The 144,179-nt window shown below is 29.1% G+C and overlaps 2 protein-coding genes across 4 annotated transcripts; one reads left to right on the top strand and one right to left on the bottom strand.

Moving 5' to 3' along the window:
- Positions 1–44,410: 44,410 nt before the first annotated feature.
- On the top strand, positions 44,411–71,205 carry LOC129965615 (dual serine/threonine and tyrosine protein kinase-like). 3 transcript variants are annotated; one of them, XM_056079662.1, is made up of 18 exons: positions 44,411–44,716; positions 46,445–46,644; positions 47,548–47,676; positions 48,437–48,637; positions 49,317–49,690; positions 51,350–51,648; positions 52,702–52,851; positions 54,220–54,323; positions 55,569–55,631; positions 59,334–59,465; positions 61,229–61,459; positions 63,876–63,951; positions 64,216–64,372; positions 65,651–65,813; positions 65,974–66,057; positions 67,267–67,516; positions 68,851–69,006; positions 70,579–71,195. In XM_056079662.1, the coding sequence occupies exons 1-18, from the start codon at positions 44,593–44,595 to the stop codon at positions 70,653–70,655; spliced, it is 2,970 nt and encodes a 989-aa protein (XP_055935637.1). In that variant the 5' UTR covers positions 44,411–44,592; the 3' UTR covers positions 70,656–71,195. The 3 variants fall into 3 exon arrangements, with proteins under 3 accessions (XP_055935637.1, XP_055935635.1, XP_055935638.1); XM_056079660.1 differs by having other exon boundaries at positions 68,851–71,205; XM_056079663.1 differs by lacking the exon at positions 59,334–59,465 and having other exon boundaries at positions 68,851–71,203.
- Positions 71,206–73,813: 2,608 nt separating this feature from the next.
- Positions 73,814–79,656, bottom strand: LOC129967101 (probable NADH dehydrogenase [ubiquinone] 1 alpha subcomplex subunit 12). The gene is made up of 4 exons (XM_056081772.1): positions 79,474–79,656; positions 77,797–77,879; positions 76,361–76,433; positions 73,814–74,091 (listed from the first exon to the last, which is right to left on the bottom strand). Exons 1-4 carry the CDS (start codon positions 79,563–79,565, stop codon positions 73,926–73,928), a joined length of 414 nt encoding a protein of 137 aa, XP_055937747.1. The 5' UTR covers positions 79,566–79,656; the 3' UTR covers positions 73,814–73,925.
- Positions 79,657–144,179: the final 64,523 nt, after the last annotated feature.

Below are 144,179 nucleotides of genomic sequence, written 5' to 3'. Positions count from 1 at the left end.
TTCCAAGATATTATCTTAATTTAGCCCATAGTAACTTCATTCTAAAGATATTCTCTTATTCCGTGATCAAATTCCACTTTCGGTTTAATTAATTCCTCTGTAAAACTAATGCGCCATCAGTACTACATATCAAATGAAAGTGATACTTCCGTTACCCTTGTTAAAGATCAACATATGTATTCCATCTGCACGTGGCCGGAAATCCTATGTGTATATAAGACTAGTGATCATTTGTTTCGCGCTCTTCTTTACTTCTGCTTTTGTGGCACCCTGTGGCGGACGTGCCTTGTCCGCGTCTCTGCTTGTAAATAATTATGCTTTCACGAAATGGATATTAAAATTAAATTAAAAATACACCGTCTCCTCAATGCTTCAAACCTGCATTCTACTTTAACAAAAATAATGTTACATATATATATAGATAGATTATAAAAGTCCTTTTCTACTTTTAAACGTGTTATAAAAATATGCTTTATTTTTTAAATTTTTATTATCTTTAATATTTTAATGGTTAATATTGTTCATAATCAGTGTTATAAATATTTCGGACTTCCACAATTAATTTTTTAATCTCAAATTCAGTATCTGATGATATATACTGTATCAAAATTAATTACAATGCTTACGGCCGCTTAATGTGATGAAATTTGAATATACATAGTTTTGAAGAATGGAAATGGGCGTATTGAAATGAAATTTTTACAATTTTAATTAATTAAAAATTATACTAGGTTTCTGCATTCTTTCACGATAACTATTAAAAATATTATTGCACAAAAATAAATTTTACATCATTTTAAAATTTAAAAAAAATTGTCTTTTCAATGATACTAAGTTAATAGTCTTGCTATTGTTTCTGAATTTTGGCAATTTTAAAAAAAATACCCTTTCTTTAATGTTTAGTAATATAGTGCATTGTCACCCTTAAATTTCATTCTTTCAAATATCAAATCGCTTAATTTTCTATTATTGTTGAAAGCTTAAGAGGTAGGATTCCGTTTAATATGTATGTAAATTGCGAAAAAAAAAAGGAATTTTAATACTATAAAATTTAGAAGATAGTGAACTGCACATTTACATTTTTAATACCAAAAAGAGATCACGGGAATGGTTTCCGTCAGAAACTTCATACGCACAATGGACAGAACATATGTAAAACAATTCAAATAACACGGTTTTAATGTCTGCCAATTTGACGGAATCATGGGCATGAAGTTATGTTGTTATGGCACTTTCCAAGCCCACTGACAGTTATCTATCAACGTTAAGCCGAGCGAGCATCTCTTATTTCTTCAATAGCGCCAACTAGGGCCAAGAGTATGACTAGACTACTTGATGTTTCACATTCGCTTGCACAACACCTTTTTACCAGGGAAGGGGCATATTCACACACCTTACAGACAGAACACAAAGAAGAACAACCCTTCCCGAACCGGGACCCTATGCCAGGACGCCGGCGGCATAAAGTTATACCCACAATTACCAACTTTAAATGAAATATAAACACTATCTCAGTCGAACAAGCTGGTCTCCGAATGCGATTAGTATAAAGAAACTCGACAGAAAGATATTCCCCTCGGTTTCTTTATGGATGAGAATAGGCTTTCCTATGTTTATACAGAATACTAAATGATGAGAATGTAAAATAAAGTGTTTGATATCTATAGACTTTCTAGAACGAAAGTTTATAGATATCAAACTAGGGATGAAAGGCAAGCACTCGAATCTGCAATTTTCTTATCTGGAAGTGGTTTCGGAACAAATTTCCTGCCACAATCAGTACGCACCTTTGTACTTCCTTTTTACTACAAAACTTATATTCAAGCAAGCGAGTAAATAAACTTTACAAAATCCAAATATTTATTCGTTTGTATCTTATATGAAACTTATCGCTTATAAGGAAGAAAGATTGTTCTATAAGATTTTCAAATGTTTTATGAGGTTGGCGGATTTAGACATTTTGCGATTCCAGGCTGCGGAAATTAAGTAGCTCCTCTTCAATATATTTATTAAATTATTTCATATTTCAACTCACTTAAACTACAAGTTAACGCTTTATTTTAGGTTAATTTTGAATTTTAGAATCTTTGTGAAATTAAATGAGATTTTATTACTTTGTCGATACCTAATAGACAGAAAATATAATGGTAAAAAAATTCGCAATCGAAATTTTAACGAATCTCCACGTTTTAAACCATCAGAGACACACATTGTTGAAAACTATTCGTCTATCTGTCTGACTGTGACAAAGTTAGCTCGAAAACGCTCTTAATATATACGGACGAAATGTGGCATACGATCTTTATAATAAACTTGCAGATTTCTATCAAATTTTGATTAAAATCTCTTCAGATGAAATTCGTCTGTTCGAATATAATTTAACACTATAACTACAAAATGAAAAGAGCTATTAGATAAAATTCGGTCCACAAATTTAACATCTGTAGTGTAGAAACCTGTAAAAGTTTGAGAGAAAACGAACCACGGATTGACTGTCTGTCGGTCTGACCTTTCAGAAATATGTTAACACGATAATTCAAAAACGCAAGGACATAAATATATAAAATTAGATATGGAATTTTTAACTACAAAGACAGATTTGTATCAAATCTTTGTTTCGGTTGATTGAGAAAAACATGTCTAAAGCATAAATTCGAATTTCGGATACTATGAAATGATAGGATACTTTCGGATGCTACATCCAGGGATTAATCGCCAAAAAACTCGCCATGGATGGCACGATAGATTTAGTAGAAGTGCTAAATTCACGGCAAAAAATATTATTTCTTAACTATTGTCTTAACTATTCTCGTCAGTGTTGTGCAAAGCGTTCTCTAACATGAAAAGTTTATTAAAGTATAAGCGAAAAAGTTTGGGAAGACCACTTCTGCTATTTTAATTATCATGAGTCTTGATCCATGCATGTGCACAATGTTATTTTAAAAAAGCTCTCTGTATATACAAATATGTTTAAACGAATTAGACATATTAGAATTTGACAAACTGTACTGGATAACATATTAAGATTATTTTGATTTCTCATAATTCATAGAATTAGTGTTTAGAATTCATAGAATTGATTCATTCATAGATTTATTTAATAATATGAGTTGATATTTGATTTATGACTAATAATATTATTTTAATCGACGTGACTGCGGTTTCTCTCAGCCTACTGACTATAGGTAACTGTCTAGTCTGCCAAGTGAAAATTCACCCTTGGTTTTATGCCATTGGAAAGTGTTTCTTGTCTGACCGATTATTTCATTACTGCAAGATAAAGGTTCGTACTTATTCAAAACAATACCAGTTTGCGATATACAGGGTGTTCATTAATTATTGTCGGGGTTTCCGTACCTCATAACTTTCGAATAAATAATATTACGTAAAAACCGATTATGTATTCGTAAATTACAACTCAAAGAATTTTATTAATGATATTAAAGTGTAAAGCTTGCACAATTTGCACTTTGTAGGCTTTCAGCTGAAGGCGATTATGTATTCGTAAATTACAACTCAAAGAATTTTATTAATGATATTAAAGTGTAAAGCTTGCACAATTTGCACTTTGTAGGCTTTCAGCTGAAGGCGATTATGTATTCGTAAATTACAACTCAAAGAATTTTATTAATGATATTAAAAAGATTAATGAATTTGCACATGGCTGCCCTTCGTGGCTCGTAACACATCGAGACGAAATTCGATTTCCCTCCAAGTGTTCTCCAGCATTTGTGGGGTAACATTTTGGATCGCAGTAACAATTCTGCGCTTCAATTCATCAAGGGAGGGCACAGAGGTTTATCGTCGGTTCCATATCGTCGTATGCAGCATATGTAACTGCACAGCTGCTTGTCTCGTTGATTTTCGTGGACTGCGAGTAAACGGTTCTTGGATGAGATCAACATTTTCCTGCACGGTCGCCATTTTTATTTATGACGTCATAATTACCCAGACTACAAATGTGCTAAGATCGCATTGTTGCCACGTAAAATTCTTTGAGTTGTAATTTACGAATACGTAATTGGTTTTTGCGTAATATTTTTTATTGGAAAGTTATGAGGTACGGAAACCCCGACAATAATTAATAAACACCCTGTATTTATTCACTTGTTTTTTTTATTTTTTTAAATTCGACCACATCGCTATTCACTTCAGTTCAGTTGTATTAACGCCTCGTTTTAAAGCGAAACTAGGGCTATTTGGGAACGGAGTTTGTAATTTTGAACCGTGGTTAGATGAAGAGACTGACACCTGAGCTGGCATCGCTTTAGCTTCCGCATCGCACCAGCGGAAGGACGTTTGGGACCGACGAATTTAACGTGCACCAGAGTAGCTTAGAAACGGTTCTTCGGTAGAATCGGTTCTGAAGCCTGAAACCCTCCGTTTCCGAAGCCGACATCTTACTACCATGCCACCGCGACTCCTCACTCTTATCTTATAAATGCATTCTAAGCTTACTCATTCCTAAACATGCTAACGTGAGACGCATTTTCAACGAATCTTTGTATTCAAAATGTTAAAATCGATGTCGCTGTGTAAATATTGCCAGTAATTGTTGTGAAACAGCTAACATCTTATGCTGTTCTTTTGAGTAAAAAAATTTCTAAAAATTGCAATTTCAAAATTTTTTTAATTAAAATTGTCACTTTGATTTAGGCATGTTTCATAAAATATGTCGATCGTTTAATTAATAGCGGAAATTACTACCGTTCCATTAAAAATCAAAACTTCGAAATTCGATATTAAATATTTGAATGCACAATCCAGCCACCACTTTGCAAACATGAAGAAACCGTTTAAATTTCTTGCAGGTTAGCAAACAACACTAGTTCAAGCTGGGTAAGTAAAAATAGTATCTCATTCACTCACCTGGAAAATATACAATCAGGAAAAAAAAAGATTACTCTTTTAAACTATGATTCACTGAACTATTAAATGATGTACTAAACGTTCCAATCCACGCGCATATGTTAATAAAAGACGTCTCTTACTTGGATCGTAAACTTTGGAGACAAAAGGCCTATTAGTAAGCTTATAGATTTATTAAATGAAAGCACTAGCAAAATAAATACATTAAAAATATAAAACGGTAATTTTTCTATTAGTATTATGTATATACAAAGGCGAATGCTTGTTCATATGCTCTTTTATGCAAATCTACAATATTAAATGTGGCACACACTCTTTTTCACAACAGAAAGACCTCTATTAAATTTCCACGACCCAAAAGTGATTGAAAATTTTAATTAGTTAATCAGTGGGAGAAGTCTTCCCAAAATTTTCTCACATACTCTATCTCAGGTGTTATCTCAGAGAAAGCCTTGCGTAGTAGCAATGGCTTTCAATAGCTATGAATTAAATATTAACTTTTGGCGTGAATTTGGCATTTTTGCTAATATATTGTGTGATCTTTGGCGAGATTTCCAACGATTGATCCTTAGTATGTGGTTAATAGTATCCGAAAACTTCTGTTTTGGACGCGTTTTTCTCAACTAATTGTAATAGAAATTCGACGCAAAACTACATTTGTAGTCACGAAACCTTATGCCAAATTTGATATATTTAAGTCACTGTGTTTTTGAATTATCGCGTTTACATATTTCTGAAAATACGGACCGACAGACGATCAACCCGTTGTTGAATTTGGTTCCAAATTTCATAGATGTTTACCATACAGATGTTAAATATGTGTAGTACATATTATCTATCCAACCCTCTTCGTTTTTTAATTATCGCATTAAATGATATTCGAAAACCCGGACAGACAAACTTCCTTTAAACGGAGTTTTCTCAAAATTTATAAGGAATCTACAAATTAGGGATAAAGACCGTATATTAAATTTCATCCGCTTAGCGCAAAGCGTTTTTATCTTTGTCACTGACAGACAAACGGACGGACATTTTTTCAAGAATGTGTTTTTCGATCTCAGGGAAGTCTGAAACGTGGAGATTCATCAAAATCTCGAGTTCGAATTTTTTGACGATTACAATACTTTCTTTATACTAAGTATATGAAAAACCCCGAGGGGGCACCTCGAAAAGAGGATAAGATGCTTTCGGTATGGTGGTTGGATCTCGCCACCCTGGAGGGTACACAAAAAGGTGGGGGATCTGGTTTTTTCCATCGATGACGGGACATACTTCTTTCGGGAAGGGTTGTATCGTGTCCGGTGATGGCCCTTAGGACTCAAACCCAATTTTTGTCCAGTGTTGCTGTTGCGGCGGTCGGGTCATACAATTTTCTTTATCCGTGTGTCTTCGGGCGAGTTGGAGAGTCAGTGATATACTAAGTATACGAGAAAGTAGAAAGAAAGCCAAATTTTTATGTTTCACGACTATGTCTTTCGAAATAGTATTCCTAAAAAAATTTTTTTACACTAAAGTGGATAAAAAAAAAAGTGATCTTTTAAATGATATCTGTTCCATTTTGACGAAATTTTTTTTCTAATTTTAATATTTTTAAAATTATTCCTATACATAATTTATTATAATAGAAATCAAATCGAAAATTATTCATTGTTCCATCTTTTTATTCAATTCAGCGCCTTTGCCAATTATAACCCTACAGTGCATCGTGTAACCATTTGGCTACATTTATCTCCATTTATATGACTATTCCTTCAAATGACTATTTTGAAAAGCAAAAATGAGTGTTTAAAAATCTTTTCTTAAATGCGTTTTGATAAACAGGATACGTTATATAACAATGGTGGTATTAAAATTAGATTTAGGAGACTTGGGATAATACCAAGATGTAGAAATAATTCTACCATTAAAAATACTATCAAAATGTTTTTTTGCACTATTAAAAATATATTGGTTAAAAGAGACTTTTATTTTTATTGCAGAATTGTTTTAATGCAATTTCTCTTCGCTGGGATATTGTTTAATTCACAAAAAGATATATTTTAATTTTTTTAACTTTCACGAACGAAAATAATTATATCTTTTAAAAATAATTTTCCTAAATTATATGCAGCTATCAAGACGCATATAGTTTTTATAAAATAATAAAAAATCATTCATTCTAGGGTTAAAATAAAGACAAGAAGTTACTTTCTTTAGGTATTGATTTCGAATTTGGTTTTTTTCCTTTCTCCCGCTTCATAGTATAATGTTATTGATTTAAAAATGACCCGGAATAGTGACATAAAAAATGTTCACTTTATTGGTCAAAATGTATCGCATCTCTTTGCCATCCTAATCTCTTCTGATTGAAATGATCTTCTGATAACATTTTTTTTTCTTCCAATCATCATAATATGAATTAATATCATTTTAAAAAACCCCTTCTGTTTTTTCTTATGGCACTTGCCACAGACAAGCTGTTCGAAGACAGCCGTTTTAAGCCTGAGGGGGAGCGCCTCTTGTTTTTATCGTAGAGCCAACTAGAGCCAAGACTACCACTTGACTACACACACGTCACAACCCTTTTTACGGGCCGGACTTCATTCACGCATTTCATTCACATATCATAATTTAGACCTGAATCAGAGAACGATCACCCCTGATCCAGTACCCCCAGTGGTAATACTCTCGACATGGAGGACTTTGTGACCACGACAGATATATACGCGCGTCAGCCACCACGCATGCGGGGAATCTTCGGCCGGCGGGGTTCAAACTCGCAACCTAAGGAACGCGAATCCAACACTCTACCAACCAGCTTAGTTTAGTTTAGTTATATTAATGTCCCGTTTTAAAAGCAACACTAGGGCTATTTTGGGACGGACTTCGTAATTTTGAACTACGGTCAGATGACGTGGACGACAGCTAAGCTGGCACCCCCCTCTAAACACCACACCAATGGGAAGAGGTTTGGTCCTGACGGATTTAACGTGCAACAGACCCCCTTAAACGACGGTTCTTCGGTGGAATCGTGTTTCGAACATAAAACCCTACGGCTCATGAGCCGAGACCTTACCATCAGGCCACAAAGGCCCCAAACCCCTTCAGAGTTCAAAGCAAAATTTTTAATTAAATAAATTGACTCAAAAAGTTAACTACAAAGAGATTATTTGAATTGTGGAATTGTGAAGTCGTATTTATTGAATGTTTGGTCAAACACTCATGTATTTTATTTTTAACATTTAGTCTATGAGAAAGCGTATTATCTTGTATCAAAACCATAACTGTATGGGATTTCTAGACGCATTTCATGCCGTTTCCTACGAAATGCTTCTTGCAAACGACACAAAACACTCAAATAATAATCTTTATTGACTCTCTGGTCGTTTCGTAGGAGTCCATAACGCACAACACGACAATGAATCGAAACAGCTAATATTACTTTGATTTTTGAGCCACTATGACGTGATGTTGTCGATTTTGCTTCACATTTCAAACGTCATTCATTTGATTTTTGAATTGTTTTTACATCAAAAGCATAAATCCAAGTTTCATCACTAGTAATAATGGGTTTTAGAAAAGAGTCCGAAAATATCTCTCGAGTTGCTATCGGCTTTGTTATTTTTGACAACAAATTCATTCTTTAAACAAAGAGAAAAGGGGCGATCCCAACTCTGAAATCAAAGTTTCAAATTTTATTTAAAATATTCTACGTTTGTGGGGTGAAAGTTGATCGGAAATAACTTTTATTTTAAACTATTATAAGACTGTTGTTTCTTTCACGAAAAAGGGTAAAAAAAATAATGCATGAAAATTCTTGTAGTCTTTGTTTAATAGATGTGTAAAATAATCAAATTTACTTTGAAGTAAACATATGTGAAATCTTAAAATTCGTATGGGCATAATGATAGGTTGAAATTAAGTACTGATACCTTGATTTTTATTTTCTCGCTAATTAAGTAAACAAAGAGAAAATATTTGTAATCATTAAAAAAAATCGGCCTCGAGATTTCCATGTTTCAGACTTCCTTGATTTCAAAAATCATATTTGGAATAATGTCTGTCTGTCTACGAGCACGATAATTCAAAAACCCATTGAACTGGAGAATATATATTTGGTGTATAGTCCTAACACCAAATTTATAGATATTTTCTTCAAATTTCGGAGGAGAACCGTTGAAGGGAAATCTGTCTGCTCGTGTGCGTGTGAATACGGAAATTCAAAATACAGAATAGCTAAATCAGTGAAATTTGGCATACCATTTTATTCTTAGAAATCTAGACGTGTATTAAATTTTGGTTAATAAAGTGATCATCTGTCACTCCATATATTCGTATCTATGCGCGATAGCTGAAAAATTCAACGAATTAGGTAAATGAAATTTGGTACGTCATTTTGGAATCAAAGCTAGACAACAACTAAATTAGTATCGTTGAATGCTTTTTTTTTTAAATTTTAAGTCATTTTTTAAGTCAATTTTAAGTCATTTTCATAATCATTTTTTGTGTTATAATATTTTTGGTAGTTATGATAGGAAATCGTCAAAACTGCTTATATTTAATTAATCAAAATTCTAACTGCTACCGGGCCGCGGTGGCCTGGTGGCTAAGTTTCGGCTCGTGAGTCGTAGGGTTTCAGGCTCGAGACCCGATTCCACCAAAGAACCGTCGTTTAAGGGGGTCTGTTGCACGTTAAATCCATCAAGGCCAAACGTCCTCCCGCTGGTGTGTCGTGGTGTGGGGAGGGGGATGCCAGCTCAGGTGTCGTCCTCGTCATCTGACCGCTGTTCAAAATTTCGAGGTCTGTCCCAAATTAGCCCTAATGTTGCGTTAAAACGCGGCGTTAATATAACCAAAATCTAATTGTTGTCTCCAAATAATCAACTCCAATTGTACCACTTTCCAAAAAGTTCGGCAAAATTTGTCAACTTCAGGTTTTGTCCTGTAGAGCGCCAGCACTATCCTTTATTGTAGGCACAGATTATATATAAGAAAATAAGAGTGAGACAACATTTAGAATTTTAGGTTCAGCAAAAGTGCCTCTTGGTGTTTGATATCTTTATCAGATTTCAAGCAAATAGTTATAATCTAATCTAATAAAAAATGCAATCCTAAGCAATCTGAAATACAATCTTGAACTAGAAAGAAATGATTAATCTCCAATATCTTATCTCACAGCGTCACGCGAGAAATTGGTTAAACATTGGTGTTATATGCTTGACATAATTATATGATTAAATAAAGAAGTTTTGTATTATTTCTGCCGCCATCTTCGAAATCAGAAAATGAAGTATTATTTAATTTCTGCAAATGATAAAAAAAGAATGCGTGTGCATTTGTGCTTTAGCTCTCTACAGATTAAACCATTTTAACTAGAGCCACCAAACTTGGCATACATATATATGTACTTTGGAAGGAATGGATGCACACCTCGGAGAGATTTTTTTAATGTTATTAATTAAAATTTAATTAATTAAGAAAAGAATGAAGTTTTAGCTTTTTCTCATGATAACATCCAAAAATATAGCATATCCAAAATTAGCATGTTTTACAACAATATATTGAGTGTTGAAATGAAACTCATATCGCTTTTATTGTTACTTCTAATATTGCATCATTGCTTTTTTATTACAATGAAGATATGAAGAATGCCGAGTAAAGTCTCAATATAATGCAAATTTTTAACAAAATTTTTACAAAAATTTTGCTGTACTTACAATTAAGGTTTCGATTCAGGACAAAGCAACAGAGAAAAATTTTAAAGTGCTCCCATTTTTACTCTTTCTTGTGGTATAATTAACCCTTTCTAGGGCCGTGGGAAGTATGCTTCCCACCAAATTTATCAATCTTTGTATGAAATTTTGTAGGTTGGCATCAGTTCTGACAGATTTTTTTAGTAAGTCAGAAACTTAGATGCTTCAGTTCTTTATCTCAGACAAAATGATGTGTCTTGATTTGTTACTTAATTATTAATTAACTAAATTAACGAATCAATCAAATTAAATTTATCTAATAAGCTAAACGAATCCCTTTTCTTCTATTTTCTTATTCTAAGCCTAAAAATAATTTAACATAATATGACTAGAAAAAAATGACCCTTTAAAGGGTTAAATGAACAGAATGAGCAGCACAGTGAACGAACGGCTTTTAAAATAGTATGAGTTATATGTGTATCAAAGTTTGAAGTTTTAGAATATTTATATAATTATATTTTTTTCTATTTTTTTCTGCCTTCTTATAACAATATATGTTTTGTAAATTTTGAAAAGACAATTTTTTTCTCGTTTTCTCATTTTACCTGATATTTCAGAGTGGTTCATTTTGTATCGAATCAAGGTATAGGGATCCTGAAGTAGTAGTATGTATGGGGAACAAGTTGACGTAGTAGTATAATATTTTGCCAAGAGAGCTAAATCCCACGAAATATTTAATTTAATTTTTGTGCGAAACTGATCGGCCACAGATAAAGAAAAGGAAATTTAGATCAATAAGCAAAATTAAATAAATTAGTTAAAAACAAATTAATTATTATTGTTTCCAGAGGTATGAAAATCTGAAAAGCAAGATGATATTTTCAGATCTCAAATAATGATTGCGACTTATAAGCTAGAAATATTATTTAAAAAAATAGAATGAATTAAAAAATCAGAATGAATGCCGACCCACTGGTAAATAAATATCTCTATGTTTGTGCACTATCTTACGATTTATAATGACAAGCATTCTTATTTCTTCCTGGAAGAAGAATAAAGAATTATAAAATCGGCATGTCGCACTTGTATCACGTGACAACATGAGCAGAGCGCCATCTGCATTCAAAATAAAATTGTTTTCAGAGTCTTCGTAATTTTTATGTAGTATTGTTTCAAATTCAAAAGAGCGACAAATTCATTGCCCAAAGCTTTATTTTAACATATATTTATAGGCTTACATACGATGCCAAAATACATCGTGCGATATGTCTTCACATTTCTCTCTTGATCAGATTGTTAGAATTAAAGTTTCCAAATTCGGCATGTAATTGCTTGTTGTTGTTGTTCATCGAGAAGGGACTTTTTCCAAAATTTTAATTAAAAATTAATCGATATAATAAAACATTTTCCTCACTAACCTCAGAGAATAATATTACACAAAACCCCTTCTTATATAACTTTAAATTTTCAAAAAAATAAGCTTTAGATTGATCTGAATTTTCTACTCATGTTTGTACAATATTTTTTTTCGGTGTCAATTGATTTAAATCGCTTCCTACTTATTCAAAGTCAAAACTTTGGTCTCGTCTTTACATTGCAAACTATGGATTCGCCGATTTGAAGGGAGTGTCATGGAGTTCCTGAACTTAAGGTACTCAACCTCCAGATATAACAGATAAATAGAGTAATGATATAGCAATGAAATTACTTAGTAATGGGGTGTGCTTAGATAATTAAAAGTATTACTTAGAAAAGTAACTAATAATTAATATATATCGGAGAAAAAGATAGATTTTACATGAATGTTTTCAGAAAATTTCATCCAGTGTCAAATCGGAAAGGTACACTATGGTGATGACTTAGACATGTAGGAGATGACGAGGTCTCTTGGCGTTTCTTGGTAGTGAACGGTCGTAATTTTCTATTTCTTTTACTGCGATGTTACCGGTTTTGTCAATTCTACTTAACCGTATACGTAATATAGAAAAAATACTTTAATTATCAAAAAAATTCGAACTCGAGATTTTGATTAATCTGCACGTTTTAGACTTCCCTTCGGTCGAATTTTTTTTGAAAATGTCCGTTTGTTTGTCTGTGATTAAGATAACTCATAAACGCTTTGAGCTAGACGGTTGAACAGTTTTTACACCAAATTTGAAGATTGCTGTCGAATCTTGAGTAAAGTCCGCTCAGAGGAAGTCTCTCTATCCAGCTGCTCGAGTATAATTTAACACGATAATTACAAAATAAAAAGAGCAAGATGGATAAAATTCGGTGCCCAGATTTATCATTTATAGCATAGACACCTATCCTATTTGATCTAAATCCAACAATGGGTTTACCATCTGTCGGTCTGTACTTTCAGAAACATGCAAACGCAATAACTCAAAAACTCAATGACTTTACACATTCAGCACTACAGACGAGATATCTCGTCTTTCAGGTTTTCCAGTTATTAGTTTCTGTGTGCTAAAATTCGTCTCTTATGACAGTTTAGATAAGTTAAACATTCTAATACATGTCTGAAGAATACCTTCACTTTTTTCTTTTATTTATTTATTGTGTAAAAAATATCAACAGCGAGAACTGATATTTGTCTTTTCATGGAGTTTGTATCTAATTCGTCCGTAGCGATGAATGTGTTAAACATATTAAATTTTATATGGGATTTTGTGACAATAAGTATAGTTTCGTGTCAAACTTTTGTTTTAGTCGGATGGGAGAAATGTGTCTAAAACAAAAATTTTATTTTCATATACTATTAACCACATATCAGAAATAAATCGCCAAAAAAATTCACCAAGGTTGACACGAAATTCGAGAAAATTTTAAGTATGCGAGAAAATTTTGGGGAGACCATTTTATCTGGTTGCCAAAAATCTTTTTGATAGTTTCTTATGAAATTCCTGTAAGGTTTCAAGACTAAGATCTTTTTTGTTCCTAACAAACCACGACATTTCCACCGAATAAAGACCAATTACACTCTTGGAACAAAACTTTGTCAATGCATTGCTTGATGTAGTGGTAGTAGCGTATTGTAATAACTAAATATGTGAGGTAATCACATTAATGGATATCGTAAATTTTAGATTTAATCCCTTGATTGGTATTAATTATATCATCGAATTACCATACAATAAAATGAGGTCATTCTTACTGCATTATTAGGGATATAGATTTGATTTTTATCGCGATTTGACACAAAAATAAAGTTTCCCGTTATTCTGAAGTTTATAAATATGATTGTTTCCTCAAAATAAATATGCCATAATCTTCTTCGTGAAATGCCCAGAAAAGAATGAAGCCAACGTTAATTTGATCATAAATTATATGTTTTTGTGAAAAATCCTTCTTGTTTTTTCTGTGTTTCCTCATACACAAACTTGGGATAAGAAAGCAATGTTATCTTCAAATAATTCAATCTCTAAACTTTTAAGGTGCTCTGAATTTTAGAATTCAGAAATGGAAAGGGCGAAACAAGTGCGACTTTCTATATCTTCTTTATGTCAAAAATGCACCAAATTCTGTACGAAATTCGTCAAAGGCAGGTATATTAATCGATTTTCTCTAGTTCATATGCATATGGGGTCTCAACAATGCAGTCAGTTAAAACATGGGTATCAAACTCGAGCTCTATCGCCGGCCATCTAAACAAGGTTTAAATTTTTATGAGTCAATAAAAACAACAACAACAACAACATAGAAACATAGTCTTATTTAGAGAAAACCATACAACCAGTCAGAGCGGTCTCCAGGAAATTTTCTCGCATACTTTCCAATAGACGTACTTGTGTATAATTTACCGCCTGTCATTGGCATACAATCTTTGTAAGTTATTTAAGCGATTTATCGTTAAGATGCGATTAGCACAAAATTTATTCATTGAAATATTTATTAGCAAATGATTCATAATTCAACAACAGACGGGGATATTCTGGTTGGTAGGGCGTTGGATTCGTGTCCCTTGGATTGCGAGTTCAAGCCCCGCAGGCCGAAGACTCTCCGTGTGTGTGTGGTGGCTGGCGCGCGAATAAATCTGTCGTGGTCACAAACTCCTCCATGTCGAGAGTAATACCACTGGGGGTACTGGATCAGGGGTGATCGTTCTCTGATTGAAGTCTAAATTGCGATCTGTGGAGGAGTGAATGAAATGCATGAATGAAGTCCGCCTCTAAAAAGGGTTGTGATGTGTGTGCAGCTAAGTCGTACAATTGGCCCTAGATGGCGGTCCTGAAAAGCAAGAGACGCACCCTTGCCTTAAGATCACCGACTTCTAAAGTCAGTGGGCTTGTTTTTGACGTGCCATTAAAATGAACACTATCTATAATTGTATAAAAAATTAAATATGTATGAAAGTTTTTCAATCATATACATTGCATCAATTTTTTTTATTTATAATTAAAACGAATGAATAATACCGTCTGGTCTGCCTTATTGCTGCCTTTATATACTTACAGAATTCCATTATATTTAAAACAGTTTGGATATATTGATTATTCGAATATAATGATAACTTTGGTTTGAGCTCTCAGTGATTTCTAAAAGCGGCATTCACCGCAGTTTGTTCCCTAGATCCAAAAATTTTGTCATGGACCTCGATTTTGATTTTTGAGCGAGATCATTAAAGTCTGACACATGGTTTTATCAATTATAGTTATAGATCTTTATTACTTTTTGGACCACGTCTGCCTACTAATTGACTGTCTCTCAGTTTGTCAATTCCTATATTTGTGAATTTAATAATTAAAAAACCCCAATAGATGAGATAAGAGAAATTTGTAATATGATTTTAATACATAAAATATAGACCTGCATCAAAAGTTTGACTGAATTGCACAAAGAGAAGATGTCCAAAATCCTGTTCAGATCTTTTCACTATAAAGCAGAGCTAAACATGCGCCATTTGAAAAAATTCATGAGAAAGTCGTCCAGATAATTTTACTTCTGATCAATGTTTCGTGGAACAATTATGATTACTTCTATGTTTAGTCAATACTCTTGTCATGCTAGAGAACGTTTTACATGGCATTGTACAATAGTAACGAAATTATTTTTGGCGTAAATGTGATATTTTTACTGAATGTATCGTGTCATTCTTGAAGAGTTATTTGGTGATAAATTCCCTGACCTGAGATGGATAGTATCCGAAAATCGAATTTTTGTATTAGACATTTTTATCTCATCCTACTGAAACAAAAATTTGACACAAAACTGCATAACCATATTTGATAAATTTAAGTCATTGTGTTTTTGAGCTGTCGCGTTTACTTGTTTCTAAAAGTACAAATCGACAGACAGTCAACTCGTAGTTTGGATGTGGCTTAAAATTTGACAAGTGTCTACAGAACAGATGTTAAATCTATGTACCAAATTTATCCATCTAGCTCTCTTCGTTTTCTAGTTATTGCGTTACCTTATATTCGAGCAGCCAGACAGACGGACTTCCTCTGAACAGATTTTACACAAAATTCGATACAAATCTGAAAATGTGGTGTAAAACCAATTTGGTGATAATTTGACTGTGTATCAAATTTCATCTTTCTGGTTCAAAGCATTTTTGAGTTTTCTTTGTCGCAGACAGACAGACGGACAAATTCCAAAAATGTGTTTTTCGAAATCAGGAAGGTCTAAAATGCGGAGAATCGTCAAAATCTCGAGTTGGAAATTTTTGACCATTTCTATCCTTTCTGTATAGTACATATACGAGAAAGTAAAAACTCAAGAGAGAAAAAGAATTTAATAGTATTTGGAAAGCGATTAATTGATCAGAGAGTAATTAAATTTTTCAGCATGATCCATTGATTATTAAATTCGATTTAATTTTGGGTTCAGTACTTCAAAATTAGTTGTATAATATGTATTGATGTCCGTACTATATATTTATATAAAATTCTAATTTATGAAGATAGTCTTTAGTCTTAACGAAAGGTAAATTTTCATGAAATGCGGCGCAATGAAGGTAATTTCTATGAAGTTGAGTTTAAAATTAAAGAAGTAATTAAAACAGAATCAAAACAAAAATTTGTAGATTACATTTTATGCCTCTTAAAAATTTTTTTTTTTTTTTTTTTTGTTCTGTTCAAATGTTCTAGCCGCAAATTTTAAAAATATTTTCACTTTAGTAATGGCGTTTATCACATGTAATCAAAACTGAATGGATTCGTTTATTCGCTTTTTCGGTATTATCTATAGAATTCCTCCAGTGAAATCCCCCCCCAAATATTTTTCTCTAATGGTTTGACCCCCTTTTTTTTAAAGAGTTTTCTGGTAATATCTTTAGAAACAATCATCTGCAGGAAATGATTTTTCCTCGCCGTACGACAATACAAAATAATAATAATAATAATGAAATCGTTTTACGTAACGTCTTTGGTCATTAAAACAAATAAATGCGGCTATTATCTAACAACTTATTATACGTTGTCTTTGGTTGCACAATAGCGTAATATTTCAAACAGATTAAACATACACTTAAGTTTTCAAAATCAAATTAGTCGGTGTATTTGATGTAAGCATGAATTGATTTCACCAATTAAATTGTTAAATATACAATTAATTATTGAATTACTTGGTACAGTACGCATATGGTTATTCTTATTATTATACCATATTTATAATATATAACATAAAAGTGCAACGTTGCTCGACGTTTGTTTGTTGTAATGCCAACCAGCGGGGTGGTCTCCTGATACTTTCTCGCGTACTTTTTAATAAAAGTGTTAATTCTAGAAAATGTCTTGCATGGAACTAACGAACAATAAATAAGAAATATTAACCTTTGACGTTAATTTAATATTTCTATTGAATTTATCGTAACCTTGGCGAGTTATTTGGCGATTAACTCCTGACATGCGGTTAATAGTATTGTAAAATCAAATTTGTGTTTTATATGAGTTTTTTTGTCAATCAACTTAAATAAAAATTTGATACAAAACTTATAATCACATAATTCTATACAAAATTTTATAAATTTAAATTATTGCATTTTTGAGCTATCTCATTTACATGTTTCTGAAACTAAAAACCAACAAGCAGTCAACCTTTGAATTGGATTTAACTCAAAATATGATAGGTGTTTACACAATAGATGTTAAATTGGTGTATCGAATTTTATTTATCTATCTTTCTTCGTTTTGTAGTTTTCGTTTAATTTCTATTCGAACAGCTGGACAGACGGACTTCCTCTGATGAGATTGTACTCAAAATTTGACAGAAATCTACAAATTTGGTTTAAAGACCATGCACCAAATTTCATCCTCTTAGCTCAAAGCGTATTTGAGTTACTTTTGTCACAGACAAGAGATACAGAGACGTATATTTTCCAAAAAATGAGTTTTTCGAACTCAGGAAAACTTAAAACTCGTAAATTCGTCAAACTCTTGAGTTCGAATTTTTTGATGATTAATATTCTTTCTCTATACAACGTATAAGAGAAAGTAAAAAAGAAAACGATAATCATACTAAAATATTTTTAAATTTTCCATTTAACTACTAGCATTCTTAAAAGCAAAGAACTCGGAATAAAAATTTCTTAAGCCTAATTCTCATATTGTCTCGTCTTCTCTTTTAGGCATAAAAGATTTCCCAACAAATTGATTGGTAGTAATTTATTAATAAAATAATTAAAAAAATCTAATATATTCTTAGGTAAAATGAACTAAATATATAAATTTTTAAAAAGTTGATATATTTAAATTGGGTTATTAATAATATTAATGAACATGCGTCAGGCCAATATAAATAGCAAACGATATTGAATAAATTCGACAAAGTTTCTGAACTAATAAAAAATGAATAAAACGAATGAAATTTTTTAAATAAGAATTAGAATCATATTTTTAACGAAGATTTAAAGAGAAAATTGCTCATCCAAACTACAAAAAGATTGTTCCTAAACTTTGCGATTAGCAAGCAATTGCATGATGGGTAATGTATTATTATAAATTTATCTAGTACAAATATTTTTAAATTTTTAGACTACACAAAAATTCTTTAATTTTTTATAGGTTTTTTTTTTTTTTTTTTGTTTCCTAGGTATACATCATATTGAAACATCTGATAGTTTATTTGGAATTTGAATTTATTATATTACATTATGTTATATAAAATTATATTAAAAATTTATTATTATTATCTATGTCAATAACTTAGACAATTAAAATCGGTCGAAAGATTTTTAAAAAGAAATTCTAAATTTTTTTAACACAAACAAATTTAAAAAAATTTATTCGTTCGAATATTGATTTCAATACGAATTGTATTGAATTTGTATTGAAATTAAATACAAATTCAATGCAAATTTGTTGCTTCCAGACTTCTTGTTATCAACTATTTTAGGGTGCTATTTTTTTTTTTTTTTTGCTTCATTTCTATTTATCTTTGCCTACAAAAGTTTTCATAGAACACAGAAATTAAAAAACGTGAGTCAAAACCGTACAATGCACGCATGTTTACGAAAACGTGAGGTCGCTTTTATCTCTTTTAATTTTCGATAAAATTCGTTTTAGAGATGACGGGACGCCTCCATGAAAGATAAATTAACTACTCGAAATGAATTGATGAAAGCCGCATCCGTGATTTTATACCCTTATCGGAGCTGTTTCTTAAGAGATGCGCCATAACCCGAATCAAGTCAAATCAGAGAAGTTTTGAAATATGAATTTCATTATTTTTTAATATGACGAAAATAAGTCTAAAAATATCACTAGCAATTCGATAAAACGTGCGATGAATGATACTTTCAACTAACTCCTCTATCCTTTATATTCAAAATTCCTTTTAAGGCAAAAGGGTTAACAATTTTTCAGAGTTTTATAATTCTTAAACTTGAGTGTAATAAGCATAATATAGTTTCAAAACTCGATATTAGATCGAAGATGACATTTTTTAAATATGACATTTTTTATCATGTGAGAACATGGTGTTTTTTTGGCTTGATGTTTTTGAAGCGATTTGAAGGCAACATATTGTTGAAGCCTCAAATGCGTAGGCAACAAATTATCCCTTTTTTTATTTTGGAGTCAGCTTTCACAGTATAGCTTTAGAAATAACTATCGTCTGCTAAAGTAGTTTTTTTTTATTTCTCCCATACATTTTACTTTCTCGTATATGTAATATAGAGAAAATATAGTAATCGTAAAAAAATTGGACGAATCTCCATATTTTAGACAACACTGGGTTAAAAAAATACATCATTGAGAAATGTCTGTCTGTCTGTGATAAAGATTACTCAAAAGTACCTTGAGTTAGATGAATTAAATTTGGTATGCGATATTTAAATCAAATTTGTACTTTTCTATCATATTTTTAGCAAAATACGCTTAAAGGAAGTCTGTTTGTTCGGTTGTTCAAATACAAGGTAACACTATAAATTCTAAACATAGAGTGCTAAATGGATAAAATTTGGCATACATATTTAACATCTATAGATTGACCTTTTGTTGGTGTGTATTTCCCGAAACATGTAAAAGCGATTACTCAATAACTTAAATATATCAAATCTGATAATGGATTTTGTGACTACAATTGTACTTTTGTGCCGAAATTTTGCTTTTAGTCGTTTGGAAAAAAGCGTCTAAAACACAGATTAGATTTTCGGATGCCAAAACGCTCCCAAGGATAACACGATAAATATTTTCCAGTCATCAAATTTACTGACAGATAGATAAACATAATACCAACACTATAGTTTTCGGACCCTTAGGAAATCTGAAACATTGGTCAAATTCTGGAAAAATCGATTTTTTTTTCACAACTAAATATTTTGCTTTTGTATACTTCATATGCGAAAAAGTAAATATTAAACAATATTAAAATAGGCCGAACCATAAAAGAATAATAATGAGTTAGAACTGATTTTCCTGTCTTTATATTATGTTGTAGTATTTACAGTGATTCTTAACTATAGGAACGAAAATGTGTACACAAACAATGTTTTAAATATTTTTTGAATATAGTCATTAGCATCGTTACCATTTGTGTATAAATCAATGAAATGGGCAATATTAAATCAATGAAAATGGGCTTAAAATTAATTAAAATTAGAGTAAAATATCGTTTTCTATAGTACCAGCAATATCAATGTTTGAATTAAAAAGTGATGGAAAAATCATTTTTGTGCGATACTATTCAATTTTGTACTCAGTCATACAAATTACTAGAGGATAATTATGGATATATTTATATTATTATTGCTCTTAATTGTATTATAGAAAGTGTACACTTTAATCGAAACAAAATGGCTAATTTCTAAGGTATTAGAAACAGGTATATACTTCCAGTAAGAAAAATGCTCTAATTCATTTTTAAAAAAAATACATTTTCGGTTTGAGTCAATAAATAAGCAACTGAAGGAATTAGAAATCTAAATTTTTATACAATCCCCGGGATCTTTAAATCACTTTTAGTAAAATATTTTATAAGTTTAAATGTTATCATGGTATCTCGTTTTCATCAATCATATTTATTAAAATATTCTTGACACTTTAACAAGAAAAAATAATTCTATTCTTCAGCAATCAAGATTCATTGAGTTTTAAAGCTTTGAATTCAATTATTTTCAACCGACCGATGACCGCTTTCAGAAAATAAATCTTTTTCGAGGCTACTACTGAAATTATCAACAAAAAAAATCATCTGAAATAGTGATATTTAAAATTTCATAATTGTGATACATTCTATCATAGAAAAGGGAATTTTCTTTTTGATTAAAATGTCAGTATGTCAAAAATAGGACTAATAAATCCGACAAACTATATAAAAATTCATACTTTAAATTTTTTTCAGCAAATGCATTTATTCATTGAAAAAATATTCAGAGCATTCATTCCAAAAGAATAATACGCCTATCTTTAACGATTTATTTAATTCTAGTTAAATCATCTAGATAAAACTTCGCTTTCATGATTTCGTCAAATTCACTTCACAACATTTTCGGCTTCATTCCTAATAGCTCTGCTAATCACTTTGCCACCATTTTATAGTATATCAAGCAACTGACAACAACTACTAAATCTACAAAATGCGTGAATGCTCGCGTCGGTCATTTTTTGTAATTACTGCATACCGATAATATGCAAAATAATGATCGATGCCTCCCATGTTATATGCTTTTACAATAGCAGATTATTTCATATCAGCTTTTTGTTTCCATTATTTTGACTATCTTCTGCCTATTCCCATTGGCTCATTACCTATTCATGTGGATAATAGAGTCACGGATTTATTATCTTTCTACTTGACAAGGCACATTTGACTATCATCTGTGACCCATTCATCCCATTTGCCAGGTTTCATAATTTCCGATACATAAGAAATTCTATGGCTTCCCCTAAAATCGCCTTTTTCTAAAAGTTCAATAACCTCCTTTTGAGTTAAAGCCACTTGGCGTGAAAAAGAATTATTATTAGCTTATAAAATTCCGTATATTCTATACATAATGTCGGATTGAAATATCAATTACTACTACAAGACAGCTATAAAATTAAATTTCTTACTCAAGTTAAAAAATAAATAATTTTAAATTTATATCTTATTACATTACAATAAGAATTATTTATTATAAAAAAGATATGCAGCATATTCAAGGGCAAGAAATGTCAATTTGAAAACAAGCGCTCAAAAGATAAACAGCGCAATGATTCGCAAACAGTCAGGAAATGGGAGCGAAAACGCCCGAAGTACACATATGTGTGTGTACCTTAGTAAAATTTGTATTTTCACCGATTCTATTATAGATAACAAGATATAATTTGGTACTGACTTTAACCAGACACTTAGTATTTTATAAAAAAAATATACAAGCGTTTATTTTAATAATAAACATTAAAAAATATACTTATATTTGATGTGTGTTCTGTTCAACGCCATTTTCGTTATGTATCTATTTAATAGCGATGGATAGGAAAAAAATATCTAACTATAGTGCTATTTATTGATATAAAATGGAAGCTACATTCATAGATGTTGAAACGCATGCATTATTTCGACAAAATTTACTTCACTGAATAAGAAAAATGAAAAAAAAAAAAAAAAAATGCAGTTACACATATGTGTCCTCCGGACTGAAGAGGATAATGTCATCCTTGGCGAGTTTTTTGGTGATTAATTCCTACATTGTGGCTAATAGTATCCGAAAATCGAATTTGTGCTTAAGATACGTTTTTCCCAATCGAATGAAACAAAGATGCGACACAAAACTGCAATTGTAATCACAAAATCCCGAATTTGATATGTTTTAGTCGTCGCGCTTTTGAATTATCGCGTTTACATGTTTTTGAAAATAAAAACTGATAAAAAGTAAACCCTTTGTTGGTTTTGGCACAAAATTTGAAAGATGTCTATGCTATAGATGTTAAATATGTGCAGCGAATTTGATCCATCTAGCTCTCTTCGTTTTGTAGTTATCCTGTTAATTTATATTCGAACGGGTGCACAGAGAGACTTCCTCTAAAAAGAGTGTCCTCAAAATTTGTATAGAAACTTAGAAGTTTGATGTGAAGACTGTATATCAAATCTCGTCCTTCTAGCTTTAAGTATATTTTTGTTATCTTTGTCACAGGCAGATTGACTGACATTTTCCAAAAATGTGTTTTTCGATCTGTGGGAGGTCTAAAACATGGAGATTTGGCAGAATCTGCAGTTCCAATTTTTTTGACAATTACTAGATTTTCTCTGTATTACATATTTGAAAAAGTAAAAAAAAAATCCTTTTAGAATTAATATAATACGAGAAATCTATTGTTAATTTTGGAAGACTTTTGCTAAAAATTATCAAATATTTGATGTTAAAATTCGTAAAAATTGCTTGAAAACTTGTGGCACGATGTTTACTCGCTCGCTTTCAGGCAACCATCGGATAACTTCAAAGTCAAACGTCAGTGATTAAACGAAATCTAATCATTTTGCCTTGTTTCAATACATTTTATCTCCCCTTACTTTCGTCAGTATAATGATTTTATACGTCAAAGAAGTTTCATTTTGGAAAGTAGATTCGATTTAAAATGTGGTAGAAAAGTGGAACCCTTTCAAAAATATTTTAATAAGAAAATACATCTAGTTAAGATTTTCTTTGAAAAATATTTCCACTAAAAAAAATTATCCAATACTGCATTTTTCAGAAGTTATTTATTGCTTTATAAAAAAGGTTACATATTCTGGTAGAGTATAAGCAATTAATATTTCGACACATCGTTTGGTCACAGTTTATGTTACCGAACCTGAAATCTATAAAGTGATGGCCGGTTTCTAATGACATATCTGCATACAGAGGGTCAATTTCTGATAATGTAATGCTCTTTTAATTCGCTAGGCTTATTCCATTATGGAATTCATTACACATCTTGCATTAGCTATGACTTTACAATGTAATGTTGTATTTGCTTAATTAGATATAAAACGACGAATTCCCAAATATATCTACATTATTGATATTTCCATTGGCAAATACAAACAAAAATTCTTATTCACATATTACTGAATTATTTATTTTCTAAATTATTTTAATTTTTATTATTTTGATTGGGAATTTCGGCCATTTATTTTTTCTCAGTAGAAAAAAGTTAAACAATTATTCGTCCATCTTTATTTTAATTTTAAAATTGGTTTGTGGATACAAATCCAGTAACTGAAATTATGAAGAGTATATTGTTGTAACATAACTTATAAATATCTTTTTTAAAAATTATTAAAATTAAACAATTATGCGGAAGCAGAATTAATATAACTGTAGACTTTATTTATTGAATTCTAAAATGGGGTAAAAAAAATTTTGCGCGCGGTAATACTCTCCAAAATTATTGAAGAGAAACGTTAACATGTGATCAATTTTTGATTTAAAAAATCTATACCAAATTTTTAAAAACTATTTGTTAGTGAGTATTTATTATTCAAAAACGTTTTGGTATCCAAATTTCGTAGCTTTCTCTCCACTATTATATCTTGCAGAACGTTTTGGTCGATTCTTTTCATCAAACATTTTGCCTCGCTCATGATTCAATTTATAGATTTATATAAGCCTATAAACATTATGTTAAAAGATCAAATAGCCGCTTTTACATACCAATGGAAGTGGTCCCCTCCAACATTTTCTCGCATATTTTGTAATAAATATACTTGTTTATTATTAACTGCACAACAATGGAAAACAACAGTAGTTACGAAAGATCACAAATTATCATTATCAAGTCATTATCACGAATTTCTTTATAAAAAGGACCACGGTGGCCTCGTGGTGAGGTCTCGACTTCGAAGCCGGAGGGTTTCAAACTCGAGACTCGATTCCACTAACGATCGTTGCGTATGCTGGCTTGGTGCACATTAAACCAGAAGTAATGGGCCGATTATCATCTCGCTGGAGTGGTGCGGAAGTTTAGGGAGGGGTTGCCAAATCAGATCATATGACCGGGATTTCAAAATATAAAACCCGTTTCAAAATAGTTCTCGAATTGCTTCTAAACAGGACGTTAATATATATAAACTAAACTCTCTATAAATCTGTGGTTTTAATTTTAAATAAACAAAAATGATTAATTTAATAAAATGCTACAATTTTCCCTTGGATTTAGATTTGATGAGGTCTTAAGATATTTGTGATATGGGGTCTTCTATAAACTCATATCTCAAATAGCATAGGTGCTTCTAAACAGATGTTAATATAGCTATACTAAGCTCACCATAAGTCTGTGTTCTTAATTTTAAATAAACAAAAATGATTAATTAATAAATAGCTACAATTTTCGTCTGTGCTAGATTTAGATTTAATGTGGCCCTAAACTATCTGAAATATGGGGCCTTCTATAAAACCATTTAAGTACTGCATTTAGTATATATGACATTTGCTCACTTGGACATTTTTTTGTGGGGGTGGGGGGTTTAAGAAAGTGGGATGTCCCTAATATAATGTAGCATATATATAAGTCTGGTGTTGATTTCTTTGAATAAAACAGAGGCCGTTTCCAAAGATGGTCTAAATTATTGATGAATTCTAAAATCAATGGTTCAGAATTGTTTCGGTTAATACAGAGATGGGGGATGACTCTGGAAAAGAGAAATTCCATATATATTCCATTGCAAAATGAAATTTAAACTAAAAGTAAACAAATACCATTATAAACGGACTTAAGAATTTCTAGATGAAGAAAAAAATGATCGTATTTCCAATCTCAAAAACTATCATTTCGAAGCAAAAATAGCATTTGACTTCGAGTGTTTGGACCTTGATTTTTTTCTTTTTTCAAAATGTCTCTTTATCTGAATCTCAGGAAAAGTTATTTACTTTTTCTGATTTCTTAGATACAATGTTTATTTTCTTATCACAGCGTGGAGAGATTTGCGTGGATGGATCTCATCGTTGCAAAACTATTCTTGCCATTTTTCAAGAAACCAGCGGGAGTGGTTTCCTTCTCTCTTCCTCGCCTTTTCCTTTATAAATGTACCCTTCCCCATCATCTGCATAAAAAATATAGACCTTGAACAAGGTCACGAAAGCCATGAGTGCTCAGATTTTTATTTTCAAAGTTCCGTGCTAGTGAATTTTGTATTCTATCGTATAGTGAAGAAAACTGACAATTAATACAGCATCAATAATAATGTATGTAAATTGTACAGCAGCAATTAAGTTCACTCACACAAAAAAAAAATGAAACTAATGACGTGAAAGCACGCGTAAGTATAAATCCAAGAATTAAAACAATGAAAAATATTATTGTAAAATAAACTTTACAATTTTTTTTTTCTGAATTGTACTAAAATTATTGAATGAACTGTACTCAAGTAAAATTTTTTCCCATGAAAAGTTTATTTCCTTTAAGTGGTGGAATTTTAAAGCGATGCAAAATTATGTTCTGCATAATAATATATTCAGAAGTTACTGAGGAGAAACATAAAAATGTTCCTGATTTTTTTAATTAAAAATCAAATTAAATTTTTTTAAAAATACTTTTTCAAGGCATCCAGTAAATAACTCATGTACCTACTCGCCGTTTATGAAATTTACTAGTTATAGATCTAACGTTCTGCTCTGCAGAGCATTTAAAGAGTATTTTTGCATCGTACAAGTCACATAACGTAGATTGAATGCCAATCTATAAATATTATCATGTTAATACGATCGAGTGTTGTATTTATTCAAGACATGAAGGTTGTCATAAAAAGTGTATCGAGGAACAGCAAGCAAATGCATTTTGCTTTAAAATGTAACAAATTTATAATTTTTGGTGTAAAAACCGAAATAATGATAGATTTCTAATTTGGAAGTTACTCGTAGCCACTGACCGTTTATCAAAAACAAGTTGACCGAAAGTTATTAGTGCAGATTCCAAATTTTAAGAAAAAATACAGAAGTTTGTAAAAAAAATCGAATTTTAAAATAATATAATTATTAAAATAGATATTAAACAAATTAAAATATAATTAGTTATACATGATATATTGAAATATTAGTATTTCGTTTAAATGTTTATATTGTATTACACTTGACTGAATCCGTAAGATAACTAGCAGTGCTACATTTATTTGAAAATATTCAAAAATTCATTATAACCTATCATAATAGTTAACTATTACAAAGTATTAGAAATTACAGAAATCATTTACCAATAATTATGATGGATTTTACAAGAATTTTAACACTTTAGTCATTTTTACTTTTTCGAATATGTAATATAGAGAAAGTATTGTAATCGTAAAAAAAAAAAAAAAAAAAAAAAAAAAAAATCGATTTGGAGATTTTGACGAATTTTCTCGTGTCAGACTTCAATGAGTTCGAAAAACACATGTTTGGAAAATCTAGATCTGTCTGCCTGTGACAAAGATAGCTTAAAAATGCTTGGAGCTAGACTGATGAAATTTGGTATACAGTCTTTGCAATAAATTTACAGATTTTTGTCAGATTTTTGTCGAATAATGATCAAATGAAGTCTGTCTATCCTGCTGTCGGAATATAATAACAAGATAACTACAAAACAAAGGAAGCTAGATAGATAAAATTCTGTACAAAGATTTAACATCTAATGCGTCGATACTTATCAAATTTTTAGCCAAATCCGACAGGAGTTTACCATCTGTCGGTCTGTACTTTCAGAAACATTTAAACTCAATAACTCAAAAGCGGAAGGAGATAAATACGAGGGGTGATCTAAAAAAAAGTTTACAAGCAGCAGTATTTGGGAAGTAGAAATTGTGGATGGGAATATTGTTACTCAGAGTGGAGACAGATGGCGCTAGTTGTCTTAGACCGGTCGTTCGAGCAGATAGTGTAAGTACTGACCTGAAACAGCGACAGTAATGGCAAGACTTCTAGAGAAGTGGTCTCGTATAGAGGTACGAGCCATGATACGATTTCTATGGGATAAGAATCTGTCTCCATCGGACATTCACAGACAAATCGCTGAAGAGTACGGGGGCGAAGCAATGGATAAACAACAGATGGCGAAATGGTGTCATTGTTTGGAAGAGGGCAGAGAGATTGCTGGAAACGTTTAGTTGGGAGGACCGGAGCCACCCCCATACAGCCCGGATTTGGCTCCCAGTGACTATTTTCTTTTCCCTGCATCGAAGAAACACTTATCCGAAACAAGGTTCATATTAGACGGTGATGTTCAAAAAGGTGCCGAGGACTACTCAATAACCAGGGACTTGATTATTACCAACTCGGGTAAAACAAATGGGTCCAGCAGGGTGGTAAATGCCTCAACAGGTTTGGTGATTATGTAGAGAAGGGACTTCCGCATATGTCTCTTAATTTCCATTTGAATTCTGTGTCTATTGTTGATAAAGCATTTTTCCTTTGCCTTGTAAACTTTTTTTTGGATCACCCCTAGTATAACTGAAGTATGATATATTATTTTGTAACTGCAATTGCAGTTCTGTGTAAAATTTTCGTATTAATCTTTTGAGAAAAACGCATCTAAAATAGAAATTCGATATTTGACACTGTTATCTGTATGCCAGAGATTAATTGCCAAAATCCTCGCCAAGGAAAAAGTTCAATAAAAATTCTAAATCCACTCAAAGATTAATATTTCTTGACTATTATATGCTATTGCCGTGCAAGATATTCTATGGTATAGCCCCTTTATTAGATAATATACGCGAAAGTTTCCTTGTAATGACTTCCTCTGCTTGCCCATTTCAAGAAGAATATTAATAATCACTAAATGATTTAAAGTTATCAAAAGAAGGCCTTATAAGGTGAATTGCCAGAGGCCGCCAAATGTCCGAATATCCCTTGGATCGGAAGTTAAATTTACTGAATTATCGTATTCACAGCCATAATTCAAAAATATGTTTATTAGACTCATGAAGATCTAAAGCTTATCAAAATCTTGAAACTGAATTCTTTGACGAACTATAAATCTGGCTTCCTCTACTTTATACACGCATACTCTCTAATAAAGGTATTGTCATAGAGAACTCCTTACATGGCATTAGCAATAATAGTTACGAAATATTAACTTTTGGAGTGACTTTACTATTTTTTATCGAATCTATCATGAATTATTTGGCAATTATTTCCCTGCATGCATTGATAGTATCCGAAAATAGAATTTGTATTTTAAACACGTTTTTCTCAACCGATTAAAACGAAAATTTGGTACCAAATTGCATTTATAGTCATAAAATCCTATACCAAATTTGATACATTTCAGTCATTGCATTTTTGAATTATTGCAATTGGCAATAAACGAGGACCGAACTCGCAACCTCTGGGTTAGTAGCCGAGTAACATGACCACAAGACAAAAAAAATTACTCATGTCTCTTAGCTGTTATCTGGCTTATAAAGCGTCCGGGTCACCAATGTTGTTATTGGCAATAAGCGAGGACCGAACTCTCAACCTCTGGGTTAGTAACCGAGTAACATGACCGCAAGACAAAAGAAATTTCTGATGTCTCGTAGCTGTTATCTGGCTTATAAAGCGTCACCACACAATTATGTTTCTGAAAGTACGGACTGACAGACGGTCAGTCCATTGTTGGATTTAGTTCAAAATTTGACTGGTGTATACACTATAGATGTTAAATCTGTGTACCATATCTTATTTATCTAGCTCTTTTTGTTTTATAGTGTTAACTTTTATTCGAACAGCCGGTCAGACGATTTCCTCTGGAAGATTTTACGCAAAATTTGATACAAATTTGAAATTTAATTTAAATACCAAATACCATCATCTAGCGCAAAGCGTTTTTGAATTATCTTCGTCGCAGACAGACGGACAGACATTTTCTAAAAAAGTGTTTTTGGAACTCAGGGAGGCCTAAAACGCGGATGTTCATCAAAATCTCAAATTCGAATTTTTTTGACGGTTGCTATACTTTCTCTGTATTACGTATACGACTAAGTAAAAAACGGTTTGTTGAATCCCCATATAAAGTAATGAAATTTTAATCACTCAATAAACTAAATCTATATCATTCCATATCATATTATTGAACCAGTGCGACTGTTCGACATATCACGTAGAACTACTTTTTTTTTCCTTGATTAGTCAAAGGATTTATGTGTTTTATCTTTTAACCTTATCAATGTCCTTCGACGACCTTCGCTTTGACGTCTAAGCCTTCACTTTAAAAACGGAGAAGTTTCTTCAATTTACAAGCTTGACGAAAGAGATAACTTTGATTATTCGGTGACGAATCAAAGCGCATTAAAGTTTGACCCGGGTTAACAAACAAATACAGCGTATCAATTAAAATCCTTTTTTTTATATTTCTAGTCGATATGAAAGTTCTTTTTATAAATGAGATACGTAACAACTTGTTTAAAAAAAAATCGAATTTAATTTGGTGTAGAAAACTACAGTAGTAAACCCAGTTCAATGACATTTATAATGTCAAATCTGCCATTCTCCTAATATAGGGTTATGTTTATCTCTAGAGATATAAAAGTGCATAGATTTCTAGTTGGAGATATAGTGGACTTTGGTAAAACCAGAGTTAAAATCTGTTTAAAATAGAAAGAGGTGGATATGTATTGTGAAATTTAGCAAACCCTTACTTTAGAATTTGAAGAGTTTATTTTCCATCCTCAAACATTTATGAAATCCAATTTGTATGTGATTTATTCCTGCCAGTAAACTTTATTTTCAAATTTTTTAATATGATAATGTTTAAAGATATTTTTTCATGTGATTAGCAGTAAATTTTGTAATGGGTTAACCGTATTGTGACTAGAGGAATGAAACAATCATTCAAATCATTCAGATCAACCATAAGATCTAGAGCTACCAGATTTGGCACGTAGTTATTTCTTGAATAGTAGGTGTTCAAAAAAAAAAGAGACCTCTAAAATTTGAATAAAACTTTTAATTAAAAATGAATCAAAATGTTAATGCTTCTTAATTAACTTAGTGTATATTTTTGCAGGAAAATCGTTTTTACACCATTTTAAATTTTTATAAAGAACTTTTAGTCACATCTGGTTTTTTCCCGTATATTTTTTCTGCAGTTGTCATAAATTTTAAAAATAAATTTAAGTGTGTTTTACATTAACACTTTTCATTGTTTTAGTCACTACATCTATTCATACGCGCGTTACGACGATATCTACGACAATTATTTTTGTACCCACAATATAGCAACTATATAAATAAGAGTAAATTTTAAAAATAAAATGAACATCGACAAATAAAATTATTAGTCTAATTCTCAACATTATCAGCCTACGATGTTTCTGACTTGAAGCTCAAATCTCCTTAATATTTTTGAACACATATATCAATGCTTTACAATCATTAAACATTTCCTAAAAATTCTTCAAAATCCACATCAGGCCAATATATTTGTCAATCTATATAAGTTTTCGATGCATTTTTTCAAGCATTAAATTTATTGAAAGAAAAATTTTTTCCATTGAAAGCAATGCGATTATTTGGATTGGCTAAAGCTTACAACTCATGGATCAATAATCGTCAATTGCCAGGATCCATGCTGTTTAAAATCAGTGTAACATTCCCTGTTTTCCAGTGCTGATAAGAAAATGTGTTGTACTGATTTATTGTGTCGTCGCTGTTACTTACTAAACTCCTCGAGATAGTCAGATGGTGGATCTTTTCACCTGGGTGGTCTCACGTCTGTTCATTAGCGACTACAATGAAAGACCACATATGGAATTCCTCGTCCCAGAGGTATTGACAGTACCTTCAAAGAGAAAGGAGTGTCCAAACATCTGGATGCTAGATGTTTCTCTTTGTGAAAGGACCTTCCCACGACCCACTGGCGCCGCTGAGAGGGCATATGGCTGAACCCCGATTGGCCGAAGGAGAGCTCAAATGACCAATGTAAATTAAGAGGCGGAGATTGTCGCCGAAATAAAGCGCGGAGATTTTTTTAGAGAGGAGAGAAGAAACGAATTGCAGGAACTCTTGGACTACGCCCACGAGTTCGGAGTCTGAGAAACTACCCCTGGAATGGTCGTGCAGACAAGATGAAGAGCTGAGTTTCAAGAAAAACCTTCGATTTTGACTGTTGTATCTCCTACTACAGGTGTAAATAACTATTTATTTAACCAAGATTAGAACAAGTTGTTCTTTGTATATATAGGGCAGTAAAATAAAGAATTGTCTGGAAATTCTGCTTCGTTATTTGACCAGTCTAGATCAGGACATTACATCAGCAAGTATTAATAATGCGAAAGAAATCCTATGCACCCATGACGTATGTTTCGGGGCTCTTTAAAGATCATACACATATAAATAGGCATATCTCTTAAAATGTCTTTTTTTTTCGAAGTCAAAGTGATATAAAACATGGGAATTGATCAAATTCTTACAGCTGAATTTATACAAAACTGGAAAATGTAAAAAGAAGGAAAAAAGAAAATGCGGAATGTTTGCTTGTCATCTTTGAGAATGTTGTGAATGTATCCTAAATTACGTTTTCCGAGGATGATACATCCCCTATTTCTTAATGATAGAACCATCACCTATTTCTTAATGATAATGAATTGACAAACAAACATAATTCCTAAAGACAACAGACAGACAAACGTAATTCAAACAGCTTTCTCTGAAGCAAATCGGAAGCGTTCTCCTTTTCTAAGAAATTTCACTTAACATATGAGGACTGATATTTAGAATACATAGGCTCTATGATCGCACCCTCTAAATCTGAATAAAGAATAAAGAACTTAGGCATTGTATGCATTGAAATTAATTAGTCAATACGGAGTACTTTATTTCAATTAAGCAAATATTAGCAGCTCCTCTACAGCGGAAGATTTTGATGTTATTTCTACATTGTTCAATATTTGGAATGCCACTCAATATCATACAGATACAATATAGTTAGGCCTTTTTTTATTCTTTTTGCTGACTGAGGACTTGTTTGTTCACCATATTAATAATATCAATCGAGTCACGTCAACTGACTTTCGAAACTACATCTTATCACTATAAAATAAAATATAGATTTAAATTATATTTACTCAATAAACATACAACATTTCTGATTGTTTGACTAAATTTACAAAATGGCGAAATTCCTTATTGAATAAACTTGGTAAAATCATTATAATTGTTGAAGATGACAGTTCTGCCAAAGTTTTATTTTGCGGTGTTTCTTAAAACTGAAAGATAATGAGTGGCAAGCAACCTATGATGATTTATCAAGATCCTCCCATAGGGAGATGCACCTCAGATATGAGGAACTTCCAGTATGGTGGTTGATTCTCGCCATTCGAATGGGTACAGAAATGATGTGGGGTGGTTATCTCCTTCCGATGACGGAGCGTGATTCCCACGGGAAAGGTTGTACTGTGGCCGGTGATGGCCTTTAGGACACAACCTTAGTTACCGCCAATGCTGTTGAAGAGATCCGATCACTCAAATTTAATCCTAATGCTTTTAATTAGGCTGGGCTGAGTAGCTTTATGTAGTTATTTAGAAGGTCCTCCAACCGGGAGGCACCTCAGATATGAGAATAAGAAATTTCCGGTATGGTGTTTGGTCTCGCCATCTGGGTGGGTGTAGAAAATGTGTGGGATCCGCTACCCTTTATCGATGATGGCAGGGGTCGTACCGTGGCTGGTGATGGTTCTTAGGACTCAATCTCAATTCCCGCCAATGCTGTCGCGGCGATCCGATCATTCAGATTTTTTCCCTGTGCCTCACGGCAAGTCGAAGTTGTCAATTTGCGATTATCTAGACAGTCCTAAATTTTCTTTTTAAAATAAAAATCTGCGAAATCGGACTAATGATTGGAGTTGCGAAACTGTTTGTTTGATTTTATCAATTAATTTTAATTAAACAGATAAGATGGTTATTATTATGTGAAAATTAATGATCATCAAATCTCTAAGTCGTATAGTTTGATAATCACAATACACAATACTTTCTCTACATGTATATACAACAAAAAAAAAGAAGAAGAAAGAAAGAAAAAGAGAATATGCGAGAGCGAAAGATGTGACCCAAATATCAATCATCCTCATATCGTAATCATTTTTTAAATGGTGACAAAGTGTTAGATAAGCAGAATTAAGTACTTCATTGCATGGAAACTTCTCAATGAATCCGAGTGTCAAACTGCTGTTGACAAAATGGGGAAAACAACCAACGAAAACAACATTCGATAGCACTATCAGATCGATAGCCTCTTAAATCAGCAGATGTGCTCTTTAACGAAAAAAAAAAAAAAAGAGTAGGCACATTTCATGCTCAGTTGAAACAATTTTTTTTTTTTAATCTAAAGCATTTATTTTTACTTTCTCGTGTACATTGTACAGAGAAAGTACAGTAAACGTCAAAAAATTCGAACTCGAGATTTTGATGAATCGCCACGTTTTAGACCTCCTTGAGTTCGAAAAACATAGTTGGGGAAAATGTCCGTCTGTCTGTCTGCTTATGACAAAGATAACTCAAACATGCTTTGAGCTAGACGGTTGAAATTTGGTATACCACCTTTACACCACATTTGCAGATTTCTATCAAATTTTGAGTAAAATATGTTCAGAGAAAGCCTCTCTGTCCGACTGTTCGAATATAAGTTAACCCGATAATTACAAAACGAAGAGAGCTAGATAGATGAAATTCGGTACACAGATTTAATATTTATAGTGTAGACACTTGTCAAATTTTCAGTTAAATTTATCTGCTGGTTGATTGTCTGTCGGTCGGTATTTTCAAAAGCATGTAAACGCGATAATTCAAAAAACGCAATGAAAAATTTATCAAATTTGGTATGGTATTTTTTGACTACAAGTGCAGTTTCGTGTCAAATTTTTGTTTCAATAGAGTGAGGAAAACATGCCTAAAACAAAAATTCGATTTTTGGACGCTAATATATACCAGGGATTTATCGCCAAATAACTCGCCAAGGATGACATGATAGATACAGTAAAAATGCAAAATTCAGCTAAAAGTGAATATTTCCTATTCATATTCCTTAATGTTTGTTCACGGATGCCATTTACGGTCTTATAAAATATTCAGAATTTTATGTTGGGTAGGGAGATAAGATCTTCACAAGAGATTGTATCAAGGGCCGCGGTGACCTGGTGGCAAGGTCTGGGCTTCGGAACCGGAGGGTTTCAGGTTCGTGACCCGATTCCACCGAAGAACCGTCGTGTAAGGGGGTCTGTTGCACGTTAAATCCGTCATGACCAAACGTCTTCCCGCTGATGTGGTGTGGTGTAGAGAGGGGGGTGCCAGCTCAGGTGTCGTCCTCGTCATCTGACCGCGGTTCAAAATGACGAGGTCCGTCCCAAAATAGCCCTAGTGTTGCTTCAAACTGGACGTTAATATAACCAAACCAAACCAACCAAATGTATGAGAAATTTTCGGGAAGATCGTTATTGGTGGTTTTAAATTTATAGATTTAAAATAGCAAGATAATGCTTCTTAAGATTACCTTCAGCAATTGAACGATATACCAAGGACTCCAAATCTAAATTAGCGATGGTTATTTAATGTAACATCAATTAAAGAAGAATAATTAAAGAATAGCAAAATGTTTGTTCGAATACTATCAAAACTTCCTTTAAATGTGCTAACTCTGAAAATAAATTTCAATTTTGCCCAAAAATAAAAACGGCAAAGAGTATTAATTTTGATTTCTGTATAATCCCTGATATTCATCCAAAAACCAGAAGTGTCAAAGCAATTTTTTAAAACTGAAGAGTGGAATGAATACAAGACTGTCTTAGAATCTTAAAATGTAACATTACCTGAAACGCAAATCAATGCTTATATGAAATTTAACTCGTTACGAATATCTCGCTGACAACAATCCCAGTCAATGCTCTTTTCTAAACAGGGTTTCAATTATCCTCCCTTTCCTTTATTTTTTTTCTGTCTGTTGTAATTTTGTTTCTTTCTATATTCTGGCTTACTTGATGATGCAATTTTTGGTTCGAGTTCGAAGATCTTATTAACTGCAATATTAAATCAAAATTAATTATAAGATATAAAAGATTTCCCTAATGCAATGTATCAAAAGCTAAATTCCTTGTTGCAACAAGTGGTAATTTTATTCTTAATATAACCTCTCTTTCTACTTGATAGATTTGATCATAACCATGCGTAGCCACTAATAACTATCTTGACACCATCTTCGCACCTTGGAAGATATTACAAGCAAAGCTCATTAAGAATATAATAACGAAAATAAATTTAAATTTACAATAGAGGAGATTCACATGACATAATTGATTTACATGACTTTATCTAGCATCCAACAACACGTTATGTTACATTGTAATGTGGCCACACGAATTTTTCCCCCCGTTAGGTCGGATAGTAGATTCAAAAAAAAAAAAAAATGGCGTGGCTAATTGATTTTTATCACATAAGTATGACTCGGCTCTATTAAAAATATAGTTAATAAACTAGTAATCATTCTGCAAATAGAACTATTTATTACTTTTAAATAGTATAATTAACATTTGAGATTAGTATAGTTTTAAAATTAAATAAAAATAAAAGAAGACATAATTTTTATATCCATTCATTATTTTACTTGTCACATTTGACACATTTTTCCGTATGAAAAGGTTTTAAAAAATTTCAAAAAGTAAAAAAAATTCAACCTCTAACCTTAAACATCATAACCAAATAGTTATGTTAACTTCTTTATCACACTTCTCTCTTTATTTTATTTTTAAAATTTACTCTAAGTTATGTTCGAACGATAACGTGCGCACACTCACACAAAAAAATTATTTAATATCATCACAGCTCGAATGAGAATAAATTCAGTAAATAAAACAGTGAAAAGCAATTATTGTGTCTGAAAAATATGTTAGGAAATTTATTAAAATTATAGAGAAAAAATGGCATCACTATAAAGGCGATTTTATAAATTTTAAAGAGGTGTCGAAATTTTTTACGCAAATTAACAATGGCCTTTGTGCATCAATATATTACTATGTTGTTGGGGAAAATCAAAAAAATTTCAATTTGCGTCTAAGTATTTAAAAATCTAATAATTTTTTTAAAGAAATTCCTTTTTAGCGAATACTTATTATCCAATAAGTAACTATAAGCAAAATTTGGTACTCTAGATTTAATATATCTTCTTCGTTTTCATGTTTTTCTCCAAACATGTCTCATGACGCATTTCCTGACAATAAACTTTATCATGTTGAAAACATGAAATTTAAAATTAAACTGTGAATAACTGCACGTAGCCAAAATACATGAACGAAATTCTGACGTCTTTGAAGAGAAAATAAAAAAATTAAGTTGAAAGAAGAGTCATGAACTCGTATTATTTTGCGAAAGCAATATCGTCAATAAAAAAAGGAAATCGATTCCATCCGAAATATTCTAGATCGTTCTGCAAACACGAATGCCTAAATAAAAATCGTCTTCGTACGAACTCTTACTTTCCAAAACAAAAATAGCGTGACTTTCGAATTTTATTGTTAGCTTTTAAATCGTAGAGGAAAATACCAATACGAGAGTAATTTTATCGCTCTATTAAAGACGATGAATTAAATTAAGAAGAGGAAAAACAAAACATATTACGATCAACATTTTAACTGACAGCGTCCATCTCAACGGCGTCATGTATAAATAAATACAGATGTAAAAAAACGTGCTCAGTGAAGAATGAACAAAGTTTTTGTGTCTGTTTAAACACTGAGCCAAATGAGGAAAATGTGTGTGTTGCCTTTTATTCCGTAACTGAAGTTGAGAGCAAGCAGGTGTGTTTTATTTCAGGTAATTGTATATATCAAAATAGTGTACTCACTCTTGAATTCTTTCAAGTAGTACGTAACTGGGATGTTGTTGCCCTTTTTGTTCGGCTAGTCGGGTCGGCGACTTTTGTAGATATTTTGTCAGCTAATTCTTTCAGAAATCAGTTCTGTTTTGTGATTCATAAAAAAAAGGGTGATATTCATTTATGATGGATAGGAAATAAAAATTGTTTTAATTTGTGACCAACTTTCCACATTTAATAATTTCTAATTTTTTTTTAAATTCATTTATTTACTTTAGCTATTATTATGTGCTTGCATATGTCTTGATCATTTTTTTCACTTGAAAAAGATTTATTTAAAAACTATATTGAGAAAAACTGGTACAATATATATCAATTAAAGTATTTTCCATCATTTTCTAAAAATTTTTTCCCATTTTCATCCAATAAATCTTGCAACTGATTGTCTTCGAATTTTTTTGGTCCTCCAAGTCGTTTTTTGTCATTGACATCGAAATCACCACTCTTAAATCTTTAAAACCAACATCTGACAATTGGGATATGATGGAGTATCATCATCAAAGTTTCTAAAAGTGTCTGATGGGCTTCGGCTGCTGACTTTTCCAAATCAAACCAAAAAAAAGCAATGAATGTTGAAAATGCAATTTTGAACATTTCCTGATTGAGGTCTTTATACACTGAATAACTCAATAATAATAAATGGAAAACTTTCAAAATGAAAACAAAAAATAATGGTAAATTGGTAAAATCCAAACCATTGTCGTTTATGTAGATGCTTCTCATGTTTACCAATAGATGTCGCTGATTAAAATACATGCAGGCACCTAATATTTATTGCGTTTCAATTATTCGTTCTACTTATACTATGTCAACATTTCTGAAAAGATATAAATTAATCACCTTTATCGACTAGCTGGTTCGTCGGAGAAATTGGTTATATTTAATTTCAATTAAATCGTTAACTATGATTCTGTCCAATTGTCAGATATTAAAGCCATTTTATTTTAACTTAGTGGGAAAAGAAGGGTGTTATGTTATGTCTTATTTTTATAGTCTTACATATATTCTGCTCATTTTGTATATGAACTTTGCTAATAGAGATCGGTCCCATGCCATAGCGCTATTAAAAACATAAATGTGCATTTCGTTTATCTTCTAAATTCCGCTGTATTGCAACTTCACTTTTTTGTTCGTCTTGCAACTTATAAATAGATATTAAATAAAATCTTTCTTTTTCAGCTTTCAACAATGGAAAAAAATCACTCTACTAAATATTTGATGAAACAAAGAAAGAGATTTAAATTTCAGAGCAACAATATAACTTGTTGTTAAAAATTAGATGAAAAAATATTCTTTGAAATTTGCCAAAATTCTGAAAAAATTTGAACACCTATTATATTGATATTAAAAAGACTATTTTTCGAATTTTAAAACTGTGAAGAATTTATTTTTGTGCCATATTATTTTTTGAAGTTATCACGATAAAACGCCATAATATCTTTCAATTTCTGATTAATTACAATTCTCACTAAAATTTCAAAAAAGTCACTTCATATAATTGTTTTGAACTATCTAATTTTGAAATTCACTCTCTACGATTCTATGTTCAGGCGCAATTCGTAGATATGCGATGTGGGTCTGAACTACACCAACTTTTTTTCAATGGTTAAACATAATTATTAACAGATATATTTAAAATAATAAAGAAAACCAGTATCTATCGAATAATCCCCTCCATTGAATTGATTCCGTCAACTTTTAATTCATATAAAAACAAAAAACCACTATATATGCCATCAAGAGTTTATTCCCACTGTTGTCAACTCCCTATTCACATAAAATGCTCAACAATATTGTTACGATATTGTACAAGAAGTTGGCCAACAATCAGAATGTCGGATAGTATCGAGGGGATACCACACAATATCTTGTGCCAATATGATTACTCAAATTTTAACGAAATACATCTTATAAAGACAAAAGAAAGTAATATTTTAAATTATGACTGCATAATTACGATAGAAAATTTTGATTTTTTAAAACTATGATTGCAGAGTGTTGAAATCTTTAAAATAAAATCTCTCTGAAATCAAGATGGAGGATACATATGATACTTTAAAACCTATCTATGAGTTATGAGGGCTCATATGAAATAAAAATTGGTAAAATAAGTAAATCATGTATTTTATTTATCGATGTTTTATCAAGAATTTTCTCCACGGAGAATGTATAATAGCAGAGTGCTTTTGAAACATCTCATAGAAATGGACGAGGGTTGCGAGAAGAGTACCAATGATTTGTTGTGAAATTCATATGACTTTTGATGATTTTATTTCATATGAGATAAAAATTGGTATTATAGGGGCAGTATTATTGGCTGGGGGAATGGTTATTTTGTTTTGCTAATTTTTTAAATAGATAGAGGATGAACAAGCAGCTGGTAGCCCAAACCAGTTAGACTGTTTAATTTTTCACTTTTAAATCCAACAATAATCTAAGGCATCACTTCTGTTAGAGCATTCACTATTTAAAGAAAACGCAAGAAAAATCATTACATGAAGTTTTCCGATTAGCACAAAATACCAACAACATTGTTATAATATCACCACGGTTTTGTATGACATTCATATCATCGAAAAACGATGTCTTATGCTACTAAGATTTATACTCTCTCAGTAAAGGCCGAAAACTTTTGAAAGCATTGCCTTATAGCTCAGTACAGGCATCTGCTACTGGATATGTACAGTTTTTGCAACAAATTTTGCTGAAATATAAATTTTTGTCAAGTTTTAAATGTTATTTACGCCACAGAAAATTTTTTGCGAGTCTAAAATTTGAAAATAAATTTTTAAAAATGAAAGAAAATTGATGATTTATAAAAATTAATTAAAAAAGATTATAAATAATAGTTTCCTTAAAAATAATTTAAATAAACAAATATCAGTTTTTAAATAATACATTTTAAAAAAGAGATTATAACATAATATTTTTTTTAAAAAAATACCTGCTTATGCCCTTGAACTTTAAGTTTTAATGACGTGTTATCGTACAATCACAATTACATGCATTTTCATAAATGAATATAAAGTAAGCTTAAAGTAATAAAATTTGACGTTATTCATGGGAAACTGGGAGAAAATTTCACAATTTTAAATTTTAGCTTCCTACTATCGGAGGCTCTTATTTGATACTACATTTTCCAAACTTATATTTCACAATAAGTGGGAAAATATTACACAAAGCACTAGAATTAACAGGCGCAAAATTTACATACACGGTACCGTGTCTCAAACGCACAAGTTTAGTTTAAAAGCAAAGACTGGTCATTATATTTTTCAAATGGTGATGAAAGTTCTGAAATTTATTATTGTAGTATAGTTATAGTAGTATTAATTATAGTAAATGAATTTCTGAAACTTCTAATAAAATAATTCTAGCGTCATCACTTTCGCATTAAAAAAAAAGGGCTTAATTTTTTTCATGAAAGTACTGTTTAACCCTTTCGCTATTAACTCGGCCCAATCGACCATGCAAATTCTACTGGGCAGTTTCTATTTCAGACAAGGGTGCAGGATACAAAACGAAGACATTCTTTGTAATAACTCTTTTTACGTCCTACAACTCTCGTTTGAAACAGAAATCGGCCCACCAATGTAGAATTGGCAGGCTCAATAGAGAAAGAGTATGTGGTGGTAACATTATAAGCCAGTTAACAACTTCCGGGGAAGAGTGTACACTTTTGTCTAGTGGCTATGTTACTCGGCTATGAACCCAAACGTTGCGAGTTCGAACCTCAACCCGCACAAGTAAAACACATTTTTTAACGAATAATGTGTTTAGTTAAAAAAATGACTGTCAAAGAAAAAAGAGGTCTTTTATCAAAGAAAACATTCATTCTAATGTTATATTAGAAGGAGGAGGGGTAAGAGGAAATCTTCGTGTCCAAGGAAGAGCCAGTCGGCTCGAAATAACAATCCACTATTGGGGAAAGTGTTGGATGTGTAGAAGATCCATATGCATTACTTTGGTACGAAGTTATGCTTGATTAATGCCAGCCCTGTTTCCCCCCCTTTTTTGCATTCTTTTATTCGAATTACAATTTTTGGAGGCAGCAAAGTCAAAATTATGGTATACCATTGTTTTTATGAGAATCTTCACCACTATATCCGAATTAAAATAAAATCTTATTTAGAAAAGCGAATAAAAAATTAATTTTTTATTATTAGAAACTGTAACTAGTAAAGAAAAATTCGGTCAAAATGAAAACTTTTTATCATGAATTACAAAATGTAAAAACTTTAAATCAATTTAAAAAAAAGAATATTTGTCTTTGTACCAAAAAAAAAGAGTTATTTAGCTGGGGAAAAGTTGATAAATAATTGACAATAATTGGTAATCAATGTAATTGATTTAACGTTCACCCCACAGTGTATTTGAAGTATATTGGGGATAATTAAGAAAGATTTGCATAGTTGATTCATGTTTCCAAAGCAGTTCAGAAAAGATATGTCTTCTCTTAACTGATGGACAATGATCGAATGAATATTTCCAAAGGGAATGAAGATACTTTGGGACGCTTGAACTAGTAGGATCGAGCAGAGAGATCCTGAAGAAGTATGTCACAAATCTGAAATATTCGGGTGAAATATTTTCGATATAGCTTAAGGTATATATAATTTAATCATTAAACAATACCTTACATTTGGCGCTCCATAGAGTATTCATCATTTGTAATAATCGCCTGTTTTTGCACAGTTGTTTTTCTTTAATTTCGTATTGATTACAAAATTGGAAAATCATAGAATAAAATTAAGCAATTGATAGATTTATTAATCGAGAATGTATTCATTATCACATGAATTAACTTTGAATATTAGTCGCTTCGCTTGGTTTTATTGATGACATTTTAAAAATAGGAATAAAAAGTTAATTTAGAATCTAGTAACACCAACCACAAGTATTTGAATTCATTAAAACTGAGAAAATTATGGCCGATTATTTGATTTTCATCTAATGCTGGCATTTGCCTGCCTTGGGCGAAAATGAGGCACATATATTTATTTGCATTTATCGATGATCCTGTGCTATAACTGTGATATCAGAGCTATAACTGTGATATATTTGAAGCATTGCAATGACTAAACATAATTTAAAAAGTTATCTCTTAAAAGTGGTATCATCAAAAAGGATTGTTTAGTGACAGTGTGAAGTCTTGGTAACATCACTAAAGCATAATTTGATGAGTGAGAGAAAGAATAGTCCCCTGTGAGAAAGAAAATAGTTCCTGAAGGTTTGTGAAAAACTTTCCTCTTATATTCTAAAGTATAAGAATGCTGAAATATGAGTGAATAGGCTTTGTCAGTGTCCAAAAAAGTATGCTCCTTTTTCAGATTCCGGAAGGTCAACACAATTCAACTTAGTAAAAAGTAAGACTTCATAGCCAGATCGAGTCGATGATAAGTAACTGAAATCAAACCTTTAGAAGATATCATTTTCATCATGGTGCCGATTGCTATATTGCAGACGCATAGGTTCATACATCCTGTTTAAACTACTAAATAGTGAGATGGGAAGATAATTTGTTGTTGATATTGTATATTTCGTATACTGTCATTTAAAAAAAAAAAGTTGTTTTTTTTTTTAAATTTTATTATTTTTTTCTTCTTATAATTATTATGCGAAAAATTTTAAATGAAAAAAAAATGATTCACAAGGATAACAATTTGCCAGCTTTTCATTTCCTGTAATTCATTAATGTTTATACTAGATATTTTTGCAATAAAATCAAATACAGAAAAATAAAGAAACTAATTAAATTCTAAAAAGTAAGATAGTAGAAATTAAGTACGATATCTTACGAGAATTATCAATTTTTAATTAAATTTAAATTTCAAAAAAATTACTGCATAAATCACGATTTATTCTTATACATCTACCCTTACATTTAACATCATTTTCATATGTATCATATCAAAATATGCTCAAGTTAAAATCAGAACTTTCACTTACTGAATATATAAGGAATGGAATATTTTTAATCCTAGAAATTTATATTTCAATTAATATATAACTATGGACTAATTAGAGAAATATTTAACTACTATTTTTAAAAAAAATTCCAGCTACATGAAAGTAGTTCAATTTTAAATTAAATGATAGAGATAATTTTGGTGCTAATTCTAAAAAGATTGATGTTGCATCCAATTTTTATTAATTCAAATTGATGACTAACATTTCTAGTTGATCACACCATGGTTGAGTAGAAAGCATAGTCGTGTTCAATATCTTGGCGCATAATGTCTTCGAATCTTCTCTGATGCAATAGTAAGATGCTCATAAATTACACGCTATGAATGAAAGAGTTATATATTTTATTTTATTAGCAATTTCTAATTATACTGAGTAAGAAATCTATTGTAAATAATTTATTATTTATCTTCATTAAATGAGATATATAAATGTTAAAAACACCATTACATGGAAGATGTTCACTTGTGCTGTATCATATTGATAACTAATTGGCAAAAATTATGTATCTCAGATTATTACTTTGATCAGGAAAGTCAGATACTTGCTGGAGACTTCAAAAAATTTAATTATGTTATCATCAAATATGGCGCCTCATCTTTTTTTTACATTCTGAAACTTTGTCCGCCATCAAATCAAATTTAACTGCAACCGATTATGAAATCGGAAAACTCTTCTGCTGATAATTTTTCAGTTTACTTTTCTCGAGCGAGCACGTCTGTGGGCAAGGAAGGATGATTTACATTCAGAAACTAAGATAGGATTTTTCTTGATTTACTGTTACCGGATGATATTTATTTTGAAAATTTTGCCTTCATACTTTCGTTGCATTCGATACTACTTGATTTTGCAACAGTTACAAAAGAATGGCAGCTAGCATACCGTATGAAATTTCTAAATTCCGAAATCATGCCAGACAGCTGAGACGTATTTTGAGAGATACAAAACAATCCCTTGAAGATATAGAAAAAAGTGGATACTTTACCGAAGGTTAGAATATTTTTCTTGTTAAAAAATCAAGTTATTTTTCATTCCTTCTATTCAAAAAGAAATCGCGCAGTTTATTTCCTTGTTGACTCAGTATGTACGTACTTGGTTTTCTTAATCAATCCACTATTGTTTAAAAATAAAAATGCTTAAAAATTTATATATCTATGCTGTCTCTATATTACTTGTCTTATTATAATCGAATCTTTTTACAGTATCATTACGATTACGATTTTAATTCCTTATTATCTGTTCTGTCAAATGATACCCTTTTATTTAAATTAATGCTCACAATTTTTTTAATTGTATTACAGATTGGGTTCATTTCTTACAGAAAAATAAAAATATATATTGTTTTACAAATTTTGACTGCTTGATTATACAGCTGGTAATAAAATTCCGGAAAAGCGAAAAAAATTATCGTTCCTTGTGAGAAAATCGGACGAAAAAATTCATTTGACTATCGTTTTTTTTTTTTTTTTTTTTTTTTTTCAAACACCTATATATATATTTTTCCATCTGCCACTGCTTTTTCATTATTTGTGATAGTGGCCATCATTCAGTTTCAGAAGGAAAAAAGATTAATGTTTATTGTTTTTTGAGGAAGGTATATTGATTTCAATAATTTTCAAAATACATGAACATTTAAATAAGTGTTTTTCCATTTATAAACGTTTGTACTAATATTTAATTTTTTTAATTACATCAATTTTATTTCCATGTTAAATATTTTAATAAAGAAAGAATTTTATTGCTTGTATATTTTTTTTTAAAAATCATTTGTTTTATATGTATTTTATTCCTTATAGAATTTATTGAAATTATTTTATTCAAGGAGATAATGTTTATATTAAAATAAGAAGTTGATAGATATGTCCTTCTAGCACAAGTATTTAAAAAATTCTTCTATAATCTGTAGTAATAGTATCATTTTTGGAGGGATATTAAAAAAATTTTAAAACATGTTTTTGAAATTATTGAATGTCCTCACTGAATAACTTCATTAATATCATTTTAGTAATGATAGTAAAGTATAAAATAACTCCTTAAATTTTAGATTGAAGATAGAATATAAATTTAATTAGTTTCTACATACTTATAAGGGTTGAAACTAATTTGTAAGAATTATTATATGATTTTAATTTCTTTATAATTTGAATGTCATTAATATGAAACTGCAAAATAACTATTTTATATGAATTTTATTGTTTTTGTTTTTTAAATATTTTAAAGAAAATCATCCAAAAATAATGAAGTTATAATTTTTATTTTTATTATATTAAATTTATGTTTAACATTCCAAATATTTCTAGAAGATATTGTGTAATACTATTTAGTTTTGCTGATGAAACATTTATTACTCATTCACAGGTAACAACTTTACCCATAATGGAACATTCATTGCTATTGTCTTTGATTTTATTTGTAATTTTACTATGATACATTTCCATAATTTGTTTAAAAAATATATACTTTAATCTTTATAACTTGTTTTTTTCCTCACTTAAATGTAATTTATATGTTACATACAATTAATTATGTAATTTATATGGTACTTAAAATCTATCAATTACTTTCTTTTTAAAATGTTTTTATCTTAATCATTTTTTAAAAATTCATCTTCTTTTTTTTGTATTTAAGAAACTTTTCTAATAGTAGGATAAGTAAAATTTGAATATTGGTTATTTTTTGTGATTTATTTAATAAATTTGTTCCTTATTAAAATTTCAGAACAAATTGAAAGCATTCAACTGAAACTTGAAAGTGAGCAAACTGTATATGGAGTTATATACAGCTCCATTGGAATTACTATATTAGGTCATGATTGTTGGGCTAAAGCTGCAGTTGCTAATGAGTTATTTGGCCAAAAGATTTTACCTACTGAACCCCAAGATGCCGAAAGTGATAGTTCTAAAATGGCTTGGAGAATGGTAAGATTTTTCTTGATCCTTTTGCTCAATCTTCAGTTTCAAATTCTAAAATAACGTGGCTGCAGTCTGTGGCAGATTTAGGTAAAACTTAGGCCACTCTTTAATAATTGATCAATTTAGTTTCACATCTCAACCCTTTTTTTTTAAATATGGTAATGGTGTATTTAATTTTCATTTTAGTTATTTTGTGAAAATGGTTTTATTTTTTAAGAAATATATATAATTAAAAAAAAAACTAAACTAAAGTAATGAAATTCTTTAACCCTTACTAAGGCCGTGGAAAGTATGTTTCCCACCAAATTTATCAATCTTTGTATGAAATTATGTAGGTTTGCATAAGTTCTGACAAATTTTTTTAGAAAGAAACTTAGATGCTTCAGTTCTTTATCTTGTGCAAAATGATGTGTCTTGGTTTGTCACTTAATTATTAATTAACTAAATTAATTAATTAATCAAATTAAATTTATCTAATAAGCTAAATGAATCCTCTTTCTTATTCTAATTTCAAGCCTAAAAATATTTTAACATAATATGACTAGAAAAAAATGCCCCTTTAAAGGGTTAAAAAAAATATCATAATTATTAGTTAATAATTTCCTTACTTTCTAATACTTAAAAATACTTATTTACTTGCTATGATATTTATAAGGTAATTCAAAGAAATATAAAATTATTTTTTATTATTTATAATATGTAAATATTACAATCAATTAAATAAATAATTATCAATATGTTATAAATATTGAATTATATGTTATTTAATAATTTTAACAGTTCAATGTGAATCCTCATTAAAATCTAATATAATTCATAATATTTATACTTTTTACTAATTTATTTGATGATTAAGTTAATAATATTTTTTTTATCTTGTGACCTGATAGCTTTATTTCTTATACTTAGGTTCGATTTATATATGGGGTTGAAACTCAGGTCAGTTTAGCTTTGCCAAATAGCTATGAATTATTGGATCATTTAGTTTCTCATGAACAACAGTGGCATACTGTGCCTCTGGAAGATCTTGAACTAAAAGTAAGCATTATAACAAGTTTTTATTATTTAAATAATATATTTTTTAAAGATTTATCTTCCCAAACTTTGATTTAACTTTTCTGATATCCATATTTAAGTAGCATAATAAAACATGTTTGCTGTCATAATGTATGCTTTCATTCATAACTGTTATTGAATCAGATAACCTGCTTCGCTATTATCTCTTAATTACAATCAAGAAGAAATTATTTAATTAGATAGTAATTGTGAATTATTAGCCAATATGTTAATCTGATTTAAATTTTAATGTTATTATTTGTTGGAATTAATTTTGTTTGCACTTTTAATTATTTCATAAACTGTTATTGTTGGTAGCTGGTATTTTAATATGCATATATACATTTGAAAGAATTTATTTTTATGCTTTACATTTTCTAATTTCTTTTTTTTTGCATAATTTGAGACTGTTATTTATTAATTGATAATAATACTTAATTATTTATATTAGAATGGTTTTGTTTTAGAAATTAAGACAATATACTTAAAATTAGTTATAACTGAATAATAAGGTAAAAAATGTGAATTAGTGAATTTTTTTATTTGGTCAATTATATAATTAAGTATACTATGAATTGTGGATATATATTAAACCATTAAATACTCTTGAGATAAATTTATATTGAAAATAAAATTTCATTTGAAATGATTTTCATTTTTATTAATTTTTGTTTATAATAAATATTTAAAATTAAAAATTGCTAACATTATATAAGTTAACATTGTTTGTATTATTTTATAGGGTAAACCTGGTGAGGATCCAGCATTTGAAACAGCAGTGCTTGATGTCAAATTACGCCACCAACTTTTAAGAGATGATGTTGTTGTAATGGTTTCTCCAACAAATGTGAACGCTAGTTTTGAGCAGATTCTTTCTGTTTGTATGGATGGATTTACTTCAATTGTGATATATGCCATTTCTAATGGAGTTTTATCTCAAAGTGTGAGTAATAATTAAAAAAGATTGTCATTTTTAACAATTAATAACAATTTTTGTAACATTATTGGTAAACAAAATGATTTATTGTAGTTATGACAAGAGAATACTTTTGAATTTTTTAATATTATTCTTTGACATAATTAAAGATTTCTGTTTTTGTTTTTATGAAGCAAGGCATTTTTCTTGTGTCATTCTAATGCAGAATTTAATTTTTAAATTTTGATTTTAATTTCTTTTTACTAAAACTTGTAAATGTTTTTCTTTTTTCATAATACTATAATGTTTGTTATCTTTATTGCTGATATATTGTCCTGATTTGAATTGATTAATGATAATTTGGAGATTATTAAGCATCAGCAATTTTACCCCTCTTATTGATCTATTGGTTTGGAATAATAATTTTGAGTTGTAGATTTTCTAAAATACTTGAATAAAATTTTTACTGTCATGTTACCAGCAGTTTTTTAAGAAACTTTGCTAAAGAATTTGATTTATATACATTAGAATTGAGCATAAAAAGTGAAAAAAAGTTGGCCTGACTATAATTATTTTCAATTCTTTAAATCAGATTTGTGATTCTTTGCCCAAATATTTAAAAGAATTGTCTGCATAAAAAAATTATTTTGATGAGTTAATTTTTTAGAAAATTTTATTGAGAGTAATAATAAGGTTTCTTTTACAGGAAGTTTCTGAGCTGATGGAAATAAAGAAAAAATTTCCCAAATTACCTATTTTCTTCATTTGTGTATTTCCACCATCATCTGAGCTGACTGAATCTGAACAGCACGTTCGAAATATAGGGCTATATGGACGTAGGAGTGTTTTTAAACCTCATTCTTACCATGAAAGTTCACCCATGTTACAAACTGTTTTGAAAAGAAAAGAATCTTTAGATTCAAAATTAGGTTCAGCTTCATTGACTTTATGCCAACAGTTATGTGGTCTTGGATTTTTGAATGTGTTTTCACCAAATTTGAAAAAGAAATTGTGCCGGCAGCCAAGTGGAGGTATTGAAGTGGAGAGTAAGCTTATTGAGGATTTTGAAAATTTTAGCAGGTATTTTCTTTATTTTTTTTTTGTTATTTCAGAAATATTGCTACTTATTGAATCTTATTTTATTGATGATAATGCAAAAATAGATTTTGTATATTAAAATTGATGAATTTATATATGTGAGAGATGATGCATTATAAAAGAATAAAACTTCTGTTGACAATAATTTAATCAATTATATTTCTTCTATTATTTTGAGAGTAAAGTTGTTTCAAATACTTGTACTGAAACTTTTTATAATGAATTTAAGAAACTTACATTGTATGTAACAATTATATTTAATTTATTAAATTAAAATTTTATGGTTTTAAAAGTTTTTCTTTTTTGAAAGTACTTTTATTACTTTAGAATTACTGTGATTTTTTAAAAACATAATTTAAAAAAACACTTAATGAATATTGATTCTGTATCTGAATAATTACAAGTTTAGTTATAAAATATATTTATCACAAACAGGCAACTTTTTTTATTATTCTAGTACAAATTTCTTTAATCGTCTAAAATCTTTGTAATCAAAGAAGTTCTCATATGAAGTATATATTTTTGACTATTACTTAAGGAATGCAGTTAAAATTAATTTCCCTCAATTATTTATTCTATTTTCTGTTCAGGCTGTGACTACCACTATGCTATAAAATTGATAAAAAAGTTTCACAAGTTATTTTCTCAATCAGATTCTTTCCGAATCAAAATATAATGTCATATATTGAGATATTTCATATTTAGAGTTTATTTTTATTAAGTAGTTATTTTTATTAAATTTATTTTATATGTATGGTATTATCAGTAGTAAAGTTCTTTTAAATATTTTAAATGAATAATTGTAACATATAATATCTTGAATTACTAAAGTTAATTTCAAACATTTTTGTTCTTTTTTTTTTCTAATTTATATAATTGAAAACAGTAGTGTAAAATGGCACAGGCAAATGAAACTTTTAGTAAAAAACATGCTTAATTAGGTACTTTTGATTTTGAATGAAATAATTTTCATGTATTAAAATTTATAAATCTTGTAATGAAAGCAAATAAGGCTGATTTGGGACTTTTCCCTCAATATATCAATTTTCTTTGTAAATATTTTGTTTAAGAATTACATTGATTATTGTTTATTTCAAATGTATTGAGATGAAAATTATTTTGCATACTTGGATGTCTTTTTTAATGAGAGATTTTTTTTTAAATATTAACTCTGTTACAAAGGTTTTTACTTCTTAAATTATATACTAATTTTAAGCTGTGATTGGTAAAAAGAAGTCTCGTATATCTGCCTAAAAGGAGTGTATGTATATATAATATTACTACAATTTCTATTACTCTTTATCTTTGAGAAAATTGTTAATTATAAATATTCTTTATTTGTTGCAATAAATAGATATTTCAGTAGAAGAGATTTTAATTTCTTAAAATTAGAGATTAATGTATTGATTGTTAACATTAAAGCAGTTTTTTTAATTAAAAAATTTTTTGTTTTTTTGTGATTTTAATATTTGCGTGATATTTTTTTTTTTTTGTTTAATTGTATAGATATTAAATATTTCCTTAATCTTATCTTTTTAAGGAAAAAATAAATTTTTTTAAGTTTGATTAAAGTAATTGTAATCATTATTGAGATAACATGTTTCAAGTAATATTATTGATAATTGTTATTTGAATTTTCAGCATTTTACTTCATATTCGCCAGATTCTGCAAGCTGAACTTGTTCAAGTTGCCACTATATTAAACGAAGCTCATAACACTTGTTTACGAATGTTCATCCTTAGTGCTTTTGACATGACTTGGGACATGTTAATAACTCCTAAAAGAATCGCATATGCAAGACAACGAGAAAATGAACTCTACGAGTCACTTATGTCAATTGCAAACTGTAAACAAGAGGAAATACGCCAGCTTATTGTAGAAACAATCAATGGAATGACAGATGAATTACTTGTGAAAGCATCAGATTATGAGTTTCAGGGTATTTATGATTTTGTGTTTATAATATTTTGTGGTTGAATGCATGGTTATGTAAACTAATGAAATAAGAAGAGTTTTTTTTTTTTCAAGCTGCATAAAATATATTTAATATTCTTCTAGTGAACATTGCAGTTGTGTAAGTTCTTTTAGAGGATTGAAAGGACAGCCAAAATTCTATGTTTTATTATTTAATAGATTTGCAAATGATACAAATTTGTAGTTATATGGGAGATGGAGTTCATGGATTCTGAGATTTGCCTCTCAAACTTAATTAATGTTTCAGAAAAGTAATATAATAGTTTATGTGCCTTAAAATATTGTTACAGATGTCAAAATTTGCTCCCAAAGTATTTTGAAAATTAAAGACAGAAGTTACTTCTATTTTGAGTACTATGGAAAAGAGCTATTTTACTCCATATTTGTATATTTAATGAAATTTTGTAATGATAATATTCAAATATATGGAAATGTCAACTAATGTAAAAATGTGCTTCAGTTTTCAAAAATATTTCGTTAAGCAAGAGAATAATGATTGATAAGCAAAGTATAGAAATAGGATATTATCTATATTTTGTTTGTACAAACAAAAAGATAATCTCAAAAATATATTTTAATATAGATATTTAATTAATGGGCAAATATATTTTTGACTTAACTTGGAGTGATATATCATTTTTATCTTTATGTTAATAATTTTTCCATAAATAATGATTCCTAATTAGTTGTATAGACAGAAAAAGGTAATATATTCAGGGAGTTAGCAGTTCTGGTGGTCACAGTATCAGTGTAAATTTTTTTTAACTATCCAATTTTCCTTCGTTGAATACTTCCAATTTAATTGCTTAAAATTTTATGTTTTTCCAAGTTTTTAGTTTATTTTTTTACCATTAATCTATGTGAAATAATTAGTATTATCAGTTGTATATTATGTATTTAGGAAATAAAAGAAATATTTCAATTGAAAATTATATGCTTTTTATTTAATATATGTTTAAATGGTATCAAATTGATAAATTTTGCATTTTGACTTATGTTTAAATCTTATGTTCTTAAGGTGTTGAGTTATCAGAAAATGAACCACCATCAGTTAGAGAACTTCAAATTTGTACTAGTGAAATCCAGTCATTAGTTTTGCATTCACTGAATAGTGCTGTTGCAGGAAAACTAATTGGGTCTGTTGATTATTTACGAGAAAGCTTTGTAGGTATGTTCTAAAAAAATAGTTTTGTTATGATGTAATATTGATTTAAAAAGACATTTTTTAATGGTCTTTTGTCCTTTTTATCTTGAAATTTTATCTTTTAATTTTTTTTATTTTATTGTGGTTACAAAATGTATTGATGTTATTTTTCTTGTACTTAATGTAATAACTTTTATTTTTTAAATTATGGGATTGGAACTTGGGTAAAAATAATGATTTCACATTAAAATAATAATTTTCAATAAAGTAGCATTTATTAAAAATTATTAATGATGGTGTTTGCAAATATACATATGTTAATTAAATTGCATGTTTTGTGAGGATAATCTTTTTATATCCCTTAGTATCTTTAATCTGAAAATGATTCTATAAATTTGTTTAAAGTAAATACATCTGTATTCAGAAGTACTGAATTGATGAAGGAGGAATGCATTCAAATGTTTTTGATAAGACAGATTTTTTTGTTTAGGCCATTCACTTGAATAAATAATTTAAATTTTGGAATTGAAGGTCCATATGTATTATCTGTATGTATTATAAGTGATAAAGATTTTTTTAATTTATCTCATAGTTGGATCTTATATTAATACTTAAATTATTGTTTTTAATTCTATCAAAATCATTTCATGCAATACTATGGATTTAAATTATAAATTGGGGGAAACAGTTTATTTTAGAAAAACTCTTGAATCTACCATCACATTTTTTATTAAATACTGTTTTATTTTTTTCATTTATTTTTCATGGATTACTGCATGAACATTTTCTTATTTGAATGAAACAACAATATTTTCTATATAACTTAAAGTTTATCAAAAATTTTTTTATTTTAAACATTCCTTAAATATCAAAATAGGTGTAGATGGTAGATTTGTAAGCCTTGATTGAAAAAATCTAAAACTTGCTTGACTCTGAAATGTAGAATATTGACAGCTTTGATAATTCTTTATTTTTAGAAGAAAATGTATTTGTGAAGAAAAGGAATTAAAAGTTATCAAATGTTATTTTTTTTTTTCATTTGATATTTGGAAATAATCAAAACAGTAAACAACAAGAATTCTATGATATGAAATGATGTGAACGTAATGTTTCTCAATCATTTATAAGTCTTTATTGCCACTTTTTTGAGGGCATATTTTTTTAGATTAATATTCTGATCAAAACAGGCCTTAATTGATTCATTTTTATCCTTATTAAATCTTTTATGAAATATCCCAAGAAATAAGATAGGAATTTCATTTTTCTTTCATGCTTTTTATTCAATTAAAAGAAAACTATATTTTAAGCTCATTTTTTTACTTTGTTATTTGAGAGCTTACAAGAATATATTATTTAAAATGGATGCATCATAGTTCTTAATTGTTTTGACAGGTACCCTTGAAAGATGTCTTGTTAGTTTAGAAAATGTTAAAGAAGGTGGTGAACCATCTCAGGCTAGCAATGCTCTAAAACAAATATTAAATGCTGCATATCAGGTAATGTATTTCATTATGTGGCTTCCTTTATTTTTATTGTTTTGTAGTTTATTAGATTTTATAATACTAGATACTCATTACATAGCTTATTAAGTAGTATCTATTTCTCCACCTTTTTTTTTTTTTTTTTTAAGTACAATTGGATATAAAGTCAAAATATTGAGAAAGTTTTTATTACTTTTTCAGGAATTAAAATTAAAAAGTTACACACAATTTTGTTTGCATGAGACATTAGTATAAATAAGATAATATTATAAAAGTATATGAAAAAAATGTATACTAATTGAAATTAAACATTTCCAGTAGATTATATTTTCGACTTCATATGAAAAGTTGTTTTTTAATTTATTTGTATGCAATAAAAATTTATTTACTAATGATAATTTGGCATGTTTTTTAAAATATTTATATTGAAAATTGTTATAAAAATGTTTTTGTTTCTTCTCAGGGCTTTAATAAAAAAATATATATTATTTATCCTATACTAGTATTGTTCTAAATTTTCTTAATGCATTTTATTTTTGTAGTCTTCAGTTTTGTGTTTATTTCCATGCTACGTTTCTAATAAATTCTAATACTTTTATCATAAAACAAACTATTATATAACTCTAGAATTGTTTTAAAGATATAATAACAGGATTCACTTAAAGATAATTATAATTAGTATGGATTACAAATTAATAATAGAGATGTGACTTCTGCATTCCCCAATGCCAAGAGGGTTAAAACACAATTCTGCAAGCTATTAAGTTTTAGTTGTTTTCAGTTTGCAGTGTCCCAATGAATGATAAAATGTGATCTCCAAAAAAATGAAATTTTATTCATTTTCCAAAAGTTAACCTAAAGCATTGTTCTATGTGTAAAAGAATATTGAAAAACAAAATATTTTAATTATCTTTCTTCGCTTGCATTTCTTACAATTACTTTAATTGTATGGTAAATATATATTTATTCAGAATAATATACAAGTTTTCAGCAAGAAGGCATATGTTCAATTACTAATTGTAAATTTTAGAAATTAATATAATAATTATATCATTTTTGATAGTACAACATTTTAAAACCTTGCTTGAAAATGGATATAGTATTTATAAACTATATGTAGGGGCTTATCTGCCATATTGTTTTAGTGTTTTCTTTAGAAGTAAGATTAATGCTTCCAAATTTGCTTGAGTCAAAAGAATTCATATTTTCACTACTTTACTATATTTTTATTTAATTTTTTGTTTTAATAATTTCTTACAGGTTGAAGTGACTGTTAGAACTAGTTCATCATTGCTTAGAGTTTTGTTTGAAAAAATGAAACAGGTAATTGTCTTTTTTAATTGCCAAATTATATTTATATTATTTTATATGAAAAGAATTAGTTTAATATAAATTATTGAAGCACTTTTATTTGGTTTAAATATGCATTTATTTTTATTTATACTAAATTTCTGTCTATGTATTTTTCATTTGTATTTTTATTTTTTTTACTGTATTTCATTTTTTTACTGCTTTTTTTTGTATTTAAATTTTAATTATTGAAGCATTTTTATTTTTTTTAAAAATATGCATTTATTTTTATGTATACTAATTTTTTCTAAACAAATTATTATTTTTTTACTTATTAAATTTCTTCAGCAAATCAGTTTTTCACTCATGTTATTTTATTATTTGCTAACTATTCTTTTATATAATTTACCTTTTGTATATTTATTATTTTAATATTTGGTATAATCAACATCATCTATCTGACATTCAAATATATTCTGTTCCAAAAGTTTGTAGAGTCTTGTAATTTGCCTATATTTTTTGTTGTATATGCTATATGTTGATGAAACTTACTGTATAGATATGTGTATTGTATTGCAAAAAAAAAATAAAAAAATAAATAAATAGCAGTTTTATCCTGTATATTTACTGCTAATTTTTGAATCATAGAATACCTAGCCTAACCTATCCTTAAAGTTTATAGCCAAATGTAATTTTATGCAAATATGGTATTGGATTCTTGAAGTAGATTCCAAGCTGAATAAATATGTTGTAAGAAAAAGAAAACGATCATTTGTTTTGAATTTCATGATGTTTAAAACTTCAATGGACTGTTAAGGAAATATCAAAACTTTAAATTATTCTAAAAATATGGTTTATTGTGCATTAAATTGTAAGATGCCATATGAGCTACAATCTTGTTTCGGAAAATCATGTGTGATTTTTCACCTTATATCATAATAATTTGCATGTCCAAGAACACTGTCCATAGATGAATTATGAATCTCGCTATGTGATTCATTCAAAAGTGGCTTGTTGATTACCACTCTTAAAGCTTTTTTTTAGTGATTAAGTACCATTGGTTCGTTATTATATATTATATGTTGATAAATACATGACTATCCTTTTCAAGGATGGAAAGAAATGAAACCATGGTGTACTTTACAGAAATATTAAATATTTGCATGATTTAAGTAAACATCCCAGGAGCTTTTTCAGTAGGCAAAGTGATGTGGATTATTGATAGTCTGTGACTTTCGATTTCAATGGTCAGATGGCCTTGGTCTTTTTAGATAACTAACAGGATTTTCCTAAATACATCAAAATACTAAAAATAAAAAAAAAATCATCTTATGCTATTTGTAGAAAATATATGGAGAGGGGCAAAACTGGAAATATCAGCATGACAATTCTGTCTTCTATACTCCAGTGCTACAAGAAATTATTTAAGTTCAAAAGATGCTACTAATCTAGAGTTGCCACATGAACTCAATTGAAAAAGTGTGGGGAATTGTGTTTCAGAGGGCATATGAGAATGGAGGGCAATTTTATTCGATGAATGCCTTAAAGACAAGAATTAAAAGTTTTGGTACAGCTTAGAACCAGAGATATTACAAACCTTATTTATGTCGGTGGAAAAATATGTATATATTATATTGAAAAATGGAAAGATTTTAAATTATTAAGGACTTTTTATTGTGCATCTTTTGCTAAAAAGTCATACTACAAACTTTTGAAATAATTAATACTGCAGTTTCTTTATGTAATTGAAATACCAATTTTTATTTCTACTAAATATTTTGTTGTTTGTAAGTTGAATTTGGTTTTGCATAACCATATTTGTTTGCCCTTTTTATGCCTTTCCGTTTTTCTAAGACATATATTTTACTAAAGTCTGTAAATTTTTGGGACAGGATATAGCTACTTTTTACTGTGAATTATTACTATTAGAAATATAGAAACTTTTATTGTATTATTCATTGATTCTATGCACAGATGTCGATGTATATTAGAAGCCAGTTTATATGAATAAGTTCCATCTCTGAAATTATTGTTAATATATTGCAACAGAGTGATGTAACCAACAGTTTAGGATAAATATTTTTTGTTCTTTTTGAAATTTGTCTTGAAAAAATAAATTTTTTAAATATTTGTAGCTGTTGTGTCACGACATTTTGTGTTACCATTGCAAATATGCATTTAATTTCAGACTAAATATCTTCATTAACCATTTGACTGTTCAGTATCCCTCTCCTATCTAATTAGATATCATATTAAATAAAAAAATGTTGCTATTTGAAGAATTCATAGAATAATTAAATTACTAATAGATTTGGCCAAATTATGAGGTCTGTGAATGAGTTAATTTTAGTTAATAAGTTTAGAAATATGAGAATTTGATTCTTATATAATACATTAATATGACTATTTGAGTTTTTAAAATTGAAAATTTTTATAGAATTATTATTAATTAAAAATGTCTTTGAATAGAAATACATCTCAGTTTTAGAGGTTTTAATTATCAGGATTTAAGCAAATTTTCAGTATTCTTTATTGAATTTTGTTTTTTGCATCATATAAATTAGATTTATTTTTCAGGCTGTAGTATTTTAGCTTTGATTATAGTTTTATTTATATTATATATTTTTTTTATTAAAACAGTTTTGCATTGCATTTATTTTTGTTTACTGCTTATCTTGCCATATTAAAATGACCTATGAATTTTGTTTAATAAGGATTGATTATAAGTTTTCTTTGTGCTTATTGTTCAGCATCTTTATTTTTCTCTCTCTCTCTTTGATGTAGCATTTTGATTACTGTATTGCTTTATTTTGTAAAATGATAATTCTTCTATATCTTTAGAACTAATTTTGAGCAGTATCTGTTGCATGAATGACTTGAAGCTTTCATTTTAAAATAAACCATCCTTTTTCTATTTTACATGAATGCTTTTTTCTTGCCTTATAGTCATAATTGTTGGACAAATTTAAAATCGTCTTAAAATTTTTTTTTTATATAAAGTATTATATAATGATAACCAAAATAATTTTTAATATTTGTCAGTGATCCATTTTCAAAAGTAATAAAATCTAACTAGTCAAATTGTTTTCCATAAACAGTTAATATTCGTCTATTGTTTAAAATGTTTTGATTTTAAATGCTTTATATATCTAGATTAAATTGAATTATGAAAAATTCTGTAAAAATATTATATTTAAATAAATATTTCTGGATATGAGAGGTTATATAATATTTATGAAGAATTCAATAAACTAATGTGACTATTACACACATTTGAAATTCATACATGAATAATTTTTGAGAAATAAAATAAAATTTGTTATATTTCCAAGTTTTATTAATATCTCTGTATGTGTGTGTGTAAATGCAAGGTAATTTAAATCTAAAAACTAAATTCCAGTAATTTTGTCCCTTTTTGATACACCCACAGCCATGTTTACTTTTAAATTTAAAATTTGACTTAAATATTATTAATTTTTTATCATTTTTGAAAGCTCTACTAACACTTCAGAAATGCAAGCTGTTTCATACTTTTTAGCCATGATTTTTATGCTTAATTTTTTTTTCCTTTTCAAAGATTTTTATCTTTTGGGGATAAATGCATTTGGCACATAAACTAACCAACCTTTGGCACTAATGCTTGAATATGGGAAAAAAAGAAACACTTTTTCTTTGGCTTTGTCTAGCCACTTAAAAAGTGCTGTTAACAATATTAATTGAATTGTTTTTCTTTAGAAAGTTGTATCACTTCATAGTTTAGGAGATTCTTTTCAACAATCAAATATTAGCTGCAACTCTCTATATTACCTACCAATGACAGAATTCCCTTTTTTAAAGAATACAGCATTAGAAAATTTCCTTTCTTTGGTAAGAATTCAAATTTAAGTTAAAAGAAAAACTTGATATGTTGTAAGAAAAATTATTAATATTTAGAATTAAATTATTACTCTTTTGTCCTGTTTTTATTTACTGACTTCTTACTTTCCTTCCCCCTATCCCTTCTTTTGCTTAAAATAGTATTTTTTTTAAAGTGAATTAGCTTCTGTTATGTTTTGATCAATGCTAAAATGGCTTTTTCTTTCACTGTTGCTGTTAATGCTGTCATATCAATTTCATTTTGTTACTGATAAGATATTAATTAAATTCATAAAATATAAATAACTTATTTCTTATTCCAAAGTTTTGATAATATGACATTTTGATTTTTTTTTCTGTAGCTATTTTTTGAAAGATATCAGAAGCAAAATGTATATTTAATTATAATAATTATAAATGTTTTTTTTAAAAGAAAATGTATAGTAGAATAAATTTTTTGTTGTAAATAGAATCTGCTTATATGCATAGTAAATATTTAATATTTCTTCTAAAAAATTACATAATGTGTTTTCTACAGTCATTTTATGGTTAGATATTATGTTACTACAATGTTTTGGATTGTTAGTCTCAATTATACGACTATGGAATTTCACTGCTTTACAAGAATAATTATGTACAGGATGAGGAAATGGAAATAATGGAAAACCACTTCGTAAGAATGCTCAAAAATGTTTTGGAAGAAACTTTTAAGAACATGGAAAATTGTCCCTGCATGCAAAGTGTTAAATATCCAATGTAAATTAATTATTGATTCTAATTTGCTTTTAGGCTTCTGCTTAGTACTGGTTAGGAAGAGAGTAGTCAAATATTTCATAATACATTATTTTGATTTTGGTATTTTTCATAGTATTGGAATTATCTTAACTGCAATAAATATTTTTTTTTCTTTTTTTGCCTGAAACATTTAAATTTTAAGATTATAATGTTTTACTAAAATGCAAAACATTATAATTATTATTGTATATACAGTATTTAATATTTAGTCCAATTACTACATCCTACTGAAATACTTGATTTAAAATGCGTATCTGTTTCCATCTCTTAAAGACCTTTATTTGAAATTTAAGTTCATCAATCAATGTCAATATTATTTTCACCTTTCATAAATGACTATCTTCGAACATTTTTAGTTTATTGCAATGTTTAAAAAAAAATGTGTATTTGATAATTTTAATTGGTGTAAACATAGGAAAATTGAAGGAATCAACAAAAAGTGTTGCAAATGATGGGAAAATGTTAAAGATGGAATATGAAAGTGGAATTTACTATATATTTAAAATATATGAAATTTTAATTTTTTTTCTTTTTTGATTTATTAGCAAGCTTTTCTAGACAAACCAATTTTTTTTTTAAAATTTAATGTTTGATTCTGAAATGACTAATTCATATTTATACATTTTCAAAAACTACTCTCATAAAATATTCTGCTGATTATAAAAATAAAAAAATAATAATAATTATACACTGAACATGAAAATTATCCAATTTAAATTTTTCCTTCTCGGAACTGAAAAATATTTGTTCCAAAAAATTGATTGCTTGGTGATTAATAATTACTGTAAAGTGCATGAAACCAATAGAATAAGCAATTTGGTTTAGCATTTTTGTTTTTGTTGTTTTTTCCCCCTGATATTTACTAGAGTCCTAATATTTTCTCTATTGATTCTACTAACAGTTGATGTTGGTATATATTGTTTATTATTGGTATGCTATAGTCGATATTGGTTAAACTTCTAATCATTTTTTTTAATCAGTTGGTACAAACACTGCCATGGAAAGCCCCACCTGTCATTGATTCTGAATGGAAAAGGAAAGTAGCTTATGATATGCTCATGAGTTTGAGTGAATCTCGTCTTGCTCGTTCTATTTGCTCCCAGTTTCGAGAAAGGCTGAGGGCATCCCATGAACAGTTTGCTGCTTCACTGCGGCACCTGGAAGCAATGCATTCAGGACGTTTAGAGCGTACTGAGGAGCAACGTTTGAAAGTGAGACTGCTTTATTCATCTATTAAAAGTTTCTATTTAAAATGTATTCAATGAAATGCAAATTTGTTTTAAAAATAAAATCCCTAATTTATCTAATTTTTTTAAAAAAAAAGGCTTTTATATTTATGTAGAGGAATCATTGAATATTGTATTAGATTAAGAAAAATTACTTTTTGCCTTCATGGAAATGAGTGTAAAAGAAGCTAAGGCTAAGATGGCGATTTTCTCATTCTAACTTATATTAAGCCTGGCTGTAATGTATAAAATTATATATTTGCTATATTTTTATCTAAGCAATAATTTCTGTTTAGTTTCATATAGTCTGATTTGTTTTGAAGTTTAATGTTACTGAAGTTAAGAATGGGTCTTTGATGCATTTTAAAAATGTAATTAAACTGTTAGATCTAGTTAAAATTCATGATAAAGCTTTTTTTTTTATTTTTTTTTTTTTTATTATTGGATGCAAAAAAAAAAAAAAAAAAAAATTGGAACTGATATATTATATAATGAATATTTTAATTTACATCTTTTTGTTTTGCAACAGCATTTTTTGTTTTAAAAAGATAGAATTTTTTTCTATTACAATTTTTACTTCCCCTCTACTAATAAAATATGTAACAAAAGTAATGCTGTTTATTCTTACATGATTGTTTCTAAAAGATCTCATAATTTTAATGGGAACAAATCATGATTATTGAAAACTTTTTAAAAATTTGAGATTTTCTGAAAAAAAATAATTTATACAGTATTTATTGGTTTTTGTTGTGAAGGATACAATTTATTCATTCATTTTGATCCATATTTTTATTAAATCAAAAAATTTCATTTAAGATAAAACTATGCCTAATTTGTTTACATCATTTAATTTACATTTTTATCCCTGTTCTAGGTTTTAGGAGTTTTTTGGTATGGCTTGATAATATCTCAAAACTGAATTAATTTTCAAGGAGTGACAATTAAGTAAAAATTGAGCACTCTTGGAAAGCAAAAAGACGGAAAAAGTCTTTCAGTTTTGTTTCATTTTTTTTATTCAATTAATTTTTACCATCTGCTATTGATTACATTTATGTTTTGTATAAATATAGTAGAACCCTCATATATCAAACTTTCATACATTGAAAGTTTTTAGAAATATCGAAATTGTAGCGTGAAACCAGTTTTGTATGTAAAATAAAATATCTGTGCAAATAAAAAAAAAATAAGATTGTATATTGTATTCAAAAAGAGAAAAATTATTTTATTCATAGGAAGGAATATAAATTTTAAATTAAAGAAACAATTTCATTTATTCTTAATGTAATAGAAATTCTTAGAAAAGCAAGTCTTTTATAGTTTTACAATTGTGAACATTGTGATTGAACATTTTTAAAATAATTTCTTCGTAGCTCTAGTTTCAAGGTTTCTTTTATCCTAAAAGTTGATTTGTGTAATTGTTTTTAGTTAAAAATAATGATAAAAATATAGCTAAATTTATATATATCAATTTTTTTTCCTGTAATCCTCAAGTTTAATATATAAAATTTGATTATGTTATTAATGCCTTGATGACAATCTGAACTAATTTTTCCTTTTCACTGGAATATGCTTTCTTTAAGCATATTTTTTCTAAGAACTCTGCTCTGTTTCTTGATGCATCTGATGCTGATATTAATGAAAAAAATTGGAAGGGGGAGTATTTTTTTACATTAAAATTAGTACTTATTTACTTCATTTCTATATTCTAGAAATGTATTATAAAATGTCTAAATTTAAAGATTATTTAAAACATTTGCATTAAACATTATAAGTATATTTAACTTCCTCATAAACAATTATTAGTAGAAAAATTTAAATAAATACAGAAAGAGGAATCTTTTTTTTTTCTTTTTCATTTGTATGCATAATAAATGCTGATTAATTATTCTTCATTAAACAGACAACATCCAAGTAGTAGTCCATATCAGTATCATGTGACACATTCCTTTTTCTTTTTCTGCACCTTCAGTTCATTCACAATTTTCTGCAAAGGAAGTATCAAAACTGAGTCTATTACATACTTCAATGAAATGAAAACACAAGAAGCAACATAGGTAGATTTAGGTAATCTTATGTTGAAACATGTTATTGAATATGCACCAAAGTTTTGAACAATGTGCCACAATGATTGGAATAAAATGGACAACTGCAGGATGTTGGCTAGCCATAGACCAAAGAATGACCCAATAAGCAATATTTATATGTATCTAAGCAAAAACTTTAAGGTTATCTCTGTATTGTTTTAAAATTTTTTCTTGTTGCTTGTTTAGAATGAAGTTACGATATTTGTGTATATAACGTATATTTATATGATTTATTTAAATTTTTTGAAAATTACTCATCAAGTTTTGGTCTATATCAAAATCTGTTGAAGTTGCTGATGTCTGTTTGCTTTTTTTAGGTTAGGAAACTTCATGCTCCCAAGCTTGCAAAATTTGCTCTTGAAAGTACATCTCTTCGTGACATAATTTTGTATGGTAAGTTTTTGCATTTTATCTTTCATATTCATGCAGCTTTTTATATATATATATATATTTTTTTTGCAGTTTGTCAGTTTTGCAGTTTTAATAAGGACTTTTTTAATTCTATGAAATGTAAAATATATTAATTCTATGATTTGTAAAAGATATTATGATCATTTTCAGATTCATGTTTATTACATTAAATTATTACATTATGTTTATTACGTTATGCTTATTACATCGCAAATTCATGAATGGGTATTTTGTATTGTTTCTTAGGAATGCCACACATAGGACGTGAAATTGGACGTGGCCAGTATGGTGTAGTTTATGCTTGTGATTCCTGGGCTGGATATTCTCCTTGTGCAATAAAATCAGTTGTCCCACCTGATGATAAACACTGGAATGACTTGGCTATGGAATTTTATTATACAAGGTAACTTTTTTAAAGACAATATTTCTAAATTTCTAGAATTTTGTTTTGTATTGATTTTAATTTTAATCGCATTCTGATAATTCTCATCAAAAACTGGGATTGTCGGCATTCTTAAATTTAAGAAAACTAATTTTGAACATCACTGCTAAAACTATTTTACTTCTTATCTATAATCACCCTATCGATTAATATTACAAGATCTAGTGGGTGAAATACACTATACTAATCTTTAATTTCTTAAAAGATATTCAGTTTCCTCATCTCTTTGTATTTGACGCCCTTATTTAATTCTTTCATTGTGTTCCAGTTTGTTTCCATTTTAAACATTTTCATCAAATTTTCTGTGTTTTTAGATACAGTTTTACTTATCTTAGCATTTGTTGTGAACTTTTAAACAATAATGTCATTGTTTTTATTTTTTAATCATAGCATGGCACAGTTTAGCAAAGGATGATTCTTATAGGAAAGGCTCAAAACTAATCTTAATTTTTAAATCAAATCTGGGAGAAATTATTAATTTCCTTTTAATATTATATTTAGCAGAAATTTTCTCCATTTTCAAGTTTTTGGTCCTTTTAGATAATTTGTGGGTTGCTTATAACTTTCAATAAATTATGGATCATGCATATCATAATGCAAAGATTTAATACATAATAATATTAATAAAAGTACAAATTTATATAAAGATGATTAGAGAAGTAAATGAAATGATGGGAGTAAAATCTTTATGCAGCATATATACCAACCCTTAAATAAAAAAGGTAAAAAATTTGTTAGTATAACTTTTGTGCTACCCAAACAAATGTATCAAATTTATTATTTAACAAAAGAGTAATTTTAGAAGTTATATGCACTATCCATATTTTTGTCATTCTGTCTGGCTAATGTATCAATTCACATTTTTAAGCATATTTGAAATTGTACAAAATACTTTGCAAGTATTGTGAATTATGGGGAAATAAAAGTTTATTTAAAATTATTGATTGCTCTCAGTTTATTCTTAATTACTTTTGATTTGAAAATTGCTTTAATAATTTAATATAAACGATGATTAAATTATTTCAGTAATCTTTTAATTTATCATATCCATTATGAAAAAAAAAAAAAAAAATCATCTTCTGAAATGATAGTTCTCATTCTAATGGAATACTGGTGCTAAAATACAGAATATTAACTTTGAAAATCATATCAATCAAGGAATTCTAAATAGACTAGAAAATATTATGAATCAAATTGCTCTGACTATGTATGTTTCGAAAATCTAATTTTATTTTGCAGGAGTATCCCTGAGCATGATCGTATTGTCCAGATTCGAGGATCTGTGATTGATTTGACATATGCTGGTGGAAGTACACCTGCTGTTTTGCTAGTTATGGATAGATTGCAAAGAGATTTGTATTCTGCATTAAAAATGGGCTTACCTTGGAAAACAAGACTACAAGTAAATTAAAAAAAATTCTTTGAATTTCAATAAGTAAAATGTATCTAAGTTTGGAAAAGGCATGTTATCATAGCTTAAAATATGCATACAATTTTCATTATACTAAAAAATTGAAATTAAACTTTATGCCTGAAATATATTATTATTCTTTATCTATCAGATTGCTTTAGATGTTGTTCAAGGCATACGTTTTCTGCATGGTCAAGGTCTGGTGCATAGAGATATCAAGTTGAAGAATGTCCTGGTAAAGTATAAATTATATTGTTCTAATACCACTCATTAATATTAGTTTCTTATTACTGACAGTTGAAATACTAAACATTGCTATTAAAGATAATATAATCTTATTGTTATTCTTCATGCAACATAATTTCTGAAAATTCTGTATGATTGGACTGAAAAGTAAAGTTTTAAGTGTTTCGAAAACATATTTTTAAGATCATTACATTTCATCAAAGTCATAAATTATTAATTTATTTCTCATTATGAAAGTATAATTATATCAGTAGTTGTCTAGAGAATATCAATTATTTATGGTTATTGCACATTGATGAAATTTTTCTTTCAAAGTTTGATTGGAATTAGGTTGAGATATCAGAAGGAACTTTTAAGATATTTTATAACTCCTTATATTTAAATGGGTTGTTATTTGATGTAAATTTAATGATAAATTAGATATTTCCTATTAAAATTTAATTTCTGAATCAGAAAACATAACTTTTCTATGAATAGACTTACAAACTTACAAATTAATTGGTTTAGAATTCTGATTAATTTAAGCTATAACTTCGATGCATAGTTTTTGACAGCATTTTGTAATGTTCATCATTTTGGGATCTCATTTTAAAATTTTATAAAGATTGAGATTATTTTCTGTACTTTGAGAGAAAAAGGCTCCATCATCCAGAGTTACTGACTTTTAAACTTTTCAGTTGTTATTTCAAAGTCATGAGAGTAATAAAAGAATGAATAACCAGTATCTTCACCTTAAAGATAAATTGAATCATTAAAAGAAGAAAAGGCTCTCTTATTTTTCCTTATAAAATTTAAAATAATTATCTCGGGTTTAACTGAAAAAAAATGTGAAAGTGAAAAATTGTGCCTTTTCTACAAAAATACACATTTAATTATTTCAAAAAACTTTAAATAAATACCTGCCCTACATATATATGTATCTTGACTTAGTATTTATATTACATGCAACATAATTGCATAAGTTTATACTGTATAAATTATATTGTCAAAACCTGTTATTCAATTGCTTATAGTAAACTTTCACTTTATCTTTGAAATAAAACAATAAGACAGCTATTTCTAATACATTAGTATGTTATCAAATGGATCATCAACCAGTTGTTATTAAATGGATGTTCTTTAAAGACAGAAGTACAATACTTTTATTAAAATTTTTTCCCCTTATGCACTGATTTTGATGTTTTTCTTTCTCTTTTAGTTGGATAAACATAATAGAGCAAAAATTACAGATTTGGGTTTCTGTAAACCAGAAGCTATGATGTCTGGTAGCATCGTTGGTACTCCCATTCACATGGCTCCAGAATTATTCAGTGGAAGATATGACAACAGTGTGGATGTGTATGCGTTCGGAATTTTGTTTTGGTACATTTGTGCAGATCATGTTCGTCTTCCATATGTGTATGAGCAGTGCCAAAGTAAAGACCAGCTTTGGACTTCAGTCAAGAAAGGCAAGTGCTCTGAATTTTCTGTTCCTTAAAAATGTTGAATTTTAGTTTTTTAAATGTCTCTTAATTGTTTATGAATACATTATTTGTATGCTAAGCGGCTGACTCTATGTAATCACATGCTATTTCAATAATAGTTTTTTTGAATATTTCTAAAATTATTTTTTACATTTAAAATGAAGTTGATTTAACAAATTATATAATTAAAGCTGTGAAAGAAAGAAGTTGACTTCAAATATTTTATGTCTAAATGGCATAAAAATATTATGAAATTTAAATATTAAGGAATTTCTCTCCATGTAATTCATAAAGTAATAATACAGTCTCATGTAATTTATATTACCTTTTTTAATCATTCGATTGAGTTGCAGTGTATTTAAAACAAGCCAACTATTATAAAATTGAGCATTTTTAGGCAAATTCTTTCAAACATGTTTAAATTCGACTAGTAAAATTTGAAGACTCAGTTGTAACAAAGATTTGGCTTAAATTGCACTATAAGATAAGCTTAAATGAAATTGCAATTTAAATTTAATACAACTTTAAATTGCATGATATGGTGCAGAAATAATATGTGCAGTGTAAGTTTTGTCATCATCATCCCATTGTTACTCAGAATTGCTATTTGTTCTTCTTAAAAAGATATTTGTGTTAGATAAACACTTTGTTTTACTTATTATCCAGCTTTGAATCAATGTCAAATGTTATACATATGGGAGGAGGACAAAAATAATTTTTAACTCCAAGAAAAGAGAGAAGCTGGTGGATAAGGATTTAAGAAACCTTGATATATATATATATATAATATAAAAATATCATCCGATAGATAAAAATAAATTAAAATTTTGTATAATTAACTCGATTAGTTATTCAAATTGGGGGGAAAAATCAAAAGTTATAATTAACAATCATTGGCAGCAAAAATGAAGAACTGATTTCAGTGTCTATCCTGACTTCAATTCTTTCCTTTATATTATTAGAACATATGTGTTAGTCACCCTAAAAAATCGATTCTTAGTGTTGATTTGTAATCTTCGAATTATTGTAATAATTGTTAGATTAATATGTAGGCTTAATGTTCAATTCAAACTCCTTTGTCTTAAAGAGTATTTTTACTTTTTTTTTTTCCTTCACTGGATTATTGTGACAGTCATAGATTAATATGCAGACAATATAAAATTCAAACTCCTCTATTTTAAAGAAAGAAAAATTTTACTTTCATATTTCTTTGCTATTAGTGGATTATTGTGATAATCGCTAGATTAATATACAGATTTAAAATCAAATTCAAACTCCTCTATTTTAAAGAACATTTTTATTTTCTTATTTCTCTGCAGGTGCAAGACCGGAGCGTCTCCCTCAATTCGATGAAAATTGTTGGAGGCTGATGGAAGACTGCTGGAATGGTAACCCTTCTCTTAGGCCATTGTTGGGAGAAGTCGAGCCACGTTTGATGGAAATTATAGAGTACTATGAGCACAATCCCTTACCAAGTGGGTTTTCCTCCATCCTTAAATCTAACACTGTCAATAGACGTAACAAACGCTATGCTAAATCTAATGTTAATACTTCTCGGCGGAGAACTGCTACGCATCCGCAAGCATGACTCTTAAAGTTACCCGACAGAATGGCACTGTCGGACGTGTGTCCTTTCTCCGAGATCTTATCTGAAGTAACTGCTAAACTTGATTTCATTTCTGATAAACTTGTGCCTAACAAGAATACTTCCTGATTAACAAACTTTTTCTTTGGAGAAGGGAATATTTTTCTTTACTTTTCACTTATGGACATTTTCTTTCAGTTTGCTAACATTATGCAGGGCTGGCTATTGGATTTTAGTTATTTTGTTCTAGCAGATTTATTTTACAGTAGGGTTTCTGTTTTGTTGGTAACAATTTTTTCTGGCTGTTTTGCACAACTTTAACTTGTCTGCCTCTTGTTTCTTGCATGCTTTTCCATGTTTAAAATTTTAAGTTTCATCTAATTTTAAATATATTAATATTTTTTTTTTCAAATAACTAGTTGAAATATTTTAGTTTGTAAATTGTTAAAGATTTTGAAATGAACTTCATTTCAAAATAAGAGTTTTAAATTTGAACATATTTATGTCCTTAAGGTTTGTTTAAAAAAGTAATTGTTTTTTTTTAACTATAGATTTAAAAAAAAATTACTATAATATATTGTGATATATATTAAAACCTTAATAGTGTGTGCATTAATTGGTAAAAATAGATACAGGTAAGATGTATTGTTTAATTTTGCTTGCTTGCTGCTTCTGCTTTATTTGTCATGTCATGATGTCTGTATATAAGTAGTGCACAATCCTTGAGATAGTTTTCCAAAAATTTAAAAAAAATATTGAAGAAAATTAGTTTTTTAAAATCTGTCATTGCATTTTGTGTGTAAAGCACAGTTCATATAAAAAATAGCCTTAAAGTAATGCAAGATGCATTTGATCAGTAGTCTTTTCTTTAATTATCTATTCATTAATTTATTTTAAAAATATTTTGACTGTTTTCTTACATAGAATAATTCATTTAGCAGTAATAAAGAGAAGCCTAATCTTGCATGAAATTTCAATAAAAATTCAAACATTGTTATCTTTATCAACAATATAAGAAGAAGAATTATCTTCATCTTCATAAATACAGGTTAATGTAGAATATCAGTTGTATTGTAAAAACAATAGAATTTTACTTCCCTTGCAGAGCAAATCTGTATATATCTCTCATCCTCCTTCAGATTTTTATTCATCCTTTCTACAATATGACCATGTGTGTAATATCTAGTTTTCTTACTTACAAATGCAGAAAAATATAAGATATTTCATCAGCTGTTAAAAGATACAACTAATGTTTCTCTCCCTCACACACATTCACTAGAAGAAAAGTTTACAAAATCCTCACTTTGAGAAGTTAAGGGATTTCATATGACTCTAATTTAGAGGTTAACATCCTTGTGAGTTCTTCGATCTTGTAGCCACTGGAACTGTTTGGATTGTGCACTACTGTTCTGTCTTGTTTGTTTACTGATTTGCTTTGTCTCTCCTATTGTGCGTCCTTTAGGCCGTGGTATGGAGCAAAAAGAAGTGGATATTATGTCCCCCAGTCCATTCATCAACTTGGAATTTGCACCTGCATGAATATTTTGCATTGTTTTCAAATGGAAAATAATTATTGTTCCATAAGGTGCCAAGTACAAATGAGGGTTATTATTTTCAATCTTACCTCCCTTTTATCCAGCTGTACAGTTCATGCCATTCAGTATATCTGATGTAATTGTGATATGTATTTTTTTTTCACTTTCTTTCTCTCTGCTTCATCTTGTTCTCCAGTATTTCATCTGTGTAGTTATAAGCCAGTTTTATGCAAGTACAATATCTATATCGTGTTTAAGATTGTAAATCCTTTTGTAAAAATGTACATATATTGTTGATTAATTTTTAAGAGTATTAAGTGTTTATGGTAACATGTTGAAATGTATATTAAAGTTTAAATGTGTTTTTGTTGTGAATTCCACATTTTGAATGTCTTTTTGATTGAAAATTGTCATATTTTGATAATTGGATTAGTTTTTTATAAAACTGTTAAAAATATGAAAAATAGATTTATTTTAAATTAATTAATGGACTTTGCAACATTTTTACTGACCTGTGTACAGATTGCTGTTGTTTGAAGATTGTATTTTGTATGAAATTTTAAATGAGATTTGTATTTTTTAACACAAGTCTATTTTATTTTTGTATGTGTTAAAACTAATATACTGTTTATAATAAAAATTTATTCAGTCTAAATTCTTTTTTCATTACTAAGCAATGTCAATTACTGTTTGTTGCAAACTTTCTAAAACTTCAGATATTTATTTATGAAATTGCTGTTTTTACAGCTCTATACAGATCAGAAGAGAATTGCATACTTTTATGTAAAATTAATAGCAAACTAAGGAAATCCTGCATGAATTTTAAGGTTTCACCAACAGGAACTGCAATTTTGCTTATTAATATATCTAAAACTAGTTCCTAATGAGATTTTTAACGATAATTCTGCCCAACAATAACTCAATGTTTCCATGCACATCATTATTAAAACAATTTTATAATAGTAATAAAAATGAAATATTTATTTATATATGATTATGAAATAATTTAAATCTCAAGAAATGTCCTACTTTCATACATTTTTTTAATTGCAGTTTTTGAAAATTTAATCAAAAATAATCCAATTTCACTTTAATTCCTTGCTGAAAAATGTCTTCCCCATCTTTGCATATATAATTACAAACATTCAAGGATTTTTTTATAAATAAATCATCATGCATTGATTAAATGGTAAAGTATATGCAAGTTTTGAATATTTAATTAGTAACTAAGCTGAGTTCTTTTAATCATTTCTCCTTAAGGAATCTCTTTTAATATGTTGCCAGTGACAAAATTTTCTACATTTTTCAAAGGACAGAACTTCAATCTGGTTACTGCACACAACTGCAATTGCTGAATGTCTATTATGCAAATAAAAATCAGTTTTTATAAATTGCAATCTTTATTTTTACATTAGCTATTTTAATAGGGAAAATGCAATGATCTAATATAAAAAAAATCTAAAATCATTTTAATATTATCTAACATGATTTGTCTTCACCTCTTTAAATGCCTGCTTAAATTTGTGGTTACTCTTTTCAAACACATAAGAAGAAAATTTGTCTACAAACTTCAACAAAGAATCTTGTTATAAAATTGTATTAAAAAGTCACAATAGACTGAGTTCCTTTGAAATTACTGAAACTGGGTTGATAAAAATGCTCTGATAGATTTAAATGAATAAATTTACATATTTCCTCCATATAAAATGAACAAGACAAAGATGGATTCAAACCACATGATCAATTGATCTGAATTTATAAATAAGATTTCAACATCTTCTCAAATCATGTAATATTCATATTATTGCAAAAATAAATGGTCAAACAATACATATTAAAAACATGTTGATCATTTCAATATGTATTTGCAAAGTGTTTTCGAAATAATATTTAAGGTAGATGCAAAATATCTTTACCTTTTCACTCTCCATGGATTATTTTCATTTCCAGAATCTGTGATATATAAAGAATATATAATAAATTTCCAATTATTCTGATATTATTTTACCAATTGCTACAAAACATGTTTTTTGGGTTTTGTGTTTTTGATGCCAGTTGCAAACTTTCAAAATTGAAACATAATCACTTTTGTTCAAACAGAGTTCATTTCACTCTTGCCATTATTCAGTAATGCATTCAATGATACTGCATTGAAGATCTGAATTCATACAATATTACAATGTACTACTGCTAAGCAGAGGATTCTATAAACTCGTAATCAATGTAATATTCAAATGAGATTGCTGGAGTTCCAGCACTGACAGGAAACAGTTATCCAGATTTCATAAATCAGCAATTATTTTGGTTTCTGAACATATAAATAGTCTTACATTTAATTTATATTAAATTCTTTAGCTCTTTAAGCAGTCAACTTAAACTTCTTCACACTTTCTGCTCATCTCCAAGATGATTCAATCATGTGGATGGATTAGAATAATTAGCAATGTTAACAACTTTGGATCTTCAAATTGTATTTAAAAGTATGCAGTTTACTCTATTAAAACTGAATTAATTCTTGTACAACAGACTACTTATAATGAAATAATTGATTTAAAATAATATAGCATTTGTACTTTTCTATAATATTTTATGAAAACTATCTTAAAAAATGCCAATTAGAGTTGGTTATTGTACAATTATCCATTCATTCATATAATAGTCTCAAAGATTTATTAATCCAATGAAATTTGCTAGATCAAAATAATTGATTATAAAATCTGAATATTAAATTATAGCTGTAAATATTATTGATAGTCTGTACAAATTCCAATTTTCAGTAGAATTATTTATTCATAATTGTATATACTCACACAATTTGTGGAAATAACATGTCAAAATTTAATCACATGATTATTTACAAAGAGAAATCAACATTTTTAGTTGTCTTACTCTATCTGCCACTACTTTTTGTAAAAAGGGCATATATATGTATTTTATATTACAAAAAAATATTGAATTTACTAGTGAATACCCTTTGAACGCATTGGTATAAATTAGCCAAATATAATAATTTTCTGATTTTCATATTGAAATATAAAATTTTATAGAATTAAGTAAATTATCATAATTAATGCTTAAATTTCTATTATCCCTGAAAAAGAAGTCATTTTACAATTCAGAAACTAGCAACATATTCATCTTGGGGGAAAAACATTATGCAGCTAACATTTTCAGCTTTTATTTTCTAACAATTCTAAAATATATTACAGGTATAAATCATTATACATATGGTTCTTATTTCAAACATTTTTCTATTTAAAATTGTATCTCAACATTACTTAGGCGGTACCCATGCTTGAATCTTGGGCTTAGTAGTAGGATAAGGCATATAAGCTTTATTTGTGCCAGACACATTAGGTGTATGATCCATAATCCATTTATGATCAACAGGTTTTTTGACTGTAGGGGGTTCATCAGTCATATAATGTAACCACCGATGCCTAAAATAAAATAAAGATTTATTTCAAACAATAATCAAGCTAGATAGAAATATCTGGGGGAACGGTAGTGCCCCCGCCAAGTTGAGCAAAAACAAGCAGCACGGCCGTACCATCCTTTTCTCGAAGCAGTTCAGGCCATTTTCGACCCCGTATAACTTCCTTGTGGATAAAACTAGAAGCCTGAATTTTCAGTAACCAAGCAGTCATTATATAAACACGGTATATTTCAAATTTCATTAAATTTGAACCATTAGTTTAAGAATTATAACCAGTCAAAGTTTGTGAATTTTGTCACTGACTGACTGACCGATCATCAAAACTCTAAGGCACTTCTAGCAGACATAGAAGCTTCAAATTTAGAATACAATTAGTGTTTAGTGTATAAATCAAGGAAAAACTAAAATATGCGTGTAATAATGGACGGATCGATAAATTTCTCGAAGTTTTGAGCATTATTCATTTTGTTGGCAAATTCATCGCCAAGTTTATCACCAAGCTCTGGGATCACTGGCTCGGCATCCAACAGTATCCAATACAGATTGCTGTAAAGCGGTCTTTTGTATGTTGACACTATTTGCACTGGGAATTTCAAATAATTCGCACTGGGATTCTGAATATCTAATTTGAAATAATTCACTTTGAAGCTGTGGAGCTGCAAACGCAATGGGTGTTTTCCAGAGAATCAATCTGGTAGAAGAAAAGCAAACTGATTTTCAAAGTATGACATGTATAGCCTATGCTATAACTATACACAAAAGTCAGGGCCTAGGTCTAAATAATGCACTGATGGATATCGGTTCTGCAGTATTCACATTCGGTCACGCTTACGTGGCACTTTCGAGAGTTACATGTCTGGAGGGCTTACATCTAATTAATGTCGACTTTGGAAGTATTAAAGTGCAGGAATCCTCAATTTGTGAATACAACAGACTAAGAAGCATTTACCGTCCAGACTTGTCAAAAATTGTAACATCAAAGTTTACGAGAAAAACCCATAGAGGCAGGGAGTGGGCTTTGAGAAAAACTGTAGCTGAAGCTCAAGAAGTAGTACCAGAAAAGAAAAAGAGGAAGACTACATACAAAAATAAGAAAAGGATTATCTACAAAAAGAAAGGAGATGCCATCAAAAACATAACTTGTAAAAAAAAACCAAGTCTCGCAACTCAATTCTTCTATTGTAAAAAGTTGTGAGATCCATGTAATACCAAGTCGGTCAATTTATTGAGTCCCTACTTAAGGGTCCTTCTGTCTTAAGTTATTACATAATTAGCTAACCTAACAGCATCTTATAGTGACCATATCAATATTAAAACTCTTTTATGGTTTAAATAAATAGATTGACTTGGCAATCGCACTAAACAATCTAATTTAATATAATATGTTAATGTAATCTAATTTAATGTAAAGATACATTGTGTTTTCATGCGATGGCCAAGTCAATCTATTTATTTAAACCATAACAGATTTTTAATATTGATATGGTCACTATAAGATGCTGTTAGGTTAGCTAATTATGTAATAACTTAAGACAGAAGGACCCTTAAGTAAGGACTCAATAAATTGACCGACTTGGTATTACATGGATCTCACAACTTTTTACAATAGAAGAATTGAGTTGCGAGACTTGCTTTTTTTTACAAGTTATGTTTTTGATGGCATTTTATTTTCTCACAATACTTAATTCAGCTGTTAAATTATAATTCTCCAATCAAGCTGAGAGCCATGAATGCATTTACTATATTACATGCGATATATAATAAATTTAACGTTAGCAAGTCTTTTATTCCATTCACATTATAATATAATACAACATGTTAATCAGTTTTAATAAATATATGAATTCACTACTTAATATGTTTATAGATATATTCAATGTTTTATAGATAATTATTATAACTAAAATATTATAATACTCTTTTTTTTTTCTTTTATGAAAACACTACATCATTAATAATAATAATAAAAAAACACTTTAAATAAATAAATCAGATTGAAATTTAATAATAGATCAAATTAATAAAAATGAATATTTCTAGACACAATAAAAAATTAAAGCAAATCAGCATTTATTGAAAAAGAATATGTAAGGATGTAGATTAAATGATTTAATTACTAGTCTTTTAATAAAAGTAAATTTTTAGAATCCAATTAAAAATTACTTGCATCTGACCAACAACTAAAAAGTATAAAATGTTTGTTTCATGATAAATTTTGTTTACATAAATCTATAAAATTTTTACATCAATTGATATAAAAATTCAAAACTTACCATTCAGGTGGTACTTGACTTCCATCATAATCTAAATTCACAGCCTCTGTATAATCAACCCAGCGATTTCGAGCTTAAAATTAAAACATGAATTTAATTATTAATACATGTTACATGAAAATGAAATGATATACATTAAGTAAAATAATATTCACATAAAAATATATATTTATTGTTTAGTTTATTCCAGTTTAAGTGTAAAGAAATATGATATCTGCCATGATTTTGCCGATTACAATATCAAAACTAGAATGGTAATCAAAATATTTTCACAATATTGACTAACATAGAATTTTAATACCATTAAATAATATTAAAGAGTTAAAGAAGTTTGGCATAAAAATTGTTTGAATTGATAATAAAAAAATATAACTAGCATCTAACTTAATGTAAAGATCAGACAACAAGTTCAGAATGGAAATAAAAATATTTTATAACTTTCTAAAACCAAACATGACACATTCTTGGAATAAAAGAAAAGTTGAATTACATAAAATGAGCAACAAGCTCAAGAATAAGAAAATAATATTTCTAAAAAGCTAAAATTTGGGTTTCTGTCAAAATTTGTCATATCTATAAAATTTTTATAATTTTTCTTTGTCCTAAATCTATTTTTTTCCTTGTTGCTCTAGAAAAATAACTTCAAATCTTTCACAGATTATGAAGCTTTGTTCTAAAGACCAGTAATTTATTATTATTTTCATATAGAGCATTCGTACATATCGTACTCATTTCATATAAAAAAGAACTGTCTTAATTTACAGTAAATCGAACCATTTATTCCATTTATAAAAAATAAATTATAAAAATATTTTGAGTATTTAAAAAACTTTTCTTTACTTAAAATAAAAATAGTAGAATTCAATAAGTTTGTTTTTATTATTGTTTCACTTTATTTTGCTATACTGAATTTGGAATTATTTTTAAAATTATAAAACATTTTTAATCATTAACTTTTGAAATAGGAAAAAAAAAAAAATTATTAAAAAATTTGCAACTGTAATAGCTAGAAAGTTCTCCAAAATATGGCCTGATAATATAAATTTGATAAGAAACTCATCCAAGAGATATTTATATACAGCTTTACTTTACCTAACTAGATAACCAAGAAATTATTTGCAAGTTAGAAAACTGTACATTTCATTACCTACTGAACTATTACTTTAAAAAACAAATTTGACATTGTGTTCAAATAAAAGCTTTTTAAGGCATAAATTTCAGGATCAGCATTTTGCTTATAATAAATTGCAGTAATCTGTAATACTTAAAGCCCTTCAATGCACAAAATTTATATAAAATAAAGTTAATAAAATAAAAATTACATAGAAATGAATATTATTTTAATAATAAAACTGCCAAACTGAAATTACAAGAGAGTTACAATTAAAAGTTGTAGACTAGGTTAGAAAAACAAATATATTAGAAAGAATACTTACAATAAAAATACATCTTGTTTTCATAATATTTATTTCCAAATTTATCTGTGCCCACAAGAGTTCCCATTTTCAATTCATCAGTTCTGGAAAAGATTTGAGAGAATTAAAATTTAAAAGAAATATTTATTAAATTTAAGATACTGATACTCTTTTAAAAAACAAAAATGAAAAAAGTACTTTTCGATTATAAAGGTGACCAAAAAGTCACAAGAAATAATTTTACCAATTTCAATTTGGATACAATTTGCACGTGATTTGATCTATATTTATGCACTTGAATATATTTTTATAATTTGGTTCAATTTTTTCTTTATGCTTTTAAGTTGCCATTAAAACCAACAAGTATCTTGGAAAATATTTAGTGTTTAGGCATGCTATGTTCTCAAGTCCAAATGGGATGGTATATGTTTGTGGTCAGAAGTGATAACTGTTTTTTCTTATTGAAGAGGAAGATTATTACAGGTTCAGGACAGAGAAATACTTTCTCTTCTTTACAAGTCACTAAAAGATAAGTTTCTGGTTCATTTTGAGCTATTAATGGTATTTACTTATTTGTATTTTCCCTTTTAGAAAAGTGCATATCAATCATATATATATATAATGATGCAATTGGACAAGAGGTAAACAGTAACAATACTGACTGGCATTTTAAAAATTGCAATATATTCAAAATATATGGGATATAAAAGTACAATGGCTCAATGCCTGTGCAAAAATATAAACCAGTGAGCAAAAAAGAAAAGATTTTGAATCACATGTAAGGAAGGGTAAAGTATACATGACTTTGAAGAAATGAACAATTTCTTTTTCAATATATTTTAGTTGATTCAAAAGAAAAGTTTATTTTGCTAGATTAAAATGGAATCACAAAACAATATTATAAAGATTCAAGAAATGTTTAGCCCAACTATTAAAAAAAGACTATTAATATACAAGAAATTTAATATTCTGTAAGTTCCAACCTGATATTTTCATACAGAATTATGACAGATTTTGTAAGAATAAAGTAACCTTGTACAGTATATTACTATGCCCTCTCTCCTCAACAAGCCAATCATTTTAATATAATTTCTTTAAAGATTGAAAAGTAAGCTTTTAAAATGGACATGATATTATTTTGATAAAGTATTAAACCACGGCAATATGACAAATATTTTTGATGGAAACTTTTAAAATAGTATGCCAATATTAATATTAATAATATGCTTTAAAAAATACTTTGCAAAAATGTAAATAAAAATAGAATGAACCCTATGGTGTAGATCCATAATCTATTAAAAATATTAATTTGTATTCATACAGTAAATACTATGAAAATTATACATTCAATAAATTTCATTAAAAAAAATCACGAAAAATCCATTTGCATATTTATATTAAATATTTTTATGAATTTATATATTGAGTAACTGTCTTTATAAAAGTGAACAGAAACAGCTCAAAGTACTGAAAAAATTTTAAATGCAAAATTAAATCTAAAAAGTTACACTGTGGATTATAATGATGCAAAACAATAATTTAAACTTTGGAATACCTTAAGAAATGGTATAATAAAAGATCACTATTTTCGCTTTAATAATAAATAAATATACACATTTAACTATGTGAAAAAATTTACTAATTATTATATAGTAGATTAACGCATCACAAATATTTTCATATTAGTTTCGAAATTACCGATATATAGTTCGAAGTGACTTCAATATTCCTCCATTAAATTTTATAATATCGAACACTCGTTTTATTTTATCCAACCCTAAGGAGGCCATTTTTTGAATAAAAAATATTTTATTCCACTTTCAAATTCCAGTACTCAAGTCCTGTCCTTTGGTTTGTTTACTTCTTAAGGTCTTAAAGATTATATACAATCATATCACGTTGTAAGAATCATTACAAGGCATAGCATTAACAGAAACAGGAGTAAATAGTTGTATTTATCGTCACTAAAGACGCTTTGGACAGAGAGTAGTGACGTATTACACTAGCATTCTCAGGTCTTTCTTTTGTAAGGATATTTACAAGATTTCTGAAAATCAACAAAATAACATTGAAGAACAGAACTAACAATGAAATGGAAATGTTAAAAGTGCAAATGAGTCTTCAAACATAAGAAAAAGGAATTTTAGCGTGGGGTCAATCAAAAGTAATTTGCAATAATTTCATATAATTTCCGAAGTCGAGTAAGCTAGTATGCTCAATCATAATTGGAGCTGGTTTCATAACGCCAGAATATCAGAATATTCGTGTAATTTTTTGCATTCGCTCTGCAACTTAAGGCATCTCTTGATTTTTAATAAATAGACTCTTTGATTTTCAATAAAGGTGCATTGTCTGGAAACATTTTTACCTGTATCATTTCTATGCCAAATCTTCGAAAATCTTAAAACGCAAAAATCTTAAAATTGATTTTTAAAAAAAGGAAAAGAAAAGAAAAAAAAAAAATAACTATCTTCTAGTACAAATTTAGTTTGAGTACAAATTTTCCCCTAATTTTTATGAAACTTTAAAAATGCTTTTTTATCTAATTTATTGTAATATGAAATCAAAACTAACTACAATATCACATCGTACCATAATAATCATGAATAATTCTGATTTATGTTTAATTACATTTGTGGTGGTAACATTATAAGCCAGTTAACAACTTCCGGAGAAGAGAGTACTCTTTTGTCTAGTGGTTATGTTACTCGGCTATGAACCCTAACGTTGCGAGTTAGTTTCCCCAGAAAGCATTTTAAAAAAAACTTTTCGTCATTACAGGTTATTTCTTTTTTTTTCTTCAAAGCTTTATATTATTCTATTAACTAATTATTTTTTGGTTTTTAGATTTGCTCCTGTGTACATTTAACTCATTAAATAAATATTAAAATGCTTTATTACGTAACCACTCTTAAAAATGGATATAAAATTTATTTATTATTTTATATTAAGCATATTTTCTAATAAAATCTTTCCAAAATCATGTTTCATTATAATTCTTTGCAACATTGAATTTTATTTTAACTATGCTTCAAAGCTGATAAGAAGAAAAAGTTGATATTACTTTCTCGAATCGCGGAACTTTATCTTTCGGATAATTTTAATGAGGCATTGAAATATGTGTATAAGGTTAATAATTTTTGTTTATCAATGTGTATAATTTTCTATTATTTTTTTATTTCAAATCATTACTATTTATTTTCTCACTCTATGTATTATATAAATTATGTTTCTTTATATTTGTCAGAGATCATTAAAACGTTTATAAAATAAGTATAAATGATAAGTATTCTTATGTCAGTAAAGGTCATAAAAACATACCGAGGTTTTATTTCAACCGAGAGCACAAGAGCAATTTTTACTTTCTCTTATACAAGTATAGAAAAAAATAGAAAAATTCTAATCATAAAAAAAAAAAAAAAAAAAAAAAACACTAATTTGAAATTTTGAGAACTTTCCATATTTTAGACCGCTTTGTATCTGAAACACACATTTTGGCATTATGGCTACCCATCTGTTTATAAATACAACATAAAAACGCTTTGAGATAGACAGCTGAAACATAGTATATCGAATTATAACCAAATTTTCAGACATTTTTTTTAAAGAAAATTTTGAACGAAATTCATTCACAGGAATTCTGCGTACCTGGTTGTTCGAGTGTAAATGAAATCTTTAACTACAAATTAAAAAACAAACAAACTGGGCAGATAATATAAGGTTCATAGATTTAGAACCTAGAATATTGTTACAAACCTGTAATTTTGCTTCCCAGCATGACTAGTGTCTTCGTAAGAAAGACAGGATGTACGATCTGTCTTGTGCGTGCTAAGCGTCAATGAACTCAGAGCTTGGTGACTAACTTGGCGACCATTTGGCGATAAAGGCGGATACTGAAATTGCAGGCGCTTGGGGATGGAAAAGATGGAGTTTCTTCGGACTGGTCTGTTGGTGGCGACCCGTGCTCGATGCCTATGGATGCAGGAGTTAATGCGACCATGTTTGGATTGGATTCGTCCCAAATATTAAAGGGACTACCTCTCTGCAAGCGTCTTGGTATCTCCTGGCATAGTGACACGGAAGAAGACTACGTGGTTCGAATCGTTGATCCCTGTAGTCACGGTCTCAATTTCCTCCAAGAATTCGGATTTGCTGTGGATTTTTCGAGGAGTGTCATGCAAATAGGAGCCGAGGAATCTCCTGTGCATCCGGACATGTTACGTCGTCGCAGAAGGACCCTTCCAGCAAAAACAGATGTGCTCTTCAGAAGATCCTGTATGGAGGGCGTCGGACAATTCTCGAATGTCGAGAATGAGCCGGGAATAGGCGGAGATATACCCGCGGAAGCTTTGGCGACGAAGGTGAATCCCTGGCTTTCGAGTGGACTTCAGAAGGCACTGTTGGATTATCCTGATATACGATTGGTTCGATGGAAGAAGTTTAAAGTGACCAACCGACCACCCTGGCAAGAATTCATTCCGGAGGCCTCTACTACGATCCAGCGTTTCGCCCCATGGGACACATTGCATTTTAAGAAGAGAAATCAAATCTAGGTGTACAATCCGAAACGACGAAGAGGTCCGAGTCAAAATCATTGAGAAGGTTCGAATGGATCTTTAGTCGCCGCCAAATTAGTAAACGATGTCATCTTCGAAAGACTGGAAGTCGCCCAAAGCATCATCATCATATCATTCGGAAGCCTACGCCAGTTGTTGGATTGAAGTAGGACTGCCGGGACGTCAGTCTTTGAAGAGGGGAGCAATGTTACAAACCTGTAATTTTGCTTCCCAGTACGACTAGTGTCATCGTAAGAAAGACAGGATGTACGATCTGTCCTATGCGTGCTAAGCGTTTATAAACTCAGAGCTTGGCGACTATTTGGCAACTTTGGCGACAAAATGGATCATACTGGAAAGTTCGGGAAGTTTCACGATCCATCCAGTATGAACCGATATACACCCAGAGACGTCCTGATTGGTCTGAAGATTCTAGCCCCGCCGCCCGGAACTATAAAAGACGGGCACTCTGAAGCTGCGAAGAAGAAGGTGGTGTAAGTGAAGTTGTTTGAGAAGTAGCGAGTCGGCAGCTAAAGCGACAATTTCAGCCGTTGGAGAGACAGTAGAGCGAAGCTCTCAGGAACCCCTCTCCTGCTGGATTCTGTCTATCCGCTTCGTGTGCTGCTGTCTACTGAAGTGTGCTACTGTCGTCTACTGTGTTCATCTCTACTGTACATAGTTGTCGCCTGTGTACTCATCGTCTTTGTGCTGTCCTGTCTTCGTGTAAATAAACGTCGTTGTTTTTTTTTCTACCGACGCCTGCTTATTGAGTGTTCTCCACACCATATCACTTCCACTATCCAAACGAACCCGTAAATTTCGTAACAATATAGGTACTTGTAAAATTTTGAATCAAATTCGTTAAATGATTGACCTTCTATTGGTTTGTATTTTTGTATGCATGCAAACGCAATGACTTAAATCACTGAATTTCAGTATATTATATTGTAACTACAACTGTAGTTTGTGTTAAATTTTGGTGTCCATTGATCTGTAAAAAAGTCTTACAAAATATATATTCTCACGAAAGGCTCAGTAAAAATGCTAGATTCCTGCCAAAGGTCTATATTTCGTAACTATCATTCACCAATGCCATGAAAGATATTCACATCTTTATTATACAAGTTTCATAATTTTATGCTGAGGTAGAGAAATAGCACAAAATATCCAATAGCATTTTGTGATATCCACACAAAGTTGGCCGACATTCAGAATGTCGGACAACATTGTAGAAATATCGACCACTATCTCGTACTTATAAGGAAGATTTTTATTGAAGAGTATGCAAGAAAGTTTCGGAGAGAATACTGCCGTTGCTTTTATTGAGGAATTATTTTATCTTCTATGAAATCTATATACGTTTATACATAGCAGCGCATATAGGCCAACATGTGCATTTGTTTCATATCTCCTTCTAAGCAATTGGGCTGAATTAAATGAAATTTTACACACTTAATATTTAAGACAAGAGATAAACTACTAACAGCTTTCATACTGCAAAAGTGAAATAAATATTCATTTAATAATTGTAAATTTTCCAACAATAGAGATACCAAATTTTATTTCCGTGCAAGTTTTACTTCAATTCTTTTATTAATTTTAAAATTTACTGTCTATTTGAATAGATTAATTTAATTAAGTTTCGATTTTGGAATAAGATTATTTATAAATATTCCAGTTCTTGATATGAGAGCTATAACAGCCTTATCTTATTTTTGGATATTTTTGTTTTAATACAAAAATATTTTTGCGTTCTCCCGTGATATTTTTCGAATACATTATCTTAAAAATATTATTTTTATGCCACGTAAGTTAAAATAAAGTTTTATACATATTTTTATTTTCGTATAAATTGCTTCTCTTTTTAATAAATTTTTCATTATTAATTTTATACAAATTTTTTAATAATACTTTTTATTATTAATAATCGAAAATATAAGAATTTCTGCTAGAACACATTAGCAGGATTTTGGAACAGCATTAAAGAAGCTTAACGGCAGACGATAAACAATTCATACCAGGAAAAATCTGTCTGGTTTATTTTCATGTTTTGATTAATGAAGATTAATAAAAAACTTATTTTAATAACTTACAGAGAAAAAACGGTCTTTCTACTAGATAGCTAATCGCCTCCTTCAATTGACATTTCCATTCTTTTAATTTAAAGACGTTTTTAATAACAATTTTAAATTTTTTTTAAAGGCAATAATTTTTTGCGTTTTATAGTATTTTATATAAAAATAATTTTTATTTTAAAAATTATAGACAGGAAAGTATTTTAATCACGAGCAAAGCTGAACAAATTAGCTTAAATTCTGTAATTTAATGAATTTATAAAACTAATTAATTAACTAGTTAATAAAACTAAATTAAAAAATTATTTAAGTAATTAAAATGTTCTGTAAAAGGGCCTTAAGTTAATCTCAACATTTTCGAAATCACGTGGTGAAATCTGGATCATCTTTAACATTTCCGTTAATTTCCTTTAATATGAAGCTACACGTGCATCAAATTTCAAGTTTCTAAATTCAATAATTTTCGAGTCATCGTATTCCACACCTTAAGAGATTTTGATCACCACGAACATTTAAAATGTAATGTAATTACTTCCACTGTTGAAAATATATTCATTAATGCTTATAAAGTATTATAAAAATGTTAATTATCAAAGTAATAATTGTAATACTTTGGCCCACTATCTGTAATTCGCGATATGTATAAGACTAATAAAAAATCGTTCAAAACGCTTCAAAGGGCTATATCATTAGACTTAGAAATATCAAATTGATACCCAATTACCTCTTGGGTAAATTGTACTGTCCCAGAAAGTTACCTCAAAATTTAAATTAGATTTTTAATTAAAAATTTTATCGAATTTTCTAAATAACTAACATTGACTTAACTTTCTGAATTATCGTTTTATATCTTGAAAATTACAAAATGAGGTCATCGGTGACAATTTTAAGAATTTTTTTCCCTTTTAATTATACTAAGCTTTAAAAATATTTTGAGCCTGCTTTATAATACTAGTCAATGTTTTATTGACTGTGTTTTCATACAAGTGCGTTGCAATGATATTTAATCTGTTTTATTTATTGGTTTTCGTTTATCGCTGTTATATCAACAAAAGTAAATATCAAAAATCAAATAAAAATCTAGCCTAAAACATTATAAACTTCGATGTTTTGAAGTTCAAATATTCTTTGAATTTCATTTTTCACTCATGTTAACATCACTCTCACATTTGTGTAAAATAATGGAAAATGATTTTATAGTTAATTAAAATTATTGTTTTAAAACATACATTTGATTTGTTATTCAAATAGATTATTTTTCATAAGGGGAAAATAACTACCGAATTACGAAAATAATTCGGTAAAACTCTGATATACAGTGCAAAGTTATTTCATTAAGGAATATTAGTACAATCGAAAATTTAAACCAGCAAACAGTCCTGTAATTAGCATAATAGAATTTTTTAATTTCTACACATGTAAGACTAATAATTTTTTATTGTATAAATTTTCGTGATAATATTCAATTATGAAATGATTCATAAATGAAATGTTGCTAAAAGATATAATTTTAATTTTTTCATTTTCCATTTGTTGAAAATTTCTACTATAAAATGAAGCGCTTCGAAAATGCTAGAATACAGTAATACATCTTCTCGTATTAAGTAAACGATAAAAAACCGAATTTGCATTTCAGAATGCTTTTTCGAGTATTAACAAATAAACAAACAGAAAAAAAATAGATCGTAAATTCAATGAAAGCAATTTATAAAAGAAACTTTTAGGAAAATAAAACGAAAACGATTGAAACGCTGCATAAAACTTTGGCAATTATTTTTTTTATTCCTGTTCTTCCCCCCCCCCCCCTTTCTGGAAAACAGGAAGCTGTTTTAGAGTCAAAATTTTGCATTTCCATTTTAACAGTAGAACGTTCGTAGCTGGAAATAGCAGACGATTTCATTTTGAAATGAGCAAAAGAAGGATCAATGAGTGAATTGTAAGAAATAAATTGATTGAAGAAATAGGAAGAAGAAAGTTAGCAAGGAAAATCAAACGAAAGAATTGCGAATTTTAAAGAGTAAAAGAAATATTGGTGGGTTAAGTTTTACCTTCGTTGTTTTTAATTATTGATTTACCGACAGAAAGAGAAGGAAATATTATGAATTGTGTGGCAGATGCCGATTTAGAATGACATGTATTCCGATTCAAACCAAGTAAACCCACAATTTTTAATGAAACATCTTTATTCCAAAATTTATATTACTTCTATTATGTAGTAATTTTTTATTATTATTATATTTTATGCATCAACAACAACTTATTATATCTATTTTTTTTTACTCTCTAATGTACAAAACAAATGCATTGGAATCGTAAAAAAATTGGAACTTTAAGACTTTCAGAAATTTTATCGAGTCTCATTTCCAAATAAAAAAACAGATCATTTTTGCTATAATAAAATGTAATTTTATAATTTTGTGCAAGAATAAATCAAATTATAAAATAAAGGAAATGAATGAATTTTTGTTTGCAATTTTAGCATAAAAATTACAGTTTATATCAACAAGAAATGAGTTTGTATACCTATTCGTCTGCTTGTGAAGACGAAATTTAAAAAAAAAAAAAATTGCAATTTGATAGAATACGATAAATGATTTTTATCATCCAATTTTTTTATTCGTATTGATTTTTTTGCTATATCCAAGGTTGAAAGCTCAAAAAGTTGATTGTCTATCTGTTTATAAATATATAAAAGTGATAACATTAAAAAAATAGGTAAATATATGAATTTCTGTAATTATTTTTCTTAGTAAAATTGTAGATATATAGCAAAATTACTAGCTGAATTCTTTCTCGGGTAGATTATTTATCCTTACCGATAATCTACCCGATAAATAATCTACCCGAGAACTTGATGCTAGATGCTAGAAAGTATGAGAATCATGGCGATAGTCCATTAAAACTGGAGTTCCGTCAGTCTTTCGAGAACCTTCCCCCCCCCCCATAACGGGAAATATAAAAAAGATAGGCATAGAAAATCGACAGTTCTAATATTAACATAATCTTCATATAATAATTCAGTTATCGTCATGTAAATTATTATCATCCAGTGATATATGTTAATAATTTTTCAAGTTAAGAGTTACAAGCGCTAATATAGTGCAATATTGTAAGTGAGTAACCAACATATTAACAATTGTTTTACATAATGCAGTATCAATTATTTAAAGTACACAAGAAAAAGAAAGCTAAACATTTTAAGGTCATAAATTTAATTAAAAAGTTCTGAAAATAATTATTTTTACTTGTGTACCAAACGAAATATTTTGAAGATTTTTTAAAGAAATATTTAATTTATTCTCTGTTTTTAAATTTTGAGAATAATTATTTCTCAAGCATACTTTCTACTAAGCGACACCAATAAAAAGGAATAAAAATTTTAATTAATTCTTGATTAATTGATTTTTCTGTAAGTTTTTGAGATTTTTGTAAGTTTGTTGAGAATAAGCAAGCGTATGGAATTTCAAATTGTTCATACATTCTGGGACTGGTGGAAAATCCGATCATGAAATTCTATTTACAAACATGAAACACGCGAAGCTATACAAAAAGATAAAAAAAAAAAACGACTTGTTTTTACCAGTTTTTTTTTAATAATAATTTTCTTCGTCATTTTTCTAGCATATTCTGAAGAATGATCCATCCAGATTTTGCGTTCTTATGAAAGCTGTTTTTTCTCCTCAGTGCTTTGAACAAGGTGGCTTTAAGCTTAGTTATACCACGTGCAGTGCTTTTCAATGCAACTACTTATAAATTAAAAATCTATTTCAAAACGCAGAATCACCGTTCATCAAAAGAGAAAAATCTTTAAGTTAGGCTACAAAGGTTTTCAAACTTCAATGATTTTTCCAGATCAAGAGTTTGAAATTTAAATATTTCGAATATTGGCATTTGCTTCTTCTTATTTTTACTATGTTGTTATTGCTTCTTAACTTTATTAAAAGATTTTGATAACAAAATACAGAACATGATATTTATAGACATTGAGGTATTATTTTTATTGTGCATAGAAGCGCATTGAAGATGTAAGATTAAAGTGTTTCTATTTTAAGCCTTATGAGATGGTTCATATTTTTAGTTTAAAAATTATTTTTAAAGTAATATTTCGCATGAGAAGATTTTGCTAGAAGATGTTAAGTTTATCATGAATACATCACATAAAGTAATGAAATGTTACATTTTATGATATAATATATTGGTACGAATCTGTAATGCTGCTTCCCAGCATAGTTGGTTCCATCATCAGAAAGACCGTTTTACAGTCATCTGTATTGGACGGAGTCCGGGTGTCGCATCGGAGGTCCCAGAGCATGGCGACAAACTTGGCGACCATTTGGTGACTTGGCGACGAATTTGGCGACTTTGGCGCCAAAATAGATTATACCCGAAACATCGAGAATTTTCCCGATCCGTCCATTGGAAACCGAGATACCCCTCGAAAGTTCCTGATTGGTTGAGAGGCTTCTAGCCCCGCCTCCTGAGACCTATAAAAGGAGGCACTCTACTGCTGCCAGAGTAGAGTAGTCGGAACCGACGGTGAAGAACGAATGTTCCAGAGATTAGCAGAGCAGCGACGGAGTCAAGCTAGTGCTGAACTAAGCTGTGCGCTACTGTCTGCAGTAGAGTTTTGTTGTGTGCACGTCTCGGCTGAAGATAATTGTATTCTCTGTGCTGTGTATAGTTGTCGTCTTTGTGCTGTCCTGTGTGTCTTCGTGTAAATAAACGTTGTTTTTTTTTCTACTGCTGCCTGCTGATTGAGCGTTCTCCAGATCATATAACTTCCACTATCCAAACGAACCCGGAAATTTCGTAACAATATGCTACTGATGTAATTATTTGGTGAAAGAACCATTTTGCTGTATTACTATGAATATAGAACAAAAACGATAAAAATATTTAAGTTAAAAAAATATTAGGATCAAATAGTAAAATTCGCCCCCCCCCTAGTAAATAGGAGATAAATACTTAGGTCTCTTTACAGATAGAAATGTCCTGTCAACATATCTTGCACACTAGGAAAAAATCAGGGGTAAAATAAATAAGCTACGTCCTATAAGAGACAGGTTTCTTACCTTTCACTGTATAAGTGCTTATCATAAAAAAAAGTTTCAATTCCAGGCCAAGAAATGCAGTTACAATCTGAGAATCCATAGATTTGAATTATCCAAAACCAAACACTGTTCAGTTCAGAAACCCGAGACTGTCACTCTTGGATGATTTTACTCCGCAGAAGGCTAGATTTGGTGGGATATGGGGATTTAAAGGACGAGAATTGCCCATTCAGATACTGCCTGTTAACCCCTTAATTCTTTCATTTTCTTTTCTATCTAATAAGATGACACCTTCTATTTTGAGAACATTTTCTTATTTTGATTCAAATGGAAATCCATTGACTTATCTATGTATTCGAAGTAATTTTAATATTATAATTGTTATGAATGGTTTATTTTTCCTTTACAACTATCAAAATTCGATAAATAGATGCACGTTTGGCACTCGGGAAATACAGTTAAGCGGTTAATGGGACCATATTCCTAAAATAAAATATCTGTCCTAAAATAACTCTCGTGGGCCTTCAGAATGGAACGCTGATTTAGTTAATTCATTTAAAAAAAAAGAAAAGACATGAAACTCTTATATGTATAAAAATAATTTATTTATATAAATAAACTTAAGATCGAAAGCGGATTTTTTTTTTTTGATGAAATCGCAATACTATAAATATAACTTACGAGTCAACATTTTTCTTTCAAAATCAAATTTACAAGGAAATTTGTACATGTGAAATTTATATTGCTTAATAAATATTCTTTATTCTATCAAGTTTTTTTTATTGGAATGAATATCTATTTTAAATCTATTTGCATTATGTAGATGAAATTTTCAATTTATTAAATGCAAATTTGTAAATCTTCATCATAAATCATTGGTTGAAAAACATTGCATAGACGTGGGTTCAATCAGTTTTATAAAATTTCTGGTTTGATTTCAAAGTGTAAAAATTATTCATTTCTTCTGACAACAACTTAATCCCAAATGTTCTCACAAGATTCTTTGAAGCAATTTAATTTGCTTTGTCAAAGGCGGAAAATTTCCGCCAATTGAAGATTTTGTGCAGCTCCGAGCTAGATATTATTTTAAGAGTAGAATTTTTTTCCAGCCCTCTTATTGCAGTTGTATATGTGGTATGCATTTTTTCCCCATGTTTAAACTCAAGTAAAATCCTCTTTTCAGTGAGCGAAAACATAAAAGAATAAATAATTTAAAAATTTCCTTTTTAAGCATTATTATTATTACTTCCTACAAAAGAACTTTTCTTTTTGAGATTTAATTCTTTTTTTCTTTCTTATTCTATTCATGAAAAGCTTAAAGTACTTTTTCAGAAAAATAAGAATAATTTTTTTTTTTTCATTTTTTTCTTTTTATTCTTATAGAACTGGAAGTTAAAATTTAACGTTATTCAGCTGTGTAAAGCACTGTAAACACATCATACGGTTCTGTGCTCTTTTGAGAATAAAATGACATGCAAAGCTCGACGCAAAGACCCCAGAATAACTTCCGCTTTGCCCAGAGGATAATACCCGAGATTAACCTATCAGGTTCTATAAAGCACTTCTGAAAATATGTGTTATGCAAACGATTTCGTTAGAAAAGCACATTTTTATTTTGTTCTTCAATGTTACTGCTTAAGAAACTCACTCACTGTAGTTCTTTAAGTAAATATTTTCAACAAATTATTGATTTAGTTTTTTTTGTAAATTCTAGATTAAAATAAAAAATTAAGACTTAAAATCGTTTGGTTTAATGTAACGTTGTGTTGCTTACTTTATTGAAAAATGTGAACAGTTTTTGTGAAATTTAAACGTTAGAATGTAATTCCTGTTAATCTATCCTGCATTTAATTCCGAAAAGAAAGGAAATCTGAGGCATAATTTAGAATTTTAATCTTTTTTTCAGAAAAAAATAACACATTTGCTTGATTATTTAATTCAAAAGGGTAAGCTTCACATGTAGACAAAATAAGAAATAATATTTTTAAGTGATTTCGTGCTTATTAAAATGTTCCTTTATCAAGTAGCTCATATTATTTTTGCATTTAAAAAAGTATTTTGCAGCTGTTATTTAGTTTTCGGGCGTTTAAATTCAATTATTAAGAACGTGTTTTTTTTTACTGCTTAAGTTAGTTTAGAGAAGTATTAAAATTTTGGACTTTTATTTTGAATTTCCTCCCAGGAAAATAGTTAAGACAAGTTAAAATATTAAAATGTAAATATTTTAAACATATTTTTTTACATTATTGCTATTTATTTCATAAATTTACAAATTTTGTGCAGCATTTAAACGATTTGCTTTTAAATCTGCACATTTTGAAAATATTTTGTATGTAAAAAGAAATTAGATTTGAAAAAGTATTTTTTCTAAATTCAGTGTTTTTTTATGGTTTGTTTTTAGAATGTTCTGAATTTGAATATCTTGTTTTCATTTCATGCTTGAAAATATTATCATTTGGCATAATAAAATTTAATCATAAGCCATGCAGACGATAAAAAAAAAGAATAAAAGAACTGATTTAATTTTTTTTGCATTCAATTGGTAGGAAAACTGAATTGATTAGAATATTTTAATATGCAAATCTTCCATTTCTAGCATTTGAAGAAGTAATAACAATCTTTTGAGAATTCTAAGAACTTAACATAAAATTATAATTATGTTTTACTGCATGAAAAAATATAAATCAAGAATTAGTTTGATAGTTTTATACATTTAAGCTATTTATGTTTGTACATAGGTATAAATACTATGAAATGAATGAAAAAATTAAAAAGCATTTAATAAATCATGTATCTAAAGAGAATAATTGAATATATAATAATGTAAAGAAGAGGATTTCAGTAAAATCATAATTTTAATTTTAATGATTTAAAGCTACTAATTAAGCCATTTGAGTTTCCATGGGCTAATTTATATTGGCAATATCCAGACATAATAAGAAAATCTATGGCATTTTCTTCACGGGCATATATTTATAGAACTTTTTATTTACTAAAATACATATTTTATAAGTTATAAAATATGTATTATAAACTCGCCTGAAAGAGAAAATTCTTTATCTGTTTCTAGTAATTTTATTACTTTGTAATTATATGTTTAGAGTTTATGTATTTATTTAAAGAATTATAATAAAGCAAATTCATGATCAGATGATACATCAACTGCAATGCGCAAATTTGATTTTTTGAGCTCACTGCGCAACTTCCAGGATAAAAAAGTTCGACTTGTTACGTGACTGTGTCTTCGGATGAAGTGATCCCATTTTACACGGAGCATACTGAGTAAACAACAATAATAACTTCAACTTTAAAAGCCGATCCTAAAGCTCCATAAATAACTAATAAATCTTGGATTCTTTTTTAAGTATTAAAATTCTTTTTTTTTAAACTTTCTCGGACAATATGTATTGTATAACAAACAAAAAGTATAATAACTGTCAAAAAGTTTAATTTGATTTTGATATTTCTTTAAGATTTAGATCTACCTGGGTTCAAAAGATGGATTTTTGAGAATTTGATCTAGAGGGATGGAATTTGGTGTGTAGTTTTTATGTTGGATTTCAGTTTTCTATTGGATTTTCAATAAAATCTGTTCGAAAGGAAGGCTGTTCGTTGTATGCGAATGCGATGACTCTAAAATGGAAAGAACTATATGAATGAAATTTAGTACATAGTTTTATCATAACAAATGCAAATGTGCAATAAATTTTGGACTCAATCTGTCTTAGGGATTAAATTTTCCGCTTGTATATTCATATGTATGTGAACTTGAAAACTCAAAAACGTAATGTAGTAGATAAATGAGATTTGATATGCTATTTTAAGGTCAAAACTGTATATTTGAAATGAAATTTAGATCTAATCAGTAGAAAAGAAGACGCCCAAAATTCATTATTGGTTGCCAAAACGTAGTGATTAACCATTTTCAACCACCCCTTATTTAAACCCTTAAGGTCCTCGGTGGATCTAAGATTTAAATACTTTTTCATTGAACATCTCATATATGAAATAATGAAAACGCATCAAATATGCTAGATACTTTGTAAAAAGCATTTCTTTTAGTTTAATGTTTTTTTTTTTCGTTTAACGACTTCAACTGATTTTTTAAGGATTAAATAATAATAATAATAACAATGAATTATTAATGTATCAGATGGTGGAAAATAGCTTTTTGAAATCAAAAATATGGATAACATAACAAAGATGTAGCTTTTATAGAAACACTGCAGACGGGATTTTAAATTCATATTTTTAATGAATATTTATGAATTCTTTTGTAGTTTAATTTACTTATGGAATTGTTTTGAAGCTGCTATGAATTTTTATATTTCTATAGTACTAATAAAAAATATTTTCTTTTTTTCTATTTTTTTTTAAATTTTGAAGATATATATTTTGTACTAACTAATACACTCATTATTAATCGAATTTAAAAACCTAAAACTTTTGATATAGAAACTACATTTTAAAATCAAATATTATAATACAAATAGCCCTTTTATTGCTTAAACTTTCAAAATTAAAATGAAAAAAATACTGAATTGAATCGGAGGATTAAAGAAAAATAAGATAAATTATATTATTATTTCAGAATCGTTTGCATCTTTGCAATTATTTATTAAATCTCGAAGAATAAATACTGCTTGTAGGAAAGATGATGGAAATGAAGGTGATATCATTGAAAAGATAAAACTTTGGAATTCAAGATGGTATAAAAATATTTCTTGTAATATAATTTACTTTGAAATTAACATGAAAAAACAAAAACAGGAAATTTTCGGTTAATTTCAATTAATTAAACATTTTATTAATTTTAACATTTTGAAATGTTGGCAGTATTCTTTCTCTTGTTTCAAACAATAAATGTGCTAAATTTGAATAAACTTGATTATATTTTTTAAAGAGATGAATAACATACATACCTATTTACAATAACTTCTAATTTATACCAATATTATTATTGGAAAAGAACAACTATACAAAATTTAAAAATTCCATTACATAAAAAAGTAGGCAAAAAATATCGAATACGAGATTCCAGCTTAACGGATATGAAATTTACAAATATAGAAATCAATTTAAATAACAGTGAAAAAACAAAAAACCATAACAATTTAACACTCCACATTTTCTTCTTTAAACCTAATGTTGAAAGACAACTTTTACAATATGGTGTTATTTACAAGATTATTATTAGGATTACTATTATTATAAAACCCACATTTGCAAGAAAATAATTAGGCTTATTATCATTATTATTAAGACCACATTTACAAGATCGTTATTAGGATTATTATCATTATTATTAAGACTACATTTATAAGATTATTATTATTATTAAGACCATATTTACAAAATAATTATTAGGATTATTATTAATATTATTAAGACCACATTTACTAAATAATTATTAGGATTATTATTAATATTATTAAGACCACATTTACTGGATAATTATTAGGACAACACAACTGTACACAATTTCAAAATTCTAATACATAAAAAAGTGGAAAAAAGTCGAATACGAGATTCTAGCTGAAATTTGCAAATATAGAAATCAATTTAAATAACAGTGAAAAAACAAAAAACAATAGCAATTTCTTTAAAGCTAATGTTGAAAGACAATTTTTACATTATGGTGTTATTTACAAGATTTTTATTAGGATTATTATTATTATTTAGACCACATTTATAAGATAATCATTAGACTTATTATCATTATTATTAAGACCACATTTACAAGATAGTTATTAGGATTATTATCATTATTATAAAGACCACATTTGCAAGATAGTTATTAGGATTATTATCATTATTATTAAGACCATATTTTCAAGATTATTATTATTATTATTATTCAGACCACATTTACAAAATAATTATTAGGATTATTATTAATATTATTAAGACCACATTTACTGGATAATTATTAGGACAACACAACTGTACACAATTTCAAAATTCTAATACATAAAAAAGTGGGAAAAAGTCGAATACGAGATTCTAGCTGAAATTTGCAAATATAGAAATCAATTTAAATAACAGTGAAAAAACAAAAAACAATAGCAATTTCTTTAAACCTAATGTTGAAAGACAATTTTTACATTATGGTGTTATTTACAAGATTGTTATTAGGATTATTATTATTATTTAGACCACATTTATAAGATAATCATTAGACTTATTATCATTATTATTAAGACCACATTTACAAGATAGTTATTAGGATTATTATCATTATTATAAAGACCACATTTACAAGATAGTTATTAGGATTATTATCATTATTATTAAGACCACATTTACAAGATTATTATTATTACTATTATTCAGACCACATTTACAAAATAATTATTAGGATTATTATTAATATTATTAAGACCACATTTACTGGATAATTATTAGGACAACACAACTGTACACAATTTCAAAATTCTAATACATAAAAAAGTGGGAAAAAGTCGAATACGAGATTCTAGCTTCATATATATGAAATTTGCAAATATAGAAATCAATTTAAATAACAGTGAAAAAACAAAAAACAATAGCAATTTCTTTAAACCTAATGTTGAAAGACAATTTTTACATTATGGTGTTATTTACAAGATTGTTATTAGGATTATTATTATTATTTAGACCACATTTATAAGATAATCATTAGACTTATTATCATTATTATTAAGACCACATTTACAAGATAGTTATTAGGATTATTATCATTATTATAAAGACCACATTTACAAGATAGTTATTAGGATTATTATCATTATTATTAAGACCACATTTACAAGATTATTATTATTATTATTATTCAGACCACATTTACAAAATAATTATTAGGATTATTATTAATATTATTAAGACCACATTTACTAAATAATTATTAGGAAAATACATTTGTATAAAATTTTGAAACTCTAATACATAAAAAAAGTGGGCGAAAAAAAATCGAATACGTGATTCCAGCTTCATATATATGAAATTTGCAAATATAGAAATCAGTTTAAATAACAATGGATAAAAACAATAGCAATTTCAAACTCAACAATTTCTCCTTTAAACCGGCGGTTGAAAGACCACATTTACAGTGTGACATTTCAATCTTCTCGGAACAGACTACACGGTGTAATCCTTGCTGCAGACCAAGATTAACATCACTACCTTTCCGTAATCCTGGCCGAAAACACAACATAAAAGAGACTCGTAAATTTTCGCAACAGAAGGTCTTTGCAGAGCTCGAGCCGCTCCGCTCAAAACATATTTATGATCCATAAATTCTGGAAGAGTTGAAACACCATTAAAATGGACTCACCAAAATGCACAGACTCTCCACTGAGACAATTCCTCATTGGCTCGGGGTATATGTGGCAGTTATTGAATATTAACCAGCCTATGGAATCCTCGAAAGCGTTATATTTTGTCACGGATTTGTGTTTTATGGCGGAAATCTTTTGTTGTCGAAACTAATATTTTTGAGAAGGAAAATTTTGTTTGGTTATGAAGTAATTAATATTGAAAAGAATTGATTTTTGGATTAAAAATTATCTACTTGAGGTTTACTTAAATCTGTAATTATCTCTCACCAAGAAACTTCAGGTATGGTGGTTGTTTTTCTCTTTTTTTGGTGGAAATGATAATCCTCACATTTTTCTGATGATAGAACGCACCTTTTACGGGAGGGGTTGTATCGTGGCTGGTGAAGCTTTATGAATCAACATCAGATTCTCACTCCATGTTGCGCCGACCTTGTGTAACCTATGTACTTAACCTTGTAATTATATCTCACCTGGAAGCACCTCAGATATGGGATTAAGAAACTTCAGGTATGGTGGGAGTTCGTACTGGAGGGGTTGTACCGGATATATCATTATGAATTAACCTCAGCTTCCCGTTCTGTGTTGTATCGATCTCTGTGTACTTAACCTTGAAAATATCTCTCACCTGGGAGCATTTCAGGTATGGGGTAAAGGAACTTCAGGTATGGTGGTTGTTTCTTTCTTTTTTGGTGGGAATGATAACGCTCACATTCTTCTGATGATGGAATGCCCTTCTTTGGGGAGGGGTTGTAACGGAGATGTCCTTAGGAATCAACATCCAATTCCCAAACCTTGTGTTCTCGAAGATGGTCATTCAATTAATGATCAGAGGGTTCGGTGGAGAGAATGTGACTCCAATGTGGTTACCTCTTAAACTTTTCTTACTGGAGGTGCCTTAGATATAACGATGAGAAGTTTCAAACAAGGTGGTTGGTTCTCGCTTCCTGAGTGATTACATTAAGGCAGTGGGGTTGAGTTACCATGTCGGTTGTACTGTGGTTGATGATCGCATTAGTCAGTACTGACTCCATCACAATCATGGAATTTACAACCGAATACTTAGACATAGAGGAGTAACTCCGAAGCGATTACTTCTTAATTTTGAGCCATGAAGGTGAATTTATATTCGCTGGTCCACTTGCAATGAAGTGTAATCGGAAGAGTTGGAGAAAATTGGAAAATTGTTAGGAGTTTGCAGTTATAGTTTTAGATATGGTGATTCCGATCTTCCTTAATTAAAAATGCCAATTTCAAAAAAAAAAAAAAAAAAAAAAAAATTCAAGCTCGAAACTTGAATGAATTTCCAAGATTTATATCTCCCTGAGTTGGAAAAACACATTTTTGAAAAATGTTCGTTTGTCTGTCTGTAAGAAAGATAACTCAAAAATGCTTTGAACTAGAAGGTAGAAATTTGGTATACGATCTTTACATCAGATTTGCATATTTATGTCAAATTTTGTATAAAATATGTTTAGAGGAAGTCTATCGGTCCGGCTGTTTGAATATAAGTTAATACGGTTATTATAAAATGAAGAGAGCTAGATAGATAAAATTCAGAACACAAATTTAACATCTATAGAGTAGACACCTGCCAAATGTCGAGCCAAATCCAAATACGGGTTGAATGTCTGTCGGTCTGTACTTTCAGAAACATTTAAACGCGATAATTCAAAAACCCAAGGCATTAAATATATCAAATCTGATATGGGGTCTAATGCATTTTTTTTTGTCATTTTTTTGTTTTAATTGGTTAAGAAAAACTTGCCTAAAACACAAATTTGATTTTGGATACTATAATGCATGCCTAGGATTAATCACCAAATAACTCGCCAAGGATCATACGATAAATTTAAATAAATACGCTAAATTCACGACAAATATTTCGTAACTATTGTACTCCAACGTCATATAAGGCGTGACAAGTTTGTTAGAGAGTATGCGAGAAAGTTTCGGGGAGATGTATTTTTAAATTTTGAGTGTGTCCAAAGGTAGCTTTTATATGATGATATTTTTAAAATTGAATCGGATGTATATTAAAAATTGTTTTCCCCAATTCATCTCCTGAAGAGGGAGTGGTTGACAGCCTTTTATAGAGTAGTTAGTTCTTCAAGTTACTAAGAAACGTGTGCAAAAACTTCGTTCGAATTCGTCAAGGGGTGTATAATTATAAAAAGTTCAAGCAAACAAACACACTTTCTGTGTTATGTAGATTGATTTGCTCTTTTTTCTTCTTATTTTTTTCTTAGTTTAAAAGATTAAATAATATTTTTTAGATTAAAAATGGAGACACGGAAATTATTTCTTAAAAGAAAAGAATATCGATTGCAAAAGATTTTAGCAATTCTGATTAAGATCTTTCAAAATAATTCTATTTTCTGTATCATTCTGTACGAACTTCCTAAAATAGTTTTCTTCTCAACAATAAATAAATAAATAAAAAAGAATGGAGTTTTTAAATTTTTTTAATACTTTTTTCTAAAAGAAATCCTTTTTCAAAAGTGAAAATTTTACAAATGTCATGTAACGACGAACTGTGATATTTCTCTATTCAAAGATGTCCGAAATCGTTTTCAGCATCTTTCGTCAACAGAAACTGCAGTCATCATTCTTACTTTCTTACAATTTTGCTTCCAGAAATTTCTCAGAACTTCACAACAAAGTACATTTATTACAGAAGCAGACCTCCATCTTTTAAAATATGGAGTGAAAATGAAGAAGCGTTTTATACATTTTCTACATTGTTGTTTCATAATTCATATTTCCCCCAGCTACATTAAGGTTATTTATAGAGATAATGGAAATGTTGAAGAAATCATTCCTATTTTAAAAGAAATTTAAAGAGTTTGAAAGATAGCGATCATTATTCTTCTTAGTTAAAAAAAATAAAAAAAGTAAATACATAGAAATAAGACTGGTATTCTAATTTTCATGTTCGCTTTCTTCAAATTTTGCATAAAAATGTTATGAAGCATATTGTTACAAATCTGTAATTTTGCTACCCGGCACGAATAGTGTCATCGTAAGAAAGACCGTTGTAAAATCTGTCCTGAGCGTGCTGAGTGGATGCCGCATCAATAACCTCAGAGCTTTGCCACCATTTGGAGACTTGGCGACGAATTTGGCGACTAAATGGATAATACCAGAAAGTTCGAGAACTTTCACGATCCATCCACTAAGAACCGAGATACACCCAGGTACGCCCTGATTCTAGACCCGCCTCCCGGAACTATAAAAGACAGGCACTCTGAAGCTGCAGTGGAAGAAGTGTGTGAGAGTAGTCGGAGTCGCCGACAAGTACCAGATTAGAGGATCAGCTGCTGAACTAGCGATTAAATGCGCTCCGTGATTACGATTGATTGGCGGTATTTGTAGAAGAAAAATTTTGTAACAATATCAAAGATTTCAGTGTTATTTATCAGTCGAATATTTAGAGAATGGATAGAAATAAAGCTTCTTTTTAAGTTCAGGAAGTAGATTATAAATTTCTTAGACTATCTGCAAAGTTTTGAGCACATCACTTGATAAACCTCTAAACTGCAAAATTGTTTCTTTATACGTCTTTTTTAACCTACAAAGCTCTTTTTTTTCCCCAATTTTTTTTAAATTGCCCTTTAACGGGTAAATTTTGGTTTCATAGATGTTTTTTCAATCTTTATAATGCAAATATTCAAAAATATAACTATTTTCGAACGTTTTTCAAAACATTCATTCCGGACGTAGTCATATATTTTTATTTTCTATTTTTTTAAATGATCCACATCTGTGCGTAAATTATTCAATGTTTCTCTATCTTGTTCCTAAGGGGCGAAACTTACTGGAGAAAAAACTTACGATATTTTCTCAGTAACACACAGAAATACCAAAAAGAAGAGATTGGAACTTCCAGTCAGAGCAATTAAAAACTATGGGACGAAGGGACTTTTATTATCACGGCAATAAAGAATGGGAATGAGGAGGAATGCTAAGGATTTTCAGACTCATGCCATGTCTAATGGAAACAAAAAGATGAAGATAGATTTAGCTGCTGGCTGAAGGGTCCGACGACGCAGAAGTGGGTTAATGAAAATCAATGAAATCCGAATAACTAAAATAATCTTGTTAACAATGTCAAATCAACGAAATAATTTTGTCTCAAGCATTGCGTAGATATCAACTAGTCTAAATTTAAAATAAGATAATCAGTTTTTTCATTAAAGTATATGTGAACCCGAAATTCCTGCGACTATTTAATAAGCTGAAATTTATCCCAAATAATTTTATTTTCTTCATTTCGCATTTGCGTTTTCAGGCACAATACCTTGAAATATTTTCATAATTACCAGGGAATACCACACACAGGAATAGTGTAACAATAAAAAAATTTTTTAATAAGTAACAATGGAAAGAGCATAGTGATACATTTTTTGACTCAAAAATCATTTGCCTTTGTTTCCCCGTTATCGAGATATAAAATCTAAAAACTTGGCGACATTTTAAAAAAGTCGCCAATTTTGGCGACTTTTGGCAAGAAATGGAAAGTTCTGGAAAAAGTGATCAGAATATTGATATCTGGAATATTAATGAAGTTACAGCGAATGTTCTAGAATATTCCCTGCTTGGCTGTGTAGAAAAGTCGCCAACCTTACATAAGACAAATGAAATCGAAGCTCGCTGTATATTCGAGAGGCAATAATGGAAGGAGAAGTCGATATTTTTCATCGTAATATCATCATCAAACTTCAGCCATTTGTTCATTTCCAGTTTAATTCGTCACAATACTCCGATATGATTCGTTTTACTTGCACAAATCTAGGTTCCTTGCAAACTCAGCCACCTCCTTTCTAACACCTCTGAAATTTTGTTTTTCGCAGGAGATTGACCATTGTAATTGCAGCACGAGATTTAAGTTCATTAAATGTTCTTGGTGCCACAATTTTCTATTCTTCAATCATTTTATTTAATTCAATACTTATTTGTCAGAGGTATGTATTTTTTGGCAGGCTTCTTTCGTTTTTATATTACTATATCTATAATGTGTGATTTATATTAATCTGATTATTAAAATTTCTAAGTTGGAACCATGTTTTTTTATTTATATTGCCTAAAGTAAATGAATAAATTATAAAACTTTAAGATTTTATAACTCGATTAAATCACTGTTTCCAGAATCTTTCATTTCTCGCCAAAAATAACCAAAATTGTCAACTTTTCTTAAAATGTCGCCAGACTTTAAGGTCTGTTATTGTTTCTCATGGCACTTGTCATAGACAAGCCTGCTGACAAAGTTAGCGAATTTAAGCCGAATGAGCGTCTCTTGTTTTTACAGTGGCACCATCTAGGGCCAAGAATACAAAACTACTAACGCGTCACAACCTTTTTTATGGGGCGGACTTCATTCATTCAACCACAGATCGTAAATTAGACCTGAACTAGAGAACGATCACCTATTATCCAGTGCCCCCAGTGGTATTACTCTCGACATGGAGGACTTTGTGACCAAGACAGATTTATACGTGCGCCAGTCACCACCACACACGGAGAGTCTTCGGCTGGCGAGTTCGAATTCATAACTCAAAAGATGCGAATCCAAAGCCCTACCAACCAGGCTATACCGCACTTAATATCTTATAATCTCGATAATGGGGAGGCGAGGGCAATTAATTTATGCGTCAAAAATCGTGTTTCACTATGCTTTTGATTGCTACTAATTTATATTTTAAAAAAAATTATTACACTAAAATATGGTTTTCTGGTTGGATTGTTCCCTCTTTGAGTTAATGTAAGATGTTGAATTAAAAAAAAATCGTTAAAAGAATATTACACTAACGCAGATCATTATGAACGAAACTATTGTGTTTAAAGAGAAAAGAACATTTTTTTAAAAAACACAATTCAGATTGTCCTGATAAGAAATGTGAAAAATGGTAGATGTCCGATTCTGTTCTTTCTTCTCAGTAAGTTAAATACAAGGAGACACTGCTTGTGCAGCAAATATTTCCGGTTGAAAAATAAAAGAGCTTAAAAATAAAAGCCCTTTGTACGAATGTTTTTTTTTTCTCTTTCTAAAATGAACTTGGGACTGCAACGGAATTTCCGTAGTCAAAATAAAGCGTTAGATTGCTTATGGTCATTAAAAAACATATGTCGTCATACACTGTAGTTAGTTGAACTCATTTATGAAATTGTATGGTTTATTAATAATATAACTAGGGTTTGACGGTTTTCAAACCCGGTTTTAAAAAACCGGTTTTTTAAAGTAAATTTGTCACATTCGAAAACCGGTTTTTAAATTAAGAAAACCGGTTTTAAGAATTCATATTATTATGTAAAAATTAATTTTGAGCTTATTTGATTTGCTATTCATTCTATGCAACGGGTAGCAAACACATTTTTTCAACGTTGCAAGTTGCGTTGGTCAGTGCTTGTGCACTGCACAGTTGCGCCTCGAATTCGTCAATTTATGCTTTTCATGAACATCCCTTTACACTTTTTTTTTCTAGGTGAAACAAAAGTTTGATAAAGTTCATCTCTTGCTTCTCGTCGGATGTTTTGTCTATCGGTATGAAGTTGGTGCTAATAGAAACGTCAGCAATTTGACTGGCTCGTTTCGAAGAACGTGTGAAAGGAATAAATAATTCCCCGTTTTCTGCTTTTTGATCTCAGTATTTAATGATATCATATAAAATTTTCTTCATACCACTCCTGAAAGCTTTTTTACACCACTGAACTAGCAATATCAATATGAAATATTCAGTTAAAATAAAATGCTGTCAAAAATGACATAACACTCACATACACATGAAAAAAATAGAACTAAAAAGTATCTAATGCGAGAAATCATAGATCAAAGGTGTTCATCGTTCCGCATCTCACCACTTAATGAAATGGAATTGTCGAAATGTGGTCTCACAATCCGATCCGTCTCGAGTCACGACAGGTTTGCTTAATATTGTGAAGGTGAAAACTGGAAACAAAAATATTATATATTATATTTGGTTATATTTGGTAAATATGTTATATTTGGTAAAAATAACGTAAGTATTAAGTATGTTTAATTTTTATGTTTATATTTTCTATTTTAAAATTTAAATTTTAGAATATAAATTTGTTCTATCAAAAATTAATGTAAAATAAAAAGTTATGGCTTCTGTTTAATAGAATTTTAACAAAACACAGGGTGTCAAAATATTCCATATTTTCTTCCGCAACGTTTTAACATAAATTATGTCTTTAGCAAGCATCGGAATTAGATTAAAAAAAGTTTTTTTTTTTTAATTCCTAGAAAATGTGTAGATTATATTATTTTAAATTGCATTAATATTAATAGTTAAAATAATAAAAATGTAAAATAAACGTCAAAAATATTTATGCAATAACTTTAATTTCATTTTTATATAAAAATGAGTAAGTCGGAAGTTTGGGACAGTTTCAAAAAGTTCGGAATAGAGAAGGCAATTTGAAATCATTGTAATAAAATGTTGAGCTGCAAAGGATCATCTACGATCAATTTACATAATCATTTGAAAGCAGTTCATAAAATATAATTGTTTAGTTTCTTGAAGACCCTGAAGAAACACTTGCAAATCCAAAGACACTGAAAGCTGAATTTTCATTATTTGAACAAACGAATAAGAAAAAAAAAAAAAAAAACACCCCTGAGATTTGTAATTTGATGCCAAACTCAGTAACTAGTGAACGAGTATTTTCAATTTTAGGCAATAGTGTGTCCAAAATAAGAAACGAGACTTAGCCACCGTTCAGTGAATATTATGTTTTTTAAAATCCTATTTTCTTAGGAGAAATTAAAATTAGTGAAAATAATATAATTATTATTTGAAATTTTTGTTTTATTTTGTGTAAGTAATATGTATATGAAATCTTTAATTTTGTTTTTTATATTTTAACTTTGATATTAATTTCGTTTTTTGTTATTCTATATAAATTAAAATAAAATTTTAAAAAAAATAGAATAGGGAAAAATATTTTATTTTTCCCTATTCAATTTTTTTTTGATAAAAATTCGAAAACCCTCTAAAACCGGTTTTTTTGGAAATATCGAATTCGAAAACCGGTTTTTCAAAAAGTCGTTTTTTGTATAAACCCTAAATATAACCTCCATGTATCGAATTTTATAAAGTATTCTTATATATACAATAAAAAAGAGCAATAATTGATTTCGCTGTTAAAAGGAAAAATAAATCAAATAAAATAACCCTCGTCAGTTTATACTGCGATAGAAATTCTCGGAAACGAAAAACAAAGTTGTTTACAGAAAAGTAACAATACATTTGACGGTGAATTTTATGTTATTTTTAGCTTCGTTTCTGCAATTCCCTTTCTAACTTGGAGCGATGATTTTTATTTTAAATTTAGTTTAACTTTAGATTTTTTTTTGCATTGAGTACAGCGTCAAAACGAAATCTTTAAGTTTGAGGAAAATGTTCTATTCAATAAAAATCGTAGAAAGCTGGTGGAAAAATAAAGATCTGGAAAAAGGTACATAATTTCGTCGAATATGGTATCAAAATATTTTTTTTTGAAACTATTGTATTTTGAAAATATACTGTTATTTACTCATTTTACTTTTCTCATATGGAATATATAGGTTAAGAGAATGTGTTGTAATTATCACAAAATTTAATGATTGTGATGAAGCTTTACGTTTCAGACCCTGAATCAAAATTATTATAATTATAGTTTTATAATCACACATGTATTTGTTGATATGGTGATTCTACAACGTTTTGAGCTGGACAGATGAAATTTGGTAATGTTTGAGTTAAATATATAGATGTTTATTAAATTTTACCAGAAATTTATTCTCAGGAACTTTCTTTCTCTATTCAGTTGCAAGTGAATCGTTTAACTAAAAAACATAAAAAACTTAGATAGGCAACATTTGGAGCACAAGTTTAAAATTTAAATTATAGATCCATATTCAAACCAAAACCACCAAGGGACTTGACAGTCTGTCGGTCTGTATATTCATATATATAGAAATGCGACAATTTAAAAAAGCAGCTACTCAGATAAATGAAATTTGGTAAACCATTTTGATCTCACAACTGTAATAAGTCAAATTTTGCATTAAATCCACTTAAAAAAGACGCCTTAAACTTTCAATTGATTTTGTTTACTATACGAAGAATCACAAAACTTCAATGTGTGGAACTCGGAAAATAAAAATCTTAGAAATTGTGGTAAAACCTTGCCCAAGATCCACAGATTTTATGCCGGGTGTTGGTAGAGATTATTATGAAATATGCGATACAGTTTCAACGAGATAATATTCATCCTGATTTTAAAATAAATTTATTTAATAGTTTAAATATTAAGAAGTTAATTATCTACAACAAGTCTTGGTAAGAATAGGATGAATAAATTGCAATATTTATTTCATTACACGGAAAGTTTTATATGTAGAATTTTTTCCTCGGAATCCATAAATTCGATTCATATAACTAACTGGATATGTATTCGGGCACAGGAATGCTAATAAAATATTAGAAAATATGCAGTCTCAACTTTATTTGGATGTTTTATGCTCCATCTATACATCTGAAATATTGTCTTTTGGACATTTTATTCATACAAAAAAACTTAAGAAATTTTTTATTTGAATTTGTATCGTTTGATGGTGTGGCGGATGTTATGAGCGAGGATAGAACCTGGGACCTTGTGGTTCGCAGTCCAGTAATATGACCACGATACAAAAGCAATTGTCGTGTAGCGTAGTTGAACTGTTAATTGGTTTATAAGCTTTCACTACAATGGTTTCATATTCCTACAACTTTTTCAGAGATAATAGGACCAGTAGGATAAATTTATGCCGAAGTAAAATATATAAAGCAAGACACTCCAGTTAAATTTTGGAATCCATTTCATATTTTACAGATAAATCACCACATTACAATGAGTAATTAAATGATAGATGGCATTCATGGCAGCAACATGTCAGTCAGCCTCATTCGACATTTCTTCTTTTAATCTTTTCATGTATTAAAATGTTTGTTAAATTAAACTCATAAAACTAATTATTTAGGCAAGAGTACTACTTACTAATTATTTAATAACTAATTACTCAACCAATAGATGCAGGCCATTCATTCCATTGGCATAAACATTTTTACAATGAATAACTCCATTGGAAAAATGTTTTAATGGATGCAAAGAATTATATTTGATAACTTTTAGAGTCAATAAATGGGTTTCTAAAAACTACAAAGTCTTAATGTTTATACATCCCTCCTTTTTTAAAAATCATATTTTATTTAACAAAATATTCTTTGCATATAAACATCTTAAATAATAAAGTTTTACACTTCTATGATTAGAATTAACTTAGATTTAAAGCTTTCAATAGCCTTATTTTAGTCTAATCAATGTCTTCCTCTTCCTTCAGACGGCCGATGATTGGTGATCTTTCTCGAATCCTCTAAAATTGTGATCTAATGATCTAAAATCGTCTAAAATTGTGATATTCAAACTTCATATCTAGGTAATATTTGGATACAGAAATGTAAAACTTTTATGTTTAAAATGTTGAACATTCTGTCATCAGTATACTTATAGACTCAAAGAATGTTAATAAACCATTTTTCAGAATTAAAGCTTATGTCTATCACTAATGGTATAGAAATTGGCATCCGATTTGAATGGGCCTTCTGCATATTATTTCGGAAAATTTTAATGGAAAATGCGTAATCCGAACGATAGGTCTCCAGTGTAGTGAGTACACTGTGAAACAGTCCAAAATGCTCAATAACAAATAACTTCGTTTATGCAATACGAAGACATGAACACACAGAAAACAAAACATAGTTGAAGCGTACACAAGAATTGTAGTTACAATAAACGGCAGAACACATGCAAAAAATCCGCACTAAACAACGTTAATAGCATAAAGCGTTCAGAGAGAACTCTGTTGGAAGAGAGATTTCACACTATTATTCACACCCCTGAAACGTCTGCTGATCTCCACTGTCCTTTCTTTTAGTTCAGCTTGTCTGTCGATTCAGTACTAACTCAATTATACGATCGGTTACTCAGAGCATGATTTGAGGCTGTTTTAATTTTTAACTACAAGACCCTGCACACGATTGACTATTCAATTTACAACTAATCGCTTGAGCTCAACTCCACTGACTGACACCAGCTCAGTCATTCAGCTTTTTATAGTTTCCGTGAAAAGATAAAGAATGTTCCAGAAGGATCTTTATAATTAGCGTTTTAAAATTTCTGTTGATTCTGGAATCTTCTATTTAAGCGCCAAAGTCGTCAAATGGTCTCAAAGGGAGGGATCATTCATCATTTAAATTGTTACATTTATATGCTCATAAACATAAAAAGAAATAGACGGTTTACAAAATTAGAAATGGTTTAGCATTCGGCATAAATCTACGATAGTGATGATAAAGACAAAAACCACGTTTCATTTATCTAGCTAGCTATTAATTGCCTTATCATGTTAATGCTGACAGAGAAAAACCTTCCGCAAACAAATTTTCCCCAAAATCTGATGTCAATTTATAATTGTGGTGTAAAATCCGCATATTAATAATTATTATACTTTCGAATAACAGAGCGGCGACATATTGCTATATATTTTTAGATATTGCACTACTTTTTTATTCTATATTGCTCACACCATAAAGGAAATAATGACAAACATTTTTTATATATATTAACAGTTTTATTATATGTATTTTAGCACCTTCTAAACCAATTGATCCATCTATTATACATATTTATGACCATACTAAACAAACATGTTGCCATAACTTTTCTTTGACCATTATTTCATTCATACATTTTCCCAAGCTTTCAGGAAAAGTTGCCCTATCCTCAAAAACGTGACACTCAGGCAGATTAGTTGCAGATCTAAGGAAGAAAGGCGGGAATTTGGCGAAAAGTGCCTTGGTTGGCAACAGAGATATCATAAAGCCCATTGGCTAAATGCAGGCGAGAAATGTCAATTTTGTCCGAGGACCTATCGATTACAGTTGCACTTTCTAAAGTGAACTTTTGTATTCACTTAACGTATGAATTTCACAGTTTAGAACTATATATTGTTGGGAGTTATTTCGGATTTGCATATAAAAATTGAGAAAAAAAATCCAGAAAGTTTTCGTAGAAACATTATTTACAGAATGTGCTTATTATAATGAAATGAGACATCAAAGAATGATATTAAACTAGTAAAAGGGGTCTCCTTCGAAATTTCTCTCACACTTCCTAATACAGGGGTTATCTCCTTTCTTCTTGGCGGGAAACTTGCAAAGATTTCCTATTTTTATGAGCTATTTTATGAACCATACTAACTATTAGAGTCTCAAATATGAGCGTTTTGTGCTTCGTATTATTGTAAAGAAAAAACAATATTAATTTTAGAGCGTTTTTATTATTTTTTGAAACCAAAATTTGATACAGTATTATCATTTTAATGACGAGACAGCATATTAAATTCAAAATAGACAAGTCGTCGTTTTTTTAAATTATTGCACTTGTAGAAATTTTCTGTATGGATCGAGTTCGAAAGTTGGTTCAGTGGCATCCAATTAAACATGTCAAAATGGTGCAAATCAAATACTCGAATTTGATTATAAAACATTTATTTCGCAGGACAAAGACGAAACACATTACCGTTTAACACTAGACAAACATTAAGACAATTAGATTTTCAATTGCTTTTTCAGCTCATAACAGCAATTTTCAATCGGATATATTTATGTACAAAGCACGCATCAAAATGGATTCCTATCCTATCATTTCGAAATCTAAAATTCAACTGAATATAGTTTATATTTCTTCACTGGCAATCTCACAAGCGCAGGTGAGGAGAAAGAGGAGTGCCAAACTTGGCGGGTTATCGCCGTTTTAAATTCATTTTTTCCCCACACATTTACATGGTTAAGAATGTACAGTAATTTAAAAACGCAAGATTAACTCCTTGACGAATTTGGTTCAAATTTTCATAAGGATATACATTTTACTTGTGAAAACAAAGTAGCAAATTTTATTTATTTAGTTTTTTTGTGTGTGTCAGAGATAGTTTGTATTTTGTAATTCATTTTCATTGGAATAAACAAGCAAACAAATTTCTTTGATTGGATTTTAATAAAATACAAAGAAATGTGCAATTTTATGGTAAAAATTTCATTGGCTTACCTGAAAGCATTTTTCAGCTATTGTTTTCACAGGCAGAGTAGCATAACTGAAATACTGTGTTTTTTGGACTCGAATAAGTCTGAAATGGGAGATCTGGAGTATCGTCAGTATCTGGAGATGAATTTTTCAGCGAATATAATATATATATTATTTATGAGCGAGTAAAGTGGGCGTCCTTGCATAAGGGTAGCGCATCTTCCTCGTGATCTGGGCGTCCCGGTTTCGAATCCCGGTTCGGGCATGGTTGCTCTTGATCTGTGTTCTATCTGTGAGGTGTGTGAATGTGCCCTCCCCCCCCCCTGGAAAAAGGGGTTGTGCAAGCGAATGTCTGAGTTTCATCTTCATATGAGCTAGAAGTCAGACTTCTGCCCTCGGGTGCTCAGTGGTCTTTATCCTCAGAAGCTACTGCTTCCCCTTTCCGTGGTGACGCGGAAACATCAGCATCATGAGAAAATAAAAAAAAGTAATAATGTATTGAAATTGGCTCATTTTTTCTAAACTAATTACATATAAAAATTAAAATGAAATCTACGATCGCAAATTTCAAGTTATCATGCGAGAACGTTGTTATTTTTTAAGTCATTATTTGTCTTAATTAATTTAAGACATTAACTAGTTTAAACCGGTTTGAAACAATCACGAGACCTCTCTGTCGGTCTACGTCAACCTTTTTAAAACGCATCTGCTGTCAAAAAAGCATGCGTAATAATAAAGCAATACTGGTAAAAGCTGGTCAACCTTTTAAAAACGCATCTGCTGTCAAAGAAGCATAGATAATAATAATAATGCAATACTGGTAAAAGCAGGTAAAAAATGTATATGCGATTAAAAGATGATAATGAAAATTGCCATTTATGCTTTATTCATTGCTTACGCGATTTCGAGCTTCAAAACCCCCTAAGCAAAACAACATCATGTTCTCTCATGATAAAAAACACCTTTATTCTAGCATTAAAAGTTGTATATTATGTAACTGGTTTAAAAAAAAACTGGTTAAGATATCCATTAAACACATTCATATATCTCATCATGGTCAGTCGAGCATTTAAATATCAAGCAAATGCCAAAAATATATAGTAAATTTAAAATGCACATTGAGAAAAAAAGTTACATTAAAATTTTTTAGAAATTGTATTAATTTTATCGATATCTGGGAAGAATCGGAACTTTAATTTCTATAATGATTTTCGAATCTATTATTTTTTCAATAAATATAGATTTATGGTTTTGGCAATTTTATAAAATTACAAATATTATCGATGAAAAAGTAAATATTGAAACTGTTCCCATATTGAAAATTCAATATTTCCATATTGAAATTTCTCCTGAAAAGAAATATTGTTAACAGTTTTGAGAAAACAATAAATTAAATGTTTTTTTTGCTGAGCAATAATAACCTTTTAATTATTTTGTCATAATAAAAACTGTTTTTGCCAGCGTATTATTATGTGATTTTCGTTAAGCATCGAATTATTAATAAAAAAGAAGTAACAAAACCAGTTGTAGTTAATATAACTTTATTTCAAAAGAATTTTGGCACACTCTATCAAACATATAATAATTAATCCAAAAATATCTTATTACTATTATTGTCTCTGCTTTAAGCGTTCTCCGATGATCTTGAAATTTAAAACGCAAAGAATCAGTACTGGGGGAAAATTCGCAATTTAAATCAAGGTATTGGTTTCCGTATTATTTAAAAATAGTTTTGATCTCTTACAATAGATGGCGCTGCGCATAAAAATCATATTTTTGACAGTGGCAGTATCTTCAGCATACATTCAGTTTTTCGAATAGAACATATTTAAGGAAAGTCAAAAATTTCAGCTCGAAATAAAAATAATATTTACAAAATTAAAAGCATCATTAAAATTATATAAATCAAGTTTAAAGCTGATGTTTTTATAAGAAATTTTACTTCTACAATAATAATCAGAGGCAGGGAATTTTCAAGATAACAATAAAAACGCAAAATTGTATTAAAACATTCGTAGTGGAGAAATTCCAATAAATATTCACTGTCAACAAATAAATAAATGATGCATTCGAATATAGATGCATTGTTCAACGATGATCTCTTAAAGGTTTTTGAATAAAATGAAATGAAATGATAATATTTGAATATATGTACACACAACTATAATATAGAATTCTGAGTTTAAAACATTACGTTAATGAATATTTAATGTAATATGAAAACAATGGCAAAAATTACAGATACTTAAAATTACTAAAAGGATGATTGAGAGGAAAAGATAAAGAAAAATGTATTCAATCAAAATATATCATTCGTAACGATTAAAAAAAACCCCTACAAGCTTTTTGCCCTTCTATTTCGACTCTTTTGCATGACTTTGGCGCATGGTTTTAGAATTTTTAGATAAATTAAATCGTCACCATCGCCATAAAATTAAATGTGTATGTTGCACCAAAAAATTGTTAGGCCAATCCTATCAGTATTAGATATTGAATGATTGATTATCTTGATTATATTGATTATTAATTATTAGTCATCAATTTAATGAAAGTTTAACAAAAGGAACAGTACTGTAGAACTTCACTGCTCTTTAATATAATATAGCCGTCCGTAAAGCTCGAAGAATTATTCTTCATAAAATTGTTTATTTCATCGAAATTTATGCTATCTATTCTTTCTTTAAAGTTAAAGAAAGAAAATGTTTTAAACTACAGAAGAAGAAAAATGAAATCGTATTTTTGCATTAAGAAATTTAATAATACAGTTATTTACACTTTGTCTCTCGCATTTCTTATTTATATAAAAGTTAAGCAAAACAAATATGTGGAGTCAGTGAACCTATGCTATTTTTAAAATAGAAAGTAAACATAAAACTTTTAGAATAAATAAAGAATTAAAGAATCAAACAAACTATTTGAATTTTCACTTTCTTTGTGTAAGTTCTAAAGATAGAGTATTACAATCGTCAATAAAAATTCGAACTCGAAATTTTGACGGATTCCACGTTTCTGATCTTCCTGAATTCGGAAAACACATTTTTTAAAAATATCCGTTTGTATTTCTGTGACATATATAACTCAACAAAACTAAAACAACAAAACTCAAAAGAACTGTCTGTGAAATAGATAATTCAAAAACGCTTTGAGCTAGACGGATAAAATTTAGCATACGGTCTTTTCACCAAATTTGCAGATTTCTTTCAAATTTTGTGTAAAGTCAGTTCAGAGGAAGTTCGTCTGTTCGAATACAAGTTAACACAATAAATACCAAACGAAGAGAGCTAGATAAATAAAATTCGGTAGACAGATTTAACATCTATAGCATAGACGCCTGTCACTTTTGAGCCTAATCCAACGACTGTTTGACTGTCTATCAGTCTGTGCTTACAGAAATTTATAAAAGTGATAATTAAAAAATGCAATGACTTAAATATATCAAACTTGGTTTCCGATTTTGTGACTACAAGTGCCATTTTGACAGATTTTTGTGTCAATCGGTTTAGAAAAACGTGTTTAAAACACAAATTCCATCTTTGAATACTATTAGCGTATACCAGAGATTAATTTCCAAATAACTCGCCAAGAATGACACGTTCGATTTAGTAAATATGCTAAATCCACGCCAAGATTTAACCCTTTGTTCTGGAACGTCTTCTCTCAAACGCCATTCAAGACGGTGTACCATTTTGTTCTTTTATTTGTTTATTTTGTGATTTTAATTGTTAAAAATACATACAAGATGGTAAGGAGATATATTTTCATTTTTTCTGGGAAATTCAACTTAAAACAATTGTGCGGATTTATTTTTTGGTGTAATAAACAAGTTCATGTATTAAGTGAATAATTATGTATCGAATTCCTTTTCCGAGTGCCAAGGGTTAATATTCAGAGATTATTTTATGCCAATACCATGGAAGGCATTCTCTAGGATAATACCTTTATTACAGAAAGTTTGGGGGTGACTACTTCCGCTGGTTGCAATGTAGAAATTATAAAAATTCAGTTTGGCTTAAGCTATTCTCAGATTTTAAAGATTTGATACCAATATGATTTGAAAATTTATAGATTTTTGTGAGATTTTTTGATTAAATGATTATAATTATAAGCATCCAACTAAAAATGATCCCAGGAAATTATTCATTTATCGTCTTATATAGATTTAAGGAGAAAATAATTCAGTTTATTCTCTTTAAACGACAGTAAAAGATAGCCAAATATTAAAAATAAACAAGAAAAAACGCCAAATTAAAACAAAGCCCCGATTTAATTGACTAATTAGAACAAAAGGTATTCTGTAAAATGGGAAGACCTTTATACATGAATTGTGCTATAAACTATAATCAAACCAGGATAATATCACAAAGGGAATTGTGTTGAATAATTTAAACGTAAAATATTCAATTCACATTTTGTAAATATTACTCTATGAATGGTTAGCCCCAACCACTTGTACCCGAAAGCCACATTTCGCTACAAAACACAATACCGCGTCAACAGGGTGCATCGCTGAATCAACTAATGGTTGAAGCAGAGCGTGATCATGATATGTAGCGAATATCGTGGTCGGAATTCAACTTCGAACAAGTAGTGGAGTTGGCACTCATGTTCTAATTCCGAATCATTGTCATATCAAAACAGGGCATAGTTATGCAAGTAAGGACCAATGCCAAAGTACTCCGTTTGAGATAAAGCGTTTCGAGTTGTAGTACAGCGAGAAAAATTGAAATACCCATCTTAAACACATAATCTGAGATTTGTTGAGTAAAAAATTAGCTATTAATCTACAGAATGGGCATAAAAAATGAGACATCGAAGTTTATTTATGTATTTTTTTTTTTTTTTTTTTTTTTTGCATTTTTGAGGTATGGTGGTCATATTTGAATGAATATGTCAATTGGCAGAGTCAACTTTTCAGCGAATTTTGTCCAAGTTAGATTCAGTTTAGTTTAGTTATATTACAGTCCCGTTTTCTAAAGCAACATTAGGGGTATTTTGGGATGGATCTCGTAATTTTGAACCTCAGTGATGACGAGGAAAACATCTGAGCCGGCATCACTTCTCCAAACTTCCACACCACACTAGTGAGGACCCAAGTTAGATTCAGATCAGTAAGTCTGATATTAAAACGACATGGCATATTTATCCAGTTGCATTTTTGAATTATTAGGTTTTTATGTACACTGACCAATACACAGGCAAACTCTTCTTGAAGAATTTTGACTAAATTTTGATGTTGAATCTACAATTTTGATGTAAGAACTACATACCGGATTGGTCATCACTCACTGTAGTTTTAAATTAGCTTATTTACAGCCATATATAATTTCGAAAATATACAAGGAATACAGAGCGTGAAGATTAATCAATTCTAAATTCATTTTTTTAATGATGACTATACTTGAATCTTCACATTCTTTCATTTTTCCAATACGAGGAAGTAAAAATATTTATTATAGTGAGTTTTGTAATCCTTGATGCTTGTTTCATCATTTATGAAGAAATTCTATAGTTTTCATTGCAAGAATGGTCCCAAGTACCTATTGGTTATGGTGGTTTTTTGTCCTCCTGAATATTGACTTTTTTTCATTGGAGGACATTAAGGCAATCCATTTCCAAAACTGATCTGATCTTTTGACATTAAATGGAATACTTCTACTTCCTAAACTTATATATGAAATTCAATTTACTTAAAAGGATACGGTGTAAAATATGTGGAATAAGACTGGACACCATAATGTAAGCAATCCTTTTAAGGTACTTATTCTAAATGCGGTTCAGTTGTAGCTTTTTCCAACAATTTCAAAAATGAAAGAAATATGCATGTTGGAAATGAAATTTTTTCTTGAGCAGAGAGTAGATGCAGAAATGGGTCACATTTTCAAACTGGCTTATGTAAAATTATACCATTCATGCAAGCAGAGAATAGAACATCAGGAAAATTCATCGTTTGATTATTATTTTATGAATTCGACGATTATGACCTCAAAGAGAAAGTTAAAAGATAAATGATAATCAGACTTGTGATATAAGAATATTTTTAAAAACAAGATAATATTTATAAGATGTTACACTATATGCAAATTGAGGCATATGTGATGCCTATATCCATCATTAAAAGTCGTTCAAAACATTCTGCAAGGCACACTACGAGGCCAAGTACAATAAAATTGGGAATGTGTTTATTTATTGGGTAATAAATAAGTAATTAATATTGAATGGTGAAAGCGATTCTTAGGCGATAATTTCGTTGGCGAAAAGGCGATTTTTTCCCTTAAACTTTATATAATCCGCGCAAACAGATCTTATTTTCTTCTCTTAAGTTAGAAGCGCAATCAAGCGCGTTCTTAAGTTGGCGCGTTTTGGCGAGTTTTGGCTCTCTCGCCGATATTTAATATAAATATTTATTAAGAAATAGTTATTCAAAATTTTTATTAAGCTTTTTACTAAAAATTTAGTCGACATTTTCTTCTTTTTAGCTTAAAAATTTTGAAACATATTGTGAGGGCGCTGCGGATGATTAGAACCAGGAAACGAACTGAAGGGAAGAGGGTGGAGAAGGAGGACGGCGGGAGAGACGGTGCCGAGAGAGGAAAAAGATGAATTTTCGGAGCTCTATGAGGTTCACGTACTAAATTTTGCAATAATGTTCTTGTGTGTTATGTTTCGTCCTACGTCAATTAAATGTTGTCAAAAAATTTAAATATGGTGTCATACCAATTATTTTCGTTTACATTTACTTACTAAAAGGGCAGTCTTTGCCTTATTAATTTTTCTGATGAGAAATAAAAATTAAAAAAAGCTCGGAAGAGCCGACACATATTAATGCTCAAAAACCATTTCTACTACTCTATATAATAATAATAATAATAAAAATAAGGTTTTTAGTGATAGAAATTTTATTTTTATATTAATTGTTTCTCGAATTTTAGTAATTTCTGTTGATAATTATTATGACTCATAATCAATTTCCGTGCTATGCTATAGTGACAACAGCCATTCATATTTTCCAGGATATCTAGGAGAGGCGGGCGGAATTCTTATCCTATCTTTTAAATAAAATAACATTTTAATTTACTGGCTATTAACATTTATTTAAGAAAGAATAAACAACTTTTTAAAACTATGAAAACTTTTCAGTAAATAAAATCAGAACAATATCATTAAATTTCCAATTTATGGAAAAGGGGAAAAAAATGAAGGGATTTCTATTAAAAGAGGAAAGAAAAAAATAATAAAGATAGATATTATAGTTTTCAATATAAAAGTAATTTTAAATTGCTCATATAACGAAAAAGAATCTAGTGAACACAAAGCAATGTATATTAAAACTATCTGTTTAATGTAGTTAATTTTATTAATGGAGGTCTAAAATAAATAGCAGAAAATTAAATTTTTTTTATTTATATTAAAAAAGAATAAAAAACTTTTTTGAATTATGAAAACATTTGGGTATATAAAAACAGATAATTAGCCTAAATTTTCCAATTTATGGAAAGGGAAAAAATAATTCAATTTGATTTTTGAATTTTTTCTAGATACACCGAGAAAGTGTTCATTTAATCCTTATAGATGAAAACAATTTCAATGTTCTAAACGAGTCAATCAAATAGAATGATTTAAACATTCATAATCCGATGCTTTTTAACCACGAGCTCGAGGGCTGCTTCATTAAATATAAGGTTTTTTTTGTCCTGCATTTTCTACACTAGAATACTTTTTTTTAAAAAAAAAATATCTATCAGCAAGGAAATCTCCGGTTTTAACAATGAAAAACCGGTCTTAAATAATAATAAAAAAAAAAAACTCAGATATAAAAAAACATATTTCGAGCTTTCAGCGGAGTAAAAAAAAATGGTAATCGATTTTTCTCACTTGATTCAAAAGCAATCCAATTAAAGTAAATATTTAAACTTTCATTCAGTTAATTATTAATCACGACAGAGCTTTATTTAAAGACTAATTATAACTTCATTTTTTGGATAGGATGAGGAATTAAAACCCAAAGGAGGGACTTGAAATACAATATTTTAGAATAATTTAATAAAATTAATGATAAAAAACTGGACTGGATATAGTACTGGAAAGAAAGAGGAGTTTGGAAAATTATTCATTGTTAAAACTGGGAAATTTTGTCGAGTTAAATTTATGAAAAAATTATACTATGGATATTTATTATAATGATTTAACATGAAACAAATTTTAATTATATGCCGAACAGTGTATTTTACATACTTTTTTTAACTTACATTTTTTTATACTCGTACAGATTTGTTTTGTTATCAATTTTTCACTCTTTTCTGATTTGCTAGAGTGCTGAACATTTGTGCATTTATGAATTCCTTACGACAATGAAATATATAGACCTTTTTGAAAATTACTCAAAGTTGTTAGTTGATTAATTTAATTTGATTAAATTTTATTTTCTTATGAGACGAGTTATCTGGTAATATATTTGGAAAAAAAATCAAAGATTGAATAATATTTATAATAATTGATCACGAAAGATACTAAAACTCCAAAAGTAGAAGATAGTAATAAAAATAACTTTTAGAAACATACTTTTATAACTGCACAAAACAGTACAAAATAATATTTCATATGGAAATATGGAAGTCAAAAATCAAAGTAATAAAAGAAAACTCTATTGAAAGAGAATATTAAAAATTAAATAGAATAATTGTTCCATTGAATGTTTCCATAGTTGAAAACTGAAAAAGAAAGATTTTGTTAATTATCTGCGAAGTACACATGAGAAAGTAAAAATGCATTATCTCACCCAAAAAAAGGTACAAAATGAAATAAATTACCCTTTTTATAATGGCATTATGATGTCATGGGACTGGACTTCGTTAGGAAGGATAATGTGCACGATAAACTAAAAAAAAAAAAAAAAATGCAAAGCTATTATAAATTCAGGTTTTAATGTAGAGTACACTTCCGAGTATCCGGTTCGCGACTATCCGGCTTCCGTATTATCCGGTCTAGTTTTTCAGACACTAAAAACTGTGAGTTTTGACTCTTATCTTAGGCTTACCTTTTCATATTTTTGTATCATTTACCAGTGAAAAATAAAATCAGTTTGAGTCAATTTTCTTAGGCCTACGATTTACGCTAATGTTTTGCTTATGTTTCTCCTATTTAAGTTAGACATTACAGAATTTATGTTAAAATGCAAAGAGTTTATATCTTTTAATTTACTTTTTATCTTAAAAATTCTTGAAATGTGCACTACAGTATATAAACGTATATAAACTATCAGTACAGAGCCTTCTCTTTTAACTCCACATATTACTGGTAATGGTTTCTATGATTTAACGGGCGGCCGCGTTCACATTCTATATGGTTTGAGATAAAAGGAGGGCTTAGTACTCAATAAGAAGTGAGAAAATACTTATTATAACAGTGAATTTTGAGTAAAAAATTTGTCTTCTGGTATTGATGAAAAAAGAAATGAGTTGGTAGAACTCCGACCTATCCGGCTTTTTTGTTATCCGGCCTACCCTTCCGCACCATTAGGCCGGATACTTGGGAATATGCTATATGTCATAATTTGGCGGGAGAATTATAAACATCAAATTAAACACAAGAGATTAAGTTTGAACGTGTCGTAATTAGAGTTGCGTATACTTGTTGTGACTCCAATTATTGGGAGGTTTTAGAAAAATAATTTTATTTACATTTTAACTAAAGAAATTAAATATTTGCTTTTTAATACGAACTTCACCGATGCAGTGCGCGAGAGAGTTCCGATGAGAAGGAGAGAGCTTTTTAGCTTTTTAGAAGCGTAATGAGCGGCGCATCAATTACGTCACACACAGCCTTGACGGAGCCTGTAGTTTACAGATATTTGATATAATTTATAATAGGTATATATGATTATGATAGGCCTTCACTACAAACTAAACGCAACCAATATTCCATGTCGATTAGCTAGTTATGAAAGACGGACAGTAATGTAGGCTATTAAAAAGACAATTCCTAACCATTCTTTATATTTATATGTCTAACAATAGTGTATTTTCGCATAAAAGTAAAATTTTCAAAACCTTCAAAACTTGTAAGCTATGTAGATAAACCATTTCGATAATCTAAAGCATTAAAAAAATAAAAAATATATATATCGTACCTTAGATTATGTTTCTAATCATCAAGTGAAATTTCTGCATCAAAAATATGCAAACAATATCTTTATTAGATATAGATCTATATATTTGAAATAAATATTAGAAATTGAAATTTGTTTTTGGATATACAAATTTGATATCATTGGATCTATAAATCATTTAATTGGTGATTCTCTAGAAATTCTAGAATAGAAAACTCTTTCCATAAGACGCGATGAGTTATATTACTAAATCTACTGCATCCGTTCTCGATATAACCAATATCTTTACACCATCTCTCAATTTCCGGAGGATAACTGTGACTGTAATCATCAGACTCTTTTGGGTTTAATGACTTCTTGCTTTGCAATATCTCTGGTTATATATATTTTTTTATTCAGCATAACACTGTATCAATTTTATCGAAAACAGCTTCTTTTGTTTTCATTTGGGGTAGGTTTAAAATATTTCTACTCCGATATATTTGTGATGAATAATATTGAAAATATTTCGTAAAGAAATCATTTGATGATAAATTTTTTGAGGAAGGTTTTAAAATGTGTGCGCTTATAAGCTGGTATATTACGTATAAATTGTGCCATTTGACTTGCAAAATGCAAAAAAAAAAAAAAAAAAAAAAAGGTTCAAAATCATTATAAAAAACAAACAGTTGAATCTAGAATTGCAGATTGAATGCTTCTTGGTTAATAGATGCTCGTTGAGGAATGGTTTTTCAGAATTTCTGGTCAATTTTTAATCACAATTTAAAAATATTTATTTAAAATATAATTTTTTTTCTGAATTAGTTCTAAGTAAATTGCTGCAGGAAAAAAAAGAAACATAAAACGGTGAATGCTCACTGAAGAATTAAATTTTTTTTGATGACAACATTTTTATTTCCGTGCAATTTTTTTACTCAAATTTTAAATTTTTTAATTAATTATTACTTATTAATTTATAAATTTTTATTTAACCATTAAATATTTTTCATTATTTTAACTTCTTGCACTCTAAATTAATTGGCAGAAGCTTGTATAGCGTAAGAGTTAACGATTGCAATTATATGCCTGCCTATTACAATAATATTAAATATATTTTTTTGTGAGTTTTCACCCTTGTTGCTTCAGTCATTAACAAATTTTAAATAAAATGGAAAATGAAATGATGATAAAGGAATCAAACCTAAAACAGTATCATGCTGTGATGTTTGAGGCTAGAAATTTGAATTTCCTTTAATTTTTTTCTTATTGATATTAACCTCTGATGAAAACAGAAACAAAGAAATATATTAAATTCTGGTTAAAAATATTGTACTTACTATAATTAGAGAAAGAATGTTTCATTAAGTTACGAAATCTCGTTTCCGATTCATAGTTCTTTAATAAATGCTGTATTTTCAATTGTATCCAGCTTAGTTTGATTAAAGTCTAGCTTTTACGATTCAATTACTATTTTGGAACAGATCCCGCACAATTTGACGAAGGTCAGTGGACGAGGACAGCATATGGTGTGATCTCCTCTCTCTAAAATCCTGAAATCCTCCAACGCGCCAGTTGGTGGATTTTTCACTCACAATAGGTTCAGCACGTACCATATCCTTATATAAAGTGAATTTTTCGAGGGTTGGGTTTCAAACATGTGATTCGTTTTTTCAAATGTAACAGTAATTTTGTTAGTGTCTTCGAAAAATTTGTCTATATATACAACAATAATAACAACAGCAAAAATCCAAAATATTAGAGTAAAGGAATAATATTTAAAATGGCAGGGCAATGAAATGCGTTTATACATAAAATAATATTAGATAAAATCCCAAAAATGTTTAGAAATTTTTAAAAAAAATTCAGCTATTTCACATATTTTTATCTCTGGAGTAAAATCGTAATTGTAAGTGATTCAAATTCAAAAATATGGGGATCTTCCATTCTTCAACCATATTAGGCATATTTATTACGTTTCCATAGCAACGGTTCTCATGATGCATTTTCGGAAAATTACCTGCAAATTTCCATCTACCATGGTCCCTAGATACCCATACAATATCTCATCTAAACGAGTATGTATAATTATATTAGTAATTTATTTCACCTATATAGGTTCTCTATATAAGTGAAATAAATTGCCTACGCTGTCTTGTGGAGAGTAAAAGTTCGAAGAAGGGCCATTCAGCTCGAACGAAATGAAAATCATCAGATTTTGTTTTATTTCCCATAACTCTCTTACGATTGGAAATGGAAATACAATTCAAATAATGCGGATTCTCTTCACATCACGACAAAGAACTTTTGCATTAATCATTGTAGAATATAGGGCCTATTGTAGTATTGAGAGTTGTAGAATACAGTTCAGGATTTTAAGATTAAACCGGATTTTCAAACCCTTAAATTCATCTGCGTTTTAATTCACAATTGTCACAACTCTTTGTAAAACTTTCAATAATTGTATTCTCTTCCACCTTAGTTCCTTTGCCTATTTGCCGCGGTGGCCTGGAAGTTAACTATCGGCTTTGAAACCTGAGGGTTCTAGGCTCGAACCCCGATTCCATCAAAGAATTGTTGCTTTAGCTGGTCCGGGGCACGTTAAGTCCGTCGAAGCCAAATGTCCTTCTTTTGGTGTAGTGCGGAAGTTTGGAGATGGGGTGCCAGCTCAGGTGTCGTCTTCATCATCTGACCGCGGTCCAAAATGACGAGGCCTGTCCCAAAATAGATCTAGTGTTGTTTTATAACGGGATATTAATATAAGAGTATTGAACTGAACTCATTCTCTAACTGTTATGAAATTAGAAGAGGAAATGGGAGATTTCTACTATCTTCGAACAAACTGGAGATTCGTCAAAATCGTGAAAGTTCGATTTTTTTGACAATTGCTATACTTTCTATACTACATATAGGAGAAAGTAAAAATGAAGTTACAATTTTTAAGCTATAAATGCCCGCACATTTACATTCTTAATAATGCTATGATGCCAAGGGACTAGTCTGCATTAAAAAGGTTCATGCACTCACCGAAGAGAACACGTGTAATACAGTTAAAATAACACACCCACACGTATATTCAGTATCTTTGAAAGGAATGCCGTGTGTATTAAGAACTTTTATCATCTTGCGATTGCATAATGATAATTATATAGTCAACAATTCTTTAGAGTGCGTGTTAGAAATATTTCAATTAATATGTTGTACTTGAACCAGGAAATAAGAAAATTTTAGACTAAAGTGATATAGGCTGATATAATATATAAAAAAAGTAAATTATTTAGGGTTTAAATTTTATGAATATGTGTGTGTGTGTTTGTGTGTGAGTGTGTCTGTACACCATTCGATTCCCATTTTCTTCTCTGTGTTTCTTCGGATGATAACTTCTTACGACTCATGCCCTTTATTGGCCAGACAGGAGAATCGGGCACATGGTGGATATTGGCTCCAAGTTGTAACTTTTAACTTAGTAGCCAAATGTGACAAACTTCTTTATCATTTTCTAATAAACCTAAAAGCGAAAAATTGAGGCCTTATAAGCGATAAATCACCAATTTTCTACTTTGCATTTTTAGGCTTCAAAAACTCCAAATAAAACAACATCATGTTCTTTCATTATAATAACCAATATCTCAGGCGAATAAGTTAGTCATCAAATGAATTTAGATTTTAATAAAAACCCATTCTACAAATAAATTATAGTATTATCACAGCCTTTAGCAACACATGGTTCGAATATTAAACGAACGATTCTTTGATCGCTATCACCATCGCATCGAATTCATTGTAATTCATTCGATAATAGTGAATACTAATGTCCCCGATGGAAGGAATTTTCGCACGCATTTGAACAAACCCAACTAAGATCTAATTGTTAATTATCCGGAAATCTAGAATGCAAGGTCTTTCCACCCTAGAGATAATAAACAGAATCCTCCCCCCTCCCCACATCCACTGCATCCGCTATCAACGTTTTCCAATATCTCCTCCATCTGACAATTTCCGATTGCCATGAGAATGAGGACTGTTGTAATAAACTGAACGCTTTGGGATGGAGGTGACACCCCGAACCCTGCAATTCCTGATCCTCTTTATTAGTTAGGCGTTGAAACAATTCGATCGAATCAGGCTATTGCTAATTTAGAGTGTGTGGCAGGGGTAAATTATTTAGAATTAAGTGTGATTGTGATGGCTTATTCTAAATATATTTCGGAAAATCGTTTGGCGATGAAGAGTTGAGGGATATTTCTTTCGGCAAGAATGTATTTTTTTTCTCCTCATATCATTATTTTGATTGTTGATGATGATGATTTCGTGTCCGCATTACAACGGAAAAGGGGTGCAGTAGCTTCTGAGGGTAAAGACCCCTGAGCACCCGAGGGCAGAAGTCTGACTTCTAGCTCATATAAAAATGACATTCTCACATTCGCTTATACCACCTCTTTTTACAAGGGGACTCTTTCACACACCTTACAGATAGAACACAGGTGGTAGAACAATCATGCCGGAACCGGGATTCGAACCCGGGACGCCCAGATCATGGGGAAGATGTGCTACCCCTACGCCAGGACGCCGACCTATTTTTATTATTCATCTACTAATACTTTTTTATAATAAATAAGGTTATTTCTCAGGTAACATGCTCTTTTACATCTACATTACATTAATCCTTAATTTTTGTGATAAAATATTTAAAATATATTTATTTTTATAATCAACTTTATCTCCAATGTAATATAATGGGCTGCGGTGGGCTGGTGGTAACGTCTCAGCTTCAGAACTGTAGGGTTTCAGACTCGAGACCCGATTGCACCGAAAAACCTTCGTGTAATTGGTCCTGGTGCATACTAAATTCTTGTTCTAAGTTTTTATGCATTCACATATAAACTACTTTTAATATGAAAACATGTTCGGTTGTATGGTATTCTTGTTTCAAATATTAAATTAAAAAAAAATTAATATTTTAAATACAAAATCTATCTTGAGAATAAAAATTCTTCATTCCATGTTTACAGATGTCTTTCAATAATAGACGACGTTTTTCAAATCCATAGAAACATATTTATTTAGCCTGTTGGAATATTATGGAGACTTATATTGATTAATAAGTTAAGCATTAACTGCAAATGCTCCTATGTTAAAAATTTAATACGATAGCAAAAAATTTCAAATAAAGGGTTGATTATCATGCTATAAAAGCTGCATATTATATTTTGAGAAACTATTTCAACAGATAAATAATCTATATCCATTCTTTTGGACTGCCGTGGCCTGGTGGTAAGATCTCAGCTTCAGAACCATAAGGGCTCAGGTTCAAGACCCGATTTGACCAAAGAACCGTCATGTAAGCGGGTCTGACAAGTGCTAAATCCGTCGGGAACAAACGTCCTTACGCTGTGATGGTGCAAACGTTTGGAGGAAGGGGGGCAGCTCAGGTTTGGTTTTTGCCTTCTGATCGCGGTTCAAAAATACGAGATCTATCCTAAAGTAGCCCTAGTCTTGCATTAAAACGAGACGTTAATAATACTAAACTAAACCAATGCATTATAAAAGCCTTTACTAGATATCTTACATATACTTTTATGGAAATAACTGCATCTTCCAGAGGTTTTTGTGAAACCATAAAAAAAGTGAAATTAATTGCACCTATTTCAAATATTCTTTAGCAGTTTTTAAACTAAATTCACTCGACACTTGAAATTCATTTTATGTTAAATATTTCTCAATTTAAAATATTCAAAGAAAAAACTAAAGCCAGAAAAAGAATAATTTCTGTTATCTAATAACCATAATTGTATATTATTAACTGCATGCCATTGTTGAACAATAATTATTAACTAGCCTATTAACGCATGGTTAGTTTAGTTTAATTACGTTAACGTCCCGTTTTAAAGCAACATTAGTGTTATTTTAGGACGAACCTCGTAATCTTGAACCTCAGTCAGATGACGAGGATCACACCCGAGGACATTTAGCCCTGACGAATATAGTGTGCACCAAACCCGCTAATACGATACTTCATCAATGGAATCAGATCTCAAACCCACCGTCCTCGAAGACGAGGTCTTACCACCAGGCCATCGCTGCCTCTATCATCGAAACATATTTATTTAAATTAATAAAATGACGATGGTCTAAAACCGATTTTTGTGCAGCAGTATGTTCCAAAGTAAACTCCACTTTAAAAATTTGATTAATCTTTTTCATCAAATGCCTAAAACAAATTGTGAAAATCCTTTTTATTATAGAGCATCTACAACTCTTAAAAATAATAAAAAAATATATAAACATTCTTTTTTTCAAATTCTTTTTTAACTCTGAGAAATATTGAAATATACATCACAATTTCCACAGAAAGGCCACTTTAATTCCCATCTTAAAAATAAATCTTATTTTTATAAACGGAAACGTTAATAACAGAAACAGCAATGCATGTTTATTCAATAACTTTCATTCAAATTCTATGACTTTCTAATAGTTACTTAATGTTTTCTAAAATCGTATACTTCGAAAAATCATAAATTTGTCCGTGTCGTCAGAAACGGTTTTATTTATCACCATATTAGGATACTCTTTTTCATGAAATAAAGATATGGCATGTAAGACAGTAATTTAAAACCGGAGGAAAAACAAATTGTAACGATTTATCAAAATATTATCATAATGATTGGCCATTAGCCAAAGATTTGCTATTAAGTGGCCTAGAATTCTATACTGATAGCTTAAACTACCAAATCAATTTCGCATTCCAAAGCACATTACATTGCTTTCTATTGCCCATTTATCTTTTCACTTCCTTTTCCATGCATTGGATTCCTGTTTTAATTGGTAAATGGAAAACCGATTTTATATGATTATGTTACTGAGAGAAAAATCATGTAATCTAATTATAGTGGATTATAAAGTAACATAAAATTTTATAGTAATAATATGATTAGATCAAAGACTTCTAAAATTAAAGTGGATATCTGAGTTTTATTTAACAATATATATTCGTGCATTATTCCTAATTTGTTCTTGTACAGTGTTCTGATTCATTTCTATAGGGAGATTTATATGCAAACAATTTCAGGATAATGTCTTGTTCATCCATAGATCATGCTTAGAAGATTCCAAGTAGCACTCTTTTCTACATAAAGCCGGAAGTATTACTGCTTCTAAAATACTTTATTGTTTAAACGTAGATATACCTGATATTACTGGGGATAACAGATATTTTACATATAAAAGCATTGACATACAACGTTCTTTTGTATAAAATATTATAAAATACAAAGTTCTTTTATCGTTTGGGACTTTTTAAATTAAAATGAAAATATCAATTGAACCGGACGATTTTTAAAATCCAGATGGCTAATATTCACCAAAAATTATTACTACTTTTATATTAGTAGTACAAAGTTTGTTCAGAAATGTTTAAGAACAATAAATTCTTTTAAAGAACATTTTGATACGAATTATTAAAATTTCTCATTAATAAAAAGTATGTAAATAAGCCAAATCAATAGTTATTCCTGACAGAATTTTCTAATCGTTTGCTTTTAATGTTTTTATTCATATTTTTTGCTAATGTGTGCTGGCATCACTCTTAGTATTTCCTTGTTCTTTTTCCACGATAAAAAATCATTTTCTCTGAAATTATTTACTTTTCTAGCTTTCATTTGAGAGTTTCGCTTACGATTGCTTTTAAATATTGGTAAATTACTACTTTAAAACTAGCAACTGCCAATTAAGAGATATATTTTAAAATAAAAGAGAATTAAAAAAGATATTGGCCATTTGCTCGAAGTCGAAGAAGAAATAAGGAATAATTATATATTTCCTTATTTCAAAATCGTCTGCGATAAATTAAAAAAAATAATAATATTTGAAGGAAAAGTAACATGGAAATAAAATTGGCATTGTTGACGAAGAAAAAAATTTTAATTTTTAGATAGTATAAAAATACTTTTCCTGGGATTTATATAATTCCGAATCTTTGTCTGTAATTCATTTTCTAGTAATTGAAACATATTATAATGCAAGATATATAATTAAAACTTCTATTGCTATTAATGGTTTTTTATTAGCATTTCCTTTTCAGATTGTATATAAATAATTATAAGAAATTATTTAGTTATGTACTTATGATATATACAAAATGAATAATTAGATCCAAATGTTCAATTAGATCCGTTTATTCATTCATTGACAGACTCAGGCTCAATCCGCAATCCTAAGCTCCATTGAATGCTTGCGCTTCTCTGGACTGATCTTCAACTAACTTCACGGTGACTTCGCTGACTAACTAAAAGACTGACTCAGGAAGTTCTCAAAGAATCGGCGTTATTCACATCCTATTGGTTCTATCACCAAAATTCCTGAATATTCCAGAATCTTCTTTTGTTTGCAAATTCGTCACAAATGGTTAGTACGTTTGTGGACAAGCCAGGGGATCATTAAACTGGCATCCGATCAGCATCCAACAGAGCTGTCCGTAAAACCGTCTTTCTTACGAGGGAACTAATTGCTCTGGGAAGCAACATTACAGATTCTAACAATAGAAATGAGCTATAGGACCACAATTAGAACGGACATCTTGATTATATTGCGTGCATGCGTGTTGCATGTTTAGAATGTAAAACTTTCAATCGAATTTTGTAATAAATCTTAAAATTGTTAATGACATTTAATGTATAATGTACTAAATGATGAATTATAATAATACATCATTGCAATGTATAAGTATATAATGACATTATGTATATTAATAATAATGTACTGCATAATAATATATTATATATATTAAATAGAATAAAATTAGAATAAAAGCTGCATACTGTAACGATTGATTTCTGATATATGTTGATTATTATGTATTACGTAATAATATAATAAGTATAATAAAAAGTTCAAAAAGGAATTGGAATAAAAGTTGTATACTATGATCAAAATAAAAATGCACAAACTTTTAATTATGAAATAAATTTACATCAAATAATACATTTTTTTCTGTAATGTTTTTTATTCTCAAGTAAATTTATACGCAATAATTTAAAATAAAAATACCGATTTTTACTTTCTGTAGTTATGAAATTACTACACTGTCACTTGAATGTAACATAAATTTTAATTTTCACATTTATGATTTTCTTCGAAAAAGTTTTAGAATAATTTTTTTTTTCAAATTATATCACTCAACTTAATCTTTTCTCTTTCGAAATAAAATCTTTTGCTGTTTTCTAAAAGTATCATAATTCTTAATTGTTGATTTAAATAGCAAAAAAATATTTCCCTTTAATAATTAAGATATAATGGCATCAGTTTCAATGCAAGCGATGTGATTCAAAAAATATTTTCCGAGCGATTTTTCTTTCATGTAACTTATAGATTTAAAAAGTTCATTTTAATGCTTTCCATTTAGAATATTTGTTCATTAATAAATACGTTGAAGTTTTTAGAAACAAATTAGAATTCTATATAAAGGACAAAATTTTCTTTCGGCTAAATTAAAATTTGGCAACAGTTTTTTCTCAACTTATAGCTAAAAATTATGTAATAACTTTTTAACCAAAAGCTTTTAAATTTTTAATTACAGCGTAATGGCAATAATGCCAAAACAAAGATTATAAATGAAAATTTTACTGGAATAATTTATATAAGGATAAAATTCTGGTAGAATTTACTTTAGCATAGAAAAAGACTATTCATTCATTAATAGATAAAATTTTTAGAACAATTCGAATTGTATTCTAAACTCAAATTTTATTTTTATTGCAAGTAGAAAAAAACACTTACTATTTTCCTACTTTTTATTCATGGAAATTCAATCTGAAACATTAAATGTCTTACATAAAAATATAGCTTGCTTTTATGTTGGATTTCATTTAAAAAATCTATTAAGCAAAATGTAATACTGCGAATTTCAAAGCAAGCAATACGTATGAAAAATGTTTTGCAGTTGAAAACTGAAATCTATTTTAACCTTGAATACTTATAAATCCTCATTCTGAAATATTTGTCATTTGTAGGTCGCAATTGTATTTCAAAGAAAAAGTCATCTTCTTGTTTTTTTATGAATAGAGATGACAAAGAAATATTTTTATTTATTGAAAAACGAAGAATATATGACAATTCCATCAAATTTCAATACATTAATCAATGCAACAATCGAAATTACTTTTTTTTGAAAGAGAAAATATAGCATTTTTTCTAAAATACATATTTTAAGAAGTTTTTATTCTGAATATTTTAGTATTCGAAACTTTTTAAAACAAGATTTTATGTCGAAATAATTTTGTAATATATTCCATATTTGGACACAAATTTTTCTAGTTATTTCTCTATTTTAGAAAATGGTATTAGCAGTGGAATACAAAAGTAAAGAAATTTTATTATGAAACGCAACATCAGTTTATCTAATAAAACTAAATTAGCTATCTTAAATGAAGAGATAACCCAGTTCATAAAAGTAGCAACTGGATGAACACTGTTTACTATGTGTCTGGAATATAGATTTAAAAATAGAAATATAATTATATTGTTACGAATCTGTAATGCTGCTTCCCAGCATAGTTGGTTCCACCATCGGAAAGAATGTTTTACAGTCATCTGTACTGGACGGAGTCCGGTGTCGCGTCGGAGGTTCCAGAGCTTGGCGACAAACTTGGCGACCATTTGGTGACTTTTCGACGAATTGACGACTTTGGCGCCAAAATAGATTATACCCGAAACATCGAGAATTTTCCCGTGCCGTCCAGTAGGAAACGAGATACGCCTCGAACGCTCCTGATTGGTTGAGAGGCGTCTAGCCCCGCCTCCTGAGACCTATGAAAGGAAGCGGCCGCAGCTGCTAGAGTCGGAACCGACGGTAAAGAACTGGCCTTTCAGAGCTAAGCGTAGCAGCGACGGAGTGAAGCTAGTGCTGAACTAAGCTGTGTGCTTCTGTATGTAGTAAAGTCTGTTGTATGCTGCTGTTTATGCTATTTTGTAGGCTTCTGTTTATGCTGTTTTGTATGCTGTGGTATGCTGCACGTCTCGGCTGAAGATAATCGTCTTCTGTGCTGTCCTGTGTATCTTCATGTAAATAAACGTCGTTGTTTTATTTTCTACTGCCGCCTGCTGATTGAGTGTTCTCCACACCATATAACTCCCACTATCCAAACGAACCCCGGAAATTTCGTAATAATATTTTTTAAAAATAGAAATAAAATTATCATTATAGAAATGTTTCGATTGATTTTTTTATTGTGAAAAATAATATTAATAGAAAATAGTAATTTCTATTATCGTTGATTTTTAACTGAATTAAAGTTCTTTTTCTGTAGAAATTTGTTAATCTTCACATTTTAACGAGTACACAAAATCCACTCCATAATGTTTGATTGCTTATGCAACTGTTCAAATTCAAAAACAAGTTTTTATCTTAATTATTTGCTTTTGACATAATTTAAAATTTGAATTAGTATATTTTCCATATTATAAGAGATAATAACTGTTATTCGGAATAAAAATAAATATTTAAATAAGATTTTTATACTAACTGGAGATTGACTGTAATTAGCTTTAAAACCTTTTAAAAAATTACTTCTTACATCTTATATTCTTTACACACATGAACACATGGAATTAAAGTTACGAATAAAACAAAGGATGTAATATTTACCTTTGAATTAAATCGAATATTATAAAATGAATTTATAGAAATAGAATATTATAAATAATTAATTAATATATTTAAATAGAATAATATAATTAATTAATTAATATATTGAAAATAGAATATTGTAAAATAGTAGGCGAGGTCCATAGTTAATAATTTAAATTCAAAGGAAAACTTAATAGAGCATTTGATTTTATTTAGAACATTTTTCTAATAATCATATCAGGGCCCTGAACAAAATAAGCAGAAAAAAATTCGTGTGAAATTAAAAGAGTGTAATAAGTATAGTAAAGAGTTATTACAATAAATTCTTATGGAGATTAAAAATTTTTTTTAAGATTCTCATCTTTAATCCAAACATCGTAGCATGCTAATGTTTTAACTTAAAAAAATTTTTTTTTGAATTTACTCTTAATTAAATTAAAGCGAAAAGAGCTTAATTTCGTCATAATACGCTTGAATTACAAATGCAGTAACTAAAGCAATAAAAAATACTATAAAAAAACAAATATTTTAAAAAATGGAAAAAACTCTAGAAAAAAATATTACATTATATATATATATATATATATATATATATATATATAATATTGCTCGTTTAAAGTTATAAGATTTAATATATTAATAAAACATGTAAAAGGTTATTTCGAAATAGAATTTTTAAAGTGATTAGTGATGGCAATCTGGGCAGGCAAATAACTACCGGGATAATCAATGGGGGTGCCCAGAATAGTAATAAATAGTAGAGATTAAGAAATAGTTCTCACAGAAGAAGTAGGACTAGTGGTCGATCTTCGACAAAGTATCAACTTTTAAGCCGGAAGAGCATGGATATGAATCTCTTGATTCTGATGAGGCTGATCATTCTCAAATCCGGAAACTAACCACATTTTTCGCCATGCACTGGAGTTATGTATTCCTCATAAAAGGAATGGAATAAAAGATTGAAGAGGAAACGCGCATTTGTTTTTTATCCAGCAATTCTCTAAACCTCATTATTTATAGAATTAGGTACTACAACAATCGTGGATATGTTTCTTATTTGAGCTTAACATAGGAACAATAAGAGTGCACACGTTTCTGATTAAAATAAATTAGTACGGTTCAAAATGAGAAGCAGAAAAGGCCAATCTTACCAAAGAACTCTGGAAATGCGCTTATCTTACTTACCGCGCATCATGCCTAAGCGGAGTAAAATCGTCCAAAAGTGATTGTCTAGAAGCTTATACGATCCTTACATCATATGGGAAGGCAGCGCTCACTTTAAATCCGTCAGGTAATACCCATTCCAGACGTGATGAGTGAACTTGCATTGAAAGTTTCAAGTGAAAAAACGTTCATGTTTATCAAATAACTCTAAAAATGCATTCATCTTACTTATTGCGCATCATCCCTCAGAGGGGTAAAATCGTTTAAAAGTGATAAAATAGAAGGTGATATCATATCATATCATATACGAAGGCAGTGTTAACCCTATATCTAGCAAGTAAGACTAGCTTGAGGAGTCAACTTGAAGTGCTATCTCAGATGTCTTAACTCGACATTTGACCATGCTATAAACTTATGAGGTTAGTTACCAAACAATATCCATGTTCCCAATCACATTAACTAATATTTACGCCTTTAAAACGCTTGATGAGCAGATTTTTTCTAATGCCATTTTAAAATCATGTTAATTGAAAATTACTTTGCATGCTTGTTTTCTTACTAGGTTGTCTTAGCTGTAGAAATGCTAAGAGAAAAGACAACTTTGCATACCATCATTACTTCCTCCTTACGCAGAAACCTTTCATCATAAAAAATAAAATTTTGCTGCAGCGATATTAATTAATAATTATCTTCTCAAAAAATTACGATTGAAATGAATTTAAAATGCTTAGAAAAATAGATATAAAATGTAGGTAACTGAATGTTACTGGATGGATAGTTTAATGTAAGAGATCAATATTCTCTGCATAAGAGAGCAATATTCTCTGCATAAAATTTCTATAAATCGAGAATTTTCATATATCGAATTTTCTTCAGAAAATAAGGACTTTCAGACGAAAAATTACTTCTGTTAAAAAGGAAATTGTATGCATTTCTTAGAAAAATTTTCTAATAAAAATGAGTTATATCTATTTTTGTTTAAGATATGACAGCTACTTTCTTTCATAAGAAAGAATATAAAACAGGAAAAAAAAAACAGCAGTAAGAAAAACAGAAAAATAATACAAGCAGTCTTTTAGAGATTTTGACTATAAGTAAATGTGTCTACCAGTCTTTTCGGGAAGTAGATTTCAATAACTAAAATCGCATATTGTTTTTCCAATACCCTTTTCTTAGCTGCAGAATATTTTTTTATTGAGAAATAAATCATTTCTCACTTAAATAAAAAATATAGTAAAAATATTCAAATTTAAGCGCAAAGATTTTTAAAAGAATACACATTACTTTACTTATTTAGCATAATCTGTAATGTTCGTTTGTAGACAAGCATTTATTTCATACATTAGTTAACTACTTACATGCTCAAATGCTGTAACTAAAATTTTACAAATTGAAAACTATTTTTTAATGAATCAGCCTTCAATAAAATAAAGTAATTTGTCACAAATTTAAGTAAATCATACCTTTCTATTAAAAGAAAATTTGAAATGAATAATCAGCAAAAAATTCAGTGACTTCCCATAGCGTTACCACCCACGCATTTTGGATAAATTTAAATTTGATTTTACTCGAAATAGAAGAACTTCACTGCAACCGTTAGATAGTACCCTGCCTCTAGTAAATAATCTTCTCGATGCTGTGTGAGTGAGACTTATTAAAAGGGGATTTAAAGCGTGTTTCATTGTTATGATATTCTATTAAAAAATGATGTAGTGCTTGGAATATTTTCAATGGCATTTTTGCTGTCTTCGTTTCTAATTTGCATTCGCACTTGCTTAGAGGCTCAATTCCTTTAAAATTATTCGTAATAAAAGGAATTATTATTGTCGCTATTTTTAATGTAAACTCGTGATGTTTGAACGAAATGATACTAAGATTTCTTTTTTTGTTTAGATATGCATCGAAATGTAGCTAACTAAGGGAAATGCGACTTAAAGAGTCTGCATTAGAGTAAAATACTTCGAAAGTTTATTATTTGAAGTGGGAAAATTATTTGGAATCTGGAAATAAATTAATTTCTACTAATAATGAAAGAGAATGTACGCGTATGCGAGCATATGTGTGTCTGTGTGGGCAGGAGTTGGCAGCCTACATGAGAAATCATTTCATTAAGAACTATTAAATTCACACATATATACTTAAGATGTTACACGGGAATACTTAGTTAGAATTTTAATTAATTAAAATTAAGCGAAATTTTATAAATCTTCGGGCATAAAAATTGAAAATATTACTGAACCAATCTGAGTTTTATACTATTTTAAAAGTTTCAGAAAAATTATGATTTTAATCATATGAAAAACGTAAAAAGGGGGGGGGGAATGTTAAGGAAGCACAGCTTTGATGTTTGTAACAATTTGATGGTTAAATATGTTTTGTTGAAGGAATTATGATTGCCATATTATAGATAAGAGATTTAATTGAAATTAAGCGCAATCGATATTTTTGGTGAGCCAGTTGATAAAAAAAGATAGGATTATTTTTTTAAGAAATTTATATGGTGAGTTTTTTAAAGAAATTTATATGGTGATTTTTTTTTAAGAAATTTATATGGTGATTTTTTTAAAGAAATTTATATGGTGATTTTTTTTAAGAAATTTATATGGTGATTTTTTTAAGAAATTTATATGGTGATTTTTTTTAAGAAATTTATATGGTGAGTTTTTTAAAGAAATTTATATGGTGAGTTTTTTTAAGAAATTTATCTGGTATTTTATACGGGCCGCTGTGAAATGGTGGTAAGGAAGAACCGTTGTGTAAGGGGGTCTGTTGCACATTAAATCTGTCAGGGCCAAACGTCCTTTCACTGGTGTGGTGTGGTATGGAGAGGAGATTTGCCAGCTCAGGTGCCGTCCTAGTCATCTGACCGCAGTTCAAAATTACGAGGTCCATTCCAAAATTGCCCTAGCGTTGCTTTACAACGGGGCGTTAATATAACTAAATTAAACTAAACTGGTATTTTATACTTTCTTTGATTAAGATTTTTGTATTTATTTGTATATGAGTTTATATTTTATATTTCTGAATCATTTTTGCCCCTTTTGTCTACTTTGGTAAATGAGTTATTTTCTTTGCCCTATTTAATCCTCTTTCTGTTTTATTACAATAGTATCAAAAAGAAAAATGCTACAAAAGAAATAATCAAAAATTATAAACATTTTTTTTTTTTTACTATAGAACAGATACTAAAGAATAAATCTTTTAAATGAATTTAGCTTGATTCACTTTAAATCCACAAAATCTTTCTTTACTATTTCTTTCTACTTTAAAATTGTCATTTGAGTTGATAATTTGAAATTTTTTTTGTCAAAGATTTTGTCTGAGATTTCAAAAAAGCAATAATTTTCAAAATACACAAGTCATCACAAAGGTTTAGTTTAAAAAGTGCTTTGAAAAATTTCTACTTTAGTTGATTTTTTTTTAAATAAAAAAAATAATAGTAACTTATTGTGTTTTGAAAATAATACTAATCTGAGAATTTAATGTATACTTTTCCAAAAGAAGAATTTTATCGCTATTTTCATTGTCTCTCTTCAATATTAAAATATGGGAAAATAAAATCCTTTATTCCAAATAAAAGATTCAATATCATTTTGTTACAAATTCAAAACAATTCATCTATAACAATTATTTCAAATATCTACGTAGTAAATGAAGCGACATTCCTTTTCACGTAGCACATTCTTGATGAATTTAAACTTGGTTTTACATGAAATAGAAATATTTCACGGAGATTTTAAATAGTAGCACTGTAAAGTTTGTAAATAATTTTCTCTTATATTCTGTGAGGGGAGCTTATTAAAAGAGGATTTAAAATTTGTTTCGATGCTATATTATTTCATTTAAAATAAAAAACAGAAGATATAAAAATATAAATTGTTTTACTGCCCAAATTCACACTTGCATATACTATAACAATGAATTCATTATATTTATTTGAATTGAATGGAATTGTATATTTTATCTTTAATGACGTTTGACAAAAATGTAACTTGAATTATTTTGAGTAAATAAGCTTTGATACAAATTAACAAGGAGAAAAAAAAAACTTGTATCTTGTAGAAAGATGTTCGAAGTATTTAAATTAAAATTTCGCAAGGGGAAAATATACATTGAAAATACAAAAGATATAAATTTATTTTAGTTATAAAGTATTTTCTAGTGCTATTCATTAATATTGAGATTTAGATTTAGAATAATTTCGATTCAAAATTTTCTAAGCTACTCATGATTCTTGACTAAGATTATAAAAGAAAAATTTAAATCTATTTCAGATTTTAAATTAATACTTTGCACAAACTGTTTATTTTTCGAGAATATTTGATTTTAAAAAGAATCTGATTCATTGAAAGGAATAATATTTTGTATAAACCATTAATTTACAAAACAGTTAGAAATTCTGTCTTTATAAATAAAATTACACATGTGTGTGTATGTAATATGATAGATAATTTTAATATTAAGGAAATAAACTTTTATCATATTAGGATATACATTCTACGTATATGTAATGATATTCCTTAATTTAAACCTTAATTATTTTCCTAATTTTAATTTAGCCCATGTTAACTTCATTCTAAAGTGTTCCCTCATTTTCTTTTCCAGTTCTCACTTTTTTATTTAATTACTTCTAGCGCGCATGGAACAAAACTGCTGACTTCGTTCATTTTCACAAGAGGAATGAAGGGATAAAAATCCTTAACACCTGCACATCTTTTTAAAAAGATACCTAAGATTCCCTTGTCTAGAAAGACACGTGGCAAAGAAGCCCCTATCTCATTGTAAAATCACTGAAGAGAAACATTTCTGTCATTTTGCTATTATATCGCGATGTAAACAGAAGCCACTTTATCATCGCTTCTTTCCTGTACAAATTATGACTCAGTGTAATTAACTTGAAATTAATTGTAAAAGTTATTTCTTTTCAGCCATGCATATACAAAATCATGCTTACACACACGCACGCACACACACACACACACACACACACACACACACACACACACACACACACACACACACACACACACACACACACACACACACACACACACACACACACATATGCAGGCTGCATTTTCTGATGTTATATAACGACACAAACTTTGTTTCAAAACATTATTATTCTCAAACTTCGATAGATGGCGCTAGATGGGACCTTGATAAAGATTGTATGAGAAAATTTCAGATGTTAATCATGTGATAGATATATCACAAGGAACTTCCTTTGGATTTTTAATGCGAGATTATGTGAAAAATTGTAGTTATCAAAGCATTCCACTAGTTTATGAGAACTGAGGTAGCGAATCATAGCTGTTATTCAATCTATAACTAATTGCATGTCTTGAAATGGAGCATGATATTAATATGCTACCTTCAGAAATTTCTCGTGTAAAAATTTATCAACATTTTAAGTTCTATTTCATGTAAATAAATATATTTTGCTCCTATGCTCTCCATCCTTCTGTTATATATATATATATATATATATATATATATATATATATATATATATATATATATATATATATATATATATATATATATATATATATATAATTTTGTTGTTTGTCGGATACTTTATCGATTCAAACTAAGTGGTGGAAAAATTCTCACTAAAATTAACTGAATCATAAAACTAAACGGCTTTATAAAATTCTGTATTTTTATTTTTAAAAAATGTAATGAATAAATAATTTTACTAACCCTTTAAAGGGCCATTTTTTTTCTAGTCATATTATGTTAAAATATTTTTAGGCTTGAAATTAGAATAAGAAAAGGAATCCATTTAGCTTATTAGATAAATTTAATTTGGTTAATTAATAATTAAATGACAAACCAAGACACATCATTTAGTGTGAGATAAAGAACTGAAGCATCTAAGTTTCTGTCTTTCTAAAAACATTTGTCAGAACTGATGCCAACCTACATAATTTCATACAAAGATTGATAAATTTGGTGGGAAGCATACTTCCCACGGCCTTAGAAAGGGTTAATTAATCATATAATTATTCCAAATGAATTTTTAATTGAAATTTTCTTTTAGAAAGGGAAATATGTATCATATAGCAATGCAAAGTTTGTCCAAAAATGCTTTTTACGAATAAAAAAGAATTAAAGAACCAGCTCATAAAGTATAAATATCTTGACGTTTAATCAAACTTGCTTAATCAAAAATTTTTTTTTACTTGTATTCTCCGGAAATAAAGGCTTAAGGAAAACGGGAAAGAGCAAGAGTAGTAAGTCATTTTTTTTATCCCTCTCTAGTTTACTGAGGTGACTTTGTCTTCAGCCATTTTCTGTAGATCTTTTTCTGTTGTCAACATTAGGCTGAACGCGTTTCATCGATTTTTCTAGTTGGACAGAAATATTTAAAGCAAAGTTAATTTTGAGCATTTTCTATCTTGAATAGCACTTTTTGAAGGAATCATATACCAAAAAGCAAGAAAAAGCTTTGACGCCATAAAATTTCATCCGGTTTTTTAAAATCCTTTTTTTACTTTTTAGTAAATGAATAGTGCAAGGAGAAAGTATATTACATTGTCAAAGAATTCAGTCTTAGAATTTTGACGAATCTTCACATTTGGAATCTGAAAGTACGCTTTTAGAATTGTTTTTCTGTGAATATTAAAATTCAAAACCTCAATGAATTAGAGAGATGAAGTTTGGCATGCAAACTACATATAAAACTTATAGATTCTTATTAAAATTCGCATGAATTCCACCAATGGTAAGAAAGTCCGTCTGTCTGTTTCCCTGAATGCATGTGAAGGAGAAACGGACAGACGAGAGGAGCTGTAAAAATGAAATTAGGTCGGCAGATTTATCATTAGAATTGTAAGATGTATATTAAATTTTAGGCCAAATTTATCAAAGGGATGGTCATTTGTTCGTCTGTATATCCAGAGATAATTCAAAAATACAAAATTTGATGTTTAGTCTTATTGTTACAATTGTAAATCTGTTCCAAATTTTAAGCCTATTCATTAAAAAAATGCATATTCAGCTTTTTTTCATTATATTAAGAAGATGAAAGCGCCTCATAATACTTCGCTACACACAAAAGTCGACATAAAGAAGGCACTCAAGCTTGAAGACCGCTTGCCTCTTAATACTAACTGGTACTCTATACGATGCAGAGATGGATAGAAAGAGAATCGAAAAGGAAGTGTTGTATTGTTTAAGAATATAAGAAAATAGAGGAGAGAATTCTCCAGCTGGTTGAGTTTTTACTTGAGAATATTTTTGCTTTATATGTATTTAGAACCTATAAAATGCAGTGTAATTCAAAATTATGTTATTACTCAAATAGAAGGAATGAAGGTGATAAAATGTAATAAATAATTTGTATTAAATTAATTTTTTATTTTTTAATGCACTGATGACAGCTCGCTTTAACCCCTTAATTGTTTTCTTTCTACTACCTAATTGGACTCTCATTGGATATGGATTCTAAATTGAATCAATAGAATGACAGCATATTTACGAAATAGAAGATATAATGCCGGCGTCCTGGCATAGGGGTAGCGCGTCTTCCCCGTGATCTGGGCGTCCCGGGTTCGAGTCCCGGTTTGGGCATGGTTGTTCTATCTGTGAGATGTGTGAATGTGCCCTCCTGTAAAAAGGGGTTGTGCAAGCGAATGAATGATGCGTGAGTGGCAAAGTCGTACTCTTGGTCCTAGTTGGCGCTGCTATAAAAAATAAGAGACGTTCCCCCTCAGGCTTAAATCGCTGTCTTCGTAACAGCGGGCTTGTCAGTGGCAAGTGCCATAAGAAACAAACAAACAAGAAGATATAATGCAATTACCACCAGGGGACATCTCAGAAATGAAGATAAGAAGCTTCCGGTATGGTGGTTACTTCTCGTCACCCTGGCATATACTGAAATGGTGGGAGTTGGCTTTCTCCTTTAGATGACGGGATGATGAGATGGGTTGTACCGTGGCCGGTGGTGGCCCTTTAGGACTCAGCGATAGTTCCCGCCAGTGTTGCTACCGCCGCAGTTCGGTCATTCAGATTTTTCCGTGGGCCTTCGGGTGTGTCGCAGTTGCCAGTTATGGTTACGGTTACTATCCAATTGCATTACATCTTCTATTTCGTAAATATGCTGTCATTATATTGATTCAATTTAGAATCCATATCCAATGAGAGTCCAATTAGGTAGTAGAAAGAAAACAATTAAGGGGTTAAAACGCGCTGTCATCAGGGCATTAAAAAATAAAAATTTAATTTAATACAAATTATTTATTACATTTGAGATGTTTGGGAATGATGAACAATTTATGAATTGAATTATATTGTTTTTGATGTATTTAATATTAAATAATATATTTCAAAAGTATTAACTTGATACATGTGCGACTTATAGGCTTGACGATTAAGAGATCAAGAAACATTAACAAAATATTTTCACTTATAATTTTAAAAATGTTAATATCTTAAATTCAAATGAGCTTCTGTAATACATCATATGTGTTAATAATTATTTTGAAGAGATAAGTACAATGTCTAAGACAATAGGAAATTATTATATTTATTCCAATTAAATACTGAAATTCAGCCTCCAATAAGCAATTTAGAAATTGTAAATTTTAAAGTGGTGTTGCAAAATATTATTCTTATTCTAAACATTATTAAAATCACTAAATTTTATTATTATTTGAAATTCAATTACGATTCCCGAATCAACATATACAATTATTTCAGTATCATTAAAAACCAAATTTCTAAATCGCTTAACGATTTACAGTGTTTTTAATCATTATTAGCAATAATTATTTACATTACTAAATAAATACTGTTCTTATAATTAAATTTTGTTTGTTTAAAATTTTCAGGAAACATGTTCTTACATTGATTAATTGTAATCTCATTAAGGAAATAATTTCCGTTTCAATAATACAGAAAGAAAACATTAATTTCTCACAGGCGTTTTCAAAAATTTATTCAAACATATATGCATATACTATACAATTAAATAGATGTTGCCTCCCATGCTTTCACACATCAAACAATAGCCATTTTATGAGATAAAATTTATTTTTAAAATTCTTTATCTTTAAAAATTTATCAACATTAGTATTTCTAAGATTTCTCCTCCAACAGAAATGTAGTTAAAGTCATTTTTTTTTTAATTGTAATATGAGATAAATGTGCCTTCAATACAATAGCATGCATTTTAACCATCAACACAAATGTAAATTGCTTATTGGAGGAAATTTACATAATATTTTTTTTTAACGTAAAATACGATGTAAGAGAATATAATGAAGGAAAGGGAAAAATTAGAATTTAATTTTGAATTACATTAGCTCATTAAATTCATTGTAACTAATTGTTTATATAAAATTTGTGAAATAAATCGATTAATTTAAATTTGAAAAATTACATGCAAATTATATTTGAATCACTTAATTAAAAACATGTTATTTATAGTAATTTTTTAAATTTATTTATTGAATTAAAAGACTAATTGCAGAAATGAAACTTAATTCTGAATTATTTAAAAGTCTATTTAATTAAATAAAATTTGATAAAAAGTTAGCTAAAAATTCAATGGTTGAAAAGGAATTTGTAAATAAATTAATTTAAAATTAATTAGTCAAAAAAAGTTTGTTAAAATAAATTAATTAATAACCAATGACTGTGTAATTTGTTATTTATTGGAAAAATTTGGTTCCTATTTTAATTCAAAAATAAAATAAAAAAAATTAAATTATTATAGTTTTGAATTGTTAAATCATTAATAATTAAGTTAGAAAAATAAATTATTAATTTACAACCAAGGAAAGGCCGAGATGTATTTAAAACTCAATAAAGGCAATTTTGAGATTAGGTATAGTCACCATTTCATGGATCTACTTTTTTCTTAACTGAAATTATATACTTAAAAATATCATTTTGAAATTAGATGGATTCCAATACAGAACATGAATGTTTTAATTAATTCTGAGGAAATGCAATTTTAGAGTATCCCAACAATGCAGGGGCATCAATTTATGAAAATGAGTTGCTTTCTCTAAAGGGGGAGGGGTAATATGAGTAAACGGATAAGTATTAACCTAAGAAGAATAGTTACTTTTTATCTTCTCTTTGTGCTATAGCAATAGTGTAGGAAGAGTTACCCCCACTCCGATGACGAAACGTACTTCCTATGGCCGATGTCAGCTGAATGAATTCTGAGACTCCATGTAATTGTCGACGGAGATCATTCATTTAAATCGGTTGCATTAGACAGGTGAAGGATTGATTAAGGTTTAATCATGAAATATTTTCAATAAGAAATGGTGAAATAGAGAAAGCATCATTTTTTTATATTGTGATTATGCAGCTAATAAACTACGAAAAACACAGAAACTGTACATTTTCGTTGAAACGTTTATGACTGGATAAGGAATATTCACAAAAAGATCAATATTTGTAAGTATCAGATTTAAAAACCTTAATCACACCATTATTTGCAGACAGAGAGACGGGTAGACAGCTGAGATGAGGAGATGAAAGAGGGATATAAAAGAAAAGATACTTGAATATTTTATGGCTTTGTATTATTTAGTTATATTACATCTAAAACTCTTTCTTCCTCTCTAACTCTCTCTCTCTTTGTGCGTGTGTATTTTGTTTTTGATTTACATAGCAAACATATTCTTTTTTCTTAAGTACAGACAAAGATAAATTATTAGAACCTCTAAAGTCTCTAAACGCCTTTTACAAATGTGTTTATGCATTTAATCTTATCAGTCATCACATTTCTAAATAATTTAAATTTGCAAATTTTCAGTCTTTGGAATTGTACATTGTATCCGCTTTCAGTGAAAAGCCATTTTTGAGCTAAAAATCAAGCTTTTCTTGTAGTGTGTCATCTGAAAGCTTGCTCTTTTATTTTCTCAAAATCGTTTTTATTTTATGTCTGGAAATTTTAGAAAGGAAATTAAAAACATTTTCAGAGAATTTAAATGCCGAAAATGGAGCTGCAAACAATATAATAAATACACATTTTTCATTATCTTTTACATATAATTAACAAATAAATAAGCATTTTTATTATATAATATAAAAAATTTGCCTTTCTCTAGTAAAATATTATATATACCTTACAAATATATTTTATTACGCATTACAATTGTATTGTTATAGTATCATATTTTACCAAAAAATATTCTTTTTCTAAAAATTGTTGCCATTCCTTTACTATATACTAGAGATTAATTTGAAATATTTTCAGTATGAATTTCTTTGCATTTGGTGTACAATGTCACAGACTTATATAATTATTAATCACAAAAGTTTCACTGGCGCTATAATTTCTGACAATAAACGCATGAAAAGTATTTAAATGGTACGTATGACCGATATTAACTAATAACAGTATTCCCATGTTAGTTATTATGCATTTTCAAGTTAAATAACTGAAGAC

This window comes from Argiope bruennichi, chromosome 4, assembly GCF_947563725.1.
Source record: "Argiope bruennichi chromosome 4, qqArgBrue1.1, whole genome shotgun sequence".
Lineage (NCBI taxonomy): Eukaryota > Metazoa > Arthropoda > Arachnida > Araneae > Araneidae > Argiope > Argiope bruennichi.
This window is presented reverse-complemented; position numbering and strand designations above follow the sequence as displayed.

Bases quoted from the DNA above. Each gene is read 5' to 3' on its own strand.
- LOC129967101 (XM_056081772.1), bottom strand. From the start codon at position 79,565: ATGGCCTCCTTAGGGTTGGATAAAATAAAACGAGTGTTCGATATTATA. The intron at 76,434-77,796 runs GTAAGTATTCTT...TTTAATTTTAAG, and splicing joins AAACAAGATGTATTTTTATT to CTCGAAATCGCTGGGTTGAT. The intron at 74,092-76,360 runs GTAAGTTTTGAA...ATTTTATTTTAG, and splicing joins AGTCAAGTACCACCTGAATG to GCATCGGTGGTTACATTATA.
- LOC129965615 (XM_056079660.1), top strand. From the start codon at position 44,593: ATGGCAGCTAGCATACCGTATGAAATTTCTAAATTCCGAAATCATGCC. The intron at 55,632-59,333 runs GTAATTGTCTTT...GTTTTTCTTTAG, and splicing joins TGTTTGAAAAAATGAAACAG to AAAGTTGTATCACTTCATAG. The intron at 63,952-64,215 runs GTAAGTTTTTGC...ATTGTTTCTTAG, and splicing joins TCGTGACATAATTTTGTATG to GAATGCCACACATAGGACGT.